The sequence below is a fragment of the Polyodon spathula genome, chromosome 14 (genome assembly GCF_017654505.1).
Source record: "Polyodon spathula isolate WHYD16114869_AA chromosome 14, ASM1765450v1, whole genome shotgun sequence".
Lineage (NCBI taxonomy): Eukaryota > Metazoa > Chordata > Actinopteri > Acipenseriformes > Polyodontidae > Polyodon > Polyodon spathula.
Window position 1 is genome coordinate 10,926,056 of NC_054547.1, and position 102,392 is coordinate 11,028,447.

The 102,392-nt window shown below is 36.2% G+C and overlaps 3 protein-coding genes across 3 annotated transcripts; 2 read left to right on the forward strand and 1 right to left on the reverse strand.

Annotated features, from left to right (window-relative positions):
- The first annotated feature begins 15,390 nt into the window (after positions 1-15,390).
- On the forward strand, positions 15,391-31,772 carry LOC121327042 (sorting nexin-7-like). Its single transcript, XM_041270825.1, has 9 exons — positions 15,391-15,833; positions 17,181-17,360; positions 17,751-17,861; positions 19,278-19,442; positions 19,746-19,944; positions 20,520-20,719; positions 21,124-21,210; positions 25,075-25,227; positions 30,285-31,772. The coding sequence occupies exons 1-9, from the start codon at positions 15,711-15,713 to the stop codon at positions 30,357-30,359; spliced, it is 1,293 nt and encodes a 430-aa protein (XP_041126759.1). The 5' UTR covers positions 15,391-15,710; the 3' UTR covers positions 30,360-31,772.
- An 8,995-nt stretch (positions 31,773-40,767) lies between these two features.
- On the reverse strand, positions 40,768-77,022 carry LOC121326547 (phospholipid phosphatase-related protein type 5-like). The gene is made up of 8 exons (XM_041269883.1): positions 76,770-77,022; positions 70,937-71,022; positions 61,554-61,742; positions 56,451-56,583; positions 54,264-54,514; positions 46,560-46,736; positions 44,500-44,637; positions 40,768-42,726 (listed from the first exon to the last, which is right to left on the reverse strand). Exons 2-8 carry the CDS (start codon positions 70,997-70,999, stop codon positions 42,697-42,699), a joined length of 981 nt encoding a protein of 326 aa, XP_041125817.1. The 5' UTR covers positions 71,000-71,022; positions 76,770-77,022; the 3' UTR covers positions 40,768-42,696.
- Positions 77,023-79,534: 2,512 nt separating this feature from the next.
- LOC121326449 (2-lysophosphatidate phosphatase PLPPR4-like) lies at positions 79,535-100,416 on the forward strand. Its single transcript, XM_041269719.1, has 7 exons — positions 79,535-80,013; positions 84,855-85,040; positions 90,016-90,145; positions 90,716-90,911; positions 93,571-93,628; positions 94,394-94,567; positions 97,990-100,416. Exons 1-7 carry the CDS (start codon positions 79,936-79,938, stop codon positions 99,331-99,333), a joined length of 2,166 nt encoding a protein of 721 aa, XP_041125653.1. The 5' UTR covers positions 79,535-79,935; the 3' UTR covers positions 99,334-100,416.
- The last annotated feature ends 1,976 nt before the right edge of the window (positions 100,417-102,392 follow it).

Consider the following 102,392-nt stretch of genomic DNA (forward strand, 5'->3'; position numbering starts at 1 on the left):
AAGGATATGGACTTTGAGGGACATCCTACAGCCCATTGTGCCATAGTTCTTCACCAGAGTTTCAACCAGCTCCACATAGTTTTCGGCCTTGTGATTGCCCAGGAAGCCCCGAACCACTGTGACAAAGCTGTTCCAAGCTGCTTTCTCCTTACTAGTCAGCTTCTTGGGGAATTCATTGCACTCCAGGATCTTCTTTATCTGTGGTCCGACGAAGACACCGGCTTTGACCTTTGCCTCAGACAGCTTAGAGAAGAAGTCTTGAAGGTACTTGAAGGCTGCCGACTCCTTATCTAGAGCTCTGACAAATTGTTTCATAAGGCCCAATTTGATGTGCAGTGGTGGCATCAGCACCTTCCGGGGGTCCACCAGTGGCTCCCACTTGACGTTGTTCCTCCCCACAGAGAACTCGGTCCGCTGTGGCCAGTCCCGCCTGTGGTAGTGCGCCTTGGTGTCCCTGCTGTCCCAAAGGCAAAGATAGCAGGGAAACTTGGTAAAACCGCCACCATTGCAGCCTCTTGATGCCATGTCAGAAAAATGCAGATATGTATCCATTTAGGCAGCTAGAACTAAACTGAACTGGTGGGCTTAAGGCCCCTGTATTTATACTACTATTTATATTACTGGAAAGTTCTAGAAGTTACTCCAAGTTTACTCAGCACTGAATCTATCTGGAATGTTCTGGAAAATAGGTACATTTCAAAATATCACTGTCCTGGTCACAAAAGCAAAGTTTGTGGGGAATAATAGCCATTTTCTATACTTTTGAGGCATAAGCAATTAGGAAATAACACTTACTACCCAGGAACCAAAAAAAAAAAAAAATTGTTACACAGTGTTATCAATGGGATATTTATATAGAGCTGCATCTGAAAGAAAACAAGGAAGTAAAAATGTAAGAAACCCTCAGCATTTATTTTTGGAATGTTTGGTACTGTGTTGTGTTTGTTCGTACACAATTGATCAGAAAAAAGAAAAAAACACTTTTGCTTCAATGACACTCATGGCTATGACCTGACATCATTGCATACCATCCAAGCAAATGTTTTCTTTTGTGTAGCTCATCCAAATGGTCAAGCTGGTCCTCTTGCTTTGTCAGCTCAACACCGACCAGGGAAAGGGTTAGGGTAACAGCATGTTATGTGTGAACACACTAAGGTACCAAAGCAAAATGCACACAGCACAACAATAAAGCGTTCAACTGAAAACTATCAAATATTTAGAAAATTCAGATGGAGAAATAGAAAACTTCCAGTTCATGAAATTATTCCTGTTCAAAATAGATATATAGTGCATACAGAAATGTAAGGCTCTGTACTTTTCTAATTGTATTAAAAACATTTTATTTTTATTTTTTTATCATTAATTATATTCATTACTCATATAGAATATTTTAAATCCCAAGTATTAATACAAAACATAAGATGAAGAATAATTTGTTAATTAAAAAAAAAAAAAAAACGTGGCTGGCATCGTTGCTGTTTGTTAATATGATGCACATGAAGTGCATTTATGAATCTGAAAAAAAAAAATTTAAGTGGGAGGATTTGGCAAAAGGTGAAGAAATAATAGGAGAATGTACGAATGTGCAGTGCACAGCAACCTTAAGCCTAATTATTTAAATAACCCCCCCCCCCCCCACACACATTGAAAATGCAATGCTGATTAGAGTCTGGATGAATCCAGCAGGATCCGTCTGTTCACTGGTTCTTGTCTGCTTGCTGTGACTCACACACTGACCCCCTCCTTCTGTCACTCATTAAAACAAAAGCAGTGAATTGAGTGAAAAAATGAAGCTGCAGTTTGACAATCTGATGATATAATTTTAAGTATTTTCAAACGTGTACAGTTTTATACTCACTGTGCCACTTACATTATTTGACAGCATGTAGACGTGTACAAGTTTTTTACCCAGAACCTTCATGCATCAGTGTGCTGCTTGGGTCTTAACATTGCAGTGGACGGCTTTGCCGGCACTGAAACAACCAGATGGATTTAGACTTACAATACTATAAAGGATGATTCGACACCTACAGCAAAACTTTGCATTTTGCACTCAGTTTTGTTTGTGTATGTGTTTAATAAAAAAAGTATCACCATATGACAGAAATATAATGAACCTTGGTTGTAAATTTCCCTCCCGACCTGCGAGAACGCTAAGCAAGGAAAGTAGGGTCCTTTGGATGGGCTGGCCTTACATTCTTTCACAGGGTCGGGAAGTCAGTCAGCCTGGAAGAAGGCAAGACTGTTGCAAGAATGTATTGACCTGGAAGGGAAACGACGTAGCAGCTTCAGATTGTAGAGACAGATTGTAGAGTCATGTGTGAGGGCATAAAAGGGGCAGGAGCATCGCAATCTACTCCTTCGCTTGGTTTTTGTGTTAAAGACTAGAACAATCGTCCCCAAAGTAATTTGGCCATGGGCATAAATGTAACTTACTGGGCTGTTTGCGAGCACGCTAACTATTGTATAGGTTATTATCTTACACACTGCCTTCTCACGACATACACAGTGTGTGTGTGTGTGTGTGTGTGTGTGTGTGTGTGTGTGTGTGTGTGTGTGTGTGTGTGTGTGTGTGTGTGTATGTGTGTATATATACATATTTGTCAACACTACTCAGTTTTAAAAATCGCTCATCTCCAGTACAATTATTCTGAGAAAGTGGATTTGTAACTAAATCTACGGTGTTTCCCTTGTCGGGTGAAATTAAAAAAAATATACAGAGAGAAAATTAAATTCTAAATACTGAAATGTATTATTTTTCTCAATAATAGTCGGCAAAATTCAGTGCTTACCTGGCACAATAGCACACTGCCTCTGCTCACGAATGATTGGACATCTTTCAGATCTTTCACTTTCCCACTGGCTACTCACTCACCTTCAATTTCCATGCAGAATACTGTGAATGGCCTCTGCTTGCTTATGATTGGACTGCTGCGTAAAACTTGGCAGATAGTTGACTCTCCTATTGGTTAAACTTGCTGTCAGTACCTGCAACTGAAACAGACACAGTTTATGTCCCACCTAGATAGCTACCGCAGAGAAAATGCAGATATTCAATTGGTTGATTGTATTGCAGAGGCCATTCAGGGAAATAAAAAATATGTCGAGTACGTACAAACACAGCATAATCGAGCAGCACTGTCAACAGACTGCTGTGATGCTTTTGTTGGAAAATGTGTTTAAAGCTTTATTTATTTTGCCATGCTACGACCCGCCAGAAATGTGTTCAACAACCCATAATTTAAGAACACCTGTTGTGGGCACCACTCCGAGGACCACAGGACTAGAATGACCGTGAGAGACCTACAGAAACCTGTGTTTAAAGAATATTCAATGCACACAGTGCAATGCACACAGGAAGGCGAAGGAATAAAAAAAGCTTCTCTACATAAGAAAGATACGTAGTTTGCAACGCTTGCGTTGTGCATAGTTAACAAGGTTTCTTTAATCCCCTTACCAACTGAAAGCGTCCTGGTATCTGGTCACCCTAATGAAGAGGTATGAGATAAATACAGCAAACAAGGGATGGGGCTTGGTTGGAGATGGAGTACTGTGTGTCCTGTTGATATGCAGTGCCTTTTAAACCTGTTTTACTGTGAAAAAAAAAAAAAACTTTTAAACCACTTGTGTAAAATAAACAGCGCGTGTGGAAATAAATTGGACCTGAAGTGCCTAACAGGTGCTGAATAAATGGACCGCTAATAGTGAGTTTTCAGTCAACAAAACAACAGTGGTGGGTGGTGCTTGGCCTTCTAGATTACATGCTTGTGAAATGCCATTGTCGCTTTGGGTTGAAATATATGTGTTCATGTTTGTGTTTGTTATTATGTCTTCATTTATGTGCTTGTTTATTTCCCTTGATTTTTGCAGGATGCATTTTTGGGCCTAGGCTTTATCTTTCCAAAGATTAAATAGGTAGCGGCTCTTTTCATTGAACATTTGACAAAGTACCAAAGCTCTGAATAATAGCGGTAAAAGTGACCTGTGGAACTAAATACCAACTGTACATATATAAATTTTGAACTTAAAAGTTGTTGTTGTTTTTTTATTGTATGCTGTTTTTTATTCCTGTCATTGAAGAGCTCAGTAGGAAAATAGTAGACCAACTGAGAGAGACATAAAACAGTATGGGGAAAAAACAGGCAAGGAGAGATAGTAAGAGGAACCATTGGAGGAAGAACGAGAAGAGGCAAAACAGCAGGGTAATAAAATAATGAAAGGGTAAAGAGAATTTCAAGTAGTAGCACAAGACATTGAGGTTACAAAAGTTAGTGCTCTGTGAAATATACATTGACGAAGTTTGCAAAAAATGTGGGCTCTGACTTTCTGAAAATACCGGCAGGTGTTTTTATAATCTCATAAGAAATGCTGTGTCCTTTTTTTGTGCGTGGTGACTAACCACATAAAAAAAAAAGTCAAATAAAACTGTGCATAGACTGCACATCTTTGTTTGTCAGTACTCGTTCTATAGAATATTTGTTTTACATTGATACCTATTTGTACATTAATTTCCACTCTTTTCTTAATGAGCGTTGCCAAGTGATGTATACAGATTTTTTGCAGTACTGTGCAGTGGCCATGGCATTTCATGCATATTTGTTGTAAAGGGTCTAGAAAGTGATCACCAGAGAGTTTTGGTATATTGGACCTTAATGTGCCCTGTATAATCCATTTTAAGAGCTGCATTCAAAAACTGCAGCAATAAGGGTTTTTCTAAAGGCAATCTGGTTTGCAACGCTAATGGACCTAACAGGAAGGAAATGCGATTTGAAAGAAGCTGATCTATGTAACCTATTGTTGAGGGGTAATGTTGATCTAATTATTAACTGTCAGTGATGGAACAGCAGAACCTGCTGGCTGCCAGAGACAGATTTTGGGATTGTGCCATGAACTAAACCAAGAGTGTTTTGCGCAGGATTCATGATGCTTCTACTGACTATTGGCATGTACAATAGTTCTGGCAGGAAAGCATTCATCTTACTACCTTTTTTGTCACACATTTATTACATTCTGCTTCTGTGTACTGTTGTAATGTTATCTATCAATTTTGAACACTTAAAGTGATAGAGAGCTTGCATATATTCTAATTGTAATGTATGTGATGAAGAATAACCCAGTACACTGTATTGGGAATATAGTTATATTTCAATCAGGGGTGGTATTTTTTTAACATTTTAACAAAATACCTTTGTAGACCTTTGCAAAAAAAATATAGGCTACAAGACAAATGTTGGCATTGTATTTTGGCTGAGCTAAAGGTCTGAAATTAGCATTCTGACAGTTTTATAATCTTTTTCTAATGACTAACTTTCAGCAGTGCACAGAAATAATGGGAACAGTTTAATTTCAATTCCTAAAATAGAGAAAATGTTACATGTCCTGTTAAAAGGAAAATTGTTATCATTTCAAAAGGGCAGCAGAGTATTTCAGTAACCAAAAATCTAGAAACCTAAAAGGTAGATGTTACATAGTTTTTAAAAATATGTAAGTCTGACATGGTTGAGTGGGAATGATTGGTGGGTTAGCATTGACCTTAAGAATATTGAAGCTGGTGTATTTTCGGCAGTGCTGAAGTAATGTAAAATAAGTCAGTTTTCTAGGTATTTTTAGGGAACAAATTATTTTGGAAAAAGAATACAATTTGCTAGAAATTGCCTTTTCACTGTTCTGTGCAATGCAGGGCCAATCCAGTATGAATATAGCTAAGACCTGCAAAACATTGTTGTCAAACAGTGAAACAAGTTTTTCCAATATGTGTAAAAGGTTACAAAAAATTCACATCAGCAAATGAATATCTATCAAGAACGTGTTTATACATGTGAATTTAAATCAAAATCTTCACACTCCACCACGTTATTATTCACGTATCAAATTAATAGTTTGCAAAAAGGTTTATGCATGAAACTGGAAATGGGTTATTTGTATTTCGTTGTGTTTATCTCTTTTTTCCATTAGTGCTCCAAAACATTCCTTATACCTTGCACATGGGCATTATTTTAAATGATCTGAAATTCAATTCATATTTAACCTTCACATTCATCTAAAAATGTAGCAATTAAGATCATTCAATAGTAGTATACAACACTACATTGATGACACATAATATAGATTATCAGCAGCATGGCCAGGGATCAGAGTCAGGTATTCAGGGCACCACATCATAGATGGTACAAACAATAGCAAAATGATGGACTCCACAGTAAATGTATAGTTATAATACATTCTGAAGTTTTAATTGTCATTAACTTGCAATAGGTATACATTTTTGATGTTCAGTTTCAATTTTTTAAGAAAAAGAAAGTGGCATAGAGCTACATATTTGTATTTTAGTATGTTCAAAAACAGTTAAAAGCCCTTAGGCCTACCAATTCATAAATAAAACAAACAAATAAATAAATAAATTCAACTGAATCTTTATCTGTACAACAGTGACATCTTTTGGTTAGTCACTGACTTAAAACTTGATAAAAACAGATGAACTTTGCATTAGATTTAGTGCTGCAGCATTACTTTTTGCTTGGTGTAGACAAAGCGTGGAACACAGCAGCACACCTCATTTATACCCCATTCGAAGTATACTTTAAATTTTTTTGGCATGACTTTAGAAGATGTGATTTTATGATGCTTAATATAAACCTGTTATTTAAATAACATGCTATTTGTTTTAAATATTTTGTTTTGTACAGTATTTGTTTAAAACTGCTCTCTACTGGCTGTTATAATCCCCTGAGTTTCTGTTTTATGATTTGTTATTTTCGCTCTCATTTTAGTACCTACACCACAGAGATCAGTGGGGCTTTCAAAAGATACATTCTTCCTTTATCTCTTTCTCATACACATAGCCAGTGTCAGCAAAGTATGTTTCATGGTTCCCATAGAAACAATAAAAATCAATGTCAGCTAAAAGAAATATTGATTTTGGCTCTTTAGTTATTTTATTTTTATTTTAATGTAGCAACTTGTTTTCTTCATTAGCAGCACTAAAGCAGATGTCCAGTGTGCTCCATCACAGCAAGCATAGCCTACATGCTGTAACTCAGCAACACAATATAAAACATGTTCAGAGGTGTCCGTCACTATTGACACTGGCCATGTATCTCAATATTCCCCAGAGCTGTTCCAGTACATCTCTAATTCTGAACCCTATTAAGCACTGCTAGCTATTGTCGAAGACATTGGTGAGAAGAATGCAGTGAGCAATTTAGTGCAACTCATGGTAAAAAATTAAGTCTTGCACGTTAGGTTGGTATTCATTTGTCACAAAGATGGTGAATGATTGATAATCTGAAACCACATGGTGTCAATACAATACCTAGAAAACATTAATAAAAACAGCAATCAAAACTGGACTTACAATGTGTATTAAACGACACCATGGTATCACAACATGGTAGAAATAAAAGATGCTATAATATATCTCAAGAAATTCAAACAAAAGATAAGGACACTGGGTTTCTACACTTCTGTATGGGTAACTTGGCCCTTGCAGTTATGGGTCACATGACAACATGTAAACTGTCTTACTTACCCTAGGAAGAAATGATGGCTATTGTTTTCCAAATAGATTTGTTTACTTATGTCATTATGCAAATACAGTTCTTCTACACAATACAGTGATGTTATATATGATATAGTGCACAGTAAGCCTTTGCACAGACATCGTCTCGCCTAGTCAAATCTAATTATAGTATATAGTAAACCATATAGTACTTTGTGTAAGACAGCCTCATTCAGAAGTGGTTTAATCAATAAACACAGAATTTATCCAGACTGAAATATACTGAATTTAATCAAGTAAACATACTAACGTTTGCATCTGTGTTAGTTCCCATTAAAATTGCTTTTGAAGACGATTTGCCTAATGCTTTTGCATCACAAATACATTGGTTTTGTGCGATCAGAAGAAGCGTCTTTAATTTTGTTTTTTTTTTTACTCTTATGTTACTGCTTATTCAAATTAGATCCCTGTGTAAAAGATGTAATTCAACTGTTCAGTGGTTTCTTAAGTAATCCTCTGATTACCTGCATTAATGGTATTTGCTCTTTTGTGCTTTACCAAGAAAGGAAATAAAGTTGAGCATAGAAGCGAATTGTGTCTTTGTCATTTGAATGATTTAAATACATTTAAAAAAAAAAAAAAAAAAAAAAACAGCAAGACATTAAACATTGTTCTGAAAGCTTACAAGAACTCCCCAGTTGAAGAAAATTAATTAACCCCCAGTAAAATTACAATTGCAGATTTCAGGGTTAACTGTTGCTTTTCAAGTTTCTATACTACAGAAATATAGTTGAACTTAGATATCACTACCAAGCCTCAAGTAATCCAAAAATGGACAATGCAGTCCTGCAGTACATCTTTATCAGACATCATGTGGGTTATTTTCATCTAGTATGATACTAGCAATTTGACCATACAATTGTAATGCAATTTAACATACATTGTAATCCAGGGCATGTGATTGGTCGAGCAAGGTTCCAGCTGTCCGTATATTGGATGGATATGGACAGTTGGAGACTTCACATATTCAAAATCACTGCACTGCCTCAGAATTTTAAGTTCCGGTAGCCATATTGTTAGCAGTTACAGATGTACACAGTAACTATAAAACTGAGTGACCAATTACTAGCAAAAAAATCCCTAAAGTACAAAGCAGACATGCCGATTTGGATGAAGAACAATTAAAATAAGTTAAAATAAATTAACAGTTAAAATAACAACACGTGTACGGGGGGGGGGGGGGGGGGGGGGTAGGCGTCCCCCTCTGTGCGTCTCGACAGCAGGAGAAAACAGGAAGTTGGCCATCTTGGGGGAAGTACATTAGCTCCGAGGGCGATGAGAATTTAAAGATAAATAGCTTTCTATAAATTACCGCATATATGTCTACAAATAGGTATTTTACATCGGCTGTTATGCTCTCCATAAATGCAATTAATACCTGATAATCCATTTGTATATCTCAATCACAACTGAGAAACACGTTAATAGTAAAATTAGTTTAATTTACTTTTTCTTCTGTGAAACCACTAAATGGGCTTTTACATTGTAAGTCTTACTTTTTCATTTAAATGCCGAAGTGACTCATCTTTATTAATTTAAATACAGTTACTCGTCATAGCGATTGTAATAGTGTGTCCAGCAAAACACCTTATTTTCCATTATAGCTTTATTAAAGATTTGTCGCTTATGAACATGTTGTGATCTCGTTTGTACGTGAAACATGAAGGCTTGACCTATTAAAATCCCATTAAGTTGTTTGACAGAAAAAAATAAGTAAATGAAATAAATTACTTAAGCCATGTATATAAATACATTTATAAAAACAGTGAAGCAATATTAAAAAAAAAATAGCATCGGTGGTAGGATAATGTTTTGATTAGAGGGCGAGCATTATATTATGTTCTGTTCAGCAGCTTCTGTAGTAGCCTTTAATTTAATGTGTAATTCTGAAGCTAAACAACAGCGATCGATCGTATTTTATCCTAAGACACATTACAAGATGTGGAAAACAATTACCTCCATCTGCATGTACAGTTTCTTTGGGAAATATCTTGACACGATCATCAACCAAAATATTCTTTGCTTTTTTTTTTGTTTGTTTTCTTTGTTTTTTGCTTTGTCATCCCTTTCTGGTATTTTACTAGCTGAAAATGATGAAAACTAGATTGTATCAACCTAAATAAAAACAATGCAGGGCTGACTTTGTCCCACCCCCTACTGTACAGTAGAGCTCACAGAACAGCCAGTACAGGCACACTGGTAGGCTGATTAAAACACTGTTATCGTTTGAACAGTAAACAAGAACGTTAACTGCTTTGGATTATTTGTTAGTAAATGTCATTTGTCTGACGTTTCTCTTTTTTTGCTTAAGCACAATGCACACAGGATGGCAAAGGAGGGGGGAAAAAAGCCCCTCTAAAGAAGGAAGATACAAAGTTTGCATTGAGGAGTAGTTCATTTAAATTAGGTTTCTTTTTTTTATCTTGCTATACTTGTCCGGTATGCATTGGCACCTAAAGAGGTGAATTTTACGGTGACCCCTCAATTTCCCAATTTCCGCGAAATCGCAATTTAGGTAGACCGCTATTTATGAGAGGTGAAAGTAACAAAAAATAAATAATATAATGCAAACTCATATATTAACAAAACATTTATCTATTAACAACAAAACAGCATACCTTAAATGGAAATTCAGTCTACGCAAGGGGGCGCAAGATGTTTATTTGAGCTGTGTACTTTTGCTCCATAGTTTAATTAAATACATTTTATTTGAACTGTGCAAGAACAAAGTGTCAATCACTCCCCTCAGCCTCGCCCACTTCCATCTAGGAAATCGGGGCTTGCTCTTCTTGTCTGCTGACCCATTCAGCCGATCACAGCTAACTTTAGATGGAACCCAAAACTGACACTCAAAAGATGAGCAGCACACAGGCATATCCTCTAGAAAGTGTCCTGAGAGCATCAGATGATTCTTAATGGTTAGGTTTAGGGTTAGGTATTGGGTTTGAGATTAAGACAGGGGTTGTTAAGGTTAGGGTTGGGGTTGGTTTAGGGAAGTGAAACGTAGGAGTAATGGACAAATGCCCTTCTAATGCCCTGAGGACACTTAGGGTATATTCCTTTATCCTGCAACAGACGACGAGTTCTTGATGGGGGCTCCGAGCTTTACAGAAGGAACAGGCTGAAGTTAATTATTCCCAATTCGAGGACTAAAGTTAGTTACTTATTCCCAACTCGAGGCTGAAGTTAGTTACCTATTCGCACAATTATGTATTGAATATTAGCTCACATGAGGGGAAATCACATAGATAGTCTGGATGTGCCATCTCAAGCAGGATATAATTTTAAAGCTTGAGCATTTCTCTTCAACAAAGTAGATTGCAGAGTGGCACAAGTAGGCATTCACAGGCTATGCCATGAAATATAGACATACACCCTTCTTTTCCAGCATATTAGCGAAAATTGTGAGGGCTTTGCTACCTCAAGCTGGGTGTGATGTTGAAGTTATGCAATTGTCTTGTGAACAGATTATGGTGCATACTGGCATGTTAATTTGAGTATTTATTATGAATTGTAAGAATAAAAGTCAGCGTTTGATAACAGAGATTTAATTAAAAGGTAACATGTTGTTTTGAACTAAGCAACAAATACAGTATGTGAAATATACTCATTTATAATACATTTAAAGGTACAAAATCATTTAATTTATGAAAATATGTCTTGTGTTCTTCTTTGAATGGAATTTTACATGAGGCAACAACACATATGTTATCAAGCAGTAGCCTGGTACGTGCAACAGACAACATTTCTGGAAATTGCATTTCTCTAATGTTACTATAAAGTGTGTTGTTTACATCAGTACTCACACCGGTATGTAAATTACATTACACATTGCAGCTTTTATTTTGTGTGTGTGTGTGTGTTTTTTTCAATTATCTGGAAGACTTCCTTTAGGCCGTCATATAAAGTCCAATTACTCTTTCTTCCTATCATGGACATAAAGTGGTTTCCACTGTTGACTGCTGCTCTAAAAACTGTATACCTAAAATAAAACACATTGTTTGTGTGTGTGTGAAGTACCTTAAAATATGTATGTGGTTGTAGACTTTAATACTTTAATCCACATTAACGGAGAGTAAAATAAATAAAATATTTGTACAAAGATTAAAAAGAAAACTTGTGAAAAAAAATGTTACACTCAGTCAGGATTCGGTCAATCACCAACAAAAATAATAATTTTGCGATTTGAGCATTTACAAATTATCAAAGAATGAAATGTTATCTTGGTCTTTGAGCAAAGTATTTTGTTGAAACAGAAAATATGAAACAAGCAATGAACGAAACAGAAACAGAAGAGACAGCGTCTTCAGTCTTTGAGTAATGCGATGTAATCAAATTGCGAAATGTACTTTGAGTGAATGCACAGTTCCCGAAGATTTTAAAGATGCTTTGTCGCTGTTTCTGCTGCCTCTTCTTTACTGTTTTGTTCTTTGATTGTTTGATATTTTCCATTTCGCAATTTGAGCAAAATAATTAATAATAAATGCTCTAATTTTCACACTACGCACACACCCAACTTGGGATAGCAAAGCACTAATATGGGCTAATATGCAGGAAAAGGAGGGTTTGTGTATATTTCACGGCATAGGCTGTGAACGCCTACTTGCGCCACTGAGTATCCAGTGTATATTTCATGTATTACGCTACTATCACGTACTATGTAGTTTCCACTGCATTTGAAGTATTATGGATTTTCTTCTTGTTTCTTCATCTTGTAAAGTTATTTGTGATGGTTGTCCACTATGAAAGGCGCTATATAAAATAAAGATGATTGATTGACTCTGCAATTTACTTTATGTTGAAGAGAAATGCTCAAGCTTTAAAATGATACCCTGCTTAAGGTGGCACATCCATATTATCTATATGAATTCCCCCTTAGAACGTGAGCTAATATTCAGTACGTAATTGTGCAAATAAGTAACTAACTTCAGCCCTCGAATCGGCAATTAGTAACTAACGTTAGCCTGTCCCTTATTTAAAACGTGGTGCCCCTTCGTCGTCTGTTGAGTGTCAGTTTTAGGTTCCATCTAAAGTTAGGTGTGATTAGCTGAACGTGTCGGCAGACTGCAAGAGCAAGCCCATATTTCCCCGATGGAAGTGGGTGAGACTGAGGAGAATGATTGACACTTTGTGCTTGCACAGTTTAAACAACATATATTTAAATAAACTGTGGAGCAAAAGTACACAGCTCAAATAAACATCTTGCGCAACCTTGCAAAAATTAAATTTCCATTAAAGGGAAGCTGTTTTATTTTTTTTATTTTTTTTTGCACACAGCTCAAATAAAGAATTGAATTTCAATTAAAAGTTGTTTTGTTTTTTTTGTCCTAGAGTAAACATAATTTCTGTTTTGTTGTTAATAGATACATTTTTTGTTAGTAGATGAGTTTGCATTATATTATAGCGTTCTGTGCTATGGAGACCAGATGGGATTCGAAATAGATTTTTAATCATTAACTAAAATGAAATAAACAAACAGCAAATCCCTGTGTGGGCCGGGGTTCACGCCAAAATAAATCTAAAACTAACAGATTCTCTCTCTCACTACACTTTCACTCGTAGAGGAAGAAAAAAAAATAGCAAATATGTTAAATGATTACTTTTCACAAGTTTTTACAAAGGAAGATACTGACAACATGCCCCACATGTCATCCAGTTCCTATCCAGTTTTAAATAACTTTAGCATAACTGAGGCAGAAGTGTTAAAGGGACTAGGAGCTCTTAAAATAAACAAATCCCCTGGGCCGGATGAGATCCTCCCAGTAGTACTCAAAGAAATGAAAGAAGTAATTTACAAACCGCTAACCAAGATCATGCAGCAGTCTCTTGACACAGGGGTGGTACCGACAGACTGGAAAATTGCAAACGTAATACCGATCCACAAAAAGGGAAACAAAACTGAACCAGGTAACTACAGACCAGTAAGCCTGACTTCTATTATATGCAAACTTATGGAAACTATAATAAGATCCAAAATGGAAAATTATCTATATGGTAACAGGGTACTGGGAGACAGTCAACATGGTTTTAGGAAAGGGAGATCGTGTCTAACTAACCTGCTTGATTTTTTTGAGGATGCAACATCGATAATGGATAATTGCAAAGCATATGACATGGTTTATTTAGATTTCCAGAAAGCTTTTGACAAAGTCCCGCACAAAAGATTAATTCTCAAACTGAACGCAGTTGGGATTCAAGGAAACACATGTACATGGATTAGGGAGTGGTTAACATGTAGAAAACAGAAAGTACTGATTAGAGGAAAAACCTCAGAATGGAGTGTGGTAACCAGTGGTGTACCACAGGGATCAGTATTAGGTCCTCTGCTATTCCTAATCTACATTAATGATTTAGATTCTGGTATAGTAAGCAAACTTGTTAAATTTGCAGACGACACAAAAGTAGGAGGAGTGGCAAACACTGTTGCAGCAGCAAAGGTCATTCAAAATGATCTAGACAAGATTCAGAACTGGGCAGATACATGGCAAATGGGATTTAATAGAGAAAAGTGTAAGGTACTGCACGCAGGAAATAAAAATGTACATTATAAATATCATATGGGAGATATTGAAATTGGAGAAGGAATCTATGAAAAAGACCTAGGAGTTTTTGTTGACTCAGAAATGTCTTCATCTAGGCAATGTGGGGAAGCTATAAAAAAGGCTAACAAGATACTCGGATACATTGTGAAAAGTGTTGAATTTAAATCAAGGGAAGTAATGTTAAAACTGTACAATGCATTGTAAGACCTCATCTTGAATATTGTGTGCAGTTCTGGTCACCTCGCTATAAAAAAGATATTGCTGCTCTAGAAAGAGTGCAAAGAAGAGCGACCAGAATTATTCCGGGCTTAAAAGGCATGTCATATGCAGACAGGCTAAAAAAATTGAATCTGTTCAGTCTTGAACAAAGAAGACTACGTGGCGACCTAATTCAAGCATTCAAAATTCTAAAAGGTATTGACAGTGTCGACGCAAGGGACTTTTTCAGCCTGAAAAAAGAAACAAGGACCAGGGGTCACAAATGGAGTTTAGAAAAAGGGGCATTCAGAACAGAAAATAGGAGACACTTTTTTACACAGAGAATTGTGAGGGTCTGGAATCAACTCCCCAGTAATGTTGTTGAAGCTGACACCCTGGGATCCTTCAAGAAGCTGCTTGATGAGATTTTGGGATCAATAAGCTACTAACAACCAAACGAGCAAGATGGGCCGAATGGCCTCCTCTCGTTTGTAAACTTTCTTATGTTCTTATGTTCTTATTCTTCTCGTACACTCTTTCAGACTCGCTGTGGTTCATCTCACTGTTTCGCAGTTGGGCGCTCCTTTCTCTTTCCCTCTGCCTTTCACAGTACCTTCTCCATTCCAGTCCACACTCGCTCTCGGGCTAATGGTTAGCCCCCATCTTACTTCTAACCTCCGGAGGAGCCGCCCACAACATGCACGCACACCCATACACACACTAAAGACGTGCCTTGTACCTGTACAATACACAGAACATTAAACGAGACATAACAAACAAGACACGATCAATGTCCCGGGTGCTGCCATCGCCAGGGTCGTTACAATATTATTAACTTTTTGTTACTTTCGCCTCTCATAGTTATTTACAGTCAGCCGCTTCTTAATATTTGACCTGCACATTTTTTTGACAAAGTTTAAACGGATTACTAACGTTTAAACTAAAGGATTCACACACCCCTAATTATATATATATATATATATATATATATATATATATATATATATATATATATATATATATAATATCATAATGATATATAATGTTGTTAAAGCTGTTTGTTGCGTTGGTAGTAATAAATCCAGAATGTAATTACGACATCTGTATTGTTACCCTAGTTTGCACTTGCATTTGATTTAAAAAAAAAAAAAAAAGCCTACAGTATTGTTTAATGCAATAACGGCAGCAGTCCGTTCTTTATAGCAGCTATGGTTTGTGTTACCATGTCAAGACCAAAATACAATGTTTAGCTTTGAAAGCGTAATGGTGATATTCAGCTGCGATTTCCACCAACTCATCCACTTTCTTTTTTCTTGCTTCTTTCCTGCCTGCGAAGTTTCCGCTGTTGCGCAGTGAGACAGGCTAGGCTAGCTGCAATACACTGAAGTTTATATATACAGTACTAACTTGGTATGGAGAGAGAAAGCTTAGCTTCAGCTGCTTCGGCCAACGGTAGCCCTGCTAAAACTGCAGCAGACCTATCCAACCACATGCTAGAACTAGACGAAGATGACGACTTTGAAGTTTTCAGTAAGGTAAATAAAATATATATTGTATATATTTTTTTGTAAACAACAGTTAATGGTTCGCATTTAAAAAATACTTGCCACGACTCCTTGTTTCACGTGGCATATATTGCCCACGACTGTATATATAATATAATATATATATATATATATATCATATATTATATATATAGTGTGTGTGTGTGTATGTGTGTGTGTGTGTGTGTGTGTGTGTGTGTAACACACAACGTTACACATTGGTAAACAAAAATTAAATAATATATGTATATGTAATTTGTGTTATACAAACGTTTGTGTTTGTGCAACTTGTAACTCTGTTGTGTGTTTGTGAGACTTGTACACAGGGCTTTTCTTTTTAAATGCAGAACCTTTTTTTATTTTTCAAAGGTGTGCAGTATTGGGAAATAGACTATTTGATTTTATATAGAGATAAAAACAAATAAATAAATAAATAAATAAACACATATTGTGTCCACCGTATTTCAAGGGAAGGCTCACTGTATTATAATTCAGCTGAAAGTTCCAAAGTTCTTTCACTCTGTAACCTCCGCCCTTGTTTCTAGTCTGTGGGATTAAGAAACGCGAGAGAGGATTCTGTCATTTCCCCACGTAAAAGTTTTCCATTGATAAATTGTCTTCGATTGTTACAATATATTCTAAAATAACGGAAACAGTAACTGCTGATTTTTGATCGGTGTATTTGTTTGGATTACGTTATTTAAGTAACAGATGTCTCAAATCTAAGATATGGATAGACTTTTAACTGAATAAATTATTATTATATAAGCACATTAAATGTTTTAATGTCGGTATCAAGATGCTATTTTGAGCAATAACTCATTTTTGAAGGAGTATTGTTTGCTGTTTAGAGATACATAATACAATAAGAACAATTTAATATGTGAAAAGAAAGGGCACACAATGCTTCAGAATATTAATTTTCTGAGGTTGGCCTGTGAAGCAAGTGGCACATTGCTTTCAAAGCGTTTGGTGTGTGTATTTATATTAAGAATAAGGAATGGGTTTCATCCAATTTAAATTTGTATGCAGTTTCAATGATACATTTTGAGTGTGCTGCTGTAGGCTATATTATGTGATGTTTACAAAGGGTATGACAACTGCCAGGTTTTGCTGTCTCATGCTGCACCCAGTGGAGTGTTCTCCTTATCTCTGTGCATTTTAATGATTGTACACTAGGCCTATCTGCTCTAATGCACAATCCATGAGCTAGTACAGCAGCTATAGAATAGCATTCATGAAATGAAATCTGTTGATTTGAAATGTATTGAATGTCACTTTTTTTCTTTTAAAATACTAAGTTGGATAGCCATAACAGTTGTTTTTGTGTGTGTTCAGGATGCCACGTTGACCGATGCCAGCTCTTTTAGTGCTTCTATGCCAACTTCCCCTGCTTCCATGATTAACCAGTATAAACCTGAAGAGCAAGACATTAAAGATGTGTTTATCACAGTAGACTGCCCAGAGAGCCATGTCACATCCATAGAGACTTTCGTTACTTACAGGGTTATAACAAAGGTAAGACTGTTACTGTAGCTACCTGCAGAGGCTGTTGTTAACTGCATTGTTCATGTACAGCATGGTGAGTCAGATGTGTTTGTGGGGCTGATAACTTTCCCCTAGAAAACATTCTGCCAATGACCAGTTTGTGGCCATGTTTAAATATGTAATATGCATAAATTTGAGGTTTTAAAAAAAAAAAAATTTAGTGTCAATTCCTCAAGCTAAAAAGTTTGTCAAAGTGAATGTCCTACCGATATCTTGAGATTGCTTTGTAAAATACACTGCTATTTGTACTTCCCTCATTCTTTGTTATTAAATATGGATTTCCTATGTAATGTGTAGCATCGCACAATACCTTCAGCACTATGGTAGGTTTTGTCTAAATATCATTGTCCTTTGTTACAGACAACTCGCAGTGAATTCGACTCCAGTGAGTATGAAGTTCGTAGGCGTTATCAAGATTTCCTTTGGTTGAAAGGCAAACTTGAAGAGGCACATCCTACTTTAATTATAAATGTATGCACAGTTTACCGAACTTAATAAAACAAATGTTATGATATTCAGTTACTGTATTATTTTAATTGTAAAAATAATTTTATATATATATATATATATATATATATATATATATATATATATATATATATATATATATATATATATATATATATATAGGGTCCCCCATGGAAAATCCCCGGTATCGCGGTAAACTCATAGTAACTTGAGGTGCGTCACAGTATACCCAGTTTATAATCTGGTGTACCTTGCAGTGTAAAATCGATACTGTCTTTTTCCAGCAGAGTGCCAGAGAGACATTTTATTAAAAAAGAGCTAGTGTATCTGTCCAGTCCTATCTGTAACATTGCACTGAAGGAACCTCCTTCCCAGGTAAGGAGCCTGCCCAGTCTGAATACAGCTCTGAGTTTAAGAAGTGTGTGCTATCTAATGTTCTTAAATCTATGGTACTGTTCATTGTAGCCCAGAGAAAGAATGTGCTTAGTTCTGTGTTGCTTTGGAAAGGTGGATGCCAGTTTGAAAGAATGTTTGCATTGTTTTATATAATATATACTACACAGCTGCTTCTTTGTTATATCATGGTGGCTTTTAATTTGTGCCTTTTAACAGCCTTTTTTCAAACCAGAGTACTTCAATATCAGTTTTTGTTTTAAATTTCAACATTGTGTCTCCAGATAACAATTAGACATACAATGGATGAAATTTTTCTGATGCAAATGACAAGGGTGGGTACAATGTTGCAGTACAGAAAAGAATACACTTATAATTTTTTTTTTACAACTTGGTATTGTGTAATGATCAATGCAGTACTTTTTAATCCCTATCATTTCTATTCAGGTGTACAAGTTCCAACACCGTGCCCCACCCCAGCCTGTGGCAGGTAAAATAAAGTGATTTCACCTCCCACACTGTTGCTTTCAAGACAGGTGTTACAGAAGTAATTCATGTTCCAGGGTTGTACGTAGGCTTATTGGGATATCTGTCTATCTATCTATCTATCGAGATATATATATATACACACACACACACACACACACACACACACACACACACACACACATTTTTTTTTTAATTCTGAAGAAAAATACTCCTCCTGGCAGTTCTTAAGGGGATTCTTCACAAATGTGGTTGACACACTGTGGTGTTAGTTACAGTACCTACCGTGGTACTTGCGGGATGTTTCATGGGACTCGCTGTATGTAACTAACATGTATTAGACAGTATTTCATGAAAATGTCTACTATATGTTTTGTGTTTGTTTTGAAAAATATTTTCTTAATTAAGCTATATCAAGATGTTATTCATTGCACAATATGTTACATTTATATTCATGCATTTGAAAACTTTCAATCTTGCCGCAGAAATAATAATGACAGCGTACCGTGCATTAACTTTACTTGTTTCATTTTGTTTTAGCCATTGCCAGAAAAGTTTGTGATGAAGGGAATGATGGAACGATTTAATGATGATTTCATTGAGACACGAAGAAAAGCACTTTATAAATTTGTGAACAGAATTGCAGATCATCCTATTCTGTCTTTTAATGAGGACTTCAAAGTTTTTCTCACAGCTCAAGCCTGGGTAAATTTGTGAATGAAACCTTAATATCTTTCCTGATTTCTATTGAAGTGTGGTGAATAATAGAGATTATCAGAGCATAAAAGAACAATAAAGCCATCTGGAGGTAAGTAGGGAATTAAAATCTCATGTTTGTAGTAACAAAGCAAAAAATGATACATGACACGGGAGTTCCATTTTTACTTTGTCGCATGGCACAGCAACACCATTATCCCTTAATTATAGTTTCGTTTTCTACAACTGTTAATCGCAATGCCAAAAAGCATTATCACTTTTTCTTTCTCCTGCGCTTTGTTGTTCATGTAGGAGCTGGCCTCCCACAAGAAGCAGGGCCCCGGTTTGCTCAGCAGGATGGGGGAGACAGTGCGGGCAGTCGCTGCCTCAGTCCGAGGAGTCCAGAACCGCCCAGAGGAGTTTACTGCTATGAATGACTATGTGGAGACATTCAGCCAGAAAATGGGCATGCTGGATAAGATCACTCGGAGAATTGTCAAGGAACAAAAGGGTAGGAAAATTGAGTTTTAGATTGTGCCATTATTTGATCTAGAAATATGTAACTCAGAAATTAAAAATCTAGAAAGACATTTTTATTTTGTGATCCACAACTTTCCTCCCGAGAAGGTGTAGTTGCTCTTAAGCTGTTGATTTAAGAGACGGGACAACGATCACATGGCAGATCACTGCACTCTGTGTGTTTTTAAATAGGTCACATTTCACAATTTACCCAAAATGAAACCCTTCCAATTATTTAAGCAAACATACAAGAAAAAACAACTTTGAATTATGCTGCGCTTCTACAAATTAAAATACAGAAGCTTGTGTTCAGAGAGGATTTAAATTCACAGCTTTGTTTAAAAGTGTAATCTGTTCTGGCTGCTTTGGGCATGTTTGTTAAAGAATACATTACAAAACTTCTTTAAAACACATTGGAAACTTCTGACATCAATACACTGAAAAAGAGGAATGTATATTGCCATGTATAATTCAATTAGTGGTCTGTTTTGCACATTTCAAAGTTGCTAGTGGAATTAAAAATTTAGCAAGATTGTTTTTTAAAGCGCCAGTCCACTGATATTGTAGAGTACCTGGAGGGAATGAAGGAGTGTGGTCCTGTGTACACCCTGTGGTCAGGCTCCGAAGATCAACTAGTAGAGCCTCTTAAAGCTATAGCTGGCTGCATTGACAACTGCTGCAAAGTGACAGAGGAGCAAGTGGCTGGGCTCTCTGAAAACCAAGTTCCCATCCTACACGAGTATGTCCTCTGTGCAGAGACCTTGAAGGTACGCTTTTTTGTTGTTGGTAAAGCTATGCATCCGTTGTTTAGTGTATGAATGGGATGTACTGCATATTCAACTTGGTGTTAATGCATACTCATATGTACTAATGTGGAATGAGATCTTGCCACTAAAGTCCAATTTAAATGTCATGCATACCCCTGATTTAGTATTTTTACTTAATTATGAGCGTAATTAGGAAAATTTGATTTTTATCAGCACTTGCAATCGCATCGGGTAATGGAAAAGTTTTGCTTATGACTGTATGGAATTCAGTATTGTATTTATGTAATTGTAAATGATTCAGTTTATATTTCGAACTACAAAATGATGAATAATTAGTTTTACTATTAGCTGCTTCTGATTTCCTCAAGTGGTTTTTGCCATGGTAACAAGCTTTCAGTTTTTAGGCTGTACTGAGAAGACGAGACAACATTCAAGCAGAATACGAATCTAAAGTTGATGCGCTAGCCAATAAGAAAGCAGACAAGGAAAATGTAAGTTCTATTTTTCTTTGTCCAAATTCTGATGTCCTATACAGAATCTGTTCCCCATTTCACCAAATCCAGACAAATTTATCACATAGGTAATAAACTTTCTGAATCTGGTACGGTGTGCTGGTTAATTTAAAAATCCACTTAAAGGTGCACAAAACAATAAATGTTTTTTAAAATGTCTTTGAAAACTCAGTTATATCCATTTTCCTTCTGCTTTTTTTAGTTCTTGCATAGCTTTTAGAGGACAGTCAAATTGTATATAGTGCCACTTGTCAATTTGTTGGAAGTAAGTGGGAAATCACCTTTATTACCTTAATGTAATAAATCAGTATTAAAATAGATGACCAAGTACTTTGAGGCAAAACTGTACGTTTGTGTGTGTATATACAGGATGATTAAAAAAATAAATAAAGTTGGGTAGAGCAGTTCAGTAAGCTGAGTTTTGAAAGTATTCTGTAGCAGCAAGTGGCTACCTATGATTGTTTGGTGTGCCCCTTTAACATTACACGACAGTCCAATATGGCACTACTAGATACTGTAGAACAGTAGACAGTATTCACAAAGCATTTTTTTTATTTAATGTTCTTTCAAAATGTTTAAATGAAAAGTGTATTTTTTTTTTTTAATTAAACTTTTAATAAATAATTTGGTAGTCTAGACCATTTTTGTGGCAATCTGTATTTTATCTTAAAAAAAATTGTTAAAAAAGATCTTGATACATGTAAAGTGCCCATCTTGCCCATCTCTTCTGTCGTTTGTATTTGCTCCCCATTTTGCTGAACTGTCATGTCTATTTATCGCCTTGTTCACTTTACTTGATTGACATAAATCATTCAGCTTACACTGTTACTAGATTGACACATCTGCTGTGTCAATAGCTGAAGCACACTGATCTAAGCTTTGTGTTTGGGGGTTTCCTCGGCAAAAGCACAGAAGCAGCCAAACAGCAGAAGCAGCAGAGACTTGATTGTGAAATTTAAAGAGGTATGGCGACACTCACAAAGTCTGACTGGACAGCTGCAACATTTGTCATTTCATATAGTTGACATTGGAGATGGTAAAACTTATATACAGTCAGCACTCACATATCCAACCCTACACAATTTTTACTTCAGTTACGGTTAAAAAAGTTAAACATATCTGATTATTTCAGTTTGGCCCGTTCCAACCCTTGTCCATTTTTACAGGGAACACAAAAAAGGTACAATGTCAAAAATACATAACTGAAATAACTGTGTTTTAAAATAAGCATGCTTCCATTTAGATGTACTGTAGTTTACTTTTTGGTACAGTACTATAATTTCAACAGAGGTATTTTAATTCAGAACAATGTGTTTGCCAAAAGAGATGACTGTGGGCACATGGACTGAAGTACAGTACATACTTTTAATTATGGCATGTATTGTAACAGTATGTAAAATGAAGTGTGTAAAATGTAAATGGCAATAAAATTTTGCAAACGATTACAAAACACCAGTTTCCAGAATTAGTATCCAAAGTCAGTATTCAAAATTGCAGAATATAGTTCTCGATGAGGCCCTAATGTTCCAGTTCTCTTACAAATGAAAATGCACAAAAGCAACTAAAGACTAGATTTAAAAAATATGTATCAAAGTATCTAAAACTGTTAACAATTAACTTTTACATTACTGTAGCTTATCTCATACGGAGTGGAAAATTGTGTGTGACGGGTAAGGGTATGTGTGTGTCTCATCTATGTCTCATACCATATATATATATATATTATTATATATATAGTATATATATATAATATATATATATATATATATAATATGGAGATTGATTTTATTCTAATTACAAGGTCAATAAAATGTGACTGACATGTATCTGGGTAACAGATATCCAAGTTCTGAGAGAGAGAGAGAAAGAAATATGACATTTATCAAAACCTTAGTCTTTCCATTACTCAACAACGCTAAGCCCTAACAGAGTTAAGCAAATGCAGAAGGCAGTGGCTTACTGGAGAGGGAATCCATTCGCTTGTGATGTATTCATTTCTGTTGCTGAATTTGTACACACAGCAGTGTGAGCTTTCCCTTAAGATCTGTTAGTGAGCATAGACATGTACTATAAGACAAATCTGGCATCAAAGCTTTAAAATTAACTTGTGCTTAACTCCCATGGAGGTATAATGACGATAGGGTATTGGCATGGTTAACTGCACTAAACTTTTTTTTTTTCTTTTTTTTTTTTAAAGAAGATTAGACTACCCATCTTGAACATAAGGTTAACAAGCATATCGCTATTGCATGCTGTTACCTTGCGTTCAACGTTTTGAACGCTGGCATTCTTGGGTAGAAAGTGTTGTGCTTTAGCTTAGTGTTTGTCTTTGTTTTGTGTCTTTTTGCTTCTGTTCCACTAATTGTATACTGTCTTACTAATTTTATTGAAGCCTCAGTTAATGTATTCATATTTAAGGACTCAAATTAGTCTCTTCTGAACCCACATTTAGGGAAGTGTAATTGACCTTACTGTCAGTAAGAGCTGAATAAAGAAGTGGTGCATCAGAAAGCATCTTAATGCTATAACACTGGTAACCATTAGATGGCAGTTCGATCAAAGCCAAGCCTCACCCTAGCACAGCAATTGGAAACAAATCTACAACGGTTTCAGTGTAGGGTTTTCTTAAGTCTTATATGAGAGTTCTCTTTACATCATTTTCCAATGATCTGTTATCAGATTTAAAAAAAAAAAAAAAAAAAAGTAATGTTGATTTAATTACCCAGTGAGATGTATTAGAAAGTATTGGTTGTTTATTAATAAAATCCAGAGGTGTTACAACACCTATTTCGGTAATGGCTGCACATACAATATTTTGGTTTGTCTGCGTGACATGTACTTGATTACTGTATATAGTTAAGAGTACGTATGTATAATTTTTATTTTAAATGGCAGTTCGCATTGTGTGTGGTACCTTTAAATAATTAAAAGATAAAGCATGCAGTAGAAGTAGTAGGTCGAGTTTTTTTTAGGGCGCTAAAGGCACAAGATATCAATAAAACAAAGTAGAAAAATGCCAGGCACTCGCCAAAGAGCTTTGATCTGGAATTGTCACCTTTTTTTTGTATTCAGTTTTTGTTTTGAATTTTCTGTTTGAATTATTTTTTGTAAGTAAAACATGCAACATGATTGCTTGTGCTTGGTGAGTGCTTGTCATTTCTCTACTTTTTTTGTTATGAATATGGCACATTAAAATGTTAATTGAAAATTAGCTAAAGTTTTGTGCATGTTTTGTTATTTTGCCAGTCCTGATCAGTCACTGTTTCTAATTGACAGTGTTTCCTCCACTGGGGATTTTGAAAACAATCTAAACCATCCAGTGGAGCAGGAAGATTCATCAGTAACTGGGCAGGTTCTGCTGCTCCTTTTTAGAGACTAGTATTAATGCTCTGACTACTTGTTCTTTTAATGCTTAGCTGTTTTAAACCTTGTGTAATTAAAGCTTCAATAAAAAGTAAAGCGTTGTGGATGAAATGGTCATTTTAGCTCACTGGATGGGCTTCCTTAATGCAGTATTATAGAAGCATGGTATGTCTGTATGATTCATAGTTGTAGGTGTATAAATACCTTAGCTGCATTTGGAACTACAGATATTTTATTCTATTGAATAGAGAATCTTTGTATTTATTTTTTTGCTAACAAAACTAATGATCGGTATGCACACCATGGCTCTCCCTCCAGCTCCTGTTCTTTAACCCAGTGCTCCATTATGGATGTATAATGTTTGGTTTGGGATAGCAAGCTGATTGTAGAAAATGCTCTTATGTGAACAGTTTTAATATATTAACAAACACACGCATTCGTAAAGAAATACAATGTAAGCTTCTTCTCTCCACCACCCAGCTCAAGGAAGAGATTGGAAGTCTGGAAGATAAATTGGAGTGTGCTAATAGCACTCTGAAAGTGGACTGGGAAAGGTGGAAAAGAGACATGCAGGGTGACGTCAAATCAGCATTTGTGGACATGGCTGACACGAATATGAATTATTACAAAAAGGTGAGACATACATTTAAAAAGTGTATTTCTTTTTTTGTGGCAGAAGAATAAAAAGCATCAGTAATACGTGACGTTCAATCTAAGCCACTATCTACAATTGAAGAAAATAGTGTATTGAGGCACTGCTGTGCAATTTAGAAAGATTATTATAATTTAAACTATTCTTACAGGATCTAATGCTTTAGTCAAATCATTTTCACCCAGGAGAGCCACCGAATAGAATAGTTACTAGACTGGAATACAGAATACTTGTGAACTATAAGGTTTGGATTTAAGCTAAAAATACGTTTGTATATAAAAGTACTGGATACCTGTAAAAGTGTATGAATATGTGGAACTTTGTGGAATGTCGCTCCATGCTGTGAGAACAGTTTTTGATAGTTTTACAGTATACATGACTGCAGTTTATGAGATAACCACAAGAGGACGCTATCCTGTTTGCATAGAATATTTTCAGTTTTCAGTATGTGTCACTTTTCTGGAATATCTTCAATTGTCCATGAGGCGTGGTAATTTATTTAGCAAATCTGAAGTGGGCGAGTAGGTTAATGCTCTTCTATAGGATTCTCTTAAACATTTTCTAATATGTGAACAGCGTGTGGTTGTCCTTTCAGCCCTATCTTTTGTATATTTATCAGTGTTTTGGTCACTTCCCTTTTTAATTGGATCCCAACATCCTAAGCTAAAGGCAACCACCCTAGGTATTGGAGTAAGCATTGTTTCCTTGGTAGTTATTCAAGTGGTTGAAACAGCTTCTGTGTGACATTAGTGCTCCAGAGTAGCCTGCACTGAAGACTGTACCAACTCGGGTCTACTATACATTTTCTTTCTTCAACCAGTCGAACAAGATTTCTCCACAATGAGTATAAAATGTTTTAGTATAAATACATAGATATGTGTTTGAAGAAGGTCTGCAGTTCTAAGAAGTCCACCATGGCTCAACTGTGATGTAATGTTAGTCTTTGCTTTTCTGTAATAATCTGCATGCATTAGATGGCTGATGTAAGCTGACGTGATCCCAGTATAAAAGTGTGATGTGCTGTTTGTGAATAATCTGGGATTAGTGTCATGGTTCACAGAATTCTGTAGACCTTCGAGGAAATCTTATCATTTGTTCCTAAGCCTATGCTTCGGTCATAACAACAGTGTCCATTGCTAGGCTTGGCGACAAGCTCACTGTGCCAAGAGCTGAAATATTAGAAATCGGACAAAAACAAAAAAATCCATATAGCGTTCTGTAGTTTTCCTAAATCTTCAGAGATACTTTGGAAACTCTATAACACGTATTCTGTGTGTGATCCAGGCGCACCATACTGTACGTGCAGCCTCTGTATAATCTAGCAGCTATGGGGCATTGCCATGGAGACTCTCCATAGCAACAAGAATGCTGCCAGAAGAAAAGCACCCTCTTAATAAAGATAAGATTTAATAAACACTGTTCATCTGCTTGCCTTGAGTATTTGATTGTACCCTGCTGGTGTTTGGTGCATTTTTCATTTTTTAATCAGTATAGTATTGTCTTTTCAGATTTCCATTTTGGTATCTCTGAGACATTTGGACAATGGATCTATACAGTTTTTGGAAACAATGTCCTTTTTAAGATGCAAAAAATGCAAATCTTAGAATATTGACGATATCCCAATTATCAGTGACATTTACAGATGGATCACCTACAAAATATTGATGTTTATACTATAGATCCAGGCAATCTGATAACATTGTTCTTCATTTGCTATTTCCATGTTTGATGGACCTTTGGCAAAACAGGTATTACAAATATAGGGTCTGTAGTTGGAAGAAGACTAAGAAAAACTGTGAGGTATAAAGACGGATAACTAAAGGCATGTGTGGGACAATTTTTTAAATACAGCTGATTAATAGTAAAGAGGTAAGCAGTATACAAATGAATTCATATATCTGCTGAACTCCATCTAGTGTGTTCAAAATATGGTACCCAGAAGTTCAGTAATATTCCTGCTGAGCAGTCCCCAGTAAGTGCTGATTTTGGTTTAATGTATTGAGCCATTGAGAAGAATGGCAGTATGTCTCTCCCCAGGTCTGTGCAAAAAACTGGTGAATGCTACTTCCCATCTGAGAAGCTGTGATCAATCCAAATGAGGACATTACAAATTCAAATTATGATCAAGACATCTGTTTATTAACCTTGCTGTTATTGAATGCTGAGCCAATGGTTCAATAGGTCGATAGGACCAAAAGGCTTTAGGATAACTGTTAGTTCATCAAGTTTGAAAAAGGTGAAACGACATCTGAAACACAGGCTCAACACCTCTGGATGATTAGGCACTGTAATTTTTAATGAAGGCGAGGCACCTTTTCCAGCTGTGTGATTGTGATCAATTGAAACTCAAAACTTTAAAGGTTTTAAGCAGCAGCACCTCCATATGACTCTGACAGACAACATCAGATGATGTTTTAAAGAGTTTTTTTATTTATTTTTTTTTTACTTGTAAAACCATTTGTATGATGATAATAAAATTGTATTAAATGCTATTTTACAGTCTTTCACACACTGTATCAAACAAGATCTTCAGTTATAGAAAAAATGAACAACACTGAGAGGTACTTTGATACAATTTTGCTTTATCTTTTCATTAATCTTTTAAGAGTGCTGTGAGGCGAGAGTGTATTAAATGGAATGTCCAGACAGTAATTTATGTGTACAGAAATAAAATAATTTATTTTTATTCTCTATACACAACAAAATGATTAAATAACAAAAGAAAACAAAATGGTGTGAGGGAAGGAGTGCAGGGGTGAGATCCAAAACAAACCGTGATGACTCATCTTTAATTGTCTTCGTGGCGACCCATACATAAACAAAAAAAAGACCAAAGAAATGTTAGAGTTTTTTGTTTTAAAAATCCCGCTGCACCAAACCAGTCTCTCCCTCCACCCGTTACTCCTCCTATTTTACTTTCGGACCAACCCCGAACACAGTAGTACGTTCCCTTTAGTATGTAATGTCCCGCCTCTGTAGTCAGTGGAACACCAATCCCCAACTGACAAGTGTCCTTATCCTTCACTTGACTCCAGTGGCTGGAATTTACATACTCGTACTTCCGCCCCTCACCAAGGTGCCGCCCCTCAAAAGATGACTTTTGCCATGGTCACGAGATCTTGGTAAGGGAAGTCCCGAGTTGGTTTGATGCCATCTACTGTCGGGAGGCTGAATCACAGACCGAAAACCCTTTGACTCATCACAAGTGCGTAAAAACTATAGTCCAGGTGGTGGGTTGTGACATTGAATACTGTATGTATCAATACTATTTTTGTCTTTGATTTAAAAAGTTTGCAAATGCAAAATATGTCGTATAAATAGTAGTGAGTTGTTTTATGATCGACTTTCAAGCATATTCTCTCCATTTAGTTTTACTGCATTATTTGGGGGAACTTACTTGTTTTATAATATATTAATCTTGTGTTTGGTTGAAAAGACCAAAAATGGTATATTACAGTAACTGCTCAAAACAGAATGAGAATCTTAACTGATGTAAAGCAGGCATCATCAGAAACAGGAGGTAAAGGCCTGTAATGGGCACAGCTCTTGTGGTAAATGGACGTCTTGATTAAACTGTTTTGACAGTTTTGGCAGCTGGTGAGCTTTTGAATTCTCTGTGGGTCCGTTCAGGATTTGAGAGATTGAACAGCCTGAAAATGTGAGGTGTCACTGAAGGGCAATGGGGCTCAGTCTGAACATTAATCAAAACCAGGCTAAGTGACAAATAAATAACACCCTGCTCTGGGTTTGAGAATGAAATTGGGTATTAAATGGAAAGTAGCTGGATGGCTGACTTAATAAAGAAGAGTGTTTTTGTTTCTTTGACACATTAATAGGAAATGGTATTTTAAATCGGGTGGGCCTCCACTAATGGTGAATTTTTGCAAGAAGTCTAGTTTTATAATAATCTAAGACTGAAAAGTAACAAGCACATTTCGAGATAGACAGCATTGTGTCTGCAGGGCCAATTGTGTTATACATTTATAATAACTGTTATGAAAATGTAGATTTTATGTAACAGTATTTAAAGATACAAATTTAGAGTGGTTAGTGTCAAGGCTTAGCTCTAAAAGCTAACTGCTTGGAGTGCCACCTCCAGCACATAACACACAAGGTTTGCGTAGGAGTGAGAACCCAAGCCTCTGGTGCGCGAGGCCCGAGGCCAGAGGCCCGAGGTCCTAGGCCCAGCCCCTGAAAGCTGTCTTGGCTTTGTACATGTTCTGTAATCTGCACAGGTGCCTATCAAATGGCCTGTAAAGTACAAAAACAATATAGATAGAATAATGTATAGGTCAGAATATACTGTATTATCACACAATAATATATCTCGAATAGACCAACCAGGAGTACATTACCAACCCCAAAATTTAACTGCTCAAGGCGGGCCTTGCCAGATGGTAAAGCCCTCTTCTTTAGGTTATATTGCTTAAGTATAGACATTGTTCAAAGACGTTCCCATTTTCTTTTTTTACTGACGATTAAATCTGAAAGGTGTTTTGGGGGTATCTGGTGAAGTTCTCTTGTTTCTCTCACTTATCACAAATTTTACTGTGAAGTTTATATCTGCAAATCTTTTTTTTTTTCCTTATTTTTATTTTCTTGCTCTTAAAAATGTCTCCTTAAATTCTTATGTTGTTGGTCTGCGCTTCACTGTTTCAGAGTTCTCATCACTGTTTGGTTGGATGCCCATGTCTTTATTTTGAATGTTTGTTTTTTTTGTGCTTGTTGAAGCTACAGTGGTAATGGTGGTGGTTTGTTTTTAAATGAAGCTGCTGACCAGGGAGTGTCATGACGGAGGAACAAGGTACAGAGATTATATATATATATATATATATATATATATATATATATATATATATATATATATATATATATATATATATATATATATATATATATAGCGCGTTCTGTTTCCATGTAGTAAGTTAGTGTGATGAAGAAAATGAGATATGGAACTGTGTGGTTGTACCGAGACAATTGCATGTGTTGGAATCCATTTATAAATACTATTTTTTTTTTTTTTTTAATTAATTCACAGCTCCTTGCAATATGGGAGTCCTTCCTAACTTCACAGAAGACTGATGTTCACTTGGACAAAGACACAGATTCCTAGAACAGCGTTCTGGTTTTCAACTGACCAAAGAAGTGTTGCAGGTTACTTGAGGACTGTTTAAGTGAATTTGATCTTTTTCTGTATTTTTTATGCAATATTAAGGGTGATGCCAAACATTTGTTTTTAAATAAAGTAGATTCTACAATCATTATATTTACATTGGATCAAGATGCTGTTTTCCCATCAGTACATCTTAATAACTGCACACCATATGTACTGTGTCAGTGGCAGCTGCATATAAAGAGCGAACGTAGTGTCTTATTTGTGGCTAGTATTTATCCTTTCCATTGATGTATTTCTAAGGGGTTTGGAGAGATTAATTCATTTTCAACAATAAACTGATAACAAACATGCAATAAACAAACAAGAAATCTAAATGTTGATAAACAAATGAAATAAATATGTTCACAAACACACCCAGACCTTACCAATGTGATACCGGAGTAACTGAACCTGTGGTGTCTGCCAAGGAAGGAAGATGATTACATATTCATTATATAGTATCTGCCTTGGAGATGACACCAGGAACTTTGCACGTAAACTTCCACCCCCTGGAACCCAGTGAAGAATACTCGCCGGTCTGATAACCTTGTACAGTGTCTGCTGTTCTGAATGGGAAGAAAGACCAGCTTTAGGTATGGGTAGGGACTAGCCACAAGTAAGACAAGTTTGTAGCCCTTGTATGTCGTTCCCATTAAAAGTTCTAGAAACTACATGATTGATTCAGTTCCTAGATTGATTAAGGACCAGCATTTTAGCAAAGCCTTAATTGAAGTGCACTTAATAAGAAAACACAGTCCATTCATTAAGATTACCCATGTTATTCACATTTAATTAAAGCAGAAGTACCCGTGCATGTCAGTCTTCTGAGTTTAAGTTTCCATTCAGCTAATGTTAGAATTACTGGGTCATTTACCTTTTATTCCCTTGGACTGTTTTAGAACAGCAGCTGAAGATAGAACAGTCCAGTGCTTGAATAAGTTAAATGAAAGCCTGAAATTTGCAAACAAAGATCAGGATTGCCTTAATTGATATTAGTTTGCAAATAAGCTGTTCAGCTGGGGGAAAAACCAAACAGTTAGAGTACAAAATGATGGATGCGAAATCCACAAGGATATTACTGACTTGTCTTAAACACATTCAGTATTAAGCTGATAATTGTGGATTACCTGGAGGCCTGAACTAATTGATCTTATCAGAATATCTAATTCGCATTAGTGGGAGAGATACCTTATTGCGACGTGCCTACAGTTCATAATTTGTTTTTGTATTCTCTTACAACTGCAAATAGGTACAATTATTGATGTTAATGAATTTTATTGCCAGAGATCAAACTGACAACTACACACATTAATGTTTTTTTTTTGTTTTTTAATTTGTTTTTTTAATTATTTTTACAATTTAAACTCAATAAAGGGAAATAATAAATACAAAGTTTTTACATTTGCATTTGTGGTATTATCATTTGGTGGAAGGGTATTGTGGTGTATTTAATATTATCCTTGTTAAACTAAGGATGTTGCACATCTGAACCTGTTATTCATATATTCATATCGTTCTGTTTACGGTGTTAGAGAAGTCTGTTGAACTTTTGCTATGCACTGATGCAGACTATGTAGAGGTCAAGGGTTTTTATACTGGACTTGAATCTTGTTTTCTCTATGCAGACAGAAAGCTACATCAAATAAAATCTCTCAGTGAATCCTCTGGGGTAGCATGTGCACACAAAACAATTCTGATAATGATTTGAAGAATGCTAGGGAGGTAAGACATACCGATAAACACAAATGGAGATTACCGTATTAGATGTGAGTGACATCAGTTTTAGACATGTAACTATGCCAATGAGCTCAGAGTTCAAGTTGATAGGGGTGAATTGCTCAACTCTTCACTGAAATTCCTTATTGCAGGGATAGGTACCCAGCTAATAGCTGTAGAAAGGCAATTTCTGTCTATGGAGACTAGTGTGCAACAACAGAATTAAAACATGTATTTAAGGTAAAATAATTTCTATGAAATTCTGCCTATGAAGTATTTTGCATCAGGGGTTCTTGTATCCAGGAGTGCTGAAAACTAAGCTTTTGATGAGAAAATATATCCTTGGTTTGTGATTATGCTTTAAATACATGTAAGCCTAAAAGCTATACTGTACATATACTTCTCCCAGAAGGACTGGGATTGCTTTCAGTTTTCAGTCATTACATATTGGTGTCTGTGAGACCTGGAAACTTTAGTTGCTAAGCAAACCAATTCTGGAATTCCCAGCTTATGTTTGTCAGAACCTTATTTGTTTACAATGAAATGCTAATCTATTGCAAAATGGAGGATGTGTTATCTAATAAATAGTTATTATTATGATACGTAATTATAATCCTTCATATGGCAGGTGGGACCGTGTTTTGTGTCTGACTTCTTGAATTCTCCATGACATCATCAAATTTCATGTTAACACAACAAAGCTGCAGTTGTAACATGTAAAAGCTTTTAGTAATCTGGGTCAAAATCTGCAGGTTAAAACTTGTATCATGTTATTTGTATCAGCAATTACACATGTATCACCTGTCTAATGTGAATGAGTTTGAACTGAGTTCAGTAACTGTCTGGAAACGAAAGCAATAGGGTGGAGATTGGGAGGTTTATATAGAAACTGATTTGACTGCAAAGCTGATCCTAGAGAAAATGTTCATGCTGACTGATGCGAGAGAAGAATGCATTGATATTAAAGTAAGTACGAAAATTTGCAGGGTGATTAATTGGAGAGTAAACTGCATTTGATTTCATGTTGGTTGAAAACGTATTTAGCACTGACAATTGATAAAAAGGATTTGATAAGTTAAATAGCCCCCAAAATGTTGAAGATCCTTAAGGATAGACCCCTTTACCTATTCAGCCACCTGCTCCCCTAATGTAAAAGTCAAACTCTGTCTATGATTGGCAGGTATAAACGCCCTATTAAATCTGCAAATGTGCAAAATAAAGATGGTTATTGCCGGATGTCTGATCATCTTAACTCTTAAATCTGCTCAAACATCAGAGTATAAAATCAAGTTCCCTAACTTAATGGTCAACTCCTTGTGTCACATTGCGATGCAGTCATGGTATAGTTTGCATAACTGAAACACCTGGTCCTTGCAGATGTAAACTAGACTTTCGGTTTCCTAGAGTTAGTTTTGTAGATAATAGATTGAGTCTTTATCAACATTTCAAGCACATTCAACAACCATACTTAACATGTATGCAAATGAATTGCAATCCAAAACAGCATATTCTTCAAGAAACAACAGAACCAGAGAGTATTCTTCATGCGCAGATGAAGCATGTGCGCAATTCAGTTCTGCATTCGCAAATATATTTTGTGCACTGTACTTCAGAATCAGTCATCATAGCGTAATAAGTTGTAACTGCATATAAAACATGCATGCATGCATACCTCTTTTCAAAACAATTCAAAGATCAAGTCAATTTAAATGGAACATGCACAATAAGAAGTCGCACACAGCGCACATTCTGTCGCACACAGAATGCCAACTAACACTACATTATATCAGTTGTCTGTTTTTTTTTTTTTTTTTTTTAAGGGCTGGTTTAATTAGTTGATTATGCAATATTCCGTTTCCTTTTTATGCTACAGAAAAATACTCATTGCAATATTGTACTGCTGATAATGTCTCAATATGTAGTTTTCCCTTGACACAAAATGAGCTATACCTTCAGTAAATAAGTGCGCCCTGAAGAGGTCCTTCATTTTCATGACACAGCTCTCTAAATCACAAAGCGTTCACTGGTTCTGGCTACAGCTAGTGCTTAGATAAAATATATGTACACATTACATCAACTTTGGCTAGAACTACCCCTTTGACAAAAATACATAAAAAAAAAAAAAAAAATGTAATGATAAGGCCAAATTTTGTGCTGGATAACCATCATCCAACATTACCAGTATATGAACCAATCGATTTTATGGTTCTGTTCTTGTAATACGGTATAGTATTTGTGAAGTAGTTCATACAGAAGGCATGGAAAACTGTGCCCACATTACAGGGCACTATGACTCTATGTTAAAGCTTTGAAAAGGCCATTGGAAAACTATTCTGATCATCCAATTCACTGCTCATACCAACAACTAAATGATTCCTTTCAGTAAGGTAGCTGTTGAGTTTGCACATGTTTCCAAACAGGACCCTGTGTGTGCATTTGAAAAGCAGTATCAGTATGTTGCCTACACAGATGTTAGTTACACAAATAAAGTACATTGTTAGATTATTTAATTTCCAGTACAAGGTGCATTTTATAAACGGTAGCCGCAATAACATGCAGACTAATGAGTCTTAACGAAGCTCTAAATAAAGATAATAAAATAAAGTTAACAAGGTTCTTGGAAATACGAACATATTTATTTGGCAATATCAAAGCAAATAGTTATTTCTGTATAAATAAATCCACTTTGTGTGTGTGTGTGTCTGCATTTTTATATTTATCGCGCAAATAAAAAAAAAAAAAAAATCTTTGTTTTACTTACCGGAATAACACAAGTTTGCTTGAAAAGTCTTGTTTACTTTGTGGAAAGGTCTTTGTTCCACACTGTTTATGGTTATGCGTTTAGTCAATGAAGTGAGCTATATCGAAGTTCCTGGTTACAGCTGTGTACTGTACAAAAACAATGTTTCAATGTCACAGCAAGCGCATATGGTTGAGATGTAGTAACTCTCTCTTTCTTCCTGGTGATAGCAGGGGGTATGACGGAGAGACTCTATTGAAACGCTGACTTCTGCACCAAACAGGTACTCCTGTTCTACTTGTGCTGTGGGATGCTTGGGATTTAATGCAATTAATTTGAAGTGAGAGGGCTCTTTTGCAACCTGGCCCTTTGGAATAAATTGGATGTAGGCGTGCTTTGTATTTTATTTATTTATTTATTTATTTTATTTTTTTACTAATACAATTTTATTTAGGTAACATAACTTGAGTAGGTGTTGTCCTGCTGGATGGTATAAATAACAATACAGAAAAATTAGGCTCCTGGTTAATTGCTTGCTGTACTTGAAAGGTATTGGATCTGAATTACTGGTGCAGATTTGAAAAGACCCCAATTTCATTAAAGTGATATATACATTGAACCATTTCTACCAAACATCTGTGTTGCCCCCATTCCAGGTAATGCTTTGGTAGTTAAAGTAGTTGTACCTGGATTTAAAGTCTTTCTTTCTCACTTGAAATATAACAGGAATCTCTCTCTCGCTCGCTCGCTCTCGCTCGCTCGCTCTCTCTCTCTCTCTCTCTCTCTCTCTCTCTCTCTCTCTCTCTCTCTCTCTCTCATATATATAGCGAGCGAGAGGTTTGTTATTGTAATTCAATTTTTTTATAAATCTGTTGTACAGTATATTTTGGAAATATTTGATTTCATGCACATGCAAATATTATAAAATGTTAAATCAAGTGGAAACAGTAGTCACTAGTCAACTAGTCAGAAGAGGACCTGCAGCAAAGCATAGTGTTGAATTGCAACAAAACTGGAAGAGGCATTTTGTCTAAAGGCAAGATGTTTACTGTAAGTGATGAATTACTCTTGCTACAAATCATTGAAAACCTACACCTGCGGTACACATTGGGCCTCTTTTTAATACATAATTCTATGAGCTTGATTTTATTTTTTTTTTATGAAAAGAAAAAAAAAACATGCAAATCTGAAACTAATATAGTCATATGTTCTTTATTTGTGGTTTGGTAGCTTTATAGGTTATTTTTCCTTTTTGGTATTTCTAAAATGTTTTATAATAATAATAATAATAATAATAATAATAATAATAATAATAATAATAATAATAATAATATAATGAACCTTACCTCAGAGAATTTGTATGGTTTACTAAATGAAAATGTGTTTTTTTTTCCATTCAGAATCCATAGTTGTATTAGGTTTTTTTTTATTTTTTTTATTATAATAATTTCCAATATTATTATTATGTGATATGAACCTTAAAAATCACTGTGGATATTTGTAATATACAAAAATGCAGTTATTTTACACTACACAACTTTATATTGTACATACCAGAAATATGTGAGTTTTCATTTGTATGTTATGTTATAGGCAAAAAAAGCTACAGCACTGCATGTTAAATTCCTATTGTATTCTGAGAATATATGTTTCTCTTTAAATTTCATTTATAACAGTAGGGATCAATGCACTAGAGGGCAGCTGGCAGTATGTGTTGCTCTGTGTCTACAGGGGTGTTGCTGGATCTGAAATTTCTAGCTGTGGCTTCTGATTGATTATAGCCTTGGCAAGGCAAAGCCAGCTCAGCAGTTCCAATGTGCTTGTTCTGTAACTCCTCGGAACTAGAAAATGATTGCTGCCATCCTGTAACCCTATAGCTCAAAAAGGATACAATATCCAGAAACAGTGCTATGGGGAATACAAATTCAGAGTTTTAACTTTTGATTGATAGAGCTAGTCAGAAAGTATGCAGTACATTCGCCTCTTTTTAGCTTTATTAACACTGGTTCTTTTCTTTTTCTGCATCCTGGTACCTGTGCAGAAGGTCACAGGGTCTCTTGGCTGGCTAGACCAAGTGATTAGTTAGCAGGAAGAAGTAATAACTGTTCATCTACAGTGTTACACTTTCAACAGAAGAAATTATAAAGATTCTAGAGTTTAAAGAGAAATAAAAAAGGGGATTTATTACAATGGTTTGCATTCCTTAACACATGTTTTTAAGTTGTATGTTTATGAAAATGCTAATGCTAGAAAGTTCATAGCCTTGTGCAATCAAACCTGTCCTGGGTGATTCGAAGAAAAAAATAAAACTTTCTGTGTTTTATTTCAGGTGAGATTGATCTTCATGAAAGCCAAAACCCTTCATCTGCAGAGAAGCAGAAATGCAGAAGCCTTGATAAGAACAACATAGTGATAGCATCTCATTTATCGACCATGAATCCTTCCTCCAGCAGCAAGGCAGCTCCTCACATCAAGGGCACCAGAGAGACAGACCAGCAGTCTGTAAGATGTTTCAAATTCCAATCATCTTCCACCAAAACGACCTGCTCCAGCAAGCAATTAGACATTACACTACAAACTGTAGCCAAAGAGAAGGCATTACAGTCAACAAATCATATACCTGCAATTGGACAGTGCAGCAAAACTCAAAACAGCACCTTTTATAATTCTTCAAGATCAAAACGACTTGTATCTTTGGCACACTGTAGTGTACCAACAACATTTAAACGACAAAACGTACAGTCTAGTTTCATCACACAAACTGAACATACAGTGACACTTCGACAAAATGTTTATGCTGATTGTAAGCTTGAACTATTCAGGCCAGGATGTCGAAAGGAAACTCCCTCACCAGTATGCATCAAGATGGAAGACAACCAGAAGAAGCAATCTACCAACAGAACATGATTCAAGTCTCTGTTAAGCAGCTCTTTAATAACCAATGAAATTAACATGTCCATTAATAAAACACAATGGTATAGCTTTGATCACTCTGGAAAGAATGCTAATGGTGTTTAGAGAGTCCCACTAGGACTGAAGTCTCAGATTATAAGATCCCAGGAGTTTCTGAAGCCTCATCAGAAGACTGGTGTGTTCCACACAAATCACATTCACCGCCTTCAGCCAGGGTAATGATCAAGAGTCCCTATCACTGTTAGGACCTGCTTCATGACTTGGAAACAGACTCTGCCAATTTAAAACAACAAGATTATCATGTGGCCAAAATTACTTTGCAAAGAGATCAAGGTGGATCAGGGAAACTCTCAGGACAATTGGATGAGCTGCACTCTCAGTCTATGGTAAACACCTGCAGCTCAACAGGGACTGATTGAAGTATAACATATACTAGATTTGTTGACAAATTCCAAGTTTATCTGAGTCAAATGTAGTAATTTTAGGAGATGGACATTTATACTGCATGTGGCCGCAAGTCAACAGGGCTGCTTTTCCCCATTAGATAGCTGTTGGACATTTTGTACAAATAAATGTAAATGTTTAAAATGTAGACAGGGATGGTTCTTGCCCTCTCTTTATTTCAGTCTGTAAATACATTTAGTTCTGTTATAGTTGACAAGTGAGCTTTACAACTGGGTTCATGAAAGTATCTCAATGGGTAATCGATTCCTTCAAATCTCATTTAAAGGAAAAAAGAAGCACTTTTATAAACTCAAAGGGTAAATTAAAGTTAAGTGGTTTTAAGCACAGTAGAGCTTTTCATGATTGCTTTGATTCACTGCCAAAACTTACAATGATTTGGAAATATAAACTCAAAAAACATGTAGTTTATAGTTAGTAGATATGTATTGTGACAGGGCAGCCTGTAAATACAGTGTTGGGGTTTATGTGTTGGTGGTAGTTTGCAGAGATGACGTTAATTCCTAACCCTGCCAACTACATTTGAAAATATGGGTTTTGTGGCGGTTTTGCACAGGCACAGGTTTAATTGGTTAAGTGTTTTATTAATTATTTAGTGACACTTGCTAGTAATTTAGGCAGGTGTATAAAAGCAGGACAGCACATGGCAAGGCTGTCAGGGTTAAGGCTATGGCCTTAGGAGAAGGCATCATGTTTTGATATACTTGTAAACGTTACGGTGGCCCATAAGTGCAAGTCAGTGTCATCTTAAAAAGTGTAGTCGAAAAGATGCCTGTCGAATTCACAGAGAAGTGTGGCGAATACAGAAAAACGTATGACTGAAATAAAAATGGGCAGTATATTAAAACGGTGGTGAATACAGAAAAACATAAGACTTAAATAAAAATGCTGCCCCTTTTTATTTCCGTCATGCTTTTCTGTATTCGACACCCTTTAAAGCTGTTTAAATGTTCTCATCTCTTAGAAAGAGCTGATGAGGCCAGAGTTTGTAAGTACTGTAAAATAAAATGCACAAACAATTTAACAAGTCATTTCATGATTAAGATATCTAAACTATGATATAAATAAGCATTCATCCAGAAGCAGTGATGGAAATGACTGAGGGCAATGTTGCAGTGTCTGCCATATTTCATGCCTTTGATGAGGGATTGAGTCAAACCTGCATTGTGAGGAACCCTGTCAAAATCAAATGGTATGAGTGCTGCTATCACTGTTTCTCTACTTGGCTTTTAATATAATTGCAATCTTACATTAGCATCAATTCAAGTAAGCCTATAGTAGTTTCATCCCTTCCTTCCTCTGATATTTAGAAGAAGGTGAAGCTGGTAACCTTTAAGTGTTCTGTAGTTTAATTCTGTACTTTTCATGAAGCTTTACAGTGGGAAGAGTCAGGAATAAACTTTGTAACTCCCTTCCAAAGCCTGCCCCTTGATTTTTTTGTTTTTTGTTTTGTTCCTGAAGCATAATGATCTTGTTGAGAACCAACAGAAAACATAATTTGACCCATAACATGTACATGTTTTGGTGGTCCAAGACATTATAAAAATGGAGGAAATAGTCCTTATTAAGAGTAATGCATTGAAGTGTGTTACCAAAAAAACATTTTGGTCTAAAGCAAACAATCACATTTATTTGACTGAAGGCTATTGACTTTACTAGTGACTTGACAATAAATACAATATTAACCATGTTTATTAATTAATAATTAACATTTTAGGAATGGTGCAAAAGTAAAGAATACACTTGTACACACACCTACTCCAAAGAGTATGACCCCAGGCCAGCGGTGCAAGAATAAGCAGAAAGGCCTGTGGAGTGCCAGAGTTTCCAGTAAAAAAAGACACGTGACAAAACTTTTCACTTGCTTTCCACAAGTTCGTCCCATCCTCATCAGCCATCAGAGGCTTTAATGACTAAATAGGCAGTGGCATTCTGCATGGAATTAAAGTAGATTTCGTGCAAAAGAGTGAGGAGAAGGATGAACAAAGGTCTTTCGTGCATTCTACCTAACAGCCCATTCCAGTGGCGTGCCACTAGAACACACATCTGTATTATATACGATTTTCCATGACAATCAATAACTAAGAATATTGACCCATCTGACCTGCATCTCTGTCTTCTGATGGAATGAGCTTTGGAGACGGACATGATGGTGCAGACAGCCAACATGTGACCACCTAAGGCAATCCTCAACTTGGAGCTGCTCATCTTACCATTTGATTTCCAGGTGAACTTAGCAAAGCAACATTTTCACAACTGAACTATACATGTCTGACTTTATACCTTTTATACCGGTTGTTATATATATATATATATATATATATATATATATATATATATATATATATATATATATATAATATAAATGCGTAATGCGCAGCTTCTGTAAACTCTTACTTTTTGACCTGTGCACTTTAATCAATAAACAGGAAATGGATCTGTATTTATAATAAATATCTACAGGGAATTTAGTTTACAAATAATGGACAAGATCTGTTTATTTACATTTTCTTTTTTTATTTAAAAAAAGGTCTTGAAACTATGGACTATCCATTTATTATCTACAGTGTAAAAAACTAACAGTAAGATTGAGAATAATTTTAGAGTAAAGGATCATATTGAATGAACGATAATTGAGGACCAAAACACATACCATACAAACAGCAGCGGAAAAAAAATCTTGAAGTCCAGTAATTATACAGTGAAGTTTTAAATAATTTAAGAAAACAATATTCAGAAGATGCTACAAAACTAAGCTATTCAAAGTTACTGAACAGGTTGCAAGGATGCTTTGAGCTACTAACAAAAATCATTAAAGATTCAAATACAAGCTGTTCAACTTTCAATTATTGCTTTAGCTGTCTCAATACAACATTTATAAGAGAAGGTAAAACTGTTCACAGAAGAACATAATTACAAGATGCCACATAATCCATGATTTATATTCACGACTACCACCACCATTAAATTACCAGTAATTTTCTGTAAACAAAGACTTTTATATGGAGTGACACAATTGCAAAAGCATTTTTTTTAAATCCCTGCATATAATGTTATAATTATAATATGTACTTAACTTGAACTACACTATACAGCAACAGGACCAGAAAGGATTAGACTTAGAATGATCCCATAAAGCAAATGAAGTAATAGTCCTCATCCTATTTCCCACCTAGTGAGATATGTTTAATTAAAGAGATAATATTCCTTGTCAACCAACCCCTCAAGGAATTCTGATAGCCTATAAACTCAGCTAAATCCTGCATTTGTTTACATAATTAGGACAGAAGCAAATTAAATTGTGTTATTGCTTTGCAGGTTAATATTATAATATCAAGATAATTTGGTTTTGTGTTGTGTAATATTCTTAAGAAGCTTAACAACAAAGGACCCATTTTCAAAATATCATATGCTAAGAAACAAGCTGCATCCATATAAACCTTATGCAATGCATTTCTAATAGTGTATTTCTACTATCAAGTTGCAAGTTAAGCTTTTTAGGAGGTTTATGTGCCTGATTGGGGTATGTCACTTGACGTGAAACATGATCGACTTCAAAAGAACAAAGACCAAATAAAAACATTCGAATCAAGCGAAATCAGCAACAGGTAGACACATGCTACAGATATAACAGGATAACATTGCATTATTTAAGAATCATTTTTATATGCCCTTTCTGGAGAAATGTGAGATTTGTTTTTATTTTTTATAATAATCCCTTTAAAGAAATATGTTTGTGTGTGTGTGTAAATTCATTTCAAGTTCTCTGCTTATCAAACTACACAGAAGCCTTGTTGGTGTTGATTGAAAGCACAGTTTTTTTGTTTTTTTTTCCTAGTTCTTTTCCATTTTTATTTTCAAAATTCAAAGTATAACTTTAAGAATGTCCATATTCTTGCATAGCTTATGCAGTAACTATACGTTATGTATTTGTTACTATGCTTAAACAGAACATCCATTGAAAGCAAAAGTTGATGTTACTGTATGCTGTGTAAAATGCAGCCAGTTTGATAAAAAAAATGTGACCTCACACAGAACCATGTGTTACGATCACCCAAGTGTTACATGAACGTAAACAAGTCTTTTTTTAAGATATATCTAATTAAATGTAGTACACACTATATTTTAATATGTATGTCCACATGTTGTGCACACTGTAAAATAAATAAATGAATTTAACTAAAAGTATAGTAGTGTTATACAACATTTGCTGTTTTGGGGCTGGGCAATACATTTAGATGAAAGTCAATGATTCTGTAGACAACTGGTTAAAAGCAGTTAAAAGCTCCTTTGGTGCTTTTCAGCTTTCTGTTTGTATTTGAGAGATTGTTTGCTCATATGTTTGAAGATTCCATGATCATAAACAATTAGATACTCTCAGGTTAAGTATTTCACTCCAATTATGATGACTGAACGGTGAAGAGGGAGGATGTCCAATGTGTGGAACGGACGTCTGCTTCAACGTCATGTGACTTCGGCAAAGGTGATGTGATTCTGAAACAGATGGAAACGAGATTTAGAAAGAGAAGCAATCTAACAAGTACCCGTTTTCAATTGTGTATTGCTTATTTCCAAAACATGAACTGAAATCCCATGGATTTATAAATTTGTATTTTATTTGTTTTATTGAAAATGAAATCCCTGGCTCTTGAGACTTGCATGTTCACGGAATTTCTGTCTAATTTGCTATGTGTGGTGCAATCTTGTACTGGCTATTGATTTTTTAAAAATGTTACACTCTGTCTAATAATAATAAAGTTTTTGTTTCTATTCAGAAAAAGTATACATACTACAAACTGACCAATGGGGTATGAGTTTACAGCCTGTATTGGTTAATCTGTCTCATGACCACCCAGTATTTTACATGCTATGTTAAATTAACTGCATATCAAATCATCCCTTGTAGATGTAACTGGATCCTTCTCCATAATGCCATAGCCCCTATAAAAGTCTACCATGTTAAAAACATAGCAAAGTGAAATAAAGCATAGTGGAAGCACGGTCAAGCATAGATAAGCATTGCAAAGAATTGCAAGGTATGGTAAAGCATATTAATAAACATGGTAAACTATGGTAAATGCAGAGTAAACTCATGAGAAAAGCATGGTAAAACTGCAAAAACACTGTGCATAAATACAGTGGTAAATGTTTATAAGGGAGATGCAGTATAACAGTGCTATATAACTTCCCCCCATTTTAATCATATGGTATTTTACAATAACTTTCAGTTCTAGATATCTTCCTACTAAACAAGCACAGCATAACACTGGAATAAATGTGCATGCTCTTCATTCCCTATTTTAGGGATAAAAAAATTTAAAAAAATAAAACAGTTTTAATTCAATGCAGGCTTGACAATTGTCAAGCATGGATACACTTCTAACTCCTTAAATATAAATACATGCTTTTTATCTCCCACTCCAAAGCCAGTAGAAATAGTTTTAAATCACACACTAAAGTGTAGTAAACACAGTAAACAAACAAATCAGCATCATTGAGTGCCTATAAAGGGCCAATGCTAGGGAAATTAGGTTACAATACAATGATTATATATATCTATATCATATATATCATATATATATATATATATATATATATATATATATATATATATATATAAACCTGCTGCTAAGGTTGTCAACATATCTCTCCTTTACAAAACACAGGGGTGCCACCTGATATGACTGTTAAGAAAATGTTCCATTTTTGGGAGCAGTTAGTTTAAAAAATAACTGGAAGAATACATATGGCTTTTGCATGGGACTGATAGGATTACTGGATTTACCAGATTATGAAATTATTTTTAATTTTGGATATTCAAAGGTAGCAGCCCCATGTTGTCCACACAGGTGCGTCACACACATGCGTTTATTGCCTTGTGTCATGAAGGTGTTCAAAGCTGTTCATTCCAGCAATCCAGGAAAATAATCTTGCAAGGCAGACTTTAAAGGAGTTGGTCTGTAGTGTTTCTTCCTGGGAATTTTCTCTAAGACAATTGTGTGATACCTACAGCATGCATAACATTACAGGTGATAAAAAAATTAATTAACAGAGTATAGAAACTAAGTACAAACTTTAAAATACACTTAATCAATAGAATGTGTTTTCAACTTCATGAGATTACTCAATGCAAAAGCATGTTCAGGATGAATAAACACTTTTTTTTTCTTTCTTCGTAACAGAGGAATATAGTATGAACACCTTTCATCTTTATCAAATTTGTCTTTATTTTTTTATATATATATATATATATATATAATAATTTACCTGTACTGCTGGCGGATATTTCTGCATTGGGCTTTCTATTCTTGGGAGGTCGATCATAGGTATATTGCGCAGACTGTCCACCTGAGTTTTTTCACTTTCTGAATGCCTTTGCTTGAAGTTGTGCACCACACACACCACCTTTGTTTTCAGGAACAAAAACGAATAAAAAATGATTGAAGAAAATTCTTTGTTTTTAAACACAAACAAGATTTTCTTACTGGTATTGCATTGTGCTAACTAAGTAGCTTTACAGAAACACTGGGCACATTTAACATGTACAAAGGTACAGAGTAGTCTGTTAGTTAGTTTACTGTCTTGAGTAGTATCTTTCCACTACTACTAGAGAGGTCTGCAGTTACAGTAGGCACCGTCCACCATGTACAATAATATAGTTCCTAAAATGTATTCACCTAGATTAAGGAAAGAAAATGTAGAAGTATATTCAGAGATATGTAAGCGCCTTAGAAATGCTAATAAAAACTGTTAAAACTGGGATTAAAGAGAATTGTGCCAGTTTGTCAGACATACTAAAGTTTAAGCAAGAACATTTCAGATTCCATTACATGCTCAATATATGCATCAACAATAAATGTTTCATGATCAGCAGAACCTCTCCAATGCACAGTTTAACCTTCCTTCACGCCTGTTTTCTCTTTACATGTCCCGGGAATCCAATCACCTAACCGAGAAGCAAAATCTTCTTTTTACATGCACATGACATAATTGCAAGATCGATGTATTCAATACCGACTGCCTTCAAATCCAACAGTATTCTAACTTTAATCGTATTTTCTAGACCTAAAAGAACTGTTATTAAAATAGATGCTTCACACATATTGGTTACAATTTCTACTGAACATGTACCAATGTGTCATCCGTTTCACATAATGATATTAAATCAACGACAGGCGCTTCATGTTAATTAACCCAGAAAGAATATCACAGTTTGTACACTCTCAAAGAACCCTATTAGATAGAAAGTGAAATCATTTGTGTCAGTCTCTAGAGAGCTATTTTACTGACATTTTCCACTCTTTAGTACTTAAACAAACAAAATAAAGCCTGTGTAGCAGAATAATGCACAGCCAGATAAAGATTGAAAAAAGAGGCCATTACAATATAGGTATACATGACTTGGTATTGTGAATCAAGTATGTCTTCTGGAAAAAGTCTGTTAGTCTTGGGAAATACTAATAAATACAACATAAATAAACTGGCTTTTTAGATCCGAATATAAAAATGAAGCCTGGTAAGGATGCTAAAAATTATCTTGAATGTGCTGATTTATAAAAGTAAAGCTAAATAGTAGAATAGACATATTCTGCAACTAATTTCACCACAGTATCTGGCACTATTCAATTCACTCACATCTGACAGTATCTTTCAGAGTTCTATATATTTCTTCAAAATAGGCCCCATAGCACACACCCACACATGTACAAACAGATTATATTAATCTTTTGGATACATTACACTGCTATAGTAACAGGTAGGTCTAACAGTATACAAAATAGTCAGCTTTTAAATTGTCTTCACTTTATATCAATAAGTACAGTATATGACAATTTAAACAAGATAGCAAATAACCCCAATTATAAATAGATAACTCAAATTATTCCCAACTGCTTTACCATTTAGCATCCAATTAGCCCTGTGCTGTTTCCCAAGTCAAGCTTCAATGTGGATGGTATTGTACCTCTCCACTTTCCACCAGGGAGTAATGGACTGAGCTTACAGTAAATGTCATCTCACCAAGCAGGACCTATGCCTCTTATGGCTAGTGTTCTTGGCAGAACAACCATTTCAGAATCCATGGGGTACTTAAATGAACACAGTTAACGCAGCATGCGTTTTATTTTGAAGTGTTTAAAGCAGGTTGATTTCCTGGTATTTTAGTCATACAGTTAGCTTACGCATAACATGTACTTACTCTCTATCAAAGCAACTTGCCTTCCACCTACAGGAGTTTAAAGTATAAGTTTGGTGTCACAGACACATTTCAGTACTTGCATTAGCACAATATAGACGCAAACAAAATAATGGTATTGGTGGATGCCTACCAGGAAGGTTGCTATTGCCATGGCGATTATAAATCCTGCAATCACATCAGACCAGTGGTTCCGGTATTCAGCTACTCTGTTCACTCCAGTGAGAAACGCCATACACATCAGACCCAGACACAGCACAGGCTTTGCGAGTCTTGAGCCTTTGGCTTTCATTGTACTAGTGATGTACATCTAAAAAAAAAAAAAATGGGAACAGTTTCTGTAAGCCGATACAATATTATAAAACACACTTTGAGCCTGTGACATTAAAAAAAAAAAAAAACAGATGTTGTTGTCAGTCTAGAACATAAACTATGTAAATAATAAAACAAAATTTAAAAACGTCCACATCAGTGGTTCTGCAAAACTACTTTGAAGTGACTTCTGATAATACAGGTCCAAGTTCAATCCTGCACTGCAGCAAACTAAACATAACAAACCTAAGGCTTTCTTCTGGACTAATGGAGCACTTCAGTAATACCTATGAATCACCAGGATTTCTATTTGTATGTTTACTTGTCAAATCATACCAAGCAACTAAAGTGAATGGAATTATTCAGGTGACTTTGTGTCATTTTTGATTTATGAAATGAAATGATTTAAAACAATTAAATCCTTGTTTTTGTTTAGTTTATTTTAAAATGTTGGACTGTAGCTGGAAAAAATGATTATCAGCTTTCAAAAACACATTCCATTCTGTGTTCTATGTTCAAGCAAACAAACAACAAACAAAAGATACACTGAAAGAAAAACTATTGTTCCTTACAGTCTTTCATCAAATTGATGCTTACCATGTGTAAGGCAGCAACACATTAATCGGAAGCATTCTCTTCATAAGAAACTACTGATGTGCTTTTATCCCCTGAAGACACTGAGTGCAGTATTTGGAAGTTACTGATGCTTGGTATAATGAGCAGTGCATTCATAAAGCATTAGTAATAATGATTCATGCTGTATCTTCAATCTGAATGCTAGATGTGGTTTATACTTGTTTTAATAAGTTTTTTTTTTTTTTTTTTATGGGAATAATCAGAAGTGCATCTGGTAGATATTAATATCACACGTTTTTTTGTTTTTTTATTATTATTATCAAGAACTGCTAGATTACCTATCTTGCAACAATGAAATGCCTACATTCTCCCTTTTGATGTACACTGGGTATTCTGTGCCTAAGGACAGGATTTTGCTAGTCTTAAGGTTTTAGCAATACACTCTCCGCTCCAGTGCAGTGTAAGGTTGGATTATGCAAGGTATTTTCTGGTTTGTTTCTGATAAGGATTTATACTCTCATGCAGGAGACTCGTGTACTCGGACTGACCTTGTAAGCTCTGTAACAGTCTGTGACCTATGCTCTTTGGAGTAATATACATGATTACGACTGCCTTAATAGTCACTGTACAACCACTGAACATGTGTAAATTGTAATGAATGACACTTAAAATAGACTCTTACCAATGCCTTCTAAATATAACCATAACAATGTATTTACTGTTAAATCACACTGCTTTATTCTGTGTTGGTTTAGACATTTTAATGACTCAAAGCATGATTTTGTTTAAGTCACTGAATTTGACTTTGTATCTATTACTAATTCTAACACTGGCTTTACATCAGGGATACATGTTGGTGGATGGACTTGGAAATACATCATTAGAAAGGTAAAAAGCAAACATGTTAAAGAGCTAGGTCAAAAAATTGCTGACATGGCTATGGTAAAGACGAGAGTGGAGTAGACAGTGATCTTCCAGTGTAATGGGAGTTAGAAGCTGTAACTGCTGGCACTGATGGGATGGGAGATGGTAGAGACAGTTGTTGTATGCGTTAGACAGCAAAGTTACTGATCCTTAAGGGCTGGAGGCTGATTCTATAGTTAGGCTGCTTCAAACGTATCTTTGTAAGTAATGGAAATTCACTGAACAAAGAAGACAATATAGCTTAAGTACAGATACACAATATTAGTTTGAGCAAATAAGGGTAGTAGTGTTTTCGGTTTTACTGCAAGTCTTTCTAAAAAAAAATAATCCATGATCTCCATCACATGAGAGTATGTGTTAAAACTTCATGCTGATATTGGACTCGGCTCTCGCCAAGGCAAGCACCAACTATTACATAGCTTATTTTTCCATCTGCGTTTCCTTCCATCTGATGATGTGGATATCCTTCTGCCTGGTGTTGATGGCTGAAGTGTAATGCTGGCTCCAGGGATCAGCCTATTTTGCCTCCCAGATGAATTAGCACACACAACGGCTGCAATGCTGGCTCCAGGGATCAACCACAGTTTGGCCTCCCTAGCACATCAACATGACAACCATCTGGACTGAGTAGGGTACTTCTCTGGGGTCTTCAAGTGGGCACCTTCTATCCTTGGTGTTTTGTTGACTAGCCCACACCACCTTAAGAGGGCTTGACAGTGGTTCTGGCATTCCAGCATCACCCCCTGCCATCCCCCACTCAGTTAAGCCCAGCTTACTTACCTTCCATTACATCAACATTTTTTTATTTATTTCTACTTACTTATTATTATTTCTGTCCCCAACCAGAATCTTTTCGTCTCAACCAGAGTCAGTTGCTGCTCCTCTGTGCTGCATCAGATAAGTTCTTCACTATGCATAGCAACTCTTGACTACTGAATCTGATGTCTCTGAGAAACTGGGTTGTGAAGCATGCCACAAATCCTCGACAACAAAACTTCACTGGGTAAACCTGGACTCCCCATCCTCGCTGTTATGCTTAACTCTACCAGGTGAACAAGGCATGCTGATCCAGACCACAAAACAGTATCAGGTCGAAGGCTGGTGGTGGCAATATCAGGTGGGAAAATATGCCATTAGAACATAAGAACATAAGAAAGTTTACAAACGATAGGAGGCCATTCGGCCCATCTTGCTCGTTTGGTTGTTAGTAGCTTATTGATCCCAAAATCTCATCAAGCAGCTTCTTGAAGGATCCCAGGGTGTCAGCTTCAACAACATTACTGGGGAGTTGATTCCAGACCCTCACAATTCTCTGTGTAAAAAAGTGTCTCCTATTTTCTGTTCTGAATGCCCCTTTTTCTAAACTCCATTTGTGACCCCTGGTCCTTGTTTCTTTTTTCAGGCTGAAAAAGTCCCTTGGGTCGACACTGTCAATACCTTTTAGAATTCTGAATGCTTGAATTAGGTCGCCACGTAGTCTTCTTTGTTCAAGACTGAACAGATTCAATTCTTTTAGTCTGTCTGCATATGACATGCCTTTTAAGCCCGGAATAATTCTGGTCGCTCTTCTTTGCACTCTTTCTAGAGCAGCAATATCTTTTTTATAGCGAGGTGACCAGAACTGAACACAATATTCAAGAAGAGGTCTTACTAGTGCATTGTACAGTTTTACCATTACTTCCCTTGATTTAAATTCAACACTTTTCACAATGTATCCGAGTATCTTGTTAGCCTTTTTTATAGCTTCCCCACATTGTCTAGATGAAGACATTTCTGAGTCAACAAAAACTCCTAGGTCTTTTTCATAGATTCCTTCTCCAATTTCAATATCTCCCATATGATATTTATAATGTACATTTTTATTTCCTGCGTGCAGTACCTTACACTTTTCTCTATTAAATGTCATTTGCCATGTGTCTGCCCAGTTCTGAATCTTGTCTAGATCATTTTGAATGACCTACATCTGCCAGCATTTTTCCAGTCTCTAGCAGCTTCCAGTTGTCCTAGACAAGTTTTGGTTTTAATACTTTTTCTTGGAGGTTGCTCTCCTGGATAGAGGAATGTTGTTCTTCGTGAGTCATATATTGATGGTATCGGTGGCAACCTGTTGGTCATGCTGCTCTTGTCTTCTAATGCTAAGGCCAAACATTGCAGCATCTGGTCATGACGCCAAGTAAACCATACTTGGCTATGATCCACCTTACATCCTGTCAAAATGTGTCTTAATGTAGCTGGCGATGAACACAAAGGACACCACGGATCCTCTCCTACCTACTGAATATGGTTATGTGACACTGTTGGTATCGCCTCACAGTTAATGTAGAACCACTAATGTATCATCCATGTATGCTCTAATTGGTAGGGATGGGAATTTTGAGTAGTTTAGTGCTCGAGCACTCGAGCGTTAAAAATTTCGAGTACTCGAGTACTCAAATCAAATGCCAGACAATATTATTCTACAAAAATTATTCCAAGTTAACCCTAGAACCGCAGTGCATATTCATGCCCAAAACCCCCGCCGGCAGGTGGTACATTTTAAACAACATCAGTATTAAAATGAAAGACAACTAACGGATACAACTCAAAAGTTTTATTCAAGCAAATCATATCGAACTTCTGCACAGCCGAAACACCATATTTAAATAACATAAACATAAAAGGGTTTCTTTTTTTAACTTACCACATATAAAGCACTACTTCAAAAAATGAAAAACTATATTAAAATAAACATTTGACAAATAAACTACTGCTGTGTAAACTGACCAATACTCATAGAATCTTTTTCTTTGGGTCTAAAGACCCCACCTGCTCGGCGCCATGCTCTTGGTACAACCTGTTTTGCCCACGCTACATCAATTTCCTTAGGATTCATAGAACACCAGGGGCACTCTTGTACGATACTCCATTAGGCCCAGGAGATGATGACACCCTTGCCTTTTTCACAACTTGCTCTACTTCTTTCTATTTAGGTGCACAGTCCTCCATTTGGTATTCTGGTGGACTGATAGGTGGTATGTCTAAAAGGAATCATCATAGGCTCCTGCCTTTTTGAATCTGTGTGCATTTCCTCGAGATATCTCTGCAGCTCAGACTTAATTGCTTCTAGTATGCCATTTTTTCTCCCTGGTGAATAACTTATTTGCAAATTTGAATGGGTCTTTATAAAAGTTAGTTCTCACACGCTCCTTCTTTTTGCATGTTTCCATAGATGCTCAGCTCTGCGCAATGTTGCAAGCTTATCTTTTATGTCCCTTTGTAATAGATTGACTTCTGACTTTGTTCTACTCTCCTTCACTGCTTCGTCAAACAATATCATTTAAAAGCTATGTTCATCTTTCTCCCGAATTAGGCATACAATATTTAGTAAATAAAGGCTAATTGTTTAATACATTCAAAACATATTTGCCAGGTAAACTTCTTGTGTTGAAAAATCTCATTTTCAAGAGTTCCACAAGAATAAGCTTGCTAAGCCATCATAAAAGTTTTCATAAACATCTGCCTAATACATGGAATACTGTACAGGTTGCTGTATGATACAAACTGATGTCCACTCCAAGTGGAGCCACAGTGCCTTACCGGCAGGGTTTCTGTGACGTCATAAATTACAAGATCGAAACCCGAGATGGAATTCTTTTCCTGTAACTCACTGAAGAGGCCCATCTATTATTTTTTATAATACATGGAACCCTTGTGATGCTACTATTAAAGAAGACGATGTTCAGCAGTACAATTCGGGTTTTTTTCTCTTTTTTTTTTTAAATAGTGTTTTTCAGTGCTGTACAGATGTTCTATGTAATTATCAATTTCTCTGAGATGCAAATGTACCAGTTTTACATCTTTTTTTTTTTAAACTTATTCTCATTTTCTTGATGAACATTAATGAACATTTTTGTAATGTGGGTATTAAGTGATTGAAAACAAGACATTTTGTGTTTGAATTGAAAGTGATGGTCTCAAAGAGTTGAATGGGTCAAACTTCAAGTATATTTTCCTCTAGAGGAATTATCACTTTTTGACGTCACTACTGTGGTATTATCACAGTATTATCACATATATAAATCTAAAACCAAAGCTGAAGCTAATATATTTGTTAATGTCACATTTTTAAATAGATACATTAATGAAGTCAAGGATAAGGAAGCTCAGAACTGAAGCCAATTCTCACAGTCATGCACATTTTAATTATCCTCCAAGAGATTAGTCATTTTACAATTGATCATGCTACTGTAGAAATGATCTCATCACTCAGTATTCTGCTGCTCAAGCTACAAGTCAATTCAAAGTACAACATACTTAATTTAAAATTTTACATAGTGTTAGCCTATGCTTAAAATTACACAGCAAAAAAACAGCATCTGTGACACTAGTGCATAAGGAACAAGGGCGTTGCATCTGCAGCTCAGATGTAAATGGTATTATCAGGCTAGCTATTCAAATATCCTTTAAAATTTCATATCATTATTTTGAATGTATTTATTTTTTGCATCTGATTTTAGCACGACCTTTATTTGTGGGTAGTGTATTATACTGTACAACATTAAAACATTCTGCGATATATTGGGAAAATAATCCTTTCTACATAAAAGCTGATAATATAGCTGAGGATTTTTGAGATTTTTCTACACCAGCTTCTAATAATCATAAAACACATTGCGGCCTAATTACAAAAATGCAGCTGTGCTTAATATGACCTAAAACCATATATCATGCAGTTTTAACAGTTAACTCTTCTGCAGCCCTCAAGTACATCATCTTTAGGAAGCATGGCTACTGATATTCCATGGGATTGAAATTACACAGTTCTAACATTGTCCCTTTAGTTAAAGAGTTACTTACTCTTTAATGTAATTGTTTTATCTGTTATTGAACAATAAACCTACTAAAAGTATTTTGTACATTTTGAACATTATGGGGCTGATGTAAGGATAGGCGCAGTGCAAACAATTGAGGCTGTAAAATCCAAATTGCCTAGCAGCCAGTGAATTATTTTGCACTGCAGCCTATGTAAGCTTAAGTGCAATGCAAATTACTCAATACGCACAAATAATGAGCTGCAATCATGATAATGAGAGTCACAATGAGCACCGCCTGTGCATTGGGCTATTTAGCGGCCGCAATTACAGGCAAGAGAAGAGGTGAATTAGGAGCACAGACAGCAGTAGGTGCTGTATGAGACTTGTGGAGCACGAAAATCAAACCAAAAAATGTTGAGGAAGGGCAGCAAAGTCCTCTTGGCACACGGAAAAGAAACGTTTCTGAGGAGCTGAGAGTCCTTATGGCTGAGGTCACTTAGCATGATATTTTGGAAAAGCCTCCACCAACAACATTTAGTGGCCACTAAAGTCCCACTTTGCGGCTGCTAAAAGCAGTTTGCAGATGCAAAATACTGATTTTGGCCGCAATACGTGTGTTTTGCAGCAGCACATCACTTTGCACGCTTCCTTGCATCAGCCCCTATGAATCCACATGGCAAAATGGTCTAAGTGTATTTTAGTTTAGTTTAGTTTAGTTTAGTTTAGTTTAGTTTAGTTGCTTAATATGGCAGTATTTCCAAAATATGTGGAGTCCCTTGCCAGTGCACTAGAGAAACACTGAAAAAAAACATTAAGAAACTGTAATCAAGTATTGTTGATTGCCTCTTAGATTGGGTTCTGATCCCAGCCCTCATCTGTTTATTTTTCGAATGTTACTCTGGACAAAGAGATGCTCTGAGCCATATTCCAGACGATAAGCACTGCCATCCCATTTGGATGATCACCCAAGCTTCACAGATAATACAGCTATGATGGATTGTACATGCAAGATCAGAGAATTGTGAGGCAATAAACATAAGCACCCAAAGTCAGACTGTGAAACAGAAAATGAGCAGTCCCAATGCTGCCAATGAGCACTGCTGTATTTCATGGATACTGGAGACACAGGGGCGGTTAATAAGAGTATGTGATGATGTGGTTTACAAGTGCACATTAAAAATATATACAGTACATGGAAATAGCAGGCACCTAAAAGGGTTTGTTGTACTTACAGCCAGGTAGAGCGCAGCGTAAACGCTGAGAGCTGCCTCTTTGGAGGGGAAGGTTTTTCTGGCTCTAATGATGTCATCCACATTGCCAGTACAGGCCTCCTGGTTGCTGATAAATCGAATGGCCTGCTGGCAGCCTAGGTTTGTATAATTAGGTTTGCACACTGTAAGGAAGTGAGGTGCAAGGTTCCCTGTCACCACTTGCCCAGCGTTTACAAAAATATCAGTGGCAAAAAGTCCAAATGTATATACTCCTGGAAAGAAAGGTGACAAACATGTAATGAAATGTATAGCATTATTATTGTGAAATCCATAGCTTGAGGTTGGTACACTGTATGCCAAAATGACACAACTACTCCTTCTGTCTTTCAAGACTTTAGCTGTCATCACTGTGATTGCTGATGTGATATGCTGTTCCTAAAAGTGAATACTCTATAGTACAGTACAGTTTCATACTGTATGTGTGAATGTAAAAATGGCAGCACTGGTCAGTATTGAGCAATATTGTTAAGCTTTTTTAGCATTCTACCCTTAAACTATTTTTGAACATCACATGACATAATAAAATAATGTATTTATTTATTTTTATTTATTTATTTATTTATTTTATTATTGACCTGCTACCTTATATGAATAATAAACAAATAAATAAGTTATATTGTGGCAATTAGGTTAATGTGCTCCAATAATTGCTCTGCATTAACCATATCTTAACCCAATGTACTTATAAAGCAGCAAATCCCCACAAACACAGACTGTTATTACAGTACTTCTCGAGACATCCCTGAGTTAATTGATACAAGACATATTTTACATGTTTTAATTGTTATTTCTTCATAATAGACAGACTGCAGCAACAGCAAGTAGTGATCTATACAACGTTAAACCTTTCATCCCTTAACCTGCTTTAAAACAAATGTATGATAATATAGTCAACAGGGTACTAGAAATTTCATTATGATAATGCAGAACCCAATGCTACAAAAGTCTAGAAAATGCTGGATTGTAGGTGAACATTCTTAGAGAGTATAAAAGTGTTAGGCAGAGAATGATTGCTGTCATTACCAATAAGTCAATATAGGAAAAAATGGGAAAAAATAAAACACTATAAAGACCTTAGGCAGAAAAATTATTTACTGTCATAAAGCTGAAGAATGATACAAAAAGATTTCCAAGCATTTCAGTATCCCAATTTCTTGAATATTCCCAACTATTGTTTCTATTATCAAGAAGATTTGTTTTATAGAAATTTCTAGAAATTATACATTTCCATTGGGGTATGTAAACTTTTGACTACAACTGCTTTTTATTTATTTATTTTTTTAATCAGGAACAGTTCAGTCCACTCAAATTGCAATTGTGAATAAAACATGTGCTGATGGCAGAAACAAACAAAAAAAAAACAAAAAAAAAAAAAAAAAAAAAACACTCTAAGATGGCTATAAATCCTAAGAACTTCAAAAGAATCCGTTATCCCTGTTCTTTTATATTGTAATTAATTATTAACTCATGGGGATGACGTTAACATTGACTTCCTATGTTCATTCAACATATGGTTGTGTTTTCACCTGAGGGAAATGCAATCTGTAAAATGGTAGTGTAAGGAATTCTGGTGAAAGAAATAAGGATTCAGCAGCAATTCCATTGGGACTGCCTTCATGGATCAGAGAAATCATCCTTGTGGTATTCCCATCTCAACTACTAGATTGTACTGCTGTAAACTACAAATAACTGAATCAACAGCAGAATTCTCAAGAAACATCCCGTGCATTTCTATGGTCTGTCTTCAACTGTTACACATTTGGTGTGCACTTTAAGACGTTATAAAAATGTAAATCCCTGTAATGAAATATTAACCAGACAAATAGAAATAAAAACCTACAAATGAGTCTGAACAGACTGTACCCTGTATGTGCTCTGGTAGTGTTGTGGCTCTACCATAGTTGTTTCATTTGCTTAGAGAGTTTATTACCTCTCCCAATAAAGATGTTATGTGTTCTTATGAAGAAATCCTTATTGTACCTTGTGTGTGTGCAGTGTACTAATGACTTCCTGTTTTTTAAGAGCTAAAAATATTGTTATAATATACCATAGAGATTAAAAGTATCGGCTAAAAGTTACAGCATCAATTATAGTACAAAGAAGACAGTGTTCAAGAGCAGGCATGGAATATAAACTCTTTGATCATACCAAGAAACCTGACGGTCCTGCGCACCAGTGGGTTCAGGTAACAGCAATCTCCAGTTACTATTGTCTTTTCACGGTTTTCAAAATCTTTTGTGGCAATCTGAAGGAAAAACACCACGCATTCTGTAATAAAGATCTAAAAAAAGAAGATTAAAAAAAAAAGAAAGTTAGAAAGTTTACAAGTTTTCCAAAGAGTGTTCATTTAGCACTTAAACCAAACTGAGATACCTTGGATACCCTAATTCAAAAATCCAACAAAGTAAGTTGGAAACCCCCGAGATGATGCTTAGACTGTATTTACTTATTTATTTAGTATTGAGTAACGTGTATCTTTGGTTGTTTGGCCCATTCAAACCACTTTCAGGTTCAGTACAGTTTGATTTTAGGTTAACTTCTGATCTATTATATTTGGTATAACAAGTGCATGCAGTAAAATACCTATAATATTATATTGAATCTCACAATGTAGTCTAAATATTTTTAAATATATGGAAATGCACAGGCTGATAATGAAAAATATATATTCTAATAAAATATTTTGAAAACATATTTTTCTTACCAATGGAACGAAATTATAATACCTTATTATAGTTAATTTATATTATTGTATTTAAGTTATGGTGGATCTTTGTGTATATGTGCAGACCGTAACATATGCTTGTGCTATGATTTCATAACAGAATAAAGCCACATATACAATGAAAAGGCATGGCATCAATGTGAATGTGTTTTTGTATGGAGAAGTGTGTACGTGAGTATGTAAAAATAGATTGTCATCTTGTGATTTTTTGGCATCTTACTGCTGTTAGAGCTGGCCTGGCTGCCTGATCAGAACTCACAGCTATAAGCCTGTCAGCCTGACTATCCACATCTGCGCCACTGTGGAGTATGAGAGGTGGGCTGCTGTGTCCAATATAATCACATTATAAATCACAGTACTGTTCAGCGTCTGAATTCTTTTTTTTTCACTCGGTATTTTAGATGATAAACCACAAGCAGAACCATTTAGCAAGTAGTAAAAACTGGATTAGGTAGTTGTGGCTGCCCTATGGACGTTCATAGTTGTGTGTTTTAGTTTCTGCATAATGATCCCCACCCATGTTACTGTTTACATTTATTTATTCTGATAACATGGATACTGTTAATCCTAAAAAGAGGTTTTGTAAGAAAACACATTGGTCACTGTGCAAACAAGTTGTCAGCACACAGGTTCTAGAGGCACATCGTGCCACGATCAAAAGAAATTCCCAAATACCTCTGGAAAAAAAATTATTAATGCCTACCAGTCTGGAAAGGGTTACAAAGCCATATTTAAGGCTTTGGGGCTCCACCAAACCACAGTCAGAGCCATACTGTCCAAATGGAGAAAGTTTGTGACTGTAGTGAGTCTTCCCAGGAGTGGCCGTCCTACCAAAATCTCAAGAGCAAGGAGTAAAAATCGTCCAGGAAGTCACAAAGAACCCTAAAACAACATCCAGGGTTCTGCAGGCCTCTCTCACCTCAGCTTGGGTCAGTGTTCATGACTCCACCATCAAAAAGACACTGGGCAAAAATGGGATTCATGGCAGAGTAGCAAGGCGGAAACCACTGCTTACTAAGAAGAACATAAAAGCTTATCTCAAGTTTGCCAAAAAGCACTGGATGATCCTCAAGAGTTCTGGAACAATGTTCTATGGACAGATGAGTCAAAAGTGGAACTTTTTGGCCAACATGGGACCCGTTATGTCTGGGTAAAACCAAACAATGCATTCCACAGTAAGAACCTCATATAAACGGTCAAGCATGGTGGCGGTATTGTCATGATTTGGGGATTCTTTGCTGCATCAGGACCTGGACGACTTGCCATCATTGAAGGAACCATGAATTCTGCTCTGTATCATGAGAATTCTATAGGAGAATGTCAGGCCATCTGTACTTGAGCTGAAGCTGAAGTGCAACTGGGTCATGCAGCAAGACAATGATCCAAAACACACAAGCAAGTCTACATCAGAATGGTTGAAAAACAAGAAATTTAAAGTTTTGGAATGGCCTAGTCAAAGTCTTGACCTAAACCCCATTAAGATGTTGTGGCAGGACCTTAAACAAGCAGTTTATGCTCGAAAACCCACAAGTGTCACTGAGTTGAAGCAGTTTTGCATGAAGGTGTGAGACAAAAGCACAGCGCTGTGAGAGACAGGTCAATAACGACAGGAAGCATTTGGTTGCAGTTACTGCTAGTAGGTGGTGTAACCAGTTATTGAGTCTAAGGGGGCGATTAGTTTTTTCACACATTGGGTGTTGCATAACTTTCTTTAATAAATAAATAAAATAAGTACCAATTTTTTGTGTTATTTGTTCACTCTGGGTCCCTTTTATCTAATATTAGATTTTAGTTAAAGATCTGATAACATTCAGTGTTAAAAATATGCAAAAATGCAGAAAATCAGACAGGGGGCAAATACTTTTTCATGGTACTGTAAGTATAGGCGCAGTGCAAATAATTGCAAATGCAAAACTCAAATTGCATTGCAGGCAATTATTTTGCACTGCGTCTTATGTAAGCTTAAGAGTAATGCAAATTACACAGCACACACAAATAATTATCCGCAATTATGATAATGAGGGTCTCATTGATTGCATCGGTCTAATTAGTGGCCACACTTGCAGAGTTAGGAGTACAGAGAGCAGTAGTCACTGTATGACATTTGTGGAGCACGAAAATACAAAGCAAAAAAAATATGTCAGAGGAAGGGCAGCAAAGTCCTCTTGGTGCACAGAAAAGAAAAGTTTTCTGGAAGGAGGTGAGAGTCCTTACAGCTGAGGTCAATCAGCATTAAACAGATTTGTTCGGAAAAACCTCAGCCAACATCAGTTATGCTAGTATCCTTAGGAAATTATATGTATTGGCCTGCCCTTTAGCATGACATCCAGAAATTTGCCTAGCACTCTGGAAAAGGTGTGGTCTGAAAGGAACCAGAGGCTAAGTAGTGCAGAGAACACAGCACTTTCACATATGTATGGACAGCGGACACTTAAAGCCCTTCCTTTTAGAAGAACTGATAACACTGTATTGTTGTAGTTGCTTGGTTTTGCACCAACTGCACAACTTCCATAAGCATGACATTTTTTTTTCCATTTCTTTCACTGGCTAACGATGCATTATATTCACCACTGGCTTTAAAAATCATGCTGTTGGTCTCCCTGTGGCAAATGTGCAAAGTAATTCTGCAGTTTACCATGCTTGCCTGTGCTCAACGCCTTAACTATGTATGACTGTACTTTGCTTTTACTATTCACAGCAAACTGAAGTCTCCTGTAACAAGAGAGCTCAGGCTCTAATAGTCCAGGGACTTACTGGCTAACAGTAGTACATTACTTAAACGTGATACATTTTGACAAATGTTTCAGAAGGCTTAGAGATAATTTTATAAAAGGAAATATAATACAAAAGCAGCCATTCCAAAATGAACAGGCTCTAAGCTGCAGCACACACAAGACTATTAAAGTCGCCTTCAGATCAGGACTAAAGACTTCTCTTTAACCTGGCCTTACTATACTGACAGTTAGATAATTGTGGGGAGGGGAGACTGTGTGGGTGTTATTTCTACTGAGATAAAGTTAGAACACTGATCTTTCAGGGGAAGATGATAATACTGTACATGTTCATTTTCTGAGACTCTGACGTGAAAACAGGCTTTAATAAACATGCATTGGAGTTATAGTGACAGGAAAAGCACTTGCTAGATGTTTTGGACTATTTATTCTTTATTTTATTGTTGCTGTGGGTTCATTCAGCATTTCCAGTCAGTCTGGTCTGTACCTAACCTTGAGATCATATTCAAATGTCCAAGATAAACCCAGTTCTTCATTTGCATGTGCAGTTATTCATGGAGATTAAACATCATATCAATACTAAACATGTTATACAAACATATTCATATTTTGCCAACAGGTTCAGAATAATTTCAGGGTAGCATATTGAATACCATAGCAAATCTGGTGGGTAAGTAAAAATCACCCACACGCCAACGATATTGAATTTATTCATGCAACCTTTTAATTACAAAAATGCATAGCAACTGCATATGTTGTGTGTGTGTGTGATTCCAGTTAACAAATTATTATTATTATTATTAATTATTATTATTATTATTATTATTATTATTATTATTATTATTAGTAGTAGTAGTAGTAGTAGTAGTAGTAGTAGTATTATTATTATTATTATTATTATTATTATTATTATTATTATTATTATTATTATTATTATTATTAAATACAATTGTCTGTACCCAGTCATACAAACACTGTGAATTAAGATGATTAAGATGATGTGAAAATGAAGACTGAAGCTATGTGGAAGACAGGATAATTTATGACTTGAATGCTTCAAAAACATTAACCCAATTTGTAGTACAGTACCAGCATATCAAGGAGCAGTCTAGTCCTGCTTGTGATGAATCATTACTCTAATGAATAATACAGTATTTGGCATTTTAATTTCCATATTTCACTACTGTACAGAAGGCACAATTTGGTCAAATACCAGTTGTAGGCTGAAGTATACTTTGAAACAGTGACAAATTTCCTTTAAGACTTGATATTTCTTTCATATCATCTATGTAAAACACATTCGTTATGTGGTTGGTATCGTTATGATTCACGGAATCCAGCCTCACCAAAAGAATATCTACAGATGTCGGCATCCATATAAAAGATGTCAATATATACATTTTCAAAACGTGGAGGGTTCATTAGAAGCGTGGTGCTTACTTTTACAAATGCATGTTAAAATATGCGTTTGAAAAATATGAAGTAGGAAGCGGTCTTGAGATGTTTTCTTAAAAATGCAATACAATACCGGGTTATACCGACAGTAGGACCACTGAAGATCGCTTAAAATATAACATAATAATAATAACAATACCAATAATTTGTAGATACCAATAATTAAACAAAGATGTAGATCCATATCTCGTTTGCTTGTCATTACTGGCAAATGCAGAACACAACCGCCTTGCGCTCTTAACTTACATGACATTTCATACAGACACAGTTGTGACAATCAGAAAGACCTACGACCGCAGTCTTACTTCAAATAAAAGAGTAGATAGACAGGTAACTTACAACCAGAGTTGGGACTCCTGCAACCACTGAATACAGGAGGGCTGGAGGGATCGCACTTATTTCCTCGGGTCCTGGATAGGGCTTGGTGTACGAGCTGTCATAACAGAAAAATCCTTGAACGTGTACGTTGAAAGTGTCGGTGTACTCGAAGTAATAAGCCAGCATGACAGTCCCTGCCATTATCACCAGCTGAAAATAAAGCATGATCGTGAATAAAAAGGTAAAGAACATTTAACAACACGATCCCCTCTCATCAAAAGGCACCACTGTCTCCCCTAACGCAACAGGGGCTTTTTTCGCTCCAGCTCCGTGTCTTTTTGTGCATCTAGAGCTCATTGGAAAGCAAATCCATAAAACATTGAATGCATTGCAAAATGTGCTTTTCTGTCGTCACTGCTAAATGGGATGTAGCTAAACAGTGCACAGCGACTATAAACAGTGGTCTACACTGGAGATCCTGTTAGTCATGCCAGATGTAGCTTGCTTTCAGCACCGAAGGATTGAGTGACGTCCGCGCGGAACTCCTGCCCCTTCCTATTAGTCATAACTCACCAAATGTCTTTACCCGACTTTCAAATAAATATTCGTTTTATTCGGTTAGGGTTTGTTATTTACTTTAAACTAATATCTGATGTGGTTTGTCTAGGGGTGGGTCACAGGTTGCATCCAATTAAGATGTATCGTTTTAAAATGGGACAATTTAAACTGACATCCTTTTGACAAATTGGCGAAATCATACAGTATGTATATTTATTCACTTTTATTTCACCCATTTCGACTCTGCAATATATAGTTATTAAACATTGTGATTACAGTAAAAATAATTTTTAAAAAGATTATAACAGAACAATGATTGTGCCCTTGTTGTTTATACTGTTTCAACACGGTTCTCCATGTTTATATTCTATTTTAAATAGAAAACAAAAATCTATCTTTTTTTTGTTGTTTTTGTAGGCTTTCCCAACTTTCAAGTATCTTCAAGTAGGCTTTCAAGTATCTTCCCAACCTTGCTCCCAGTATGGCTTATGCTTCACAGACGTGTTGTTGGCTACACCATAAAAGTGCCGGCAGGCTGAAGCATTGCTTTATTCAGTCTCTTTTGCTGCGGAGGTCTTTGCAAGGCATGTCTGTCAGATGAGTCAGTACAGAGTAGTTTTGCCGACACTGGAGCAGCTCGGGTCATAAGTCATGGAATACCCCCAGATCCCCTGGAAAATTAAACTTGAATTTGTTTTCTTCTAGTAAAATAATTGGTTAAAAAAATACTATGTTCTGCTGTAGATAATAAAAACAAAAGTGTATCATTGGCGTTTTACATTCCAATACCGTATGTTTAGTTTGGTTGTCTATGGAGGGATGAAGTTCACTAATACAAATACTCTTAAACTTTTTTTTTTTTTTTTTTTTTTTAATGGTCATCTTCTGCACTCACTTCGGTACTGCAAGGCATTTCTGCCCAGTGTCCATGCTGGCTTTTTAAAAGTGTGTTGTTTTCTTGGAACCCCAGATGTGTATGTAAGCTCCCTCAAAAACGAGATACTTTCATCTCTATGAGTTCACCCAGCAGAAGTTATGTACATGTTACCAATTATGTATTATTATTATATAGTATTATATTATTATGATAATTATTAATATAATTATTATATAATATTATTAATATTATTATAATATTATTAATTATTATCTATAATATATTATTATTAACAACAAACACTGCTGTAAATGACTGGCAATCTAGTCAAAACATGACTGACTTGTTGTTTTAAAAGGCCCTGAACGTGTTTATAGTTTTCCTAATTGTATCTAAAACATTTTATCAGTGTCTGCAAGAATAAATTTGCTTAAAAAATGCACAGAAAAAAGCAACTTCGATCTTTGTACACAACAAATCATTTTCTCTAAAAATGAAGCCACTGTAGTGTCACTGTGACTCATTAGTTGTTTTCCCTTAGCTCACACAAAGACCTCGTAAAACGTAAAATTCTAAACAAATTAACCTAAACATAGCGATTACCGTTGACGGTCTGAGTAAGTATGTACACATTTCAAACAACCACCGTCGTTTTCTTTAGCTTCTTTTTTTTTATTTTCCTGGTTCGTGTAAAATGAAACAAAGTCTTAATAAACCATGACTATTTACATAAGTTTGTGGATTTTGAGAGTTTACATAAAATGATAATTGTTTGCACTGTGGTTTTAACACACCAATATCCTTCAAAGATGGTGCTACAAGTATTTCTAAGCATTTGATTTTAAGATTCTGATATATAATAGTAAATGATCAAATTGCCCATTGAGAGGGTAGTTAAATATCAATGAAGCAGGAGAACTGCCAGACTCTCTATACAACAAGGATAATTGATGTGTTTTCAGGGTAATGGTGCAGCAAAAGTAAATCAGCCAAAAGCACCATTTCACTTTTCATTTGTAGTCCCAACACTCTTTGGTAAAATGTTGGAAAAAAGTCAATATCTGTCATACAGTAAGAGAAATAAGTCACCAAAGTAAGGTAAACGTGTTGTTTTTCTCTTAACATAGTGTAGCGTGCACAGGGGAAGGAGGCAGCAGTACTGGTAGATGACATAATCAAAAAAAAAAAGTGACAGAACGCACTATATCATTTCAACAACAGTTAAAAATTAACTAAGAATAACATCCAGTAGAAGCCCGTTCATCCAAACACCTGGGGAACATAGCAACAGTTTGTATTTTAAATAAAAATGAATATTTCACCGATAGCCTCAAAACTGAGTTTTATGCTGTATTTAACGTAACTATGCAAAGCAAATTTGACAACGGTACTGACGAATACAAGTACACTAAAATTGATTCAAACAAGTGAAGCACTGTGTTTATTATTTGTATGCACATACATATAACGCATTCACTTAAAAAAAAAAAACTTTAAATAAAGGGAATAAACTATAAACTGAATACAGTACTGAAAACAAGTTGCAATACTATTCTCAAAAGAGTAGGTTGTATTCCATAAGTGCTGTTGGTCCTACAGTTTTACACTTATACATTTCTGTGGCTATTTCCCCCAAAACAACAACGAACATACTTTCTAACTAGGGTGTCTAACTAGGGTTCCACCTGTAATATGTAGCTTATGTTTCTTATCAATAAATTGTCATTTAGTATTTTAACTCTTCATACAATGTAAAATGTTTTTACTGAATAACAAAAAAATGGTACTGTTCAAATTTGAAGATTATATAACATGGCTAGGCAAAGATCTGCATGCTGCTACCAACAATTATTCGTCACGAAACCCCAGGCCTAGAACAAACAGATAACTACTTGAACTTGAAGCATATGTGGAAGCGACTGTAACTGTAAATCATGGTCGGCACATATTAGGCTAGAAACTAAAATAATATCCTTCTTCCCACAGTATATAGAGTAAAAGTTAAATAAATTAATATATTTTATGGGTTGGGGGGGGGGGGGGGCTTTTGTAATTTTTAAATAGTGTGTATATAAAAATCAGTGGCCACAAACCCAAAATAAATATTACTTTTCTTAACTTTAATATATGGTAAGGCTAGTGTTTCAAACATATATTAACTAAAAATAAAAGGTTTTCATGAATTTATGCCGAGCATCAAAAGAAACTTATCACTATCAGAACACATTTATTTTCTAAAAAAATAAGGTATACAAATGATGGACATTGACAAAATGTTATTGGTTTCTTTTTATCACTCGATCATTCATCCTTGACCATGACATGCTTGAGTGACTATGACTGAAGCATATGCACTTAATCACCTAATTAGTAAGACAGTTGATTGGACTCTGGATATGGAGTGATTTCAGCTGTTGAATTGCAAGCATGAATAAAAGCAATAAAGAATCAAAGAAAACAAAACAATATGCCATGTCTGTCAAGACAGCAGCGCCTTCGTACAGTCGGCATGTTGGGAGGCTGGACTAGGGCACCGTAATTTGGCTCGCCATCTTGGGTGCTCATAGCCAGCAAAAAGTCACTGCACCTGCTTTAAAAAGTTTGTAATTTTTCAATCACATTTACTGAATGTTATCCAGATGTAAGTGATAGGTTTCTTTTGATGCTCATATAAGTGATACGTTTCTTTTGATGCTCAGTATAAACACAAACATGCACATACCGTACAGCACTAAAGTGTAGATATTGTAGCATGTTAGCAGCCCAGCAGGGGCTGTTCCAGAGATGATTGGCAGCGTAGGGGTCCAAGGGGTGTTTTCTGAGGGTTATTTAGGATCTCTGATAAGAGGATGACTCCAGGGGGGAGGAGGGGGGGGGGATAAAAAGGAAAGAGACATGGCAGCTTTGGGAAAGTGGGTGAGATGACGCTGCTAGAGTGATATTGTCTTTTTCGATTAGCACGCAGAGAGGTTGACGTGAGTCCATGACCACAGTAGACAGCGCAAATTTTCTGTCTCAACGTCCACAACAAGGCAGCGGCAATATTCTTTGATACATTTTCACATGTGTGTCATCAAATTCGAACATAGTTTGCTGGAAAAGATTTCAATTTATTCTCAAAAAGGTTTAAAAAAAATGGCTTTCTTTCCAGCTACCAAAAAAAGTGCAGGATTTACAGAATATTTTTTGTCTCTTGTTAAAAATGTTAACTTTACTGCTACACTACTTGCAAATGTTGCAAAATGGAACAAATTTTGTGGCGTGAAATCTAGGGTGTCTGCATTGCAAGCTGCATTCAATGCATGTCTTGGGTTCAATTCCTACACAGGGTTTATATTGCAAACTTAAAAAAAAAAATATATATATATATATATATATATATATATATATATATATATATATATATATATATATATATATATATATATATATTTAATGTGTAACAAACACATTTTTCAATATGAAAAAATTTAGTTAATATGAATGACACTTTCATTCAACACACATACTGTAACGTTGAGTGCGTTGTGAGGGAAACAAGACTCAGGGAGACCAGATGGAATTTGATCTTGCTTTTAATAACGGAACTTAAAACAAGCAGTGAATCCCTGTTTGGGCCGGGGTTCACACCAAAATAATCAAATAAAACGATTGCCCTCACTCACTGCTCTTTCACTCGTTTTTATCTTCTCACACTCACGCTCATTGCTTCTTCTCTCAGACACACTTCGTCTCACAGCTTCTCAGGTGAGGCCCTCACAGCCACAGCAACCACTCCAGTCTCAGTCTGTGTGCCTTCTCCAACCCGCGGCCAACGGGGGGCCTAGGTTGCCCCAATTGTTTCTCCTAACTTGTATCAAAAACACAAGCTAAGTTAGAAGAAACAATTGGGACAACCTTGGCCAGCACCAAGCAAATAGGCACAACTGTGAAAGCGGTGGGCGTCAAGGTTGCCCCAATTGTTTCTACTAACTTGGCTTGTGTTTTTCAGACACGATAAAAGTGGATCGAACTTGCCCAAATCGCAAATGTGATGCAGTCACAAACACACACATGAAAAAAGCAGAACTTCCAAATCGCTGATGTGTCCCATTTGAAATAACCTCAGATGCTGATTCTGTACATCCTGCTTTCCACGGTGCACATTTATTTGTCTCGAGGGAAATATCCAGCCCTTCAAACAATTATTTTTATTCGGACTGTGGCAGCACGGTTATGCTCCACCTAGCACTGCAGAGTGACTGCAGTCAGCACTGCTTGTATTCATAATACGGTGGCTTCTTCATCATCATTGTCCTTTCGGTTTACCTTCATGCAGTTAGACATCCTGATTTGTGCCTACCTTTGCTTTCAGTTAACATACAGTACCAGTTCACAAGAGAAAAACTGAATCTCTAAAACAATACACATCTCCAATGGTGGAAGTACAATCAATAAAATGGATATTATTCTGTAATCAGGAGCTTTACTGCCTCATTGGTATTGGTAACTCTTCTCAGTGGTACCCCAGTCAGGAATAGATACAGTCGTGCCATGTGACATCCACAACTGTCATCTGAAAATAATATCACTTAAAATAAAAATATAAACAAACAAAATCAGTATTTCAACATGTTTAATTTAATCATACAGTCTTTAATCTGCAATTTCAGATTGCAATTCTTCAGAACACTGCACCCTGACAGCAGCATTAAGTGTTCTAATTCAAATGGTTTTCCTGACATCTGTGCTGCTCGTTAATTATTACCCTTGTGGAAATGTTAGGCAAACTGATATTTCTAAAGCAACAGAGCAGCAGTGTGCTATAGTAACCATCTGAATTGAGAAGTCATTATTTGCTTTCTAATTAGACTTAGCCCTTATAAATAGTTGACTGTAGCATACAAAGGTAAAAACATATCTCATTACAGTAAATACAAGATAATGCGTTTCAAGCATTTAACAAGTATCATAAAGCATGGTAAAAACCACAGTAAACAGTACAGTGAACTGTAGTAAAAGCCTAATATAAAGCAGATCTTTATATTACTAGGAGGGAGCACCATTTTGGTTGAAGCTGGCTTTACAGTTGCTTTTGTTTGTTGTTCTTGGATTAATAACTATGTACTAATACATTAATGAAGTGCTTCAGGTCCCTGGATGGATAGGAACACCTGGCTGTATATCTGGCTCTCACTTTGATACTTTCACCAACAGATGTGTGCGCTTGCCCGAGATGGACAGTACACTGGATGTTTACCTCCATTGCAAGGGTAAGGTTCAGTAACACTGGCTCCTTATTTCCTAGATCATGAAGATTGAATCTAAATTCCTCAAATGTTAAGTATAATAAATAGTCTTTTAATGGAAAATGCATGCCACGAAACACAATGGCAATATGTCAATAAAGAGTTTTCCCTAGCAACTAAGCTACATCTTTTTAACACAGTCAGTAATTATCCTTCCGTTGTTAAGTCGCTTCTCAAAAAAAATTAAATTGATACACTCATGCAGCAACTACTGTAAAACACAATAACCCTGCAAGCCATGCAATATATACAACAATACAGTGAGAAGTAAAAAAAAAAAAAAAAAAAAAAAAAAACTGAAAGAAGGAGTAGAAACTAGAAACAGCTAAAAGATGAGATGAATCCTAGCCATAACTAAAAGGGACAGGACTGTTAGAAGTAAAAAGGGCCAGGAACCTTGCATGTCACAGAAAGGATGGACTTCAGGCAAAAAAAATAAAAACTAAAAGCAAGATGAAGAACTGAAATAAGAAAAATGTACACAATACGGCAAACAGGATTTGAGACATAGAAAGGCAGATTAAGATGAAGTTATGTTTAAATGTTAAAGCAAATTATAATGAAACATTTTATGTATTCTGTACTAATTCAAGGTATAGTGGTCGTAATGGTCTAATAAGTCACATGGTTAGCTAGCCTTGAGGTACAGTCTCAACTCCTTTCTCGAATATTTTTTTTTTTTATTAAATCCATTTGACATGTGCACAGTGCTCCACATATTAAGCTCTGGCTCTGTTCATTTGAGGAATACAAGCCATACAAGATGAAGGGCTGGTAGAAAAGCTCTAGCAATAGAGAAAAAAAACATTACCTTGGGCTATAGTTTCAGTTTACATGTCACAGGTAAATCATTTCTTTAATACATATCAATGAAAACGTATACCAGGGCAGTGGTTATGAAGATAAGCCAAATCACAAGAGGATGAAAGTTTTTTTTTTTTTTTTTAAACAGAGACATACGCACACAGGGGTGTGTCAACTATGCTCCCCTTGGAAGCGATTTTTATCCCTCGTTGGGGTCAAACATCTATAATACATTTTAGTTGCACTCTCTATGGAAAAGTTAAGGCAGTCACATTAAATTATTCTATTAGCAGCTCAATGGAGGGAACCTCTCAGAACCAGAAATGATTACAAATGTCTATTAAATATACAGCTATGGCCACAAGTTTAGCACCATCTAGAATTTTAGGATGGAGAAATTATAAAAAAAAAAAAATTAAAAAAGAACAAAAAAAATTTCACAATCACGTAATCAAAGAAACTACAAAATGAAATTGCAAAAGTCTACCAGAAGCCATATTAGTAGTACAGTATTTCATGTTAGATTTTGAAATGTCACATTTTGCAGTTGTTGTCAGATTTCCGTTAAGTATATGGTAAACTACAAAGTGGTATGTAATTAAATATGTTAACGTAGCATTATTCAGCTGGTTTCATTTGACTCGCATGAATTGTATAGCGTCAGCCAATGATCAACCAACACATTTACTATATAGTAGTTATTATCAATTAGTCATTTAGCAGACATGCAAAGCCATTTACATAGACTAATAGGTGAAACTATGCATTAGCAATTGCTGCTGCAAGGTCACTTATAATAGAGTCTTGGTTTTACATCTCATCCAAACGACGGAGCACAAGGAGGTTAAGTGACTTGCTCAGGATCACACACAGTGCATCAGTGACTGTGCCACAATTTGAACTGGGAGCCTCCTGGTAGCAAGCCCTTTTCTTCAACCACGGCCCACCATGCCCCCTGACATTCCCTTTAAGAGGAGTCTTCTTAAAGTGATTGTGAATTTCCATTCACTATTTACATTTCAAATGTTTCAGAACTTTAAGATACCTAGAAAGTGAAATTTCCCTCCCCTTCAATACCTTCTTGTCTGTCATTAACCAACCAGCTGCTTCCCCCCTATTGACTGACATGCTTTGTAGCCAATAAAAGTGTCACCATTATCGTGAACGGTGGTGATTTCTAACTTTCTCCTGTAAATGTTTCACTTAATCATTATGATGTACTATTTCTATGTATAGTGGCATTAATTGAAAGAACATGTCAATGATTTGAATATTGTTTGATTAAATACATTTGACACATACTTACTTCTCAACATCTTAAGTCATGCACGGCTCAGTTATAATTTGAAAAATGCTGTCACTAAGCCAGACACTTCCATTCACTAGTTTGGTTTCATATGTGCAGTTTTGAAAGTAACACATGTTATAGCACGTTCAAAGATTGCTCTCTCCCCTTCAATACATTCATGCATGTCATTAACCAACCAGCAGCTCTCCCCCTATTGACATCCTTTGCAGTCTGTATTATGTTTTGACCTTGAAAACAGTGGTAAAGTGAAATGACTTAGGAAATGAAATACAGCTTCCTGAATAAAAAGCAAGCAAACTGATACCATTCTTTTACCTTGTGCTGTGTACCAGATATCGCTCCATATTTTCCACTATGGGCAAATTTTAGGTACATTTCAGTCAGTGAAAATCCCACTAGAAATACGTTAATTTCATCAATTTAAATCAATTGTTTATTTAGTGTCAGTAAATGGTAGACAGCTTTAGATTCATTTTATTTTCAATGTAGAAGTTAGTATTTATTAGAAGCTACTTAAAACGGTATGCATTTCCTTCCTTGGGTGAATGAATAATTAAGACAAACTTACCTCAACAAGAACAAAACAGTGGATTATTGTGTAGCTTCTATGCAAACCCTTTTCAAGCGGCATTTTACTTTTTTTGTCTTTACTACCTGCAATAATAAGAAGATAAAATATAAAATTAGCTTTTTTCATTACTATTTATCAATTGCATACCAATATTTACTCATATTATTATCGTTAAACCATATTGCATGCATGTTTACTGCCACCTGTCAGCATGCTGATTTTCAATGCCACACATGCAAATCTAGAGAAAACCCTCCATGGACAGGTCATGTAATAGTGGAGCAAGAGGCTGGGATTCTTAAATAGGAGGGAAAAAAAGTATTGCTTTTGTTTGTAATGACAACAGGCATTTTTTAATATCTTTATACTGGTACCTATAATTTGATACAATAATTTTACATCAACTATTTGTTCAGGAGAAATGTCCGCCCCCTAGCTGCCAATTCTTAAATAGCTTAGCTCTTGTGTAAAACAAAAACAGATTGTACAAATGCATTTCTTTCTGAAATATGCATTCAAAAAGCCTAGATGTTACAGCATGGAAAGAAAACAGATTGGAATAGAAGCATATAATCCACCATAGTCGCGAATCCCTAAATCTTTAACCATCATGGCAGTGGTATAGGTGATGACACACTTATCTGTGAAGCTATAGATCTCAAACTTTAAGATACAGTCTAAAAGCCCCTTTAATCTTCTTTTATTTTAGATTTTCATATGGTTGTTTTGTAAGAAAATAATATAATACATGGGCTTGTGTGCTCCCCACACATGTGGTGCCAGTACAATTAATACTCGTGTAAGGTTAAAATCTTGTTGTGAACTGCCGGTAAAATGCTTTTTTGAATATTTATTGACTTTATCATTTTTGTTTAAAATATGCCGCTTCCTAAGGCTTTTCATTTGAAATCATTTGCTCTTACAAGGGGTAATTCCAAGCTAGTGCACTTTAGAGATCCAGCTCTTTTCTTTTTGTATTAAGTCGCATGGAAAAATTAGTATGTGTCGTCCTAGGTAAGGTCACCTGCTAAAAAATTAATTAATTAATTAATTAATTAATAATAATAATAATAATAATAATAATAATAATAATAATAATAATAAGCTAATTTATTATGTATCGATACATATTTTTTCTATATATATATATATATATATATATATATATATGTGTATATATATATATATATATATATATATATATATATATATAATGTATGTTTACAAAGTGTATGCAGGTTTTTTTTTATGTGAATTTGTGCAAGCTTGTGATTTGAAGCAAGGGATTATGATATAAGTCTGAAATTATCATTCAGAGCCACTTCAGTCATCATGCAAAGTTGTGGTCTTGTCAAATTGAAATATACCACTACATTTTTTTTATTATTTTTTTTACAGCTGCACTATCAGTTGAGAACCAAGGCTTATTTGATGTTGCCCAATGAAGATAATTCCAAGCACCTGCCTTCCTCCTAAAAAAAAAAGACTGAAATGCTCCCAGATCACAGGTGGCTACTTTCTACAGTGTCTACAGTGATCTACTTCCTCATGATACTAACACCTCTAATGCACCTCTAATATGGCATTATCTCTTTAGCATTCTTTTTGTAACAATAGCCAAGTTCACTGAATACAAATGAAAAAAACAACCCAGAATTGCCGGATCATCATAAGCAAGAAGTTACTGACGCTCTATCTAAAAACATTTTCACTCACTGCACTTTAAACAAAAACATGATTATTTTATCACCCAGAGGAATAACTACAGTAGAATGATTTTAATTGATCGTGGATGCGCAGGACATTTTGCACTCACCCAGTTTTATTTATTTGTTTTATTTTTGTATCCAGAAGTTGGATATGCCACAGTGAATCTCAGTTGCCTCTGCTTTCCCCACCAGGCCTAATTCATTAGTTAAATTGATTAACTTTAACTACACTTAGACGGATATCAATTTGATTAGTTGATTACAGTCACTTGGAGCACAAACACAATACCAATGTTTAACAGTATGTCAGTTAATGGTTGAATGATCTTTTCTTAACCCATGTACTGTAGTTGTTCCAAAGAGCCACAAGATGGCAAACATTTCAAGACTGTAATATTGATTAAAGAGCAATGCAGCACCAGTCCCATATCACTATTGGCATACAAATTCAAACACATATTAAAACACCACATTTACTAAATAGGACCATATTTCAGAAGTGCACAATGCAGTGTATTCAAATACAAACCTGAATTGAATTAGGCAACAAATGACTGTCACAAGCTTTTCCACAACCTTTACTCTTGTTTTCAAAATGGAACCCTGCTTTACTGTGAAGCAAGGCGTCCATACTCTGTTTTGCAAAGGTTTGAGTCGGTTATACAGCCAATGTGGATTGTGTTGTTGGTCCTTATAATATTGACATTAATACAGATGTATACAAAATGTATGTGTATGTGAATTTAAAAGACTTTCCTCCAGACACCCCAAGAAATAAACAATATGTACATTTTCATTCTGAATAATAGATACTAGTCATACAATCATGAAAACAAATGCACTGCTTTGTGTGCTAGCATTGAAATCTACCAAATAATCATCAACATACACAAGGTCTTAAACATTTTAAAATTAGCAAGTATATAAACCTATAATGAATATCTGCTTTTCCAGAGGGATTACGACATCTAGGTCATTATCCCCCCTCTGTCTAATTTAAGAATTTCTTGAGTTAGGCCACCTCATTGCAGGTGTAAAAAAAAAGATTGATAAGAAACACATTTGGACATACAGCTATATAGGCTTAGGACACTGAGAATCTATTCTGAATGTATTGCCCATCTATTTTGTTACAGTACTGATTCAATAAAAACTGGCAGGATTATTTGTATATTTTTCATGTAGTTTAGCATTTCCACTACTTTGTGAAAACCAGATGTGAAAAGGTATAGAATACCATATATATATATATATATATATATATATATATATATATATATATATATATATATATATATATATATATATATATATATAAATTAATGTGGCTGCCCTGAAAGGTAATACAATACTGTAGCACACCAATTTTGTCTTTTCAATTGACTTGCATAATCATGTTTTCTGTGTAGTGCCATATGTACAGTATGCAGGCACCTTGTGGCTGTGAGTGTTTGGTTTCAGTGATTTACAAGTAACCTTAGAACGTGTGTGCATGGTTGAGAAGATACAGATGACAAATTACAAGGTAATTAACATAGCTGTGCAAAAACAGAAGCAAAATGTCAACATGTGGTTTCTGAAAATAGAGCTGAACTGCTTTAATTCACAATGAATGTTGTGAAACAGATCAGTCACACTGGACAACAGTTTAGTGCATACGATCTACAAGGTATACTGACTGTAACTAGGAGACATACAATTCACTACAGAGAATGCCACATAACACACCATGATGTTGTGTTGCAAGCATTCATAAAAGCCCTGCATATTTTAACTGAATAGGTTATAAAAGTGTAGCAGGTTAAGAATTTTAAAACGATTTACTAAGACTTACTTATTTATATTTTATGTCATTGCCACTCAATTCTCAAGCAAACGAACCATGGTTACAATATCTGTCCGTGGTTAGTGGCACTGGGTAATGCAAATTCTGGAATTTATTGTAAATAAAGTAATACCTTTTTATTAGCTTGCGTGTCCACTTCACTGTCTCCTTAGTTTAAAATAATTTAAAACACAAAGGTAAAGAACACCAGCCTCCTCCCTTTGAAATAAATATATTAGAAATGACAAGGCCACCTATCAAGTAAGGGGAGCAGTGGAAATGGCACTGAATAATAAAAGGGACCTTTATATTTTTAGTAATAAAAGCTATTTCTTAAATTTACAATAACTTCCAGCAAGGATATTAAAAGGAAATATTAAATGCAAGTTATCTATACCACCATTATCTATACCAGAACTCCAGCCAGCTGAACCATGATCTTCTACTTACAGTGATACTATGGCAGGGCTTCTGTAAATATTTGGTGGGGGAATGTAAGGTTGGCAGGGATGGGATTAATCTATCCCTGCCAGCTGTGGCCATTCCCCAAGTTTGAGTTTGTGTTTGTATTTGTATTGTTTTGTATCTATAGTGGAGGCCAATGTCCAGCCTACAAGTGATTTATTCTGTTGTCTGAACCTTTATTTTGGCCCTCGTGCCTGTTTATTTAGCTCCTGGTCTTGAGTTTGTTTTGTAAATAGACATGCTCACCAGCACTTAAACTGCAGCTTTCTGTCACTGGGTCTAATTCCTGTCGTTGCCCTGTCATGGATACCCTTAGGTATTTTAACTGGATATCTGTTGTAATGCATGATTACTTTTTAGGTCTTGAAATCCACAGGGGCTGACAAACTATGTGGTTATTTAGTTGGTTAGGTGCAGGAAGACTTATGTATTGTTTATATATATATATATATATATAGAGAGAGAGAGAGAGAGAGAGAGAGAGAGAGAGAGAGAGAGAGGGAGGTAGGTTTTTGGAAGTTTACAATAGTTTGCAATATTGAGCTATTACAAGCACTCTGGAAACAGCTAATAAACTTCAGAGTGGTGGAATGGAATTGTGTACCTTACCCAGCTCTATTTATTCCATTTGGCAAGTTCACTGTCATGCAATAGAAGGAAAGACAGACAGATGCATTATTCCAATTGTCTTAATCTTGGCTGTCTTTAAAATGTATTCAGTGACAGCTGCTAATTATGACTTGACATACTGTTCATCATCACTAAATATAAAATAGCATTTCAAGCATTCCACCTGTCTTCTTTTTAAAAACCGTTACCTTTATTGGAATGTCTAATTAGGAGTAATATATAACAAAAAAGTCTACAGTATACTTTGTAATGTCTATGCAGTGAAAAAAAGGATGCAATTATAGACAATGCTAAAAGTAAGTCTGCATTTAAGCAGGAAAGCTTCTTTTTGTTTGTTTGTTTATGTAAATCGATCAGGTATGGCAGATTTGTGCATCTTCCCGGTATGAGCTATGGTACACGGTCACTTTGAGTTTAATTGATACGTGTTCCAATAGCCAATAATCAACACAAGAATACACTAGGTTACAGTGGCCATGGAATGTGTTTGCACTTCATTCATGGAAACTTTCAGCTGTGTTAAAGCTGGAAAATAAGGCTAGTCCATGGGGAGGGGGGGGGGGGGGGGGGGAGTTATGGGATACTGTATATTCTGTGTAGCCAATTAGCACATTTATTACCCAAAACACAGAAATCAAATGTTGTTTATGTGCAATACAAGATCATTACTAATTTGAATGTGCATAATTAATTAAGAAGACGAAAACAGTAATAATGTAATGAAAGTATAATGCCAATTGTACAATACAAAGCAAACAGTTTTTCACCAACCACTGATAGTTTAAACGTGCCATTCACAAAAGTTCGACCAGACACAGTACATCAAATATACAACTAATATAAACAAATTGAACTGAAAATTGAACAACTACATCAAAATAGAGCACATTGTGTTAGAACGGCCATCTCCAGTATTTGGCCTTATACAGTATCCCCAAGGAGTTAACTTTTGTTAAATAATACACTTGGTGCTTACAAAAGATATAGCCCGTCATTTAAATAGTTAAACGCTTTCAAGCCAGTACAGTATAATTACATTACAATGAAAACAGGGTAACTGCACTGCAGTGCTGTTTTGTTCTCATCCTTAGCACGTCTTTTAAAACGGGTTCCAGTCAAACGATTATGAGGCTACAAGATATAAAACCATGGTTAATTCAAGTAAGTCGATAAAAGAAACGAGAAAGTAGAAACACCCTACCTTGGACAGCGCCTGCGGTTTCCCCTTCACACACCACAGCAGGGAGGTACACAAACGTCTTGCACGGCTAACTTATTTATTTGTTTTGAATTTTTGTAAAACTCTTCTGCTATCTTAGTAAAAAAAAAAAATATTAACGTTACATTTGCACACCTGTTTAAAACATTTGCAGACAACTTCCCTTACACGTGTGTGTCACCTAAAACCTGTTTTTCTTTTAATATAACGAATTACTTCAGGCTGTGCAGTGCAGTCTCTCCGATGTAGTGCGCATGCGCCACTCAAATACCACACTTTGTCAAAAAGCTTTCTACAAGTACAGGTGCCGGTGTAGGACTTTTGTACTATTGTAATGCATGTTTGAAATATATACTGCTAGGTGTTAGCTGGCTTAACCCCTTGTGCACAGTAACCTTCAAAGCCTTAATTACAGGTACTGATATCACATATGTTGCCATAATGATTCTGCAGATCTATATTTATAGTCCTACAGTTCCAATAACAATATTTTTAAACAGTTCAATAAAGAAACCCTCGGTTATAAAATAGTATTGATGTCATACTGCTTGCAATATTAGCACAACAGCAGAGTATGTGGATAATTGATGACAAGAAACTAGCCACTAAATTGAATAATGATGGTTCTTGAACAACCTATACCTCACTGGTATAAGTTACAGCTGGATTTACCAGGGACTCCACTTGGATTACATTAAACATCTATTTTTAGGAGTAAACCAGTGTCTTCATATGACATATCTGGCGGTCGTTTTAGATGAATCAGCTGTACATTGTTCCTTGTTATTTCTTATATATATATATATATATATATATATATATATATAGTCATGTGTCTACTTGAGCTTATACAATGACCCATTTTCCAATGTGTGGCTAATTAACTTCATTTGTTACATGACAATTTACCACACAAGTATACATCTTTTGGATATCCAGCTGAAATGTTATCAGAGGCTGTTATTAATCACTGCACCCTGAAGCTCCTAAACTTACTTTTTACTGTAGTTTTCTTGTTTCTAGTGATGTTACTGTAACAGGCAGTGTTGTATGATGAGGTTAAAAGCTCTATAACCATGACTGCAGAAGGCCTTGTATCTTTTGCATAGAGGTTAAGAAGCTTGTTTGCAGTGTGTTGGGACAACAGTTCACACACAGCCTCCCCCTTGTTTTACGAATAAGGAGGGCAATGTACAGTTAAACAGTGAAGTTATTTATATATGCCACAGATTACATCATTAATCTGTATATATCATTCAGCACTCTGCAGCCTCATAATATATTAAATAAACATAAAGATCAACACAGATTATATAGGCACACAATTACTGTACTGTAAATGTATATAAATGTGCACCACAAATATATAAAAAAAAAAAACATGATGGATTAGGAAACCCAATAAAAAAAAAATAAAAAACTGCTGTCCTGTTTTATGTCTGTGATATACAGTTACAGTGACATGCTATACCAAAACTGATGCTGTATTATCTAACCTTATATGTATATACCAGGCATGCATTATTAACAGTGCCATTATTAACATTCCATAGCACTGTATAATAAATGTATTTACGTTTCAGACTGATAGTTATAACATCTGAACAACAGAAACATGTTGGTTTTGTCATGTAGGGTACACAACAAATATTAGAATACAAACTTTCATAAACCTCCATTACAAAATGTTATTAAAGCCTACTAAAATAAACTAGTAAAAGTATTTGACAAAAGATTTCCACACCTGGTTGTTTTCAATGTCAAAACGTTTGTCAAAGAATGTGACAGGTTTCTTTTAGTATTTTCTATATATTAAATTATAGGTACTTTTATCTTCATTTCCCCATGTACAAGACACAAATTGGATATCAATCTAGACGTACCAGTGGGAATTCAATTAATTAGAATTTTTAATAATAACTGTAGTAAAAATAACTTAAGTTAGAACTAGTGTAAAATATGGAGGATGCAGTGGATATTAGGTCATAAGATATTATTACCCTAGATAATGAAACTATACCATATACATATATGCAATATTACAGTTTGTAATAACTAAGTGTAGAAGTGCATTTTTATTATAGTAATTCATGTAATGCGTTTCATTGTCTCTTGATCTGAGTTAAGGTCATTAGATTTGGGTTTTAGAAATGATTTCGTTTGGAATTAATACAGGACCCTACCATACAGTGTATCTACAGTGGCACGTCAGTCCTCTTTAGAGCAGCACTGGGAAGCACGTATAACTCATGTGCCCTGGTAATTCTATCCTATGTATCTTTTTCTAGCTATTACCAAAATAATGTAAAAAGCTATAGTTTCAGTTGTAGTGTATTCATGTGTAACCACTGTCTCAAGGTTAGGGTTAAAGTGGACATTTAAATACATGCTTATATCATAGCAATACCTGCAAGGAAAATAAATAAATAAACACGTGTCAGATTTCAGTCCTTTACTATCATTTTAAACATATTATATACGTAGAATGTTACGACGCTACTGTTGGCAATTAGCTTTTTATGAGAGGTGTTATTTTCATGAGAGAAAGAGAGAGAGAGAGAGAGAGAGAGAGAGAGAGAGAGAGAGAGAGAGAGAGAGAGAGAGAGATGTTTATGCAAATCATCTCAGAACTCAAGATTGATTGTGACAGATTCTTAAAAATGAATTCTGATCATACTCAAATGCCGATTATGTACAGAGCAGTGGTTGAATTTCAGAGTAAAAGCTTGCTGGCGTAAATGTGAATCTGCTACAGCCCAGTTCTGACGTCAGGTTCCTTTGCATAATCCGGTGTAATGCACGGTTCAATTAGTAAGTCTCTTTATAGAGCTAAGACAAGCGATTCTTTAAAAGCATCTACAGGAAATGTAGAATATACGTTGGTTTGATTCATGCGTGCATGTTGTACTCAATCAGCCATTACCGTCCCCTTAATTCGGAGGTTTCCTCTTGTTTGGAAAAACACTGTACTTGGTTAGTGGTCGGTTGGTGAGCCGCAAAGAAACTACACACTCCATCCACTGCCACACTTGGGAATGGAGCACCAGCTGTGATTGTTGGATTTATAGAGGCGAAATCAACTCGAATAAAGTAATACCCTTCCTGATTATTTCACGTGTTAAAAAAAAAGAACAGAGAAAGACCCAACATGTCAGGCAAGGACAGAAAAAAAGGGATGGTGACCAAAGACAGCGTTACCTTACTGCCTTGCTTCTATTTCGTGGAGGTAGGTGTGCTTGCATTTTGCATCTGTGAAGCTAAGCAAGCGGATCTACTGCTTTTAGTACAGTGGGTTTTTTGTTTTTGTTTTGTTTTGTTTGTTTTTTTAAACGGGTGATATGTACCTTAAATACGTAGCCAGCAATAATATAAATGATGTGATATATTGTGTGTTAAAGATGCAGCAACTGAAGCATTTTTTTTTGGGGGGGGGGGGGGGGGGGGGGGGGGGGGGGATAAAAGGGGGGGGGGGGGGGGGGTGTGGGAGGGTTTTTTTTGGTGGGGGGGGGGGGGGGGGGAATAAAAAGGTGTAGTTAGCCCCCTTTCAATAACTGAATCGCGTATGATAAAATGTGTATCAACGACCATTGGGATTGCTGAAATATTGTTGCATTCAGATGCGTTGTTGTTGTGCCTTTTCTATGGCTTTAATTATCTTTGCAAGCTGGTTTTTTATTACCTGTATGACCGATATTTGCTCTGGTTATGAGACGGTAAGGTAAGAATATACACAGTATTTCATCCTAAGATTTGAAATGATGCGATTGTGCACAATTTTAACGACTGGAACAGGGTATCTGTGGCACATACTGTATCAACTGTCTCTATAATGTTACTGTATGTTGCTTAAACTCTAAAATGCAAATTGATCTCTTGGTAACAGGTTGCCCAGCAACAATGAAGTATTAAAGTCATATTTCAACTATGGTGCTTGCTATGTGGATTTTAAGTTGCTTCTTAAACATGGCATATTTTACATCTTTTTGTTATCTAACATCTCCAACAACTATGTACTGTATAGACACTAGCTCACTGTCCTTAATTAGGTCACATCCCAGATCTCAGTAATTCATTTTGATGAGGCTATTATATAATGTATTATTTTCACCATTATTTTGTAGAGTTACTTCTAAAACCCATTTATTTAAACTTCAAGCAATATGTGAGGTGTGTATAATTCCACAAAATCTCTGTGTAGTATTTCTATGAATACTTTTTTATTTCAAAATATTCCAATTCACTGAACCCCATTAACCTTTATTGTAATAGGAATATTGAATAATCATACTAATTGATTAATGGAAGAAGGTAACTGCTTCCACACATACAGATAGTGACCAATGGAGGTACATCATGAGGGAATATTTTGACCAACTCAATGCAATAAAAACAATATGATGGGAAGTGTCCTGTCATTCAGCAGGGATCTCAGTTTCATGCATGTAGGATGTAAAGTATTTTAGGCTACACAAGCAAACTTTTTGAGAATGTCTTCACTGCTGCATATGTCACTGAAATGTAGTGGTTTGTGTTGGTTTTCACACTGACAACAATCATTTATTCATTGCTGAAGAGAAGCAGCCTTTGTAGAAGTCATATATCATTTGTAAAAATGTAGATTATAGACTGACAACACCCAACCAATAATAGATTTGATTTACAGACACCGACCACTATCACAATTTGTATTATTCATGAAGCAGCTCAGGTTACATTATAGAATTACCTGCAGGTGGCTGTAATTACAGTACCTGAAGACCTGCTGACTCAGCTGTTTGGGTTTCCAGTGGAATGCTACCCTGCAGACAACACCTGGTGTTGGAATTAGATGGTTGCAGCTTTATTCTTGCACTGTGAACCAAAGATACACCTGAGAATTGTTTGAAGACTGAAGTTCAAGTCAAGGCTGAGGTTAACAAGAAATTTGACTAAATGCCATCCTTAATCCTACTCAGGCAATAACCTCTAGGCCCTGTTTTTAACCAAGAGCCCAGGAAATTGGTGTACAGGCATTTTTCAAATCATATGAATCAAGCATATGGGACATTTGGCTTAAACGTTGCTTTCCTTGGGGGCTCTACTAGATTGGATGTCATTTTCTTTCATACACAACATGGCATGTTTAATTAGAACTATGTGAGGTGTAGCTGTTTACATCCAGTAGGATAAAGCTTCTGCCTAGTTTAGACCTCAGTATGCCCATATGCTCTAATTGCAACCACTAAAGCAAACTGCCTACCATTTTCATACATATGTAATTGAACTTCAGTCACAGAAGCAATAGTCGATATTTGTAATCTGTTCTTGTGACATTAGAAAAATGCATAGAAATACCACACAGAGAATGGACCATTTTCCACAAAAATCTGTTTTATACTGGCAAAGTGCAGCAAACAGTTTAAGTATCAATTCAGTTATGCACTCATATGAATAATACAGGCATACATGTTCAGCAGCTTGTGAAAGGTCTGCAAGGCACTTTGTTATTGAGGTGGCACAGCTGACCTATATTCCTGGCAAATATAAGTGTGATTAGTCATCTCTGGAATGAATTGAAACATAATTTGCAGAGGAGAAACATTACAAAATTAAAAACTGAATTACTTATGCTATTACTTGAATTACTTATGCTATTTTCTCTGGTATCACCTACATTTTCACAATAAAAGCTCAAGTAAAAATCAAAATATATTGTTTTCTTTTTTTGGTATAGAGTTTGTGGCTGTGGAAAACACAGCATTCCAGGAAGTGCCAGGCTTCATGAACCACCACCATATTGTTTAGACTAGCTGCATTTACTCTGTGTGTCACTTATACTGTATAGATGTGCATGTCTGTGGCACTCATGTGCTTCTGGTGCTGTACCCCACACATCACATTAATACAATAAAGAATTTCAAAGTGCAGATAAGGTACAATTAATTTCATTAACTAGACAAACAATTAGAGGCATTCCATAAATTCGACAGACTGGAAAATTGCAAACGTAATACCGATCCACAAAAAGGGAAACAAAACTGAACCAGGTAACTACAGACCAGTAAGCCTGACTTCTATTATATGCAAACTTATGGAAACTATAATAAGAGCCAAAATGGAAAATTACCTATATGGTAACAGAGTACTGGGAGACAGTCAACATGGTTTTAGGAAAGGGAGATCGTGCCTAACTAACTTGCTTGATTTTTTTGAGGATGCAACATCGATAATGGATAATTGCAAAGCATATGATATGGTTTATTTAGATTTCCAGAAAGCTTTTGACAAAGTCCCGCACAAAAGATTAATTCTCAAACTGAACGCAGTTGGGATTCAAGGAAGCACATGTACATGGATTAGGGAGTGGTTAACATGTAGAAAACAGAAAGTACTGATTAGAGGAAAAACCTCAGAATGGAGTGTGGTAACCAGCGGTGTACCACAGGGATCAGTATTAGGTCCTCTGCTATTCCTAATCTACATTAATGATTTAGATTCTGGTATAGTAAGCAAACTTGTTAAATTTGCAGACGACACAAAAGTAGGAGGAGTGGCAAACACTGTTGCAGCAGCAAAGGTCATTCAAAATGATCTAGACAAGATTCAGAACTGGGCAGATACATGGCAAATGACATTTAATAGAGAAAAGTGTAAGGTACTGCACGCAGGAAATAAAAATGTACATTATAAATATCATATGGGAGATATTGAAATTGGAGAAGGAATCTATGAAAAAGACCTAGGAGTTTTTGTTGACTCAGAAATGTCTTCATCTAGGCAATGTGGGGAAGCTATAAAAAAGGCTAACAAGATACTCGGATACATTGTGAAAAGTGTTGAATTTAAATCAAGGGAAGTAATGTTAAAACTGTACAATGCACTTGTAAGACCTCATCTTGAATATTGTGTGCAGTTCTGGTCACCTCGCTATAAAAAAGATATTGCTGCTCTAGAAAGAGTGCAAAGAAGAGCGACCAGAATTATTCCGGGCTTAAAAGGCATGTCATATGCAGACAGGCTAAAAGAATTGAATCTGTTCAGTCTTGAACAAAGAAGACTACGTGGCGACCTAATTCAAGCATTCAAAATTCTAAAAGGTATTGACAGTGTGGACGCAAGGGACTTTTTCAGCCTGAAAAAAGAAACAAGGACCAGGGGTCACAAATGGAGTTTAGAAAAAGGGGCATTCAGAACAGAAAATAGGAGACACTTTTTTACACAGAGAATTGTGAGGGTCTGGAATCAACTCCCCAGTCATGTTGTTGAAGCTGACACCCTGGGATCCTTCAAGAAGCTGCTTGATGAGATTTTGGGATCAATAAGCTACTAACAACCAAACGAGCAAGATGGGCCGAATGGCCTCCTCTCGTTTGTAAACTTTCTTATGTTCTTATGTTCTTATGTTCTTATAAAATTAATGGCCTTATTTTAGTTCTATTTTTTGTACAGTAAGTGCAAATGGGAGCATATTTTGCAATGGTACAAACAGAATAAAAACGTCAGCCTGCACCTCCTACACCTCTGCCACATCCGCCCCCATCGCAACCACATGTTATCCTGTTACTGAGAAAGTAAAACTGCAATATCCAGCGATGACCGTCTCTAAGGAAACCATACACGCCAAGCACTTTAAAATAATTGCCTTGCACTACACTGGGAGCTGCAGCATGGAATGCCCAATTATTCAACCCGGTTCACCGCTGCAACCCCCACACTATCTCAGGAGAGATGAAGACGAGCACTCACGTCCTCCGAAATGTGGGCCATCAGCCATCTGCTTTTTTCACACTGCAAGCCCGCCGTTAAACCGTTACAGAATTAGAGTGTCTGAGGACCATGCAGTTCTGAATTGCACACAGGTAGGCCTGCAGGCACAAGGACTCCCCAGCTGACCTAAACCCTCTCCGTCTGGGCAGTGCTCGGCCAATTGTGCGCCTTCCCCTGGGGACTCCCGGCCACGGTTGGCCATGGCATAGTCTGGACTCGAACTGGCAATCTCCAAGGTGTAGGGTGGCGTGCCATTACTGGATATGCCACTGCAGAGCCCAAACCCATGTTCTTTTAATTTATTTTTACATTTTTCAACAGCTCCCGATCCTGGCCTCCTCGATCATCAGCCTCTACTTTCTGGAGCTCACTGATGTGTTTAAACCTGTGCACTCTGGGTTCATCTGCAATGACCGAAGCCTCAGCATGCCATTCGTCGAGCCAGCCCATGAGGTGATCCCATTCCTAATGCTCCTCAGCCTGATATTCGCTGGACCTGCAGCCACGGTCAGTGTGTTCCATGTTGATTAAGTTCCTCATAATTCCCTGCAGCAACTTGCATAGATTGCACCATGATTATACTTCAAATTATGTTCCTGTATGATGACTATACTTGTGTAAATATGTGTAATGAGTAATCATGTGTTAATGAAAAGGCATGACATAGTTAGTGATGTTCACAACTTATTCTATTAGTATAAACTACAGCAGAATAGGTTTTGAGTCTAATACGTTTTTTTTTTTTTTTTGTGTGTGGATTTTAACATACCACAGTACATTTACATGGCACAAGTACTCAGAATATTAAGTATTTGGAATACTAGAATATTACGAATGCGTTGTATTCAGGCAGGTGGAATTCTCTTATTCCTTTCATATTCTGGTAAACAGAATATTCCTTTTATGCCATTAACGCATGCGTAACTTGCTTCCCACTGCAAACCAAAGGAGTGCTGATTATAGTAGAGTAGTTTGTTGTTTATTGTAAAGAGCTGATGGTGTATTTGTTTTTGTTTTTTCAGATATGGAATCTGATATTTTGAGATTATGTAGATGCATGTGAGTCTTAATTCAGAGCAATATGTTCATGCAGATATGCACGCTTATAACAAGGAGACAGATTGAAGATGTGTTGCCCCTGTTTAGCCATACACATTGTCAACAGAGTCCTCCGTAAACAAATGTACAGTACAATAATAATCATAGTAAATAAATAAATAAATAAAGCAAATATTGAGTGTGTATATATTTCACATTAAGTTGGTAGAATCTGGTGAATGTGTGCAGCATAGCCCAGCTAGCCGCAGTAAAAATGTCAGTCAATGAAGGTTCCCTAAAGAGGGCCCATGATGTAGCCCCAGGTGGTGGTAGGCCGGTAGTTGAGACTGTGTCCACAATCCAATGGACAGCCACTGCTTAGAGAGGGCTTGACCTTGGGTCCTTTCACCATGACAGCCGAAGAGCTGGTCAGACTAATGCAGTGCTCTCGTCCTATCCCCATAGCATCTCAATGCCAACAGGACAGAGGGATTTAATCTCTGTCTGACTCCTCTGCAAAGGGAGGGGAATGGAAAGCCTCTAGCTCCACTGATTGATTCAAGTGAAAAGCCATAATCACCTTAGGGAGGAAAGCAGGGTTAGTGTGCAACAATACCCTGTTTTCGTTATCTCAAGTACATTTACAGCAACTGTGCACTGACAGAGCCTGTAGCTCACTGACCCGCTTAGTGGAGGTGATAGCTAATAGAAAGGCTGTCTTCATAGAGAGATATTTCAACTGTATGGAATGTATAGGCTCAAGCGGAGCCTTAGTGAGAGCCTCCAGTACCACGTCTAGACTCCATTCAGGGAGGACGTAACCTCCTAGCGCCGAGGGATAGTAAGTGCTTATGTGCCTAGATAGATCTTATTACTGACGGTTTGTCTGTGTGAGCCTTCTGTTTCTCTACACAGCACATCATTACTCGGGCAGAGTCCAAGGAGAGGCTGTCAGACTGTGTCTGTTTCGTTCACTTAGAAATTACCACAGAAATAAAAGAGAAATGGACATCAATGAAAATTTAAATATTAAAGTAAAAAAATATAATGTTTTTTATGATGTCGTGTCAGTGGTTATAAAGACAATAAAAAAAAGATGCCATACGGTAAGAAATAACAGAACAATTGGAAATTGATGGGATGTCTGTCTCTTTATTTCACCTTAATTTTAGTCAAAGTGACAGGGAGCGCCACACACAAACCGCAAAGGGTTAAGATTCTCAATGTTCAGGTGGTTTGAGCACGTCAAAAGCTGTATTCAGATTGAATTCCTCAAGTCAAGGTCACTTTGGATCTTTGTTTTAATAATGTTGACTAATAATAATAATCACATTAACACACTAACCAAAGATTTTATTAAAACTGAAAATCAATAAAAAGTATATTAAACAAATGTTCTCAGTATTTACAAAGAAATTTGTGTAGATGTATTGCTTCTGAATAATTTACATGTTAAACCAGATCACATATAAACATTCACTGCTAAATGTCATTTTTTTAGTGTTTGGTGTACCCAGACTGTTTCTTTGTTTTATTTATTTTATTTTGTCTCCACAAAAGGAGCAAAAGCAGACAGTACTTTCTTTTCATAACTAGTGACAGTTGTGTTTTTTTGTGTATACTCGTGCTGTATTTGTGTAGTTCGCTTTGCTCCTCAGTGTGCATAGCCTTTAAGTCTAGGTCAGTGATGTAGCTGTCAGCCATTTGTAAAAATCTTGATCCGTCACGAGCACCACCCCCCCCCCCCCAAAAAAAAAAATAAACAAACAAAATCTAGAGGTCTAGGTTAAGGTTTTTCATCAATCCCAAGGGTTTTCAACAGGGGTCTCACTGGTGTGAACACTTAGGGGTTGACATGTATGTGAAGCACGAGGTGGACCTCTCTCAGCTCCAGCGCATTTACGTGCAGGGATGTCCCGCGGACTCCTTTGCTTGCCAGACCACCCCCCAGCCAGAGTTGGATGCGTCTGTCGTCACCACTTGATGGTTGTATATCACTCCCATCCTTACGCCTTCGCTCAAGTGAGAGGTTTGCCTCCACCAGCATAGGGCTTCCCCATGTATTAGTTGCCGCGGAGGCCTGAAGGCGGTGCCTCAGGTCATCCCGTGGCACAGTGGGGATTGGAACTATCCTGGTTACTGTGGTAACTGCCGGACGCCATCACGTCCCCATCTCTCATGCCGGAGCATGAGAGGGGAGCTTCCCTGTGGGAGAGTTGCAATATTTCTTCCGCTGCTGGTCCAAAATTATGGCCAGGGGAGATAGGTGCATCCAATAGAGTGGAATTGTCCACATCCGGGACCCTCGCTTGAGCCACAGCCACTGTCAGGTATTTTTCACATACCTCTTCATAGTCGTGCATACTGATAAATCCTATCCTGATCACTTGTTTTATCACCAAACTTCTCAATAATTTGATCCAAGTCATTATTTAGTTACTATAACATCTCAAAAAGCTCTGCAAATGTCTGAAATATTCTTTGAGTGCTAGATATGGAAGCAGCTATCCTCTTTGTTTGTGTCGGTGTTATCTCTGTGGTGCAGGGGCTATGTGTATTGCTTAGATACGCCTCTTATTTTCGGCTTCTATCAGCTCCTATCGGTCTCACTCGACCATTGAAAGGTTGTCTCGGCTTTTTCTGGAGAAAAACAACTACAGACCTGTGCTTGACCTCTTTTTGATGATGTTGGATAGGGTCCAACATCGGACTGTAAAGGGAAAATCGTAATGTCGGACCTGGTCCGACATAGGACCGCAAAGGGTTAAGATTCTCAATGTTCAGGTGGTTTTAGCACGTCAAAAGCTGTATTCAGATTGAATTCCTCAAGTCAAGGTCACTTTGGATCTTTATCCTTTGAAAAGGAGTTGACCCTTTTTTTGGTGCATTTTACCAACTTAATGTAGAAATCTGTGATACAGCTGCTTTTAAATAGCATTCTGGACTTTGCTTTCTGCCATGTCATTTTGTGGAGATCTGCTCTAAAAACATATTTCAGTAACATCCTGAATTTAATACTGGATTTAACCCATTTTGTGACTTGGTTGTACTGTATCTAACTTTAGCTAAAGTTTTAGGTTGTTGTGTGAAAATGTACTTAAGTTACATTGTCAATAGTAACAGACACAACTTGCAGTACTTATATTTAGTGTTATTAATTAGTGGTGAGTTTCGGTGGTAAATTGACACTGATAATTCTATTGACTTGTAACTTCTGCTTGCCTGTACTGTTATTACTGTATACTGTATAAGTGTCTCATTCAATCAGGTCACAATTTTCAGAAGCACACAGGCCTCCATTTTCAGTCTCCTGAGTCAGTGGTTTTGCTTAAGTAATTCAATCCAGACCTCCTTGTCTGATTTTTGTAAGATTGTGTATGATAAAAAGTAATTATCATTTAAATTATCTGGAAACTCTATTTCATACCTTGCTTGTATGCTTTACTAATGTTGCAGCATTCTCCTTTATTGCAGGGTGTTTTTCTCAACTTTTTTTTAATGTCTGTAAATACACTTATTAACTTCTTCATCAATTTCAATTAGATTTGATTGCCATAAATACTGTCTGCCACTTTAGATCAAAGTCACTGTCGCCCTTCCTTCCTCTACATGTAAGCCTTCAGAGAAATCCCTTCATATTAGCACAAGCACACTTTGCAGCAATTAAATAAAACACACATGAACATTAACATATTTGAACTGTTTCCTCCAGTGTGCCTCCTTCCATTAGGAATCATCTGTTTCTTGTTCTACACTGCAAGCTTGGGCCTTTTAAAACCACTGTGACTTATACTGTTTGTCCTTAACCTGTATAAATACTGGGAAAAGATGCAGAAGTTATCAGATTGAGGACATTTTACTGCATGGCTGTTCATTGGTACTGTACAGAGAGAATTGTTAAAAATGGTCGAAGGTCAGCAGCATGCAGTTTTCAGATAATTCCTTGCCAGCATTTGAAGCCTTTGATAGTAGACTACATTTTTTTGGCTCTAACAGTGGATTCTAGGCAAGAGAAGCTTTGTAATCACTGAGTGCTACATAGAGGCTGAAGAGTGAAATGAAATTGAAGAGAGAGCTGTATGTGCATTGATTAGATATTATCAAGAGAAGTTCCAGTTACCATGCCTTTACAGGTTAGAAAGATGAGGTGCAGAGCCTCGACATGAGCAGGTTGTGTGTTGCTATTCCTGCCTGAGTTTTGGGGTGAATTGCCTGATTTTGTTCACACGTGGTAGGCAGTTGCAGTGATGGAGAGCCTGGCACTACCTCTCATGGGGTGAAGTGAGAGGCAGTGTACTTCACACCAGTGAATGAGCAGCAAGCACTTAGAGCATTAGGCTTTGAAGACCCTTCAAGCTAGTGCAATCCCAGCATCCCTCAGCTGCCTTCTTTGATACTGGTACTGGTGAAGCCCTTCTTTGAAGACAATTTGTTTTTCCTTTAGATTATTGTTGGAGAGGGTATTCTTTACTGCTGCCTTGCCAAGAGAAGAAACGGGGTTGGATCCGAGCTGAACATCAACGCAGGAGGCTGTAACTTCAACTCATTCCTTAGAAGAGCTGTCAGATTTGTTGGTAGGTCTAAAGCAACAAATCTGACATTTTGGAATTGTTTTATATCCTGGTGGCACCATCACTTAATACACAAGCTTTGATTGGAATCTAGTTTAATTCAATGCTATTGATTCATTTTGTAATCTCAATAATATTCCACAACCCAAGACCACCACAAATTGAGAGATTGCTCGCAAGAGGTCCAGTAATGAACATCAGGGGTGATTGTTGTTCTGGTCAGAAGTGAGGTGCATTGAGATTTGTAGTAGGGAGGCTGCATTAGCACCGATCCAATCTGAACCTACTTCTGTTAGTACTTCACCTAAAACAAAACATGAACACCAAAATGATTTAATAACTCTTGTTTTAATGGACCTCTGTCAACTGTTAATCTAGGATTTATTTGCCCAGGACAACTCAAACCAAGTTATTCAGTAGTGTTTACAGTGTTTTAAATGCAATTCAGAGATTGGAATTGTGGGATTTATTACAACTACCTGTAAAATACCAATGAAAACTGGCAGTGGTGGCATGTTAATCATTTCAATGTGATATGCTTTGTTTTTCTCTGCTTTTCTTTTTCCCTGCTAGGGGTTCATGTGTTTGGACTCTGTGCCACTGCTCTCATCACTGATATTATCCAATTGTCAACCGGCTATCACGCTCCGTACTTCCTGACTGTGTGCAAACCTAATTACACCTCACTGAATACCTCTTGCGATGAAAATGCATTCATCGTGGAGGATATCTGTTCAGGAGCCGACTCTGTTTTTATGAATGCTGGAAGGTAAGGCATTTTGTACTTATATAGGTGTCATGGTTTCATCTTTTATCTGTTTTCTTAACATAAAGATGCTGTCAGCAATAGAATGAAAACCCATTCTGTCAGGAGCTATTCGAGGTTTACAAAGTAATCACTGTTATCTGTTGATAGGTCACTCAAATTTTAACCCTGTAATGCCTAAGCGTTTTTGAAATGGGAAAAGCTACTTCAATTATTTAACTAGATTTGTCCCCTGTCCGGCAACACATAATTTACTGGATATGAAAAATTTTAGCTTGTGACAGAGTCCTGGGTGGGTCCAATTTTTAAGTCCTGCTTCTGACCCGAACCTGTAACCTTCTTACCTGCAACCCGACCCGACCCACTTTAATAAGACCTGCAACCCGACCCCAACCTGGAAGTGTTTGTTCTTTACCTACTGCCTGCGTCAGCTGACTCTCTCATGCTCTCACATTCACACAAAGATATCTACCATTCTCCACAGATTGAGTTTACACAACATGCTATACAGCATGGTAGCTCTAGTTGTCTGGATATATTTTAACATTGTAACATATTAACTATCTCTACTTTACTATAAAATACCTGTCTATTCCATTCATGCCATCAGTTGAAAGGGAGCTACATCTGTGCTTTCTCAGAGATGATTTACCAGTTTTGTGGCTGTCCTTCACAAAAACACAATGACAGGTTTTACAGGCAATGAATCCAGTCACATGTTCATTATTTTCATTCGCTATGGTTCCAAAACAATTCTACAACTTGCATGTTGTGGAACGCTTCCTAATTTTTTTTTTTTCTAAAAGTATATTGAGGCTTTTGCCTCTTATTTGTCTACTTGTGTTACTCTCTCAGCAGCCCAGAGCAAAATGACATACTTACAAAAAAGAAGAAAATGCATTACCTTCTGGTGGTTAATTAATATTAAATGACAGAGAAATGGTTGGTAAAAAAATGTGATTAAATTTTAAGTTAACTTTACAGAAACAATTTGTTTTGTAAGCAGAATTCAAAGTGCATTACATTTTTTATTTTTATTTTTTTTGCACCTACATCATCTAGAAAACAGCAGAACACACACACACATATATATATACATATATGTGTGTAGGATCTATGAACAAAGTATACCAAAGTATAACTATCCACCATTTGTCCTGCATTTAACGAGTGAAATATGAACAGTTTATAGCCTCGAACTTCAATGTAATATCATACATGTTTATGGGAATATTTCTGATATTACATCCTCTCTTAAGATACACCCAGGATTTGAAAGGCCATCTCTTTTCAATTTTTCTATAAACCATGCAATCACCCTCGATTGTCCAATCACTTGTTTTTCATACATTTTTTGAATTAAGAACATAATAAATAAACTGAAATGGGATCACACACTCAAAGAGCAACCCAGAATGAAACACATCATTAAACTAAAAGCAAACAATTAAAAAATATACCGAAATGGCAATAGAACCCAGGCATATGCAATTTTGGATTTTGTCTGTTGTGTATTAATGTTTTATAGCATATGTTAGCTCAGCTGCTCTTTGATGATGTGTGCATATACAGTGATAGCTAGTAGCGTCTGCAGTCTTTTTTCTCCCTCTGATTTCCCCAATACACAGTAGGATTGCTTATTGAGTCAACAATTCTCCTGCCATTTCCCCAGGTATCAATAACGCTTCTGATCGAGTCCTTGCTACCAGTTTTAAACTATTAAACTCAAGATTACGATTATATGTGGGTATTGGTTGCTGACACAAGACTTTTGCAGTTCTGCTGACGCTGGTGTGTATTGCTTAGTACCATTAAATAAAGTGTTTTGTTTGTTACTGAATACACAGCAACACATGAGTTGATTTGACACAGAGCCCAAAATGTGTTTGTCTGATGTTCAGATATGAGTTTTCTATGACTAACAAAATATTTAAATGCATACAAGCTTTCCAGTCTCTGGAACAAGATGTTTGTATTCAGTTGCATGTCCTTTTTTTTTCAATGAGGATGTCCTGCATTTTCACAAAAGCAGTGGAAATAATTGAATGCTCAGTGGCTTCTCCTGTAAAATGTATATGTTTTGATAAAAAAAAATATATCTATATATACAGTGTAGTTACTATTGACAACATTTAAAAATAATCTACTCATGAATCTGCTGCTGGTTTATATTCCATAGTATTGCAATAACTATTAAATGCCATGTACATATAACTTTTTGCTTTGAAACCATCAGTCAGTAGAATTAAGAATCTTTTCATGTATAAATCATTCCAAGGAGAACTTTGCCACTGGTCAGAGCCCTCACACTGTAAAGTGCTCCAGTGCCAGTATTTCTGTCAAACAGAAAATAAAACAAATCTGAAAACAAAATAGCAGTGAACCCATTTACTAATACTTTAGATCACAATGTTGTTTTAGTGAATCACTTTAAAAATAAATGAGGTAAGTTTGATGTATTGCAACAATTATGTTCTATTTTACTGACTCAGTCTTATTTGTACTGATATATGTATTTTTTATTGCAAAATGTGAAAATGCAGAGTGTACTTAGAAAGACTATATAAATCAGTTGAATTGCCTTTGGCCTGTAGATGTAGAAAGTGTACACTCTTGTGACTCGAATGAACTCTGAAGTAATTCAATTCTCCTTCCTTTTTAGAAAGTCATTCCCATCCCAACATGCCACTCTTGCAGCATTTGCAGCTGTGTACATCTCAGTAAGTAGCACGTCACTGTTTATAAGAATTCCTAGGTAAAGGAATTCTTTCAACTCTGAATTTGCAAAATGTTGTATTTTGTACCTCTTATTGTTCCATAACATGTGTTCTTAATCATAGTATATTACTGCGTCACTGCTTATGGGTATTTGTTTTATTGCAGCGTATTTTACCATCTGGGTTGTGTGCACCTTGCTCAAGGTAAAATAGGCTTGTGACTGTATTAAACATGCAACATGTATAAATGCAGAAACAGTAATACAGGATGAATAAGAAACCATATCATGGGATTATAAACAGGTAACAAATGTAATATTATCAAAGAGTATCAAAGTATTCCTTTAAGGCTGATGGGGGCTGCAAGTGATCTGAGAATATTCACGCAGTTGTTTTCTTTCATTTTCTTCTGTTGTGCAGCGCTTTCTCTCGGAACAGTATGACAGCCATATTCCACTGTGATAATTCACATGAAACTCTGAATTCAGCGATGCAGTTCAGAGCGATTTCTTTGGTATTCAAATGGAGAAAATGGAATTTGAATAATATGGAATTTTAGAAATAAGAAAAAGTGTAACATAACAAATTACATACACTGCAGTACTACAGTGTGATACTATTGTTAATACATTATTTACCAGGCATGCCCTTTTTCTTAAATAAGCAAAATATGAACAATACTTAAATGTGTTTGTATAAGTCAGATTGTTGTTCTGTAACTGTCCTTTTTGTTCCCGCTAAGTTATTCTTCTCTTTTTTTTTTTTTAGATGTATTTTAATGCCACCTTGACTGACTCCTCTAAGCTTCTGAAACCTTTGTTGGTTTTTTCTTTCATCATCTGTGCAATTATCTGTGGTCTGACCCGGATCATCCAGTATAAGAACCATCCTATTGACGTCTACTTCGGCTTTGTCCTTGGTGGAGGCATAGCGGTATATTTAGTAAGTATCATCAACAATAAGGTCACATTTCTAAGTATGGAATGTGGTATTTCTGTATGATATTGTGTGACGTTTGCTTCTCTGTTGGTCTTTATTATCTTTCAATAGTATGTACTTTTTATTTTATTGCTGCATTATTAATTGCATATGGATTATTAATTAAATGTATGCTATATATAGTGCCTATAGGAAGTATGCACCCCCTTGGATGTTTTCACAGTTTCTTGTGTTACAACCTGAAATCTTTATGCATTTAAAAGGGTTTTTTTTTCCTTTGATTTACACAACCTAGTCAACACTTTCAATGTGTGAAAAATGGGGGTGGGGGGAATCCATTAAAAATAAAAACCTAAAAAGTCTTCAATAGATAAGTATTCACCCCCTTTATATGACACTGCTAAATAAGCTTGGGTGCAACCAATTGCCTTCAGAATTCACACAATAATTTAAATGGGGGCATCTGTGTGCAATAAAAGTGGTTCACATGATTTCAGATTAAATACACCTGTAAGGTCCCACAGTTGGGTAGTGCATTTAAAGCAAAGATACTACCATGAAAACCAAGGAGCTTTCAAAAACAACTCCAGGATAAAGTTGTGGAAAGGCACAGATCAGGGGAGGGGTATAAAAAGATTTCAAAGGCATTGAATATTGGAGCACAGTCAAGTCGATCATTAAAAAGTGTAAGGGTTATGGCACCACCCAGAATCAGCTTAGAGCAGGCTGTCCTCACAAACTGAGCAGACGGGTAAGAAGGGCATTGGTCAGAGAAGCCACCAAGAGGCCAGTGACACCTCTGAAAGATGGGAGAAACTGTCCATGTGTCAACAATAGCTGCTGAGGTGCTCCACAAATCTGGCCTGTATGGAAGAGTGGCAAGAAAGAAGCCATTTCTGAAAAAAGCCCATATAAAATCCTGCTTAGAATTTGCTAAAAGGCATGTGGGAGACACTATGGTTCGATGAAACAAAAAATGAACTATTTGGCCTAAATGCAAAGCGCTATGTCTGGCGCAAACCCAACACAGCACACCCAGGTAAGACCATCCCTACTGTGAAGCATGGTGGTGGGAGCATCATGCTATGGGGATGCTTTTCATCAGCAGGGACTGGGAAACTTGTCATGGCAGAGGGCAAAATGGATGGAGCGCAATCCTTGAGGAAAACCTACTTCAGTCTGCAAAATACCTAAGACTGGGACAGAGATTCACCATTCAGCAGGACAATGACCCTAAGCACACAGCCAAAGCTACACTGGAGTGGCTTAAAAACAAGAAAGTTAATGGCCTAGAGTGGCCTAGTCAAAGCCCGGACTTGAATCCGATTGAGAATCTGTGGCAAGACTTGAAGATTGCTGTCCACCAACGATCCCTATCCAACTTGCTTGAACAATTTTGCCAAGAAGAATGGGTGAATATTGCACAATCCAAATGTGCAAACCTGGTAGAGACCTACCCCAAAAGACTCACAGCTGTAATTACTGCCAAAGGTGGTTCTAACAAGTGTTGACTCGGGGGTGGTTAATAATTATCTAACCAAGACATTTCAGATTTTTTTTTTTTTTTTTTTTTTTTTCACTGTTGTTTCACAATAAAAATTCTCTTACCTCTTCAAAGTGTTGAGTAGGTTGTGTAAATCAAAGGGGGAAAAAAACCCATTTAAATGCATCAAGATTTCAGGTTGTAACACAACAAACTGTGAAAATTACAAGGTGGGTGAATACTTACTATAGGCACTGTAAAATAGGGATATAATATAACTGTCATAATCATAACATGAAAAATAATGTTTAGTAATGCTACCTGAAGTTTAGCATGATTACCAGAATCTATTCTCATGCAGTTCAATACTTAGCCATGTTGTGTTACCTAGCAATGTTGTTGATACTGAATCACTGTGAATCTTAAGACTTGACTTAACAAACCAAGCTACCAGCTGTGAAGAACCATGTTCTAACAGAGAGCATATCATCCTTGGTTCAAAGGTGCTTCTTTAGAGATCTGGCACAAATTGCCCACCAAGTGCCGAACTGCACTACCAGTAACGTGCCAGACTGTTAATGTATGACATCTCTTTTTAATTAGCAGCATCTCCTTTGCTTACATTATGCTTGTGTGTAATATCTTTGAGCTGGTCAAAGATTTTAGATGAATAAACAAGATGATCTTGTTTACAGCATGAGATTTGCATTTGGCCTTATCAGCACCTAAGACTGATAATGTAGATATACAAGAGAGTCTAGAGATAATTGAAAACCAGGAGTAAACTGTTTTACCCAAGACTTCACATGCTTCTTCCCAGCTATCTATTGTCATGAATACCTGATTCAGACACGTCCACAGACAGTTAATAGCAAAATCCCTTCAGGTGTCTGGTGCTGATTGTTCTGCTTTGCTGCCAGACAGCAGTGTAACCTTACAGTTTTCACAGCACATTTGGTGATACAGCATATTTTATGTTAATAACACAATTAAAAAGCTCCCCCATGACTATACTGTAATTGGTGCTCTCTCTGCTTCACTGCACATGTGTTATTAAGGTTTGTTTGCATCTTCCAATTAATTACCTGATCAACTTTTATACTGAGCTAAAATGTGTAAATCAAGTTTTCTAATTAGACTACTTTTACTGTAAATTTAAAAGCTGGCAGTATTTAGATGAGATCCACCCTTGTTTTGATCATTAATGGAAGCAAAAGAGTAAAATAAATAAATAAATCATAACTGACTTATGAGAATATACTGCAACCAGTGTTGCCCACGGTGGGGGGTGGGGCACAACCAGGAACATTGTCGTGGGCCCAGACTGACAGAATATTTACATCTGAGAGGATGCAGGTATGAATTATCCCTCATATTTCAAGAAAGTGCATTTATTGTGTGCAAGCTTTTAAAAGGAATAACAGCAATGACATTAAAATAATCTTGTCTCATGTGTGACATAAAAACCCGTCCTGAGCCCGACAATTTCTGTAATCACTGTTGAGTGACATACAGTTATGGACAAGTGTTTGGACAAATTAACTAACTTTACTTCATAAAGTTGAATGAAAACAGCTGAATATTGTTCTATTAACATATTGGATTATATACCACTTTGTAGATTTCCATATACTTAATGAAAAACTGACAGAAATTGAAGAAGCAATTGGGCATAGTTTCCAGATGGGTCCCATTTTAATTATTTGGTTAAATAGCTGTCTAATTCAATGTGAATTACTGTGTCGATGAAATTCTAAATCTGCTTTAATGCTTTGTGGTTGTGTACGATGACAAGGATGGAGGGAAGGCTGTTTGCATACTGTAAGATATCCTACTGAGAACTGAAACAACAGCTTGTTGAATTAACACTAAAATGTGAGAAGCTGTGGATCATATTTCTTTTCCTTCCAAGGTAGTGATGTTTGGTTTGTTTTGTTTCTAGGGACTATATGCTGTTGGCAATTTTCAGCCTAATGAAGATAGTACAAGTCAGCATGCCCAGAACAGAGAGCCCCTGAGGCCTCTGACAGATCTTAGCCAGGACACAAACAGACACCTGCCAGGCAAGAATGTCAGCAGCAGTGAAGGGATTTCCTCCCACCATTCTGAAAGTGTCCTGAACCGCAATCACAGGGAGTCCAGCTCGCTGACCAACCTGAAGAGAGCCAGCGCTGATGTGGAGATCATTAGTCCGCGCAGCCCAATGGGCAAGGAGAACATGGTGACCTTCAGCAACACACTCCCCAGGGCAAACACGCCTGCACTGGAGGATCAAACAAGAAGAAATGCCACCATCCATGCCTCCATGGATTCAGCACGCTCCAAGCAGTTGCTGTCTCAGTGGAAGAACAAAAACGAGAGCCGGAAGTTGTCCCTACAAGTGATAGAGACTGAAGCCAGCCACTCACCACAGAGAACAATGGAAATGAGGTCAAGCTCTGAGCCTTTCAGGGTGGGCGTCAGTGGAGAACACCAAGGTCCTATTGGCCAATACTTAAAGATCGGACCCGGCAGCACTCCTTTGACTAACAACAGCAGTGTTATTACAGGAGGAGCGAGGGTGTCCATCCAGTCACGACCTGGCTCTTCACAGCTGGTTCACATTCCAGAAGAAACCCAGGAGCATGTCAACACGTCTCCCAAGAGCAGCTCCGCTAGATCAAAATGGCTCAAGGTTGCAGAAAAGACTGGAGCCTGCAGAACTAATAACCAGCCAAGAATAATGCAGGTTATAGCTATGTCTAAGCAACAGGGGATGCTGCAAAGCAGCCCTAAGAGTTCGGATGGCAGTACCGTCAGCTGCACAGGATCCATAAGATACAAAGCATTGACGGATCAGGAACCTGTCAACATCGTCAGGGTAGAGGCACACCCGGAGAATAACAGGCCAATCGTTCAAGCTCCATCAAATGATGAGACTGGCTCGTGGAAATGGAAGGCACAGGAGAAAGGCAGCATCCATCAAACATATGAGCTAAACAATTTGAACAGGGACTCTGAAAGGTGTGAGTCCCTTAAGGATGGCTATGGTTCCACTGACAGGAAGAGAGGCAATCCAGAGAGCGCTAGTGAGCACCACCACCATCACGGGATAACTACCATAAGAGTGACCCCGGTGGAGGGGAGTGATACTGCATCTGAGACTCTGTCCATAGCCTCCAGCCGTGACTCTACGCTCAGGAGGAAAGGTAACATCATTCTTATTCCAGAAAGAGGCAACAGTCCTGAAAACACCAGAAATATCTTTTACAAAGGGACTTCACCTACCCTGGCTTTCAAGGAGTGAGGTCTTGTGTGGCCTTGTTCTGTTTACTGACATTAAAATATGTGGATGAAGCTAGTGCTCTCCATTTCCCACGGTTAATCAAGAGTTTTTTGTGTATTGCCAATTCAATGCCCATCAGCCTAACTGGATGAATATTGCTGCTTTTTAAAAGAAGCTGTATTGTGCATGCATTTTTACATATACAAGAAAGCACAAAGTCTTGTGTATTGTGACAATTTTTGCTCTATATATTTCATGAAAGGAATTTCATTTTTCATATTTTTGAATATGATATTCATATGGGTACCCCCTGAAGAAACAAAAATAATATTGAAACATGCCAACTTTTTGAAAAGTTAAAGCCACAGCTGAATCGATATGCTCATGAAGAAGTATTTCACATTATTTTAATATATCAGCTTTTATAAAGAGAGTTCTAAACTGTTTGGTACCTTGCAAATACACCAGTGGGTGGTCTTTTTAAAACATTTCCATGGAAATCACTCTTGAGATTTAGAGAGTGGCTTTGTGTGCAATGTACATATTTATACAGCAGGTATTATTACACTAAACTAATGAGTAAAAAAGTGCTTTCAGATGTATTAATTGACACCTCTTTAGGTCCCCAAAACAGGGGAGGGGCAATGCTTTGCAGCCATCCTAAATGGCATGTAATAAAGCAGGAATAGTCCTAAAATGTTCATTTGTTGACATTTATAAATCTTTAAAGGTGGTAATAGTATGCTGGTTTTAGCAGGATGTCTTATTTCAGAATGACTCTAACTCGAACACAGTTGTTAACTGGATGTTTGATGATGTTGGCATTATCATTTCTTATCAAAAGTCTATTTGATTTCAAACAACAGATTCTAAAGCAAAATTGCCTCACAATCAGACCCCCCCTCCCCAATGTAATATAATATTATGATATTAAAAAAATATATGTTTTTGTTGACATTCAATCATTTCATGGTTTGGAATGTTCGTAACCATACCAATATTTTAATATAGAAATGTAAAAATAAAAAGATATATTAATATGTGTGTATCCAAGAAAATCCAGGATGCTAACATGAAATGAGTGGCAGAATATGAATTATATAAATTTGTAGGGATGATAATGAATCTTCAGAACATACCAATATTTTAATATAGAAATGTAAAAATAAAAAGATATATTAATATGTGTGTATCCAAGAAAATCCAGGATGCTAACATGAAATGAGTGGCAGAATATGAATTATATAAATTTGTAGGGATGATAATGAATCTTCAGTTTATTGTAACACATGAAGAAATAACTTTAAAGGAACATATAGTCTGGCATATTGTAAAAGTGTGTATCCTCAAACAATGGCCTTTACACAAAAAACTAGTATAAGTTGCTAACCAATATTCCTTTGCACATACAGTACACATTTCTCTTCTACCACAGAAATAACATTGAAAATAAAAAATAGACAGCAAACTGAGTTTGTTAATTAGCTTTATTTTTTTATGTTTGAAATATCTGTAGCTGATCATAAAGAATTGCTTCAGGACCTTTACCACTGTCTTCTAGTGCAAATTAAGTACTCTCACAACAGCAGACAGGGTTAAAACAGGGCTGTGCCTGTATATTTATTTTAAACACAAAACAAAAGCCTAACTCCTTCTAGGAGTGTTAAACTAATCTTTTTAAGTTATAAACTATAAACTGGACATCTAAGCAATTTACTAGTCATTTAAAACACTTCTCCGTTTTGAGTTTCACAATACCCTTTCAGGTCTGCCCACACAAGCTTTCCCCAGGCCTTAACACAGACAACCAAACTTTTCACCTGGTTTATATACCTGCCTATCACATTACCAGACAAGTGTCCCTATTTAAAGTAGTGCCAGGTGATTCCCATCCTGGCTCAATAAAACTGTTAAACATTTGCATCATACCTGTCCAAAGCAACCACAAAATACATTCCCCAGTGTGCAGAGCCTCTGTCCTGTCGTAAACGCTACAGTAGATCAATGCACTTACTGCACAATAATATTTTATAATTGTGACTAGGAAGGAAGATATCAACTATTAGTTGCCCCATCCATTGGCTTATTTTATTTTTATGATTTATATAAAGTGAACATGATTTTATTTATTTTTTTTTGCATGTAGAGCTTAAAAGAATGAACTATTATATGAAGATTTACTATTTTCTATGGAAACAGGAATTATATGAAAGTGCTGCCTTAGAACACATGAGTTCGCTTATTTAGATATATAACGGTTTAAGTTAATTCCCTGTAATATTGTACACTGCAATTGACAATGTATACATAACAATCACAGTTAAAATGTTTAAGGTAATTATTATTGGCTTTCTTTTGTGCGGTTATTTAAACAAATGTTACAAGTTAAAATGTAAAATAAAGGTAAAATTATGGTCAACAATTTTATTTGTACATGTAAACAAAACCCTAGTCTACCTGGGTATGGCAACTGATCAATGAACATTATATGGAAACAGCAATTGTGTTCTTCCTGTTACTGCTGTAAACTTTTTTTTTTTTTTATAGTTTTAAGAACTCTCACTGCCAAATAATGTAATTAATGTAATAGCTTTTGTGGAGGGTGCATTAACACGTTAGACCTTGAGTAATAAAAAACAACTTTCTGTTTAGTATGTACTGTTTGGTTGCTTTTGGTTGTTTATTACAACATTCATTCCATATAATGAAACAAACGGGAAAGACTTCAGAATAATACAAACAGTATAATACAACAGTTCTGTGGGTTAGTGAGTTGTTTTAAAAATGTGACAGCAAGCTTTTAACAAGCTAGTTTTCAGTTAACTTGGATGGTAAAGGAATGTATTCTACTAAACTTTGTTGTGCTCAGTAGATTTTTTATTATAGAGAATTTACATTATGTCATTATTTTTGTGATTATCTTAGTTATAGTAGTACCAAGAGTAACACATTCTATTGTTATTTTTTGAGTATGTGTGCCAAAGGCTATTTTAATGGTTACTAACTTTTTGTATATGATTGGTTTAAACAGTCCAAATAAATGAATTGACAAATTGATACACATTTATACCACTGTAAAT

Coding starts and splice junctions, on each gene's coding strand:
- LOC121326547 (XM_041269883.1), bottom strand. CDS start 70,999: ATGCCGCTTGAAAAGGGTTTGCATAGAAGCTACACAATAATCCACTGT. Junction 46,737..54,263: donor ACGCTGCGCTCTACCTGGCT/GTAAGTACAACA, acceptor TTTTTTTTTTAG/ATGTACATCACTAGTACAAT. Junction 42,727..44,499: donor AATATCCGCCAGCAGTACAG/GTAAATTATTAT, acceptor CATCTGTTTCAG/AATCACATCACCTTTGCCGA.
- LOC121327042 (XM_041270825.1), top strand. CDS start 15,711: ATGGAGAGAGAAAGCTTAGCTTCAGCTGCTTCGGCCAACGGTAGCCCT. Junction 17,862..19,277: donor ATCCTACTTTAATTATAAAT/GTATGCACAGTT, acceptor ATTTTGTTTTAG/CCATTGCCAGAAAAGTTTGT. Junction 19,443..19,745: donor TTCTCACAGCTCAAGCCTGG/GTAAATTTGTGA, acceptor TTGTTCATGTAG/GAGCTGGCCTCCCACAAGAA.
- LOC121326449 (XM_041269719.1), top strand. CDS start 79,936: ATGTCAGGCAAGGACAGAAAAAAAGGGATGGTGACCAAAGACAGCGTT. Junction 90,912..93,570: donor GTTTTTATGAATGCTGGAAG/GTAAGGCATTTT, acceptor CTTCCTTTTTAG/AAAGTCATTCCCATCCCAAC. Junction 94,568..97,989: donor GAGGCATAGCGGTATATTTA/GTAAGTATCATC, acceptor TTTTGTTTCTAG/GGACTATATGCTGTTGGCAA.